General features: G+C 37.2%; 7 protein-coding genes and 1 long non-coding RNA gene across 10 annotated transcripts; 2 read left to right on the top strand and 6 right to left on the bottom strand.

Moving 5' to 3' along the window:
• Nucleotides 1–11,138: 11,138 nt before the first annotated feature.
• LOC107048482 lies at nucleotides 11,139–38,516 on the bottom strand. The gene is made up of 9 exons (XM_015271657.1): nucleotides 38,445–38,516; nucleotides 35,970–36,125; nucleotides 35,589–35,896; nucleotides 26,461–26,522; nucleotides 17,623–17,825; nucleotides 17,295–17,491; nucleotides 15,399–15,733; nucleotides 15,183–15,322; nucleotides 11,139–12,561 (listed from the first exon to the last, which is right to left on the bottom strand). The coding sequence occupies exons 3-9, from the start codon at nucleotides 35,676–35,678 to the stop codon at nucleotides 11,771–11,773; spliced, it is 1,818 nt and encodes a 605-aa protein (XP_015127143.1). The 5' UTR covers nucleotides 35,679–35,896; nucleotides 35,970–36,125; nucleotides 38,445–38,516; the 3' UTR covers nucleotides 11,139–11,770.
• Nucleotides 38,517–42,322: 3,806 nt separating this feature from the next.
• LOC107048550 (cell wall adhesin EAP1) lies at nucleotides 42,323–46,556 on the top strand. The gene is made up of 2 exons (XM_015271768.2): nucleotides 42,323–42,884; nucleotides 45,202–46,556. The coding sequence occupies exons 1-2, from the start codon at nucleotides 42,429–42,431 to the stop codon at nucleotides 46,390–46,392; spliced, it is 1,647 nt and encodes a 548-aa protein (XP_015127254.1). The 5' UTR covers nucleotides 42,323–42,428; the 3' UTR covers nucleotides 46,393–46,556.
• LOC107048551 lies at nucleotides 46,451–52,788 on the bottom strand. The gene is made up of 5 exons (XM_015271769.1): nucleotides 51,731–52,788; nucleotides 49,154–49,300; nucleotides 48,931–49,065; nucleotides 48,667–48,856; nucleotides 46,451–47,652 (listed from the first exon to the last, which is right to left on the bottom strand). The coding sequence occupies exons 2-5, from the start codon at nucleotides 49,267–49,269 to the stop codon at nucleotides 46,945–46,947; spliced, it is 1,149 nt and encodes a 382-aa protein (XP_015127255.1). The 5' UTR covers nucleotides 49,270–49,300; nucleotides 51,731–52,788; the 3' UTR covers nucleotides 46,451–46,944.
• Nucleotides 52,789–56,991: 4,203 nt separating this feature from the next.
• On the top strand, nucleotides 56,992–71,552 carry LOC107048549 (phytanoyl-CoA dioxygenase domain-containing protein 1 homolog). 2 transcript variants are annotated; one of them, XM_015271767.2, is made up of 6 exons: nucleotides 56,992–57,226; nucleotides 57,351–57,384; nucleotides 61,109–61,252; nucleotides 63,914–64,027; nucleotides 64,154–64,304; nucleotides 70,939–71,552. In XM_015271767.2, exons 2-6 carry the CDS (start codon nucleotides 57,364–57,366, stop codon nucleotides 71,355–71,357), a joined length of 849 nt encoding a protein of 282 aa, XP_015127253.1. In that variant the 5' UTR covers nucleotides 56,992–57,226; nucleotides 57,351–57,363; the 3' UTR covers nucleotides 71,358–71,552. The 2 variants fall into 2 exon arrangements, with proteins under 2 accessions (XP_015127253.1, XP_015127252.1); XM_015271766.2 differs by having other exon boundaries at nucleotides 56,993–57,384.
• A 3,667-nt stretch (nucleotides 71,553–75,219) lies between these two features.
• Nucleotides 75,220–79,285, bottom strand: LOC107048489. Its single transcript, XM_015271666.1, has 3 exons — nucleotides 78,935–79,285; nucleotides 76,409–78,849; nucleotides 75,220–75,603 (listed from the first exon to the last, which is right to left on the bottom strand). Exons 1-3 carry the CDS (start codon nucleotides 79,061–79,063, stop codon nucleotides 75,372–75,374), a joined length of 2,802 nt encoding a protein of 933 aa, XP_015127152.1. The 5' UTR covers nucleotides 79,064–79,285; the 3' UTR covers nucleotides 75,220–75,371.
• A 1,014-nt stretch (nucleotides 79,286–80,299) lies between these two features.
• Nucleotides 80,300–85,669, bottom strand: LOC107048483 (protein GPR107). Of its 2 annotated transcripts, none has more exons than XM_015271658.1 (10): nucleotides 85,384–85,669; nucleotides 85,162–85,272; nucleotides 84,717–84,880; nucleotides 84,492–84,643; nucleotides 83,360–83,574; nucleotides 83,150–83,283; nucleotides 82,804–83,071; nucleotides 82,433–82,705; nucleotides 81,500–81,669; nucleotides 80,300–81,370 (listed from the first exon to the last, which is right to left on the bottom strand). In XM_015271658.1, exons 1-10 carry the CDS (start codon nucleotides 85,474–85,476, stop codon nucleotides 81,208–81,210), a joined length of 1,743 nt encoding a protein of 580 aa, XP_015127144.1. In that variant the 5' UTR covers nucleotides 85,477–85,669; the 3' UTR covers nucleotides 80,300–81,207. The 2 variants fall into 2 exon arrangements, with proteins under 2 accessions (XP_015127144.1, XP_015127145.1); XM_015271659.1 differs by having other exon boundaries at nucleotides 80,300–81,358.
• Nucleotides 85,670–86,573: 904 nt separating this feature from the next.
• LOC107048500 lies at nucleotides 86,574–87,138 on the bottom strand. The gene is made up of 3 exons (XR_001461683.1): nucleotides 87,049–87,138; nucleotides 86,864–86,969; nucleotides 86,574–86,789 (listed from the first exon to the last, which is right to left on the bottom strand). It is a non-coding gene; the product is annotated as an uncharacterized LOC107048500 (long non-coding RNA).
• A 122-nt stretch (nucleotides 87,139–87,260) lies between these two features.
• LOC107048495 (syntaxin-17) lies at nucleotides 87,261–90,574 on the bottom strand. The gene is made up of 5 exons (XM_015271676.1): nucleotides 90,193–90,574; nucleotides 89,918–90,113; nucleotides 89,022–89,230; nucleotides 88,739–88,955; nucleotides 87,261–87,633 (listed from the first exon to the last, which is right to left on the bottom strand). Exons 1-5 carry the CDS (start codon nucleotides 90,319–90,321, stop codon nucleotides 87,488–87,490), a joined length of 897 nt encoding a protein of 298 aa, XP_015127162.1. The 5' UTR covers nucleotides 90,322–90,574; the 3' UTR covers nucleotides 87,261–87,487.
• Between the last annotated feature and the right edge of the window lie 28,028 nt (nucleotides 90,575–118,602).

Here is a 118,602-nt window from a genome sequence, read left to right as displayed (position 1 = left end):
AAATTTTCCCCCCCCCCCCCCCCCCAGCCGGGAATCGAACCCGGGTCTCCCGCATGCCAATCCCACACTCTAACCACACAGCCACCGCCGTCGGCCCTAGACTTACCATGAAATTCCATTTTTTTAACAGTACAAACTTGATAAGAAGACTGCAATATAAATAATCGAATACACAAACTGAGTAGATCAATCCTGAATACTTCATCTGGAAAATAATTAAAATTCCTTCAGCAAAAATCCCTCACACATTATAAGGAAATAATTAAATCCTCCACTTTGATTGAATCGTTCTATTCAATTGATTACGAGATTTATCACCCTGAGGAGGGTAGTTTACGAGACATCTTGTACACGTGCACTTGAGAGCCATCTTGGAATTCTAAACGAGCGCAAATACTCAGAAATTTCAGGGGTGGAATTGACAACGAGACCCTTCCCTCTAAATTGTATTTTCATTGACTATTGATTTGCCCCGAGTCATTGTTTCATCGATACCGCATAGGCTACGCTTCCCCCTCTCCTCATCCGTTTTTATCAAATTTTAATCTGTCACTTGAGAATGATGAGGGCTGCGAGACCCTATTATTCATTCAGGATCGATAGTTGCACGTCGTAGCTGGCGCTAAGTGCGCATTATGAGGTAATTAATTTTACGCCTCAACTCGAACTACCTCATCCCCTTACCCCCACTTGCCTGCGACATTAATATAATAAATAACCCTCGGATTTTTATCCCCCAATTCAAAATTAACCGAAATTCTACAGTCGCTAGGGAGGCAGGTGCATGTACCACCTATATATGGGAAATGAGTCTTTTTTTCCAGCCCCGCTCTCTACAAACAGTCATAAATGGTTAGAATGGGTTCTTCGAGGTGTTTACTCGAAGATGTGAAGAGGACAGATTTTTCATCAACATTAAACATATTTAATTATGTAATTCAATTGCCATCGGCCAGTGACCGATGGAATCGAACTTTGAGAGTAGTACCGCCCGGCATGCGTCCAATACCGCCCACCTTGTTTTGATGACTTTTTTGAGCCACTCGGACCAACTGTTATACTTTTTCCTATTTTCATCCTTCGTTTCCATTCTTTGGCTCCATTTTGAGAAAGATTTCATGTGAATAATAATAAATTATCCTGAATTTACCCAATGTTCCAGTGGCCACCGACTACCCCAAACATCGAGCTGTCACTTGAACGCCCTCTAGCTGCAGAGTCTAGTAGCCCTATAGAAACCCTGGGTGGCATTACCCACACTCTGGACAGAATTACCCACAAACGCGGAGGCTGATAAAATGACCAATAATAACTGATGAAGATATTTTTCTGCTATCGAAACGGTCGCAATGGATGTGAAAATGTATAACGAACATATATTTTGCACTCCATTCAACGATGGGCCAACTGACAATTTGTTAAATCTTAAATTCTGGGGTCAAAATATTCTAAGAATTCGGTAGGAAATGATTTTGATTTTTTGAAACGATGTTTCCACAGGAGAAAATTGTTAATTTTCATTGAAATTGTTGTTATTAAATATTTGCATAATAAAAAAAAATTTCTTAGCTAATCCTGAGAAATATGAGTGGGCGGACAACCCAGTTATTATTGGAAAATAACCAATAATAACTGATATTATTATTGGAAAATAACCAATAATAACTGATGAAGATATTTTTCTGTTATCGAAAAGGTCGCAGTAGATGTGGAAATATAACGAACATATATTTCGCACTCCATTCAACGATGGGCCAACTGACAATTTGTTAAATCTTAAATTCTGGGGTCGAATTATTCTAAGAATTCGGTAGGAAATGATTTTGATTTTTTTAACGATGTTTCCAAGGGAGAAAATTGAAAATTTCTGTTGAAATTACTTATTGTCATCAAATATTTACACAATAAACAAGCAGGCGTTCGAGCCTACTTGGCAGAAAACCTATGGCCGCTACTTTTTGCGTTATTATTCTTTTTTTTTCGACCAATTCCATTGGTAGTAAGCTTCCGAATGGATCCATGGCAATTTCCAGTCCCTGCGACAGACATATAAATGAAATAAACCATTTTGAAATCTTAGATACTAAGGGATATTGATATCCATTTTATAGAAATGCTTTTATTTTATAGATCGCTTCTCTGCCTTTATTCTCACTGCCTAATAGCCCATGGGCATCGTTGTATGGTGGTATATTAGCCACCCGTACCATTATTTTCGGAATCTATTGATAGATAACTCATTATTCGAAGTTCGTCAATCGTCTGAATGAAAATATTTATTTTCCGGTCCAGAATATCTCATACGAGGATTTCAGAATATTATGTCTGTTGTGAACATATTTTTTTTTCCATCTCAAATTACCATAATGAAATTAAAAATTAAATCAAATCACTATTCAGGGAAATTTTACATCGATCCATCCGTTTTGTTCGATGATCCGGTGTAATTATTTATTTAAAAATGATTTAGATATAATTTTCTTCATTATCAAAGTGATCTGAAGCACGTCGGAAATTTCCTAAGAATAAATAATTGTAATGAATATTTTTAGAATTTTTTTATTCTCCCCAGATTATTCTCAACTGGTTCAAAAAGAAATGTGTGATGATGACGATTTTAATTGAGCAGAATTCATCAAGAAAAAAATTCCCCTGCTTTTCAATGATTTTTTTTTATCAAAGGCAATTAGAAATTATCAAATTCTACTCTCAACTCACATATAAAATCATTTTGTTAAAACTTTTTCTTATAAATATAAATTTTGTTCTACTCTGATTCAATTATTTCCTTTGATTTCCTTTTTATTTGTCCATAAGTAGTAATCTGTGTTGCAGAGGTTACATCCCATTCAAATTGGCAAAAATCATCCTCGTTCCGTGAAAACATTAATCCCGTTCAGATTGAATATGCACAATGCCACACAAAAATACTGCCTAATGATTGCAAAACTATGCTTTTTCAGGGAAAGTTCAAAGTGTTTCAACAAATATAATACGCTCTATCCCTGTGACGAACACTCATATGCTGCAGAATGTCTACAGGAAAATATTGACCTTTTTGATGGAATCGTTTATTACGAAAAGTTGAATATCTCCGAAACCACTCGATGGATGGCGCCCATCCGAAAAACGAACCTTCAATATTATAAGAGCTATGATCGTACCAAATTTCAGCTTGCTATCTTCGTTTTTGCTCACGGTATCGTGCGTAGAAGAATAAAAAAAAAACGAAAAACGGCGATATTTCGGTAACTTTGTATGGACTGGTATATATATTTTAATTGATCTAAATAGTGGCCAACAAGACGAATATTTTGAAAAAAAACATTCAAATCCGTCAAGGAACTTGCGAGATATTTGACAAAACATATTTACACAAAAGGTCGAATATCTCAGGAACCGCTAGGCCGATTGTGCCCATCTAAAATACCAACCTTTATTATTATAAGAGCTAGCACCATACCAAATTTCAACTCCCTAACCCAATTTTTTCTCAAGTTATCGTGCGAACAAGATTTTCAGCGAAAAAACAGAAAAACGGCAATATCTCTGAAACTGTCTGTTTCGAGTATTTTGAAAAAAAACATTTAAATCCGTCAAGGAACTTGCGAGATATTTGACAAAACATATTTACACAAAAGGTCGAATATCTCAGGAACCGCTAGGCCGATTGTGCCCATCTAAAATACCAACCTTTATTATTATAAGAGCTAGCATCATACCAAATTTCAACTCCCTAACCCAATTTTTTCTCAAGTTATCGTGCGAACAAGATTTTCAGCGAAAAAACAGAAAAACGGCAATATCTCTGAAACTGTCTGTTTCGAGTATTTTGAAAAAAAAATTGAAATCAGTGCAGTAGTTTCCGAGATATTGATGAAAAACGAAATTTAAACAACTTGATATATCTCAGGAACTACTGGGTCGATGGGGCTGAATCAGCGCGCCAAAATAGAGTTCATTCATAGCTAGCAGGAGCCAAAATTTCAGATTTCTTTCTTCCGTTTTCCCCGTATTTATGTTGAATTTTCGAAAAATTCTTCACCCAAAATCCAAGTTGTCACACACATACATACAGACATGACGTAAAATAGTATATTTCGATACGATTGCGGGAAAGTGTTTTTGGGCTCGTGGGAGGTTTATAGCACGAGCCGAAGGCGAGTGATATAATCCCACGAGTCTAAAAACACTTTTACCGCGAGTATCGAATCCTATTTTTCATCACAATATGTGGGAAGTGGGGTTTTGCGCACGCGGAGCGTGCGTAAAATGTCACTTTACACACAGCGTGATGAAAACATTATTTTCGATCAAAATTAGTGAATCGAAAAATCCGTCAAATATAAGGCTTCCATTCGGAAGCAAAAAGAAAAAAAAAATTCTCAGCCAATCCTGAGAAATACGAGTGGGTGGTATTACCCGCCGAGCAGTACAGGCACCAGCTCCCCTATTCCTACAATGAACTCCCCCAAGACAATCAACTTTTTTCAAATTTTCAACTTTTCACATCTTATTCAAGAAATAATAGTGCACCTGTCTTGCCCAGCAGTGAAATATAAAAGTCAGAGTAAAAGTGGTGTATCTGCTCCGTGTGAAATTCACATGCACACTCCCGTAAAAGTAGAAGTAGTGCCCTTGCATTTTACAAAAAGAAAACCTTGACAAAAAAACAACAAACATAGAAGAATGGTTAAAAATAAACAAGTACGAGTATGAGGGAAGAAGAAAAAGTGCAGAGGACGAATAAGAAGTAAACTCATAACGGCTTTGGTTCATGACAGGCCGTTCCACGAGGCTGCACTACCGTCTTTTCCCCCTCTACCTCTTCTATCTTCCCTTTCCTTCCGGTTTTACTGATGGCACTGGTACTCTCCTCTCCTCTCGTCTACCCCGCTGTACACCCCTTGGAGAAAACTTAACCAACGAATAAGCCCTCGAGTCGAAGATCGCGATAAAGAAGTAGGACGAAGAGTTGGACAGAGGGTGGTGGGCGCAAGTGAGACAGGGACAGAGGTAGGTTTGAAACCGAATGTACTATGGAGACACGCTTGCAAGTTTGATTAAATTAAATTACCCCGACGGAAAAGATTTTTACGTTTATTGGTGTGCCTCGGCATTCCCCCAAGAGACCGAAATGGTAATTATTTATGATAATTTATACAGACTTACGGAAGAGTGATATTACCAGTGGCAAAGTAAGGAAAAGAAGTTTATATTATAAAAAAAAAGGGAAAATTGTGGAAAGAGGAAAATGGATAAACATGAAAGAGATACTGCCGCACAAACTTTCTATTTCTTCGTCCATTTTAACAACTTTTTTTACAACACTCAACTGATTTGTCCCCGCTATATTTTTATTCGAGATATATAATTTAAAGTGGCATGAAATAAATGGAATTACGATACATTGCTACACTAAAGCTATCTCATCCATGTGGCCTAAGATTTAAAGGGTACTGCAATTTCTAGCTTAAAGAGGTACATCTCAGCGATAAAATGAATCCTCCAAACTGCATATAAACTCAGGGCATTAACCGTAGGCCGTGAGGAGGCGGCGTTTTGTCTCATTTAAAACGTCTTAATCTTCAAGGATAACTTGAGAAATAAACCTACTGTGCCTGAGGCCGCATCCAACGCTTCCACCCTCCACCAACCCCTCCCCTGATGGATTGCCGACTGGAAAAAACGGTAATTACTGGATTTCCGAGCCTTCTGCGTAACCTCCAGTGATGTCCATTGTTTTGAGGACACTAGAGAGACTAAAGGGCTTATTTTATTTGCTGTAAGAGAGACGGAGAACCGTGAGAGGAACAAAAACCCTGAAATCACCCGTGCAACGCGCTCTCGAATCGGTACTATATCCCGCCTATCTAAATAGTTGGCCGACTCCATAAATTCGCCAGGCGAATGCTCAACCTCTCTCTCTCTCTTCTGCATCACCCTCCACCCTTCTACCTCTACCCTCTCCCCCACCCCCCTCACACAACTCTCCACAACCCCTTGCCGATGCGACCACGCGAGCGACGCGGCAAAACCTAGCAATTTGTCTTAACGCGTCGTTGAATGAGAAAATTACAGGAATTTCCCTCCAATGCGCCACCCTCCCCCTCTCCTTTCACTACACCACCACCCCCTCGCTGTACCCTTCGTCCATGGCTGAAAATTGAATTCAGCGGTGAAATTTTCGAACGAGACAGAGACATTCACCGGAGATAAATTAAAAATGCCAAAATACAGAGATTACCGCAAATGAATGTTGAATTAAAAATGAGATGCGAGGTCAAATATAAATCCAATGGTAATTTAAAGGAGTTCTTTATGTGTGTTGAGATACACATAAAATCCCCTACGGTTGGGACGGCTGGGGGAGGTGAGTCTCTTGAGTAGGGACGACTTAATACGGCAACTTACCACACGGAGGATTAAGCTTAAGTCCCCGCGATCAAGTACCGCATTGTCTCGGGAACCTTATCTCGGGAACAGAGCTCAGCAATTGACTCTACGGGATATTGCCTGTGTGTGCCAGACGCCAGTGTCATTAACAACCCTATCGCGCACCCAAAAGTGCGACTAGTGCCTCGACGGTTTTTAGCCCAAGAGTGAATAAATGATACTCCCATTGGCTTTATTTTTTTCAAGTCTACGTGGTGTATTTTGTTTTATTTAGGGAGTTGCATTCCTCCATTCGACCTTGGCTAATCCGACTCTGGTAATTTTCACGTTTGCTCGTTTAGATGGGGAGGAGTTGGGGAGGTGGGGTATCGCATGCACGAGGGACTTCTGAATATTTATAGGGCTCCGGATTTGTTTATCGGTTGACATCATATTCCTCCAGATTTTTTTTTGTCATTCGGCATTCGTAGCCATGTTTACGGGCTAATTGATGTATTTGATGAGGGGGAATGGGGTAGGGATGAGGTGACGAGAAAAATTTGAATGTCGAATGGGAAATTGGGTAATGAGGGGAAATTGAAGCACGTGCAAGTCATCCTCTCTGTAATCCTTTCACTTTAATTTCAGGAGAGAACTTTCGCAGTTCTCTTGAACTCCAAGTATTCCGCATTTCTTGTTCTTGATGACTGGCACACGGAAATAACCTAAGGCTCGATCATCTTATGGTGAGGTTCTTGGTGCGGTCCGCGTGTCTTCTCACGGGTGAAATTCTCGGGGAACCACCAAGTTTCTACGAGCCAACTTTTGCCCCGGAGATTCGAACGTCGTGGAGACGTCCTCAGCGTTTTATCTGAATTCATCCCATTCTCGCTCTCCCCTGCAAGTACACAGTCTACATCCCTGTTAAAAAGTGGGAAAAGTGTCCTATACGTGGAAATGATAGCTTTGGAAAATTGTTTGAAACTAGTGCCTGAGACAATTTAACTCAGCATTTTACCATTCTGCTGATAGCGGAAAGTCATATAATTTTCTTTTGTCAGTGATATTCTATGAAACGATGGTAATTTGGTCTGTGCAGTCACACAACAGAATGGAAGGGATCGAGATAGACAAAGAGCAAAACTAACATACGGGCATTGACGGGCTGCTCAATCCATAATTGAGTGACTTCACGATTTCAAAATGCAGTCCATTTCACATGATTACCGAGATGATTTCACTTCAAACGGAATTGATTTCGATGATTTCGAGCGTCACGTGCCATGGTTTTATGACTTCGATTGATTTCGAATGATCTCATTAATTGGAAATCAATGATTTTAGAGAAAATGAAGTGTCAATTTAAAAATCTCGCATTAGTTGCTCGATCCACACTACCCTAGTCTATTAATATTTGTTTCAGTGACTTCGATTGATTTCGTTGATTTCATGACAGAGTGTGAAGCCGCTCAGTGGACGTTACAGAATTCTCTATCATTACTCTGCATCACTGCTAATAATTAAGGATGTTTATCTAAAATGGCAAGTAATTAAAAAAAAAGTTTTTTTTTCAACTGAGAGACGAAGATATTCCCTTCATTTTGATACAAATTTCAATCCACTAACCCATGTTCATTATTTAGAAATCAAATAGACAAAAAGCACCAAATGCATGCGCCAACATGCGCTTATATGGGATAGAATCATTCAAATATTTCTTTTTTTTGCTCGGGTACCCCAGATTTTTCTCCGGCCATTGGATTCAGTATGATTTTACACATTACCTTCTATTTTTATTTCTATTTTTAGAGTCTTTTAGTAGGTGAATTATCACTTTGAACATAAATTTCATAAGAGCCCGTGTATCAGGAAAAATTAGTTTATCCATTTTTGCCGAGACTATTGTGATCAATTTTTTTTTAACGTTAGAAAAGTTAGTTTTATATTTTCTGTTGTCAGCCGAAAAAATTACAGAATTGTCCTTGACCATGAAAAAAAACACATTTACCGACAATTTACCGACACTGGATAAACATCCTTAAACAGTGTCTTAATTATTTTTCCGTACTGATCTTCACTTTTCTTCGTCCGGGGATTGGTATTGAGCCTTCCCTAAACTTGTAAAACTGAAAATCACTGCGGAAGAATATCGTTCACGCCTAATGGCATGGGGTTTTTTTACTCGCGTGGAGTTGGCGTCCGAGCCGAAGGCGACCCCCCATGGCACTCGCCCTGAAATATACTATTCTACTCATATTTGTCGCATTACTTTTCTTAATCGGATTTTGGCCGATCAGAGTGCAGTGAACAACATCAGGAGGTAAATTAGGGAAGATTTGCTAAAATTATGCTAATAGAATAACCCGATTTCCGTAGACTGTCAAATACAAGATTCGATCTGAAATGAGCCGAAAAAATTAAGAACTGCGAAATATTCAGGTAAAAAAAATGAAGAGCTACTACGAAATATTCAAAAGCTAGGAGGAAATATTCGTATGTAATACCACAAGAGCTTCAAAATTATCAGGTATTTCCCGATAGGTTCATTTGTATGCAGGGAACCTTCAAGGAAATATCTGATTAATTTTGAAGCTCGAGTGGTATTCGGAAGAGGACTTTTCCATTCAAATTTCGCCCAAGAGAATTGCACTATGAGACAAAAATTGAACCCCTTATCGACTATATAAAATAACAGTCGAATAGCGCAATTCTAGGAAATTATCTGTGCAATGTGAAATTTTATGATTGTTTCCCTCCCTAAATTGAATTTAATGTCGGTCTTCCGACAATTACTACTCAACTGTTCACGGAATTTATATATTCTCTTCAACAGTTCGGAAGAAACCAAAACATTAAGCTTGATCCACCATGTTATATTTGTCATTTTGGGTTTTTCGAACGTTTCAATGGAAGCAAAACTTTCATTGCACTCATAGGCATAAATACCTAAATTACTACCATCATTCCATCACAATGTTTAAAAAGATATCTACGACGTACATTTAATCATATGTGGACGTCCCCATGAAAAGGGACCACTTTGGCATTATTGGAGTTATGTATATTCCCATAATCTTGATCTGATTCTGAACATTTAGAGCCCAGAATGAACTTGATAGCGTAAAGAGTGACGACGCTAAAGAAGATCGAAAAAATAATTTAACATGGGTTTAAATGGGAGTTGGCAAGAGAAAAATGTGAATATCTCGGAAACTAGAATCGACAAAGTAGTCCCTTTTCATGTGTCCACATATGTCTCTAGTTCTTCTAAATTAGTTATGGAGGGATTATAAAAATAATCTGCGTCTTCACGTATTCAGAAGAGTGATTTTTCGCACTTGCCACCATGGAAAAATCCAGAGGAGTTGGGCTGGGTGTATAGCCTGCGGGGATTGTGCAGCAGGGTGATTCTTAAAACGATTACGACTGGTCCGTTAAGCACATAACGATAGAAGAGGTTTTTCGCAGGAGAAGATAATTAAAAAAGTAATGGCCAGGATACCGGAACAATTTCTGAGTTGAAGAGAAAAAACAGTGTATATAATAATAGCTCAAGTAGTAGAGGGACAGACAATTCATAACAAATACTTCATTCATTATTTTAATTTATTAATACTCGTTAAGAGTTTTATTGTAGCACCTCATCTTCATTAACACTACCGCCAGATTCAAAATTTAAGGCTACGCACTTCAACAGATGATAACTCGTTGAGAGAAAAATCTTCGGAAAATAAACTGAACCACAATAATAAATACTGTCTCACGTGCAGTCATTTTAATTTTCCAGAAAGTTTAGGAAAGTTAATAACAAATTTAACTTTCCTTCAATAACGAGGAGTAGTGAATATCAAGCATCTTTTTTCCTCCATTTGTACATGCAAACATTGATTATTAATAGATCGTACGCCGACCGCAATGGTTGGGGAGTTAGGTGTTGCTACGGCGGACATCCGAGTGCCGCTGCGGTTTAGCGCGGTTAGTACTTGGTGGTCGCTTAGGAACACCTTCGCCCAAAAATTTCGGAAGGTAGGCACGGTGTAGTGGCCTAATGTGCCCCTCTAGTCAGTGTGACAGAAGAGCACATTAGGGCTCTGCACAATCGGCCGGCTGTGCGACTGGGGTTTTCCATGGTTTCCCATGTAGTCCTAGCCCGAATGGGGTACAGTTAAGAGTAAGACAGTCCACAGTAACGCAGATAAAAATCAGAAGAGAGAAGTGGGAGAGGTAAGGCAGGAGGATGAGGAGTCTATAAAACCATAATGGTAGTAGGAAAGAAATTTTTTTTTTTTATGCTTATTTTATATCGCTTCGAGTCTGATGAGACTATATGGCGATTGATCAAGACTTTAAAAATGGTTAGATCTCACCATTCTACCCGGCCAGGAATCGAACCTGGAACCTATCCGTTGTGAGGCAACGGCCTTAACCACTACGCCAGGCCACCGGGCTTAGGAAAGAAATATGAATAAAAAAAATTTTTTTAAATAATAATGGATCGTATCCTCGTGAACTCCCATATTCACACTAAAAACGAGAGAAATCATCGGCGAATTAACAAAAAATTCAAACCCCTCGGTTCTGAGAAGATAAAGAAATTTAATATAATTCTTTTCAATTAAAAATCAATTGGATGTGCATCGGACTAAAAAACTTTGCCGTGCCTCTCAACGCTTAGTTTTATCTAATTTTTCACTCATTTTAGCCCATCAAAAATAATTCGTTGAAAGAAATTGTTCCTCCAAGAATGAATTCCAGATAGTTACTCTTGGCAGAACATTTTGTTTTATTTTCTGAGATTCTTTTCCGAAGAGTTATCATCAATCAAAGTTCGTAAAACCTTAAATTTGGAATCCTACAGCATACAACCTATGTTACAACCATCTTTTCGTTCTTTATCTTCATTTCATACAAAGTAATCCCCAATGAAAGAATGAATTTGACTGCTCCAGCCACTCGAGGATCCTTCGCTCCTTCATTATTATTGTTTTATTTTCGCGGTAATAGCAACGATGAAGGGGGTTTTTTCACTGAATTTATCTCACTCACAACTCATACTTCCTTTTTCAATGGTGAGGTAGTTTTCCCGCGTGACTCGGCACAGTACGTTCGTTAAAAAGTTGGGTAACAGAAGGGGTGGAGGGAGAACATCGCTTTTCCGTACACTCATTTGCTGTCTTCCTCCAGCACATACGAGCCGAGAAGTTTTGTACGATTACTCTCACGAGTGCTCGACAGAACCATCGAGGAACTTCACCGAAAAACGTATTTTATTTTCTTGCTCGTCTCTCGTTTTCCATCTGAAAATCCTCGGGATTCACCGAGAACGCCACTTTGTTTACAAGCACTTGTGATAATATTTTTTTTCAGAAGAAAAGTTTTTTTCCTTCTTGTTTCATCAAATGAGTCTGTCATTTAGAGCACCTGAACTACTGCGATTTCGCCTTCTGGGAGGGGTGGGTACATTATCTGGAGTCTCTGGGGATGGTTTCTGGATGATTCTGTGCAATCTGCTCGGCTTGGGTGGTGATTCAATGTCTTGATTACTTTTATTGATTTTTTCGAAACCATTGATGGCAGTACCGTTAGTTAAATCGATGCTCACCATCTCTGGGGGAGTATCCTCGACAATCAGAGGAATTATTTTCGGCTCGATGGGAATTTCTAAAGGTTTCTCGGGAGTTTGTTTGTCTTCGAGACGGTCTTCTGGTACCTCCAGTTGCTCGTCTTGCTTCTCCAGCATATCTGAGAGTGCTGCCTCCAGCTCTGTCAAACTTGGTGTCATTGAGCTCAAATTGCTGTCATCAGCCTCGTCCCTCAGTACTTTCAGAAGCGTCGAGTGATCGTTACTCTGCAACTCCGGCTTGATCTTTGGTTCTGGACTGGATGGAGGGGTTTTAACTTCATTCTTAACAGCCTCCAATTCCTCACGTATTTTGGTTATCTCGTTCTTGGTATCCTTGACGACTTTGTCCTCGAAAAAGTCAACCTCATCTGGATCCTCCATCAGAGCACTTGGAAATGACTCTTCGGATATTGATCGGGTTAGCACTCGTAGTGAAGAGTCTGATTGAGATAGGGAAGCTAGAGTGTTTCTATCTTCAAAGTTGTCGAAAAGCTCAGTGTCGTTTGATAAGGATCTACGGAGGTTTTTCGTTGATTGAGGCTCGCGATGGCGATTGAGAGAATCTGGAGATAAAATCAGAGGGATTGAGTGAATCAAATGGTTCACTGGACACATTTTATTTACTTAATTTTTTCGTTGAATCGGTTCTTTTGAGCATGCATGATTACTAAAATTGCTCCTTCTTTGGGCTATTATGTAGTCCCATCCAAGAAATTTTACAAGGATGAAAACGAGAATTCTCATTCAAAAGCCACTCTTTATTTAAATGGAACGCATGCGCTGTCTTTAGACAAAAAAAAGCTATTCTTGATACATCAAGAAAATATATACTGTAATGGGGTGACCGTATTAGGGCACCCGTTCCGGAATTTTTTATGTGCCGCCCCCTCAAAATACTCGAAATGAATAAAAAAATCCTCTCCAAATTTCTGCTCTCTATCTCAATTCTAAAACGCCTCCCACGGGGGGGAATAACACGGGATTGTCACGGCAGATTCGAATCTATTTCCCGTCCGCCCCTCCTCTTATGTCACTAAATAGTATATTTCGTCATTCGGCCGAAAAAATTTTTTCTGGCGAATATGAGTTTGCAGCCCGAGCGGAAGGCTAGGGCTTCAATCATTTGAGCTGTAGACAGTTCGTGAAACGCTGCCTTACGGCCGAAATGACAACAAAATTTATAATAAGGAGGGATTGAGTGAACCAAATGGTTCATTGAACACATTTTATTTACTCAATTTTTTGCTTAAATCCGTTCTTTTGAGAATGAGTGATTATTAAAATTCTTCCTCCTTTGGGTCATTATGCAGTCCCATACACGAAATTTTCATAAGGATGAAAACGAGAATTCTCATTCAAAAGGCCCTCGTTATTTGGAGGGAACGAATTCTCTGTCTTTGGACAAGAAAAAGTTATTCCTGATGCATCAAGAACATATATATTGTAATACAGTGACCATTGGGGCACCCGTTCCGGAATTTTTGATGTGCCACCCCCTCGAAAGACTCGAAATAAATAAATAAATCCTCATAAAATTTTCGATCTCTATCTCAATTCTAAAACGCCCCCCAAGAGGCCTGTTTTGTCCCATAAGAATAACACGAGATTGTCATGGTTAATTCGAATCTATTTCCCCTCCACCCCTCCTCTGTTATGTCACTAAAAATGTTATAATAAGCAGGAATTGAGTAAATTAAATAGTTCATTGGATATATTTTATTTACTCATTTTTTTCGTTGAATCGGTTCTTTTGAAAATGAGTGATTACTAAAATTCCTTCTTCTTTGGCCCGTTATGTAGTCCCACACACGAAATTTTACAACGATGAAAACGAGAATTCTCGTACAAAAGGCACTCTTTATTGAAATAAAGCGAATTCTCCGTTTTTAGACACGAAAAAACTATTCTTGATACATCAAGAAAATATATACTGTAATAGGGTGACCGTTAGGGCACCCGTTTCGGAATTTTTTATGCACCGCCCCTCAAAAGACTCAAAATAAATTTAAAAAAACCTCGTAAAATTTCAATTTTCTATCTCAATTCTAAAACACCGCCCAATACAATCTATTTCCCCGTCCCCTGTTATGTCACTAAAAATTTTATAATCGTAGAAAATTACTGAGTAAAGGAACTACTTTTGGCGCAAATTTTTCGTTTTTTGTTTACATCATATAATGGTGCAATTATTTTAATGGGAAAAAACGTGTTATTCTTATGAGAAACGTTATTCCCGTGTTATTCTTATGGGAAAGACAAGTTTCTTGGGCGCATTTTAGGATTGAGATAGAGAGCTACAATGTTAAGAGGACTGACCGGCACCCTAATTCTGTAAAGTATGAGCCCATTTGATAATAAATGACGTTATTTAAAGAATTTGGGGCGAAATAAATGATAAAAAGATACGAAAGAAAATGACATGTCCGTGAATTAACAACGATGATAAAAGATAATAAGAAAAAAATATACGATTGTGCATGAAGGTGGTTGAGAGAGAGAGAGGAAAAGGACAAATATGCAACAAACAATACAAAATATGCTCAACAATACATTGATGAGCGTTTCATAACCAAAAAGTTGCTAATTAGCCAAGTTATAACTACAAAAAGCAAAAGGAAGGCTAATCTCGAAAAAAAACTTCCATTTTTCGGTAAAAAAATTTTCGTCGAAAAAGCCCATTATGGTTTTTTTTCATTCAGTAGAATGGAAAATTATTGAGAAGTTTTGACGGGAGAAGATTTTGTCAGTGGATTAATTAAGAAGAAATTAAAACAATAAAATCCAGAGTCCAGATCAAGGCCCAGGGGGAGATTCAGAGGGGGAAAACGGAATGTGATGAGGAGTTTCAATCGAATGAAAAAACAAAAGTGTAATCGGCCTAATCTAATCAATTGAATTATAAGACGAATGGGAAATTATTATTCTCATCAGTACTCCCAATAATGAAAAAAGTTGATGAAAAAAAATGTTTTTGCTTGAATTGCATCAAATTGTCGTTTTTCAGCTGTTTCATTTTGTCCACTCTAAAGTACTAGGGTACTTTTAAAAAATTGTCCTTACAAAATGAAAAAAAATTCTCTTTTAGGGAAGGGAACGAATAAATTGAAAAATAAATATCAATTGCGATTGGCGCCCTTAATACCTTGTTCAAAAGTCTTCGACCAGTATGGTAAAAAATACTTACTCGTTCTTTTACTTTCATCCACCGGAATCTCAAAAAACGGATTTGTATGCATATTTTTCGTTCCATTTTTAGCCTCCTTCATTTCTCCTTCACTCTCATCATTCTCCTCAGGTCCTGGAGAATCCTCAAATCGCGTTCCCCTTAAAACCCCATGAGAATCAGTTTATCCTAATTTATTAACGTCGTAAAATATTTGATGTCGACATTTCAACTTACTTGTCAGGATGCAAAAACCATCCATCAACTTTAACGGGTGTTCGCGGCTCATCCTTGATATCCTGCTTCAACGGAGTCGAAGTTTTCCCTTTATCTATCCTTAAACCATCGACTGGCAAGTCCGTAAACTGATCAAGACGGGAAGTTTGCCTTTCTTCTGATGATTTTTGGTGCTCATCTTCGCATCGCGATGTCTCGAGTTCGTGATAATTCGGGAGACTAACGCTGCTTAAAGTTTTCGATTTGATGGAAGTTTTTTCGTGACTAGAGAGTCTCTCCGCGGATTTCCAGCCGGATACAATAGCACTGGGAATTACCTGACCTATTCCATTGATCTTTAAAAAATTAATAAGAAAATGATTAATAATGTGTCTCGTTTTCTCGATAATTTTTAATAACATGTGGGAGAAACTGAAACAACCAAGCTACGGTATTTTCGCTTGGTGCGCTATGTATTTTTTGTGAATAGAATTTTGAATGTTTATAATGTTTATAAATAAATATGAATACGTTGAGTCACTTGAACTATCATTGTAATTACAATAAAAATTGAATTAGTACACTTTAAATTACACTAGTCTTAAAAGTACTTGAAAAAACATATTGAGTATTCTAGTAATGACTTGAATTGACTCTGTTGAAAAACAAGACTTGGCTAGGTCGATTTAACCCTAGATTGATTGCCATATGAGGGAAACCCCGCCCCGCGTCATTTTTCTTTACACGGAGAGAAAAATTCAATAAAAATTACCAGATAAAAACGTAAAAATTACGTTTCGAAACGTAAGGCGCGAGCGAAGTAAAATTCAATAAAAAATGTGAGTCAGAACTGAAATTGTACGAATCGCAACGTAAATTCTACGATTTGTTCCGTAAAAATTAACCACCCGTCTGATGACTCACCGCTGTGGGGACAATAAGTCGTTCCGTCATTTTTCCACAACGATTGAGATATTTTACGGAACGGAACGTAGAAATAACTCACCAGCTTCATCAAAATTATTGAACGCTCAAGAATTTTTGATTTTGGAGGCACAATGAGTCGGCAAGTTTCTGTAAGATTTTACTTCTTCGGGAAAAATTACGTGACAATTTCGTACTTTGTTCGGTGATGAACCTGAAAATTCACTGAACGTTTCAGATTTCGTCTCTTCCATTCCTATAAAAATTGCCGGAAAACGATTCCCCATTGCGACCAGACTAGGGTTAATAACTCATCATTGGTGTACGTCTGGACCGAAAAAAAGACGTTAATGTGTTCCATATATTGAAAGTGGGAATACAAATGTTTATGGATTTTTCATTCACCAAGTTTTTGTGTGAAAATAAAAAATAAAAAAATCACGCCCATTGCCATTCCGGCAATGTCACGCCCATCACGTGACATTGCCGGAAATTCGTTAAACGCGCCCGGGCAGTGTAGAGTGAATTCGGTAACGCTAGAGCCTAAAGAACACGGGGAATCCCCGCGGAGGTGACCAGAATCGCAGAGTCGCGTTTGGTGACCAGACTAGGGTTAAAGGTTTGATTTAGAGCACGAAATGAATCCGCGAATTGTTCGGAGTAGACTGAAGTTTAAGAGTTTCTGTAGAAGTGTCTTGTCCCTGACCGACGAAGGTGGGAAAGGATTTCTAGAATTGCATTGGTTGGAAAAGCCGTTGAATATTTTCTTGAACGCAAATGGTCAAGGAGAGGGATAGGGAAAAGTACATATAAAAAAACGAGAAAGCGCACCTAGGAAGGATGCGCTCTCGGTACGCCGTGAGTGTCACCCTTGTGTTGACCACCGGGGCGGTTCGGGAAGCAGCGGCCGGGTAAAAGTGCGCAAAAAAAGGGACTTTTGGTACGCAACATAATGCAAAGAAAAATAAATCTGTTTGATGAAAAATCAGTTACCTTATGCTCATAAATCTCCTTCGTCCTACTCTTGGGAAATTTCACAGATGAGTAAAGAGGCTCCTTTGAATCCTTAGGAGCAATTTCGGGTTCTAAACTCTCGTAACTCTCACTGGGCTTTGGTGGCAGTGGCCGTCTCCGATTTTTCTTCTTACTCCTCGGTGGTGGAATTGGAGTAACGTCTTTTAAATTAGAGTCTAAATGAAAACAAAAAATGATAAGTAATTCATCTTCCTGTCCTTATTCCCTAGGCAATCAATTCCTCTCCTTGCCTCACTCCAATGCTTTTAACCGAAATAATGTAGACAACAAAATAAATGAAACTCACAACTTGATGTTGGGCTTGCGGTGTGATAGAGTGTCGTATCCAACGTGTGATTGGTCATGACCGAGCTCGCTCTCGGTGTATTCGGTACTTCGAGATTAACATCTACCCAGTCACTTGGTTGAAAGGGTCGATCGACAGAGTCGATACTACATCCTCTGGTGAGCAATTCCCTGGATGGAGAGCCAGCATACCCAATCTCCGAGCTAGAAATTTCAATCGTATGTGAGATGAGAAAAAAAGGGAATTTAATGATGGTGAAAAAAACCTTGACTATTGAAAGCCACTGGCCAGATAAATCAATCTTCCACATTTTCAGGCATGAACATTATAATTACGGCGAAAAGTAATTAACTGGAGTTTAAGTGAGAGAGTCCTGGCGTCGTCCAATTACGGCGACGTCTAGAGGCATGTCCAACGAGAGAAACAGGGATAGAAGAATAATCTCCATTGATACTTTTCCTTTCCGTCCCTCTTTCTCTCCCTCTCCTCCATTAATCTCTCTTTTAAGACGAAAATAAATGACACGTTTATCTACCCTTTAATGACTTTCTTTATTACGAATCGCTAACAATACTGCAAAAAATCTCAATGAAATCCTCAACTGAAGACATAAAACAACTTTAAAAAAACAATTGGCGACTCAATTGCTTCAATTTATTAAAAATCCCTCCAACTCCTTTTTCCGTGGATTAAATAACCGGAAGCGAATCAGATACCCATTGCAGTGGATCACGGGTCCTCTGATACCCGCTAGCAGAAGGTAAAATAACTGAGATAGAGGTACAAACGAGTGGTTTATTGCATAGAGAAGGATAATGGCAACCGCCCAACTACAAACTGCAGAGGTAAAATGTATAGATGAGGAGAGAGAAAAAGGAGGAAGAATTCACTGGATAGTGGATTTTCCGTGGTGGTTATAGTTGGAGGAGAAAGCGGAGTGGTAGGCAAACCCAAGAACAGATAGTCAGTCTGAGGACAACGAATAGGGATACAGACAGGAGACAAAATAGGAGAGAGGTGGATAGGTAGAGGAGAAAGATGGTTAATGTGGGTGGGTCGGGTACGAATGTATACATTACACATGTCGTATGTAAATCGCGATATGCTGGCGTAACTCTGTGAGTTTCCAGCGTAACACAAGAGAACAAGAGGGCACGCGATGCGAGCGTGTTTATTCGACTTGCTTCTATTCTATAAATAACCCCGAAGAGTACTACGGGGATTTTAGTCAGGGGGGGTAAAATGTATGGGTTTTATCTTGTACTACGTCCACTTGGCATTTCCATCGATTATCTTTAAAAAGTGTAACATCGAGGTGGAGGAATAATAATCCTTGAGGATACGATGAATATATTGGAAACGAAATGAAATATTTCTATGGATACAGGAATTATTCGCATGCAAATTCCGCTCTGGTCATGAGCTCCACGTATTTTTTCATGTTTTTATTTTTTTTCTCTCTAATTCATTTGATTTTTCCGTTGTTTTCTTTTTTTTTTGTTCACGTTGTTTTGTTTCGTTCGTTTGCGGTTATTTCAGTACGGGGTTTCGATTGATTGGCTTTTATTTGACTTCGCAGGATATATTGCTAGGTGTAGGTTGGGTGACAGGAGAAGAGAGGAGGAGGGTTGTGCTCTTGTGTCTCCTAGTTTTCTCCTGGGAACCTACGCGGCTTATTGAAAAGTAGAGAAGGAAAAAGGTCGAACAGGAGGCGGAATTGAAATTAGTTGCTTTGTTTTCTCTGGCTTCATTATATTAATTTTTACGGTATACTGCATTGTTTGGATACTGTTGGGCACGGGGATTTGTCACTGTAATTCTGGTCTTAGTCTATACGCTAGGGGTACTTCTGTGTACATTGAAATGTCCATTAGATTTTATTACTGGATTCTATGTTTTCGAGGTCGCTGATTGCGAATATGATGATCATTTGTGCGAAATCGTGGGCAGTCTCTTTGTTTATAACAATTTAATTGTTTAAAACGGAATATCGCGGAAACGGTTGGCTATAGGGGAAAATATTTCAAACAAAAAATGTTCCTTATCAAAAAGTGGACATATTTTGTCTTATAACATTTTCTCATAGCGGTCATGATTGCAGAGATATCGCGGATGCAAGTCCAGCGAGCGGCGCGCTGGCACTATTGCGCGGCGGCAACGCGCTCCGGAGTCTTTTAAAAAAAAATGGTTGGACGGAGAAAAAAATGGTTGAAACAAAAGATGTTCATTACAAAAAAATACATCAGATCAGTTTTTTGACTTTTTCAATTATTCCAAGTAATTTTCGAGATATTCTACGTTTTATGGGCGATGACGGGACAAATTCGCATTGCGTTGATCATTAAACCGTGATTATCTCGTTAACTACTAGGAATAGACCAAAATGTCTAATAATTCAAAAGATGAGTCATGAAATTACCAATATCTTTTGTTTCAACTTTTTTTCTCTAGCTCCATTCGTTCTAGCTCCATATCGCTGCATCCGCGATATCTCTGCAACCCCGACCGCTATGAGAAAATGTTATAAGACAAAATATGTCCACTTTTTGATAAGGAACATTTTTTGTTTGAAACATTTTTCCTACAGCCGACCGTTTCCGCGATATTCCGTTTTAAACAATTAAATTGTTATAAACAAAGACTGCCCACGATTTCGCACAAACGATCATCATATTCGCAATCAGCGACCTCGAAAACATAGAATCCAGTAATAAAATCTAATGGACATCTCAATGTACACAGAAGTACCCCTAGCGTATGGACTATCTTCGTTATTTCGTCAGTAAAGAAAATAAATAGTTCGAGGAATGAAGGGGCGTTGACACGTCATGTTGTGATTGCGATAGTTGGTCACGCAACGGCAACTCTACGGAAAATGTCACCTTTTACGGTCCAGCGTGATAGAAAACTCGAAGACCAGACTCCTTGACTCAGTTTTCTAATCTAATAGCCCATTTCTTTGCCTTTCATTTCGTGAAAAAGAACGAATGCCTCTGATTTACTTTACGGTGACATTGAAATACAAACAATGAAGGTGTAGAGAGCAATGGGTCCTTCGATTTATCGAGGGAATGAAAACTCCGTTATTATTGCGGCTTGAATTATTGCACTGCTGTTCAAGTCAACGTAGTTTTTCAGGCTGCACGGTAAATTATACAACGACTGAGACTCTTTTCATTTAACCTAGTGTGCAGATGTGTGCATGCAGATATATGCATACAAATGCCGTGTCAATGTGCGAGCCGAGAGTATTGCATAATGTGCACGAAGTGGGACGCTGGAAAAATGCTTTGACGTTTTTTATTTCTTCGAGATTTATATAATTTGCATTTTCTGATTTTATTCCCTCCTGGAGCTAATATCATCAACTTAACTTGACATTTATGCCCATAGCTACCACTTCATGTGAAAAAACTTGAATGATTTTTCGAAATCATATTTTTGCCATTTTTTTTCCTTCATTTGATTTTCGAAGCACGTAGTTATGCAGTTAAAAATAAGAGGATAAAACTTGGTGATATTTCTATGCTGTGCTCCTTTCATTTTCTTAAGGATTCTTTTGGAATAAGAAAAAGGAAGAGGCAGTCACGTACGTTTCATTGTTGGATTTGTATAGTGAAGATGTTTCATTGGTTTCTTTAGAAAAGATGGTGACGAAGGGGAAATCTATTGTTCTACTGCAGACTCCAATCATGATGTAGAAAATGTGATTATTTTCAATTCATTATTTGCATGGTAATCTCGGGATGCCGGCGGTTATTTTATCCATGCCACTTTATGGTTTTTGCTTCTGAATGGAAGCTTTGCAATCGTGATTCTTTTCGATTGCTTAATTTTGGGGCAAATGCCTAGAAATGTCATGAAACGTGAAGAAATAACGTTTTAAAAAATGTCTGTTGTGTGTAGGTATGTATGTGCACATGTGTGTTCGTATGCCCAAATCTATCCCCATAACTCGCGAATGGCTGCTAATTGGTACTACTGAGACTCAAATTTGTGCTAAGTTTCAGCTCGCTCGGTTGAGCGATTCCCGAGATATAGCGATTCTTCGAAAATCGTTTTTTGCCGATATCTCCTGAACTATATTAGACTGATTCGATTTAATTGGATTGAAAAAAGACCATTACACCCTGAGCAATGTAGTTTTATTCTCGTTTCTTCATTTTTTCGCTGAAATTGCTTGTTCAATATTTTTTGTCATAAGGGCTGTAAAAGTATAGTTGGTCGCATGATTAGAGAATCTCCGAACCGTGCATTTTACGATTTCCCAGAAAAAAAAAAGAGGAAAAAATAACTCAATCTTCGTTTATTAGTAATTTCGAACCTTCGATGAATAGAAAATGGGCATATAAAATAAAAACGGTCATGAGATAAATCAAGAACTCGATCTCATTAGGTGCAAAATTCTGCACCTAATAATTTATTTATTAGTGTGGTTTAGTAATTGATTGGTATAAGTCTGAACTAAAAAAATTATCAATGTATTTAATATATTTGAAAGTAGGCATACAAATTTTCATGAATTTTTCACTCATGAAGTTTTTCTGTCGAAAAAAAAAATGAAAAACCGCCAGGATTCCCTCATTGCTGCGACCACTTAAGGGTATTATGGCGACGGCCGCTAAAGCAAACAATTGAATGAAAATTTTTCAACATATTATTTAGCCTATGGAAAAAACAGATGCAAAATGTCAAGAACTTCATGAACAAAATAAAAATAGAAAAAACTTCTAAAGTTGCTACTTATACACGCGTTTGAATGACATGTGTCTGCAACTTTAGTAATTATTTCCATTGTTATTGTGTACATTATGAAATTGGTCACCCTATGAGGGAGCCCTGCCGCGCGTCGTTTTTCTTTAATTACAATTATTTGGCTAACCGGAAAAATAAAGAAAAATTGACTTTGTCAATTGAAGTGGCTAAAAAATTATAGTAGTTTTTAGAACAACATATTTCCCAAAACTCCTAAAGAAACCACATTATTTTGGACAGATGAATTGCTTTTTCCTATCTTAAGGTACTTCCTTAGTGAGTTATATACTTGGTGAAAATTTCGCAATGAACTGAAGACCTAAAATTTGGATCATATGTTGTTGAGCACATGCGAAAACGATTCCCAAAATTTCAAGTATTTTTTCCACGCGAATTTTTGAGATATGCATCAACAAAAACTTAAAAAGGCAAAAATTCAATGTTTGACGATGGATATCTAAAAAATTTGCCTGGAAAAAATATTTGAAATTTTTGGAGACGTTTTTACATGTCCTCAACAATATATGATCCAAATTTTAGGTCTTCAGTTCATTGCGAAATTTTCACCAAGTATAACTCACAGAGGAAGTACCTTAAATGAAAATGCCCATGACGCGACATTGGCAGAAACTCGCTAAATGCGGCCGGGCAGTGTAACACGGCTGCCAATCCCGGCAGAGGTGACCAAAGTCGCAGGGTCGCACTTGGTGACCAGACTAGGGTTAAAAAGATTGAATAATCTGTTGAAAATTTTTTCTTCAATTCTTTGCTTTTTTTCAAATTCCCCCTGAACCCCCCCATAATACCCTTAAAGTTTAAATGGATCTATTTCAATCATCAATAATTCAAAAATAGCAGAGTCATATTGGAAAAACTCGGCATTTTTAACCCTTAAGGGGAAACGGAACCCCTTTGTCTATATGAATTTTTAGAATTGTTTTCTCCCACAATTATTAATTTTTATCTATGAAACTACTTTATTGACCCGATCATTGCATTGTTGAGTTAATGAAGTAGTTTGATAAATAACAAATAATAATTGCAGGAGAAAACATAATTCTAAAAGTTCATATTGGCGCAGCGGTTCCATTTCCCCTTAAGTGGTCGCACTTTTCTAGTATCTCACTCGCCCTGTAGGTTGCGCATGATTTAGTGGGGATTCCCTCACGATGCGACCACTTCAGGGTTAAGCTTTGTTCAACTTTCAAATGAATTGATCCGTATTGATCAGCTTGGTCATCATATGTTGAGGATTCGAAAGCTGAAAATTAGGGTTGCACATGCATCAGAGTTTGCACGAAAAATATATAAAAACAAGACAGATTAAATGTGTTGTAAAAATAACATGGCTCTAAGTGTGCAAAAAATTTCTACGTAATTGACACATATTACATGTATTGAAATAATACAGCAGAGTTCGCAGTGCGGCAAATTTTAACTGTTTTTTCTTCCAAATGGAAGCTTTGTAATTGTTCAAATGTAAATTTTGGGTTTTCTGTTATCCATTCAGAGTTTCGGTCGATTTATCATAATGCCGATCTAAAAAGTCCGAAAATTGAATTTTTAGACCGTGTCCGTATGTGTGTATGTACATATCGACACCTTAATAACATACAAGCGTAAGTTCCATGAGTTCCCCATATAGATACGCTTGTCTGTTATTAAGGTGTCGATATGTATGTATGTGACAAGTTTTTCTTTAGTTGTCTGCTGATGAATCGATGGAATCAAATTATTTCTTTCTCTGAAATGTAGGTATTGTTGAGCCCTATCCATCGACATTGATTAAAAGTTGATTATTTCAATAATTTTTTTAATTTTGGAATTTTTCCAAAAATTAGTTGTCTCACGAAAGCAAAAACAAAATGTCCTGAATTCATTGAATGATAGCTGAAAAATTTGTTCGGACCTAGTTCGAAGATAGAGGCGATAGCAATAATGGTGGTTTTGATTTATATAAAAATATACAAAATTTTTGTGTTTGAAAATTGGAATTCCGAGGATATGTTGAGATCTGATATCATCATGCTTCAAATGAATTCAATTACAGCTTAAAGTGTTGGTTTCAATGCCACACTGTCGAAGTTACATGATAATCATGATGTAATCATAATTATATCTGTTAACTTCATTTTTATGATGATTTGTGCAAATTTAGAATTATCCATATATTAATAATAGATGACAACAACGGCCTAAACGCGGCTTATCTAGACAACAAACCTGTGGAATGCAGAGCCGTCAAGAAAGGTAATTCCGATAACTAGAAAACCGTTGAACGAAAATATAAATACTGAAATGTGAATAGGAAATATAGCTCCTGAAGTAAATGCCACGTAGTTGGGACGAGAATGTCAGCCCGTGAAGCAATAAAGGGGTGAGGGGAGTGATAAGAGCGCAAAAAAACAATCTAAAAGAATCACTATGGAAGAAAAGCATAATAAAAATAATGATAATGATAGCGTTCAACTAAATTGAAAATCTGACACAATTAAAAAAATAAATCTCATTCAATTTAATAACATAACATAAACAATGAATGATATACCATAGAAGAAAATTATGTGCTAAATGAGCATTCGGAAGATTATTGCTAATTTATTAGAAAAAATAATTGTATGATATGAAGACAAAAGCAATTTCCACTTGTTTTAGATTTCCAAACTGTTCGGTTTGACGTAAAAAACCTAGCGAAAAACCTATCGAATTTGCTAGACAATTCTATTGAATTTCTATTGAATTTTCTATCAGTTTTTGGCAGATTCTATTGAATTGTTCAATAGAAAATATTCAATAGAACAAGTCAATAGAATTAGATTTTTGTATAAAACCTATTCTATTGAGATATTTTCTATAGAATTTCTTCGGCTCAAATTTTTTCAGTTTTCTTGTTTGATTTTCATGATGAGAAGAAAAGAAAAATAGATTTAAAAAAACAGAAAATTTGAGCCGAGCAAATTCTACGGATAATATCTCACTAGAGTAAGTTGGATCGAAAAATCTAATTCTATTAACTTTTTCTCTAGAATATTTCCTATTGAAGATGTCAATAGAATCGGCAAAAAGCTAATAGAAAGTTCAATAGAAATAGATGTACCAGTTCAACGTATTATAACCATTACATAGTTCATAAACTTTCAGCGTCGGTCCACCATTGTTCAGCGTTTTTTAACCGCTTTGAAAATTCACAAAATTTTAGGAAGAACACAAAAAAATAATTTCACGATGATGAAACTTCGTGAGTCATTGAATAATGATAAAATCCGAGAACGGTATATTTCTGCGCGGCAGTCCGACCAATACTTATTTAGAAATCTAAGGAAACGTTCAGAATTTTCTGGAAGTGAACAACACATCCCTGATTTCGCCCTTCTATTTTGGTTTCCTCAGGTATTAATTTTTTATATTTTTCCTACACAACACGATTTAATTTCACTCGAGAAAAAAATCATCATTTACCTCATGAATGCCGACTTTTCAGATGCCTATATTTTATCACATTCTCATGAGATATAATTATTCATTGAATTGATTCTTAAAAAATCATGATATCGCAATTATAAAGATTATATTTTCTCATGGTCGGGATGTAATCAAATTCAGTTTTCGAAAAGAACACTTCGGAGAATGTTCGAAAATTTTTACATAAACCCGACGTGATCGGTGACCACCCTTTCATCACCATCATCTCTATCTCTATGACGAGAAAATTTTGCTGAAAATTACGTGACAATTAATGGAACCGGCAACAGAAATACTGTTCGAGGAATTTTATTTGGAATGGAGGAATGAAACCCGAACCAGAAACAAATTTTCTCCCCTCTACTGAGCAACTTTATTTGATTTTAAGGTAACTTTGACGTTCATCCTGAATATTTGTGATAAAACTGCACTTCTTGGCAGAGTCACATCCCCCCGACGATTACATGTCAGAGTTTAATTCCAACGCGATTTTGCAGATAATTTTTCCGCAATTTTCTCTCCGCATTGAATTTTCAGGCAAAACACTTTGATATGAAAAATTATCTGTGATTGCATTACGTGCACCGTAGAAGCCAACAGAAAGCGACTCATTATATTTACCTCGTTACCCTCTGCGTTGCTCCACCGAGAACCGAGCCCTCCTCTTTCAGCCCCGGATATATCTGTCAACAAACACCGGCATATTAATCATTAGCGCATAATTTCATTGTGACTCGTGACACACTCAAGGATCATAAGGCTATAAAGTATCTCTCCAAGCATTAATGAATTCTATTAGTTTTTTTTTCCCTGCCGACTTCATACATGAATGCATGACTTTCAATTAGCATTATCATTTGAATTTTTCTCCCGTGCTCCATCTCTTTATTTAGTACTTTGCTTTAGCTGTTTATACTCGAGCAAAATCGTGTGCACACTCATATTTAATGACGGATGTTAACATACCTGGTAATAACTATTATCGAAACACTTCTCTTCGCATACAATGACCGAGGTTCAGCGTATAATAAAGATTAAAACAAACTGCAGCAGCGATATTGTAATTTCAGGGGACTTATTGTGTTTGTACAACCGGGACTGTTATTGAATAATGAAAATTTTCGGGTAATTTATCGCTGGGGTGAGTGAATACCCCGGGCGGATACGGTTGGCAGTGACAATATTTCCAGGTATAATATTAAAAGAGCCATTATACTGAGTTTGTCTCCATGGGGTATAATAAAATCTGTTGACGTTTACCTATGACCCTAACGTGGCGATCCATCACAACGCTCACTTGTCCCTTTCATTTATCATCAATTTGCGGATATCCCTGGTAATTATGGTGTACTCCACGACCTCGGATCTACGGGGAAATTGGGAGGTGCAGGCGTTATTCCAAACTTAATGTGTGTCAAGGCATTCTAGCATTAGGAATACTTAACCATTCGTGAGATTAAATCTATTGAGGACTGAAGATACTTTAAATTGTTTTCGGTAGACGACTAATGGAAAATTCCTTTTAAATGTCGAGTATTTTTGGTTCGGAATGGATACTCTGTACTTGTTCAAATTTAAACCTTAATCATCAGGGTCATTTATCGATTTTTTCTTTGCACAAAACATTTGGTGAATGAAAATTCCGTAATAAGTTGTATTCCTACTTTCAAATATTTTAAACATATTAACTTTTTTTTTGCTCCAGACTTATACCAATAAATAATTAAAATCTTTTGAGAAGTCGACTCGCAGGAAACGGCCGTGTTTAACCTCAAAATTTAAAAATTTTTGACTAATCTGACAACTATTTCGCTTCTACAGTCCCATTTCCTATTTATTGAAGGTTCAAAATTACCCGTCAACAAGGAATAAATTATTTTTATCAACTTTTTTGCTTCCAAATGGAAGCTTTGTAATCGTTCAAATTTAAGTTTTGATTTTTTGTATTTACATCGACCGAGTATGATCCAAAAAGTCCAAAAATGCAATTTCTAGACCTCGTCCACACGTGTGTGTATGTGTACGTATGTAACAAAGTTTTTCTTCAATTATTCGCTAATGATTGGATGCAATTGAATTTTTCTTTTTTTCAAATGTAGGTATTGATGAGCCCTATCAATCCATCCTCCATTAATATAATTTTAATTCATCGATTTTTTTTTTATTTTCAAATTTGTTCGAAAATCGGTTGTCCCACAGTAACTAAAAAAAATGTTCTGAATTGATTGAATGATGACTTAAAAACTTTGTTTGGATGTCCTTTCAACCGAGTTCGAAGATGAAGACGATAACAATAATCGTCGTTATTTTGAATTATTGGAAAATTTGCAAAAATTTGATTTTTTTTTGAAAATCACAATTCCGGGAATATCTTCGAATATCGTGTTTCAAATTAATTCAAGCGTAGCTTAAAATGTTTGTTTTAATGCCATTAAGTCGAAGTTAAAAGATGATTACGATAGCTATATTGGTTGATTTTATTTTTATGCTGATTTATGAAAATGTCGAATTTTTCATGACTTTCCCTGAAAATAAACTTTCTGATGATTTCTTCAAATGTAATGTTTGAAATTCATTCAAGAATGTATAAATAAAATTTTTCTCTTGACATTTTATCGAAGGGCTGAGGTGCGAGATAGGACCGTTAAAAAGACAATCGGTTGTATAGAAGAAAGGGATGATACGAATAATGATGATGATAACATTCAATTAAGTTAAAAAACTGAGAAAATTAGTAAAAAAGACATCTTATGCAATTGAATAAAATTAAATAAACAATGAATATTACATGATAGAAGGAAATGATGTGCAAAATAACCATTCGGAAGCATATCGCTAATTTATTAGCAAAAATAACTACTATATGAGGTATTCCACGTCAAATGAGTCAATGGCTGACCCTCACCCTCTTGGAAATTAATGGCGATTTTTTCTACGATCGGGGAGGTTGAAAAACTATCTCTCAAATTTTTTTCAGATTTTTTCGACAGCCCAGTTCGGAGATGTGATTTTTGTCACATTTTTCCGTTTTTTCCAATAATTCGAGTTCTATTTGTCCGATTTTAATTTATTAAGCGTCAAAATTTTCCATTTTTTACTGCCTATACGACTATTTTTAGTAATTTTTTTTTCGATTCCTAGATGGTCATGAAAACAAATTTTCGAAAAAAAACAGTTGAAAAACTTGAATTTTGCAAATTACCTCACGGTTGATATTCAAAATTTTTTTTTCAGTAATTCTCATAATCAAAACAAGTATTTTGAGCTGTCATTCAAGTTGGCCATCCTCCTGGATCTATGTTATTTTTAATTTTTTCTTTTGGAAACTTCGCAAATTTGGTCAAAACACCACAAAACGACTTCGATTATGTATTGAAAAAATATGTAATATATAGGTATACAATCAAATTCACTTCATACTGTCTATAATCAAAGTGAATCAAGGCCATTTCAAGATGTTGCGACCAAATTTGCGGAATTTCGAAACGAAAAAATAGAAGATAAAATAGATCCAGGACGATGCCCAACTTGTATGATGGCTCAAAATACTTTTTTTGATTATAAGAATCACTGAAAAAAATGAAACCCATCATCCGTGACATAATTTGCAAAATTCAAGTTTTTCAACTCTTTTATTCGAAAAGTCGTTATTATGCGTATCTAGAGATCGAAAAAATAAATTCACTAAAAATATTCTTATAGACAGTAAAAAATGAAAAATTTTGACGCTTAATAAATAAAAATCGGATGGATAGAACTCGAGTTATTGAAAAAAAAACGAAAAAACGAACCAATCATATCTCCGAACTGGGCTGCCGAAAAAATCTGAAAAAAATTAAGATATAGTTTTTCAACCTCCCCAATCGTAGAAAAAATCGCCATCAATTTCCTTTAATCTCATTCAGTGTCACTTTCCGAAACATTAATAGTTGACTGTCCCTGAAATTTCAGTTTTTTCTAACAATGTGCATACTGGCATAGTGCAAAAAATCAACGTATCGTTCAAGGGGAAATAATGGCACTCATGAGTAAAACTTCTAGAGAACCTAACAATGCGCGGGAAATTTCTGCGCTCCAAAATGGAATTTCCTGTACTGACCCAGTACTTTTTCATAGGTCTCTCGATTTTGCCTTAACCAATACAATCTGACCGGTTGATCATGCTAGTACAATAATTCTCTTGGGATTTTCTTTTCCATGTAAGGGTCTGACAGGACCTATTCCGATGTAACGAATGACCCATGAAAAACTTTAGTTATCCGCATTAGACAGAATTAAATGAAGAGCGCAGCAGCCATTCAATCATTTAACTTTGTGTAACCCGAAACTAACGTATGCAATGAACGCATTTAATTTATTCTACTTCACAATAATTCATGAGGCTTCAGTGGGCATTAAAATTGTGTCGAATATTTAAATTAAAGAATGTCCTTCTCATTGCCAAGGTTGACAAAAATTTCATGATTCGAGTTGCTGAGGTACCAAACCTCCTGATCGGAACAAAATATTTCAACCTTTTGATTACAATTCAATTGAATTAATTCAATTAATTCAATTTTCAATTAAAGGGAAACTACTATGAGTTTTAAAAGTCGTGGGCTTTTGAAGTGAGATTTCTTATGAATTTAAGATCGATTATGTATTTCTAAAAGCTTATAATTAGCACAAAAAAATAATTGTTTATTGATCCTTTGCCCCCCAGACGCATAAAATGTTAAAAATAGTCCCGGGCCTCCAATGTTTGAGCTACAGAGGTTTATTTTTTTCAAAATTTTTGAAAAAATGTGTACAATAACAATTACGAAATAATTTTCTGAAATTCCACTCCTACACAACGAATTTCATTTTGTTTAATATAAAAATTTGCGCCATTCGTGTAAAATAGCCCGAAAAATGTTTCTGAAAGAATCCAGAATATATTTATTTATTTTTAACGGGATTCGTCGCAAGAAACTTGCGACTGGCCATCGCCCGAGGGCCTTCAGCCTGGTATTTACAAGTTACATATGTACAATGTGTTGGTTGTAGAACGCAGCAAATAAGCGAAGAGATAACAATAAGTAATTTACTATTCAATTGGTTGTTAGCATTATATGCTTAAGATGGAAAAATAAAATGTTTGACATTGTCTTGGATGAATTCAGCGTGAAGCAGTTTGGAAAATGTGGTGATGGTGAAGAAAATAGAGAGCTATTATTGTAACTATTGCTATGAAGTAGTATGTTATTGGGAGAGAATTGTGCCTCCCCAAGCGTCGTTACCGTATTCTACTGTGCGAATGGCTTTCAGGCTTTCTAGTAGGGTTTGTTGCAGGTATTTGTATCGGATTTTGATATTAGGAATGCGTTTGTGGCAGGGGTCTAGAATATGGTCCAGCTTATCGAGGGCGAAAGTTGTCGTCAGTTTCTTGAATCTGTCTGTGATGGGTTCTATTTGGGTGCGTTCGTATAGTAGGGTGTTTGAGGGGTTGTATATCCAGAATATATTTAAAATATTTTAAGGATAATTTTTATGCCTATTTTACAGGAATGACGCAAATTTTTAAATCCAACAAAACTAAATTAGCTGTGTAAAAGTCGAATTTCAAAAAACAAGTTCATAATTCAGTAGCGAAACGGTAAACCGGGTTAAGTCAATTTTGACTTTTGGTCAGTTTTTGATGAATATCTCTGAATTTAAGAGAGATAGAAAAATCTTTCTTATGACCGTTTTTTTAACCCTCAATTGGCTCTACCAAAAAAGTCATAATGGAAAATTTCCTGTCTCTATTAGATTCTAAGATATTTGTCAAAAACTGGCTAATAGTCAAAATCGACTTAACCCTGTTTACCGTTTCGCTACTGAATTTTTATTGTACACATTTCTTCAAAAATTTTGGAAAAAAAGAAACCTCTCTGTTGTTCAAAAATTGGAGACCCTGGACTATTTTTAACATGTTATGCGTCTGCGGGGCAAACGAACAATAAACATTTAATATTTTGTGCTAATTATTCGTTTTTAGACATACATAATCGATTTTGAATTCGTAAGAAATCTCACTTCAAAAGCCCGCGACTTTTAAAACTCATAGTAGTCTCCCCTTAATATTAATATTTCTGTTCAAATTTGAATGTTGTGATAAGGAAAGCCTTTCCATCGAACTGAGGAAAGCAATCTCGCTTATCACCAGTAAAATGAACTATAGAACCTGAGAATACTTGTGTTCTTAATAATCTACTTCAAACCTGAGATATTCTTGCTTCTGTTTACAGAAACAATCAACTCAGGTTCGGCTCAATCGTATGTATAATAAGTATGCATGTGGCTACTCGCTCAGTGCGTCATTTGTCGTTACATAACATCTGCAATGTAGTCTCGCTGAAAAAAAACACGACCTTCCCGCCTACTAGTTTTCAGCTACGTGATCGGTGATCACTGAATACCTGAGTATTACTTTAAAAAACTGGAAAATAAATGGAAACTGTAATGAAACTCTGTTTGGGAATATTCTCTCCTTCTATGAATTGTAGAATTTGAATGTTACGGTATTTTTTTTTCATTCCGAGTACGCCAAAAAAAATTGGAGATGAATTGAAGGTTCACCTCGTTTGCCGGTTTATTCCGCCGTCTCGTTTTGGTGAAACGTATCGTTTTCATACTTTATGCATATCCACTGGTTGTGGCTCGTGTAAAAGCCAGTGGCATGTGTAACGTACATATGTATGCACGTTTTTTGGTCGGGGTTTATACCGAAACGCTTATCGATATCCACTCATCCCATCTGTATCTTCTCTGGCCGTATACCGGATGGGTTTAAATTGCAAATTTGCCCGCGAAACTCGACCGTCAGTGCGGTGACATGCTGACAAGGTCCGAGCGCATGTCAATTTTCCTCGTGGCAAAAGAGTGAGGGATAAAAAAAATTCTAATGAAAAATTGAAAAACATCAGTGCCTAGTAGAGTGTTCTCCAAATGATGGAAATGTGAGCCAATAACAAGTCCTTGAATTTATTTTTTACTTATCGGGGAATTTCAACTAATTTGAGTAGACGATAAATTAAATCGCGCGAGGGCAGACATTTCTCCTTCCAAACCCCCTACCACACGGGCATTTCCCCTGTACTTGAAATTGACAATGGGTTCGGCTCGGCCGCAGTGGCCTGGCATACTCAAAAACAATCAATCGCGGATTAAATTCATTCGGCTAACCCATCAAATTTTATTGACCATTCAGCTATACAACAATGGCTTATCGAATATCATTGGAAATATTTCTCGCCAGTAACTGTATCGGTATACAATCCATCATATTTTCATTGCTGATGATGAAGAGTTCAATCAAAAAATAAACACCGTTCTTTTACAACTATGAAAATCCCCACAAAGAAAAAACAGCCCAGGAAAGGTAACGTGACGACTCGCATAATCGTGCCGCGGAATGCTTATTTCGGGAATTTTTCCGGAAATTCTGAAAAAAAAATTCGCGAGAGATGAATTTCATTACAATTTTCGAAGTTTTATTAAATTAAAATGCACTGTTAAACTGATTCATTTATGTCAAACGAAATTCGTTAACTATTAATGAACGGTTTACTTGAATGATGAAATTCGAGTTAAACAAGACTCCTCAAATATGTATTTGTTAACTATTAATGAATGCACATTTGATGAGACCGAATAGACCCTTGTCTCCGACCAAATCCATTCGTTAATAATAACTAATCCTTCCTATCAGTGTGTATTGTTATGAAATTTGAAAGTCTTCGGTTGATGAAAATAGCTATCGAGCGACTTTAGACATATCATAGAGTACCTAAAAAACTGAGAAAAATTCCATACCCAACGCATTTTACGTCGATTATTATCTGACGTACTCATTATCTTAATTACATCATAGAAAAATCGATTTTTTTCGGATTACTCTTTTTTTGCTTTCTAATGGAAGCATTGTAATCGTTCAAATTTACGTTTTGGATTTTTCGTGTTATATCGGTTGATTATGATCCAAAAAGTCTGAAAATGCAATTTTTAGACCATATCCGTACGTATGTGCGTATGTATGTATGTATGTGTGGCAATGTTTTTCTTCAATTGTTCACTAATGAATAGGTAGAATTGATTTTTTTTTCAAATGTAGGTATTGTTGAGCCCTATTGATCACCATTAATTAAAATTTAATTCATCAATTAGTTTTTGTCAATTTTCTATTTTTTTTCAAAAATCGGTTGTTCCACGATAACTAAAACAAATGTTCTGAATTGATTTAATGATGGCATAAAAAATTGTTTGGATGTCCTTTTGACCGAGTTTGAAAATAAAGGCAATAGCAATAATCGTTATATTCATTTATTTGAAAAGTTGCAAAAATTTTATATTTTTTGAAAATCAGAATTTCGGGAATATCTTTGAATGTCATACTTCCAATGAATTCGATCACAGTTTAAAATGTTTGCTTCAATGCCATTGAGTCGAAGTTAAAATATGATTACGATAGCTATATTGGTTCGATTTGATTTTTATGATGATTGTTGAAAAATTCGAATTTTTCATGAATTTCCCTGAAACAAAACAACTCTCAATAAATTTTTCCAAAATAAGGGGGGGGGGCGAAATGTATAAAAATTACGTTTTACAGACAGAAAAACCTAAACGTAATTACGATTACATAAACGGGATTTACGATTTCGTATTCGTAAATTACGATGATTTTGTCCATATTTTACGTCTGCTTATCTGTAACTAACAGCGAAGAAAAAAAAGTGATTTTAGGCGTGAAATACGATGCTTTTTCCATAAACTACGCATAAGTAAATCGTAAAATACGTTTCTATTAAGATCGTAATTTGCGATTTCTTAAGCGTGAAATGCGCTTACTGAAATGTAAAAGACGCTAGTTTAGACGTAATTTACGTTTTTATTTAGTCAGTAAAATCCGCCTTTTCGAAGCCTAAATTCCGATTTTCATAACGGATAAAAAGCCACCAAACATCACATTGGCGTTAAACGTATATTACGTTTAGCAAACCGTAAATTACACTTAGCAAAACGTAATTTACACCTAGACTCTGAGTATAGCTTATAATTTTTCCGTTCAAAGAGCTTAGATTTTTTACTATTACTTCCTGAAAAATATGCGCGGCAAAAAATAATTCCCACGAAATTGACATTACGTCTCACGATGACGCGTTAGAATGTAATTTTCGCGCTATTTTTATGGTACTTTTCTATTTATTTTGTCTCCGTGTAAAATAACTTGAAATTCACAACGAATTTCACCATTATCATGTGAGCTATTCCGGATGTGATTTATCGCCAGTGTAAATTGCACTGCGCGCACAATATCCAACGGGGCGCAAGATAAGGTGGAATAGAGGTTAGGCGAAAACCGGAAACCACTCGTGAAGGCGACTGCCCTCCCTCTTCGCTCTCCTCAAGAACACGACACACGAGTGAACGTGTGTTCGGGCCCAATGGAAATCAGGTGCGCCCATCGTTACACTGCCGTCGATCTCATTTGTGTGTCCCTGATAAAGATAACGGGGCACCAAAATATATATATCTCAGATTCAACATAAACAGGTGCACTCCTCACAAAAGGAAAAAAATAATTGAATTTCCTCGTTATTTCCTCATTAAATTTATCGAATAGAGGTTGCAGTGGAGGTCAATTAACTGGAACACGTTATCGCACAGTACCTAATCAGCGTTAACGAAAAACCCAAGCAAAAGAAAATAGCAGAACCAATCATAGAAAAATAAATAGAACTCACTCGATGTGCGCAACGAAGGAAAACGCGGTCCAGAGGTGACTTTGAATCCTGTGCCTTGGTGGACCTCTCCTTGCACCACGCCTGCCCCATTCTCGTCTTATCGATTCTCGCCTTCTCTCTTCACCTCTTTTCACCGTCTCTCTGTCGCTGTTTATTTCGTTTTCGTTTTCTTTTTTTATTTATTTTTATTTATTTCATTCGTTCCTCCAGTCAGCCGTCACATCGGCCCGCCCCGATGCCAACGCTCGAACCCCATGTAGGCCATCATATTTATATCGAAAAATCTCGTTTAAACTCCTCTCCACGACCTGCCGCAAAATTTTACGCACATCAGCGGCACGTTCCACTACGCGTTTATGTACACATGTCACTAGATTTTACCAGAAGTGTCGTGACACAGTATTTTCTAGGCTATTGGTAGTAACGTACTGGAGGTGTACACAATCATGCGGTGAAAGAAAGGTGAAAGAGGGGGGGCAATAGAGCTCGTGACCTCTTCTTTCTCTTCCTCGTTATTTTTCCCTCCACCGGTTGAATCTGAAATGTCAAATCAAATATTGTGTCTTTTTTCCTCCATAATTAGGCGATTTAAAATTCCATTACAAGGCGCTGTAAATGATTAGGGGGAGACTCTTATGAGTTTGAAAAGTCGTGGGCTATTGGAGTGAAATTTCTCATCCATTGAAGATCGATTATATGTGTCGAAAAACGAGTTAGTGAAAAAATTAATTGCTTATTGTTCGTTTGCCCCGCAGGCGCTTAGAATGTTGAAAATACAGACTTTTTTTTGAAAATTTTTGAGGAAATGTGTGCAATAACAATGACGAATTAGTATTTTGAAATTCTACTCTTACACAGCTAATTAAATTTTATTTAATATAAAAATTTACGCCATTCATGTAAAATAGGCAGAAAAATTATCCTTAAAATATGTAAAATATATTCTCGATTGTTTCAGAAACATTTTTCGGGCTGTTTTACATGAATGGTGCAATTTTTTATGTAAAAAAAAAAGAAATTAGCTGTGTTGGAGTCGAATTGCAAAAAACTAATTCATCATTATTATTGCACCCATTTTTTCAAAAATTTTGAAATCTCATTCCAATACATTGTTAAAAATTTTTGTCTGAAACTTATGGTACACTTTTGGGAAATTTTTATCGAATTTAATTACCACTGAAATTTCAAGGAATTTCGTCATTGAAAATTCAGAATTTTTTGGAAAAATCAAAGAGAACTGTCAATTTCAGTTCCAGTTTCCCTGAAAATGAATAGAAAACCAGAAAATTCCGGTAAATATATTCTTGAATTTTTAGGATAGTGATACTGAATGCGATTTAGGGGGAAAAATCATGAAATTTCAGTTTTCACTAAAAAATCAATGTAATTTGGCACTGAATATTCATATTAAATTGGAAATACAAATAAATTAAAGAATTCTCGTCTTTGTCCTATGGCATTGGCCAAAGTACAGCCAGCACCGATTAGAACAATTAAATAAATTAGCAAAAACTAACTGCTCACGACCCTACACCGCGAAAAAATTCGCAGATAGAGATGACTATAAACAGATAGAAGAAATATGTAAATATTAAAAAAATTGTAATTTACAAATTTAAGTGTATGGAAAAAAAACAGGTAACATACTGATAGTGTAAATAACCCATATTACGGGTTCCAATACTTTGAATAAATAATATTTGAAAAAAATTCTCGTCTTTATGCTCCTTAAAATTCTGCAATTTCACTGAATTTTCAGTGAAACCTGAAATGTCATGATTTTATTCCTCAAAATCGCGTTCAGTGTCACTGTCCTGAGAATTAGTAGTCAACTATCCATAAAATTTCATTTTTTTCCACAGTGTAGCCCGTGACTTTTAAAACTCACAATAGTCTCCGCTCAAATTATGTGTAAGTACATGCAATTGTTCTATTGTTCGATAAGATGCGTGGTTAGAAATAAAAAATAATCATTCTCCCACAGTATTTGAGGGGAGGGAAATAATACCGAATGCAGTGGCATTTGAGGAACCTGCGGAACGTCCATACTCCCGCGGTATTTCGCGATTCCCAACAATTCCACAAAGAATTCAGACAGCCTGGTGTCGAAAACGCCAGCAACGCGCATAGTATGTATCCTCGATTTTTTTTTATCTCCATGAATGGATAAAGCCGGTTTCCGTTTGTGTGAGACCCTATGGCACACTACGTGCTTTCGGTATATGTGCACATTTTCACGGTGCACAGGGCGGTAAACCACGCTGACCGCACGCTCGCGGTTGCGCACGCGCTCAGCGTATTATGCTATATGTCACAAAACTCTCTTGCGTCAGTGAATTTAATTCAACATGGACAAATTGACTCTCAATATTTTTGCCACAAATTTTTTTTTCCCACAATAGGGAGAAAATCATATAAAATGTTGAGAGTTTCTGCGAACCTGCGCAAGCATTATACGAAGACATTCCTATGTAAACATAATACACTGGAGGTTCGGTGTCAGCGTATAAAAAACATTCCAAACCAGTCGACCGGGCCCGAACGATGCATCTCGAGTTTCCTCGGTGTAAGCAAACTGCTCATCACTTTCTAGTTTCGTTGGGTTTTTTAAGTAGAAAATAAAAACAAGTTGGATAAAATTTTCCACGCATCGAGAACACTTCCGCTCACATTCCTCATATCATTATCACGATGAAATAAACTTTTCTTTTATTCAAAAGCCATTCCCAACGTTTCAACAGGCGTCCAGATAAATTCAATTGTGAGAGAGGATAAGAGTTTAAACGAGAGTTGCGGGAAAAACAAATTGTCTAAACACATGAGATAAATCTTTGTATCAATAAAATCACCACTCACCAGTTAATTAATCCCTGATTAATCCAGTAATGTGGAGAGCCGTGGAATATGGGTTTCGCGCTTCGAACAACTGGTACCAAACTGGTACCGGTTACATGAGAGATCCACGACGCACGCCGGTCGCGTAAAACGTAGACAGAGAGATAAAAAGAGGGGGGTTGGATGCAGTGAAACGAGTGTTGGTGGGGTCCAGGGCAACCGCAGAGATTCACAGCCGCTTCTCGCGTGACGATTAAAACATAAAACTGCACTTGAAAATTTGAAATACGGACTTGAATATACGAATGTACAATGGAAACGGTGCGTGGAATGCGATAAACTGAGAATGACGTAGACTGACAATGACCGAGTATGGTTTAAAGGCTTTCTAACCACATCGATGGCCAAGCCGACCAACCTCCCGGCGTATTCCCATCAACAACCATCTCTTCACCTTGCTCTCTCAACCAGTGCCCCCGTCCCCCGCTTCTCCGCTCCACTTCCACCATCTCATCTCTTCTCCATCTGTTTCGCTTCCACATATGCCTCTCTCACAAATTCGATGTTAACTCATTTATTTTTTCACGCTGAAACAATGTGTAAACTCGTTTATCGCTTTTATTTATTTTAATGAAGTCATTACAACGTCTATTGACATTCTTATGCTCCCCACTCTCTTTATCGTAATATCCATGAAATGCCTCATAATATTGGCTTAGTGTGGTATAGAGATAAAGTTGAGGCCCGAGTAGCGTAGAATTTACTTCTCGGATTTTCAAGGACTTGATGCATGTTTAATTTGTAGAACTGTCGTAAGGTATATCCCTAGAACACACGTTTTTCTTAAGGTTGTCCACATCTTTGTTATAGATAATGTTTATAATAGGCCCCAGCTATTGAAAAAAATTATAAATAGCAGTACTACAAAGTTTAGGAGATAGTAAATAATGAAATGCGGGCTTCTAACACGCGAGGTATCAGCCAAACGGGGGTTATGGGTCCTCCCGAACGCGATTTTTCCATCTTATGAGAAAACGGTTCTTACAATGTTTTTAAAAATCTAATCTGTGATTGATTGATAAATTTCGAATACGGTGATTTTTTTTTCAATTTTGTACTACACAGCTTCTGCGATATTCAACTCTAAAACATAGAAATTTCGTGAAAGGATTCGTTATTTGATTCCACCAATTAATTAACAACTAATTTTTTATTTGATTCAAATTGTTATGGTTGCCTGCATCAACAACATATGAGGATAGAAAAACTCAATAATTTATGAGAATGCAATAAATTAAGTTATTTATCATTTTTTTCCGGAAATCCATAGGAACTAATTGTTGGGTCCGATTGTCTCAGGATATACCTTAAGGATATCCAAGCACTTTGGCCATTTTTTTTTCCAGTGAAATGCTTTTCTGCTTTTATAGTCAAATATCAGAGCTTTCATTTGAGCCCCATTTGACCTTAGGTTTCCGAACATTCTACAATCATTTTATTATTTGAACTTTGCCGGTCTACAGTTTAATCTCGATATTGAACCGTTAAAAAACATTATAAAAATATAAAGAAAGAATTAGAAAATTTACTTTTGGGGAAAGTTTGATCAAATAATTAAAAAATTACAATTTTTTTAGTTACAAGCATTTTCTATAAATAATTAATAAACAGTCAATTTTTTACCATAAAAATCGTTCGTTCGGAATCGTAAAAAATTTATTCCTATTCACAACTTTACGAGAAATCGATTTCATATGCCTCAAAAAATTATTTTAATCTAATTATGTCTAAAGAATTTCAATTATTCATTTATGAACAACGAATGTTGAAAAACTTTATAATTTTGTGCACAATGTAACTTCAATTACGCTGATTATTCATGATTTTTTTCAAATTTCTCACGCAATTTAAGGATATCTAAGTACTTTGGCTATTTTTTCTCCAGTGAAATGCTTTTCTACTTTTGTAGTCAAATATCAGAGCTTTCATTTGAGCCCCATTTGACCCTAGGTTTTCGAACATTTTACAATGATTTTTTTAGTCAAACTTTATAGGTCTAAGTTTCAATCTCGATACTGAACCGTTAGAAAACATCTTAAAAATCCAAAGAAAAAATTAGAAAGCTTACTTTTGGAGAAAGTTTGATGAAGGAATTTAAAAATTGCAATTTTGTTTAATTACCAGCATTTTCTATAAGTAATTCAAAAACAATCAATTTTCTACCGTAAAAATCATTTGTTCGGAATCGTATCACATTTATTCATATTCAGATATTTGACCAGAAATCGATTCCATAGCTAAAAAAATAAGGTTTCCAAAAGTCTAAACAATTTCAATTAGTTATTTATAAACTACGAATGTTAAAAAAACAATAATTCTGTCCAAAAAGTACTTTTAATGACGCTGAATATTCATGCTTTTTTTAAAAATTTTCTCACGCAATTTAATTGACAAATTTGATAGTTGAAAATGGTTAAATGTATAGTGCGGTCTATACCAAACTGTAAAAGATACTTGGATATCCTTAATGCATTAAAATTCATTCGCTCTAAAAAAATCGTATTTTATTTTGGTCATCGTCGTTTGACCCAAACCCACACCGGGAGAGCTGTGTTACTTTCGCAAGACAAGAGGACGGGGATATGCCACTTGAGCGACTTCCAAACATGACCAGATCGTGTCCAGGTCTGCTACTCTGTACGTGGATATTTTCAATGATGACGCAGGTCTTAATCCTTGATTTTAAATCGTTTTCAGAATCGAGAACACTCAAACACAGCTCCCCCTCCCTCCCTCTACCAGTCCTTCATTCTTTTCGTCTGTTGAAATTGTTGGAATGAAATTTTGAACAGGAATTTTTTTGTAGGATCATAAAATGATCATTAAGAGGTTCAGGTAGCGGGGGGTATTGAAAGATATTTCACCGATGAAGAGGTAATGCTCGAGCATTGTCGCCGGCAGTAGATTCTCGTCTCGATCCGTCCGGTCGGCCTACAGTAAGGGGATTACCTGGCGCAGGTAAGACAGACAATGCCGGCGGCGGCCGTCAAGCATCCCAACCGGCTTACCCGAATACATTAGGAAAACCTCTGTTACTCCCCACTTCCCCCTCCCCCACACTCCAGCCTCAAAAATTTCATTTCAAATCCATCCCCCTTGGAAATTATTGGGCCTCTCATTGGCTCGGACATGCTTCTAGTTTTCCTATAGATAGGCAGGCGCACCCCGGAAGGTCACAGTTTTCCTCAAGTTGTCAATGGTGTAGAACCTCGAGAAGAATCCAACACCATGGAGTTTTACTTTATTTTTCTCTTTATTTTGGTGAGCACTTATGCTCTGGACGTGAGAGATACTCCCGCGGACGGAGCAAATAATGCGGGACAAAATGATAATCGGGAAAATATCAAGTGGCGTCAGTCTGTTTGTGTTATTTATGAACAAGTTCTCGCTTCGATGATTAATCGGCCATCAAAACTGAATCGTGAACCAGTGCAATTCAACCGCGAAGACAACAGATCTCAAGGTACGGAAAATGATCAATCACCCGTCCGGTTGATAAGTCCGATGGTCTTCGAGAGTCTCAGCGTGCGGAGACACGCCTGGACAAATCCTGGTGACAGTGAAAACCTGAGAAATCACACCCTGGTGTTAAAAAACTTAAATATTTTTGGGCCTAAGAGCAATGCTTTGTTCTGGGGTAAGCGCGAGGGACAGAACCTCGTGATAACTCCGGCGACCTCTTGGTATAGAGAGTTCAAAAAAGAGCCGACGAAAATCGTGGATTCCCCGGTGATTGTCACTCTCTTCACGGATGTCCGTTATCTTGGTGACGAATATCCGATTTGCACAAATTACGAAGAAATAAAAACCGGTGCGTCCCAGGGGAACATTACTATATATAAGGCCCGATCAGCTCATGATAAACGAAGCTTGTTCACTTTACCTCTGTTGTCCCGTGTGTCTCCTGTCAACTACGAAACTAGACAATGGACACCCGCATTCAAGATGTTCAGAAAAAGAGAGGCTGATGCTAAATTTGATGGTGAACGTGGAGACGCAATGCGGAATTCCGCGTTTATGGTGAATGTTGCGGAGAAACAGGAGCTGCATGACATTTCTTACAAGTCCAACAATAACTTCTCTAACAGGCCCACCCTGGACACTGTGAAATCAATTCAAAGCGAGGAGAATTTCGGGGCCCAGACCGCCCCTGCACCATCTGCACAGGGACTCGACGAAAAGAATTTTCAGGTCACATCTGGACTCTTCCAGAAATTTTTCCCAAATTCCTCACCGCAGCTGTTGAAAATAGATTACCAAGGTCCTGTAATCTACAAACTCGGAGTGGCCTCGAAAGGGCCTCAACAAACGTCGAGCCCCCCTGGAGAGAACCAGCTGTCCCCGGTGTTCGATTACTTCCTCAAGTATCGAGAGACAAAACCTTATGGTGAACAACATAACGTAAGTTTTTCTCCTTCAAATCGTTATAAATGAATGATAGAAATTTTCAATACTTCAGAAACTTCATTTTGATTGGAATAAAAACAAGCTCGAATAGAATTTTGAATATGAACATTTTTTTGGAGTTTCGCAAAAATATTTTTTTTAATGGAAAATTGATTATAGTCAGGTGTTTTCGCACATAGCTGATGTAGCTTCGTGGCTTTAGAATTTTTTCATCACTTGTGTGTAAAGTGAAATTTTACGCACGCTCCACGTGCAAAACTTTTCACACGTTGTGATGAAAAAAGAGTTCCATACTCGTGTTTTTTGACCAAAAAACACTTTTATGCACTCGTATTGAAACATATTATTTTGACACTACTATTACATTCACCTCGTGTCGAAAAGTGCTTTTTCGTTTACTTGTAAACGACAAAAGCGCAGTTCGACCACTCGTTAAACGTAATATTACTGTGAACAAATATTGTTCAACACATGTGAGACGGGAATTTTCAGCTCGTGTTATCGGCAGCCCTCGACTTCACCTCGGGCCGCCCCGATGTGATTTCATGAACATTTAGTAGACCGAATTTGTTCAGCCAAATTTATTAGAATTGTATTGTATACACGAAGTCAATTTTTTTTATCTTTAGTTTTTTTGCAAAATTTTGTGTTTTAAAAGACGTAGTAAAATTTTTACTTTAGCTATTTCTTCTACAGTGAAATACTTTTCTACTTTTGTAGTTAACCCTTTGCTTCGTCTAGCGGTACCCCACTTTTCCCCGATTTGCAGTGGTGTGCCTGCGCCAGCATGCTTCTCTTATGGCGCACTAATACTGGGACGGACTCCCCATTCCTGTCACAGCGAGACAATTCGAGACTTACGCGAAGCAATGGGTTAAACGTCAGAGCTTGCATAGGAGCCCCATTTGATCCTAAATTTTCGAACATTTTACAATGATTTGATTATTTAAACTTTGCAGGTCTGAATTTAAATCTCGATATTGAATCGTTAAAAAACATTTTTTTAATATAAAAAAAATTAGAAAGTTTACTTTTGAAAGAAGTTTCATTAAATAATTTAAAAATTACAATTTTTGAAAATTAGGAGCATTTTCAATAAATAACTTATGAACAATCTATTTTCCACCATGAAAATTATTTATTCGGAATCCGGAATATTTTTTTTGAGTAGAACGGTGCGATCTAACCATTTAAAGTCTTGATCATCAACGCAATATACCCTAACCGGGTCGAAGCGATGTAAAATAACGATAAAAAGAAATATTCAGAACTTTGCCAGGAATCGATTTCATGTATGAAAAAATAAGGTTTCCGAAAGTTTAAACAACTTCAATTATCTGTTTATAAACAACGAATGTTAAAAAAACAATCATTCTGGGCAAAATGCAATTTGAATGACGCTGAATATTCATGATTTTTTTTCAAATTTTTATCACGCAATTTAATTGACACATTTGATGATTTTGTGTAGTGTGTACAAAACTATAAAAGATCCTTGGATATCCTTATGACAGGACTGACGTATGAGATTTGATGGAACGACCTGTATATATTCTTAAGGGGAGACTACTATGAGTTTTTAAAGTGGCGGGCTGTTGGAACGAGATTTCTCATACATTGAAGATCAATTATATGTCTAAAAATGAATAATTATTCCAAAAGGATTAATTGTTTATTGTTCGTTTACCCCGCAGACGCTTAAAATGTTAAAGATAGTCCAGGGCCTCCAATTTTTGAGCTACAGAGGTTTATTTTTTTTCAAAATTTATGAAAAAATGTGTGCTATAACACTTACGAATTAGTTTTTTGAAATTCAACTCTTACACAGCTAATTTCGTTTTGTTTAATATAAAAATTTGCACCATTCATATAAAATGAGCAATTATCCTTAAAATATTGAAATGATATTCTCGATTCTTTCAATAGTACATTACATGCCCGAGCCTTGGAAAACAGATCACCATCCCCCACGTGCAAGATTGCCTTCCGAGCCGAAGGCGAGGATGGCAAGCACATGGAGGAGGGTGATATGTTTTCCATGGGGCGGTGTGTATATTAACTTTCGTGTTGAGGGACAGGGCGCTGCGCGCCACGAAATTGGCGTTTTTCAGGTCCCGTGACACGAAAAAACATTTTCCGGGTATTTGAGCTACTCGGCTTAATTTTTTTTTCGCATGAACGAATTGTTTCACCGCGTATTCTTCATTTTAGCTTATTCGTTGTACTTGGATTTCGCCCGATCAGAGTTCAATATACACTCAATTTCATTTATTGTAGGTACATAATATTAATAACTTTTTTATTTCAACAGGTCATCAAATGTCCAGTCTCCGGCGCGCAATCATCAACAACTGATTCCTCCAGTGAAGTGGGCGGATGCTATACAAAACCAGAAGCTCCAATTTCTTCCGGAATAGTCCAAGCCCCTACGGGGGTTCAATCAGCTGAAGCTAATACTGAAAAGTCAGAGACTCCATCGACCGCAGCTACTGAAGTACCAGAAGTTCAATCAACGGCAGCAAAAGAAGATGGGCCCTCAACTGAAAATACTGGAATAACAAACGAACCATCAACTGAAACTACTGGAATATCAGTTGAAGATCCATCAAGTGAAGCTACTGTACCACCAGAAGCTCCATCAACAGAAGCTACTGAAGTATTAAAAACTCCATCCACTGAAGCTACCGAAATACCCATAGAAGATCTATCAACTGAAGCTACTGGACCACTAGAAGGTCAGTTAACTGAAGCGACTCAAATACCAGAAGATCCATCAACTGAAGCTACCGAAATCTCAGAAGATCTATCAACTATAGCTAGTGAAACACCAGAAGATCAATCAACTGAAGCTACTGAAATATCAGAAGGTCCATCAACTGAAGTAACTGCAGTACCAGTATCTTTATCCCTTGAAGTTTTTCAAACACCAGAAGATTCCTCAACTGAAGCTACCGAAATACCAGAAGACTCATCAACCGAAACTCTTTCAGCAGACGAAACCTGGACAACTGCAGCTGCTCTATCAGAAATTGAACCATCACCAACAGAGGCAACTGATGTGACTGAACCTAATGAACAATTCACTACTGAGGACCAACAGGGCGTCAATCTCACGGACGAAGTGCTTTTCACCGATGTTAAAGATAAAAATAATTCCCCAGTTTCTGAAGAAACAGAAGAAGTTTTTGACACAAGATCTGCTAATGATACGAAAAAATCTCAATTAGAATTTGAGACTATCAGTTCTAACGACAACGTGGAAGTTGAATCAAATGCCGAGGTGCCACAGCCAGAATTATTAGAATCTCTTCCAGACACAGACCCACGACAGGCATCAAAAGCTATTGCTGATGCAATCAATGCTTACGAAGCTGACGGTTCTCCAAATGCAGTGGAGAGGCTGCAAGACATCCTAGAAGCCACTGTAAATATCACAGGAGATGTCGAAGATCCCGACGAAGCCGCACTTGATACGGATGAGGACGCAGAGGATGACGTCTAGTCTATTATTTTGAAAAATGAAAAAGAGCGAAAAATCGAATAATAAATAATAAAAAAAATCAAACTTGTAATATGCTTTATTGCCTTCGCATAATTCACAATGTTTTTCTAGCAAATAATGATGAGAGTGCGTATAGAGAGCTTTTTTTTTCTGTGATTCGACATGATTATATGGAAATAAACTATTTGCAGTGGTTACATGAGCCTTTGACCTACTAATATTCATTAATATACTACAAAGAATTTACTATATCCTTATATTTAACAGAGAGAAGCACTTGTCTCTTGTCAATGTGATTATTCGTGTGTAATCACAAAGAATTGACTATAATAAAAAAAATAGTAGACATGCCTTACGTATACGTATCACAATATTTCTCGGCAACACGCCAAACATCGAGAGGAATTTTCCGAGCCTTCAGTAAGATAATTCATAAATTATTTTTCCTCTTTTATCTCTCGATTTGAAGTCCATAAAATTGACTTGATTATTCTTTTTATCCTTCAAACTGCCGTAAAACTTCAGTTCAAAATTATGTTTTCCATATTCTTTTTATTCTTTAACATGACCCGGTGATCGTGCCTCAAGTCGCCTTCTGAATTCCGATACTTTCCAGTGATTGTAGGGTATTGCTTTGTTGTAAGGGAACTCATCACCCTCGTTTATCACTTCCCTTTTCCACATCTTCGATTCTGGCAAGTCCTCGCGGTTCTTGACCCACATGAGCAACTGCTCGAGTTTCAGTGGGTCATAGGGAATAGCTTCATCGTACGGAAAGTATTTTGGTACTTCCACTGGATGATGACGCCTCTCCTCCGATTCGTGGAGAAGATTTTTGTGCTTCTCAGGGTCGAAGGGAATGGCTTGAGAATAGGGGAATTCACCCCCGTGTCTTGTATACTCATCAGTCCCCAGTGAGTCCTTTGGTAGATGGAGGAGCCGTCTGATCTGCACGAGATCGTAAGGAATCGCCCGAGCATATGGGAACTCGTACTCTGGAAGAGAGGCCTCGAAAAATTGACGACCACTCCTTGTAGATTTCTTCAATCCCTCACTAGAGTCGATGTCATTCCTCCTCCTGTAATGTTTAGACTTGAAGAGGGAAGGAAGGATCGATGAAACGCCCATCGTTTCCATCATCTCGGCGTCCATTGTTTTCTCGTGTTTGCGATTTTTCTTCAAATTTTCCAAATTTAATTTCTTCTTCCTACGAGAAACCTTGGTTGAAGTCTCCTTGTCGAGGTTCAAGTCTTGTCTGCTCTATTTTTTAAAAAAACAAAAAAAAATTCAATGGTTGAATGAAAAACAAATGCTTGAGTGGAATAATAGAAAAAACTAGGGGGCTATGCCCCCTGCTCGCTCCGCTCGCTAACCCCTCTATGACCCCCATGATTCTTATTCTGACCCTCGTGACCCTCATTATACCCCTCGCGAGCTTTATTGTGACCCTTCACTTCTGACCCATAATTTTGGAGTCTTAATTTCGAGCACCAAATTTTCATCACCAAAAGTCGATTTGGATGTTTACAATATAGAGAGATATTAAGACCCTTATTTTGACCCTTGTAACCCTTAGTTTCTGACCCCCATGCCCTTTATTTTGACCCTTAATCAAATCTTTGTGATCCTTAATCTGACCCTTATGACCCTCATCGTGATTCTCATTATACCCCTAGCGACCCTTCATTTCTGACCCTTAATTTGGGAGTCGTAATTTTGAGCACCAAATTTTCATCACCAAACGTCGATTTGGTTTTTTACAATAATAGAGAGATACTGAGACCCTTATTTTGACCCTTATGACCCTTAGTTTTTAACCCACATGACCTTTATCTGGACTCTTAATCAGACCTTTGTGATCCTAAATCTGACCCTTGTGACCCCCATTTGAATCCTTAATCTGACACTCATTATAACCCTTGTGCACTTTATTTTAACCTTAGTGACCCTTGACTTCTGACCCTTGGTTTTTGACCACTATGTTCCTTATTTAGACCCTTACTCTGACCTGTGTCATCCTTAATCTGAGCCCTGTTACCCTTATTCGGGCCCTTAATCCGACCCTTGTGACCCTTAATCTCACCCACATAACCCTTAAACTGTCTCTTGTAGCCCCTATTTGGACCCGTATTCTGACCCTCATGACCCTTATTCTTATCCACATAGCCCTTATTCCGACCCTCATGGCCCTTAATTTCGGAGTCTGAATTTCAAGTACTAAATTTTTATCACCAGAAGTCGCTGTAGATTTTTAGAATATAGAGAAATACTTACAATCACAGGATTATACATCTTCTCCTGAAGAACCCCTGTGGATTTATACAGCTGTGCGGCTTCGACTTCCGGAAAAATGAGTGGCGCCGTAGGCGGGTCACCGGAGATGACGAATGGAAAAAGCCTTCTGACCTCCACAACACGGCCAACAGTGTCTTCAGTCTTGCATATTGGCAATGTGAATGGCAATCTAAACGAACCCCACATTTTTATTACAACACTTCACTTCCGTGTTTGTTTACTAGTAATGCAAAATACTCTTACCTTCTAGGAACACAGCCCTCGAGTTTATAAATGACAACAGTACCATCGGGAGCCTGATACAGACTTTCCATCACAGCACCATTACTAATCCTCGTTTTTTTCTCCAAATCACCCCTGACAGGAGCCCTCTGCATCCTTCACAATCGAATCAAATCCAAACATTACATCACTTCCCCACTAGGCAATGAAAATTCTGAACAATAAATAAAAAACTGGCCGTTACCTTTCAAAATTGCAAGGCTGGAGATCAGGATTGTCCTCAAGACAGACGTAACTCGCTTCAGCTTTGGAGCCACATATCATAGCTATCAGCAGAAATCCAAGCAGAGTGTGTCTCATGATTTGTACTGATTTCCAGTAACCCAGGTGTCTGAAATACAACAATAATTTTCGTTGTTATCCTCGATAAAGATACACGCCGAGTTGGAGTGAGCTCAACGAGTCGTCAGAAGCTCGCTGATGACTGGGAGGCTGGAGACCCTAGCCAGCCCTTAAAAAGCCTAGAGCGAGGCGTTGCAGAGATTGTAGTGATGTGTTTTGCCCCACCCTCACTTCTCTGACTCGTGACCGCGACCGTATCCGGGGGCCAGCGGGCCTCTGTAGTGACTCTCACGAGGACTCATCAGAGATGTCCCAGAATAAGTACAAAAAATCATGAAATGGTGGAAAATGGGAAAAAGGATTGATTTACTTGATCAATCGATCAATACTTTTAGTGGATTTTTTGCCTCCGAATTGCATCGTTCAAATTGGTGTTTTGGGTTTTTTGTGTTATATCGACCCATTATGATCCAAAAAATCCCAAAATTCAATTTTTAGATCGTGTCCGTACGTATGTATGTGGTAAAGTTTTTCTTCAATTGTTCGGTAATGAATGGACGGAATTGAATCTTTTTCTTTTTAAATGTAGGTATTGTTGAGCCGCATCGATCGCTCAATTAAAATTTACTTCATCGATTAGTTTGTTTAACTTTTGATTTTTTTCGAAAATCGGTTGTCTGACGATAACTAAAAAAAATGTTCTGAATTGATTGAATGATGACTTTAAACATTTGTTGTTTGGATGTTCCTTTGGCTGAGTTCGGAGCTGAAGACGTCCATCGTTACTGTGATTTATTCGAAAATTAAAAAAAAATTTGTATTTCTTGAAAATTTGAATTCCGGGGATAACTTTGAATACTGTGCTTCAAATGAATTCAATCATAGCTTGAAATGTTTGTTATGATGCCATTAAGCCGAAGTTGAAAGATGATTGCGATAGCTATATTGGCTGATTTGATTTTTATGATGATTGTTGAAAATTTTGAATTTTTCAGGAATTTACCTGAAAGTGAGCTTTCTGATGATTTCTTCAAATGTGATTTCCAAATCCATTTAATTATTTATGAATAACATTTTCCCATTTTATCATTCAACTAAGTTGAAAACCTGACAAAATTAGGTGGAAGGAAATCTTATTCGATTTAATAAAATGAAATGAAGAATGAATTCTACATGATAGAAGGAAATAATATGCAAAAGAAACAATTTTTATCAAAAATAACAATACCATATACAATACAAGAGCAACTTTCCACTTGTTTACAGTTAAAATACCTCGGAATTTTACAAAGAGATCTCTGTATCAAGCATTGAAATCCCTGATGGGGGCAGGTGATGCAGATGATGATAAATAACAATCACTCAATGGCAGAAAACAAAACGTGAGAAATAATGACTACTATGTGTGAACAACCACGTGGAGGGTACGATGTATTTTTGTACAAAAATACTCGTAATCAGGGTTGAGGCTCCCGATAAAGACAGTACCGTGGTCTCTAAAGATAACTTCTAATGTCCATAATGGGTTATCTCATAAGACCTATCGTGTAAAAAGGAAAGATCATAGATAACAAATTCTCAACAAAACATCGTAAACAACATGAATTTGTATCACTTAGAGATTCTCCCGGCTATCAACATTGAAATGAAATCAAGTAATCCATCCGCAATTGATATTATGAGCCTTTTCCCACCTTTATTAATACCGGTTTTCGCGTCTTGCGGGACAGATATTGCGTGGATGTATAATTAGATTCTATTTACGGAATATCTTTAAATAGACCAAACTCCAGTAAACAAACTCTCTGTGGTTTTTCCCTCCTTTTTTCGCTTCCTTTTTCCATTTATTATTTTCTTTTTTACTTGATAAACAAACTCGTTTTGGCATTCCAGGAGGTGCGGAACGACCGCGAGGCGACCTTTGCGCGAAGGCCGAAGGAAAACGAGCGACAAAGTGGGAGGAAAAAGAAATGAAATAAAATGTCAAAAAAAAAAGAATAAACATGAAAAAATAAAATACGATAAAAAGAGAAATTGTTGGAGAGAAAATGAAGACTGGTATTATTTTAAAACCGTGAGGGGGATATTCCTCGAATAACAATCGTGTTTACCCCGTGATTGCGAGTGTAATGTCTGGCCGAACGGGATTTTGCGAGATTGTGGGGAAAACGGTATACGGGGATATGGACTAAGTGGCGCTACATGATAACAATTGGCATTGGATAGAGGCAAACAAATGACCCGGTGGTTTTATTGCTAATAAAACAATTGATGATTGATTGCAACTACTCCACCTCAATTAGGGTCGAGTGATTATGCCTCAACTGATAGACTCAGACGATCCATACGATTGAATTTATCATGAAACAATGGTATATTTATTTTTAGAGTATCGAGTGGTCCAGTGAAATCATACTCCACTCCAAAGTATACCTATTATCAAACAAAAGCACTCTAATTAAGCATCAGACATACTCACCGAAATATATCAATTGGTCAGCGGTATTTTCCCCTACTTGACCACCTCCAAGCTGACCCTCAAACGACCCTCGAATGTCGCGTCACCTCACACGATGCCTTGGCATTCATCCAACGTGAAGGAGCATGGACAAGAGGACTCTATGAACTATTACCGATGACCCAGATGAGAGGGCTCTTCTCTTCGCCAAATTTCTTTTTAATCCGCGAGCTGATTTGATTTTTTTCCCCTCGTAACTGACGCTTAGGCTTTCACCTCAACTTCTGACGCTGGTTGGAACTACTGTATTCTTGTTTTTTCCAACGTTCAAACATGTACACGCGAAATCGATCGTGAGACTTGAGCCCGGCGCCATGAATGCTCGGGTCGTCTACTAGTCAGCCCTGGACAGGTGGCTTAGAGGGGGATGGTAAATGGGCTTTTTACCTATGTATGTGTAACAAATACTTGTACGTGTGTGTTGCCAAATGATAAGGAGAGCGTTCTCATGATATTATTTTTCGTGGTTGGTATTACATTCTCAAAGAGAGCGAGAGAGAGAGAGAGAGCGAAAGAGAGAGAGAGAGAGAGAGAGAGAGAGAGAGAGAGAGAGAGAGAGAGAGAGAGAGAGAGAGAGAGAGAGAGAGAGAAAGGAAAAAATACTAGTGTAAAGAGAGGTTGGGGAGGGGGTGGGTTTACAAGAGGTGACTGAACGAAGGGACGAGGGTGGGTAGTTGGTTAACTTGATGTTTTTCGCGTGTGAGTGAGACAGGCGAATTTCCCTGGCTTTCCGGGGGGGAGGGGAGGGGTAGGAGGTAATTTTGTCTTGTTGAGGAAGACGTGAAAAACGAAAAGATTGGGTGGAAAATAAGAAATGAGGCAGCCGACACGCACACTCGAGTGACAACAAAAACCAACTGGCAATTTCCGTCTGGTATGAGTACGTGTGTACACGTATGTTACAATGATATGTCAACACGAGAGGGTGATCCTTTTTTTGCACCAGAACTACTTGATGCTATCACTCCCGCTTTATCCACTACTCTCGCTGCGGCTACTCTCGACTCTAATAAGTCTCATGGACCCAGATCACCGCGCATTTATATGCTCCTGTCTACCCCCTGTGTGTGTCTCATCCCCAGCTGAAGAAAGACTGATGTACGAGGTAGTCGCGGATGTACTGACGATATAGCGAATGAAGATTCAATTGTCTTTGGTCATGTATTTGTTTTGATAATGGGAATATAAATACGGAGGAATTAAACGATACAGGGTTTCGAAATTGGAGTTCCGTCACGAGCATCGGTGAGGTTTTTTCGTTTTTAAGTCTTCATATGATCGATAAAGTTGATCAATACCTGCATGGGTTATCAGAGAATTCGCGTGGCGGAAATTTTTCCCTCCTCTCTGCCACATGCCACATCTCATAGAATAATCCCTGAATGGTAGATAAATGCGATAACCCAATGTCACGATGACAGACATCTCAAAAATCTCAGTCATGATTATTTCATTATCGAAGCTACACTATTGAAAATTTTCGTCTGAATTTTCCGTGCCAAATTCCGGAAATTTTTGTCGTGTTCAAGTTCCACTAATATTTCAGGCAATCTTGTCATTGAAATATCAAATATTCGATTGATTTTCTGTTGAAATGATCTGGAAATCAATAAATTAGTTGATTTTACAGTTCAATTATTCTGTGACAATTCAGAAAAATCAGGAAAATTCAGGTAAAAATTGAAAATTCATGACATTTTATTTCTGAATATTCATGTTCCACTGAAAATTCAATGAAGTTGTGAAATTTCCATCTCTCTCCCACTGAAAACTCATGAATTTCCGTGAATTCTACTTAAGGAGAGATTCCTATGAGTTTTAAAAGTCACGGGCTTTTGGAATTGCAATTTCTCATACATTGAAGTTCGATTATATATGTCTAAAAAGAAATAATTAGTGCAAAAAAATCAATTGTTCATTGTTCGTTCGCCGCACAGACGCTTAAAATGATAAAAATAGGCCAGGGTTTCCAAGTTTTGAGCTACAGAGGTTTCTTTTTTTTCAAAATTTTTGAAAAAATGTGTACAATAACAATTACGAATTAGTTCTTTGAAATTCAACCCCTACGCACCTAATTTCGTTATTTTTTTTTATAAAAAAAATGCACTATGTAAAATAACCCAATAAATCTTTTTGAAAGAATCGAGAATATATTTGAACTATTTTAAGGATAAATTTTCTGCCTATTTTACATGAATGACATAATTTTTTTTTAATAAAACGAAATTAGCTGGGTAGGAATCGAATGTAAAAAAATTGATTCGTAATTATTATGGAACACATTTTTTCAAAAATTTTGAAAAACAAGAAATCTCTGTAGCTCAAAAATTGGAGGCCCTGGACTATCTTTAACATTTTAAGCGTCTGCGGGGTAAACGAACAATAAACAATTAATTTTTTTGCACTAACTATTCGTTTTTAGACATATATAATCAATCTTCAATGCATGAAAAATCTCCCAAAAAAACATACGTTTTTGCCAACAAACAAAACAAGTACGTGCCTTGGAATTGATTTGCTGAAAAAAATCATATAATCAATCTTCAATGTATGAGAAATCTCACTCCAATCGCCGGCGACTTTTAAAACACATAGTAGTCTCCCCTTAAAACTTGAAATTTTATAACCATTTTTTCCTTAAATTCCATTCAATGTCACTCTCATGAGATTTACAATGATATCTTCCATGAAATTTCAAAAAATTTCCAACTGTGTAAGCTTTTTATTAATGAAATGCCAATGATGCTTATCGAGTCGTCAGGTCGAGTGTACTTGCACCCACTGACATGCACTGATGCATACGGTACGCACACTCCATTGTATTCCATGAATACATACTTCCTCATTCCTCATGGAAGAGAAATGGGAATTGAAGTAACACTCTTACTTTTATCTTCATTGAGTGTTAGAAAAAAAAGAGAAAATCAAGAATAGAATTCCTGAAGGTTTCTCAACCGATAAGAGGAGATAATTTTCATCACCGCATGGTGTTTATTTCTTGACTGTCGGGAAAAAAAGTCTTTCGACTAGACAAGATAAAAATGACAAAAATTGTACTCTGAGGAAAGTGAGAGATGATTAACAAGCGAAGTAGAACTTGTACAACAACACAAACAGAATATTTAACCCCGGAGACCCGAAGAGGCACAGTGGCAACCCCAGTAGTGGGCGCCATCCGCATCCCATATCAATTCCTATCCACACGATCACTGCTGGTCCACGTGCGGTTTATTCTCATCAAAACGTTATCCACCACAATTCGTTCCGGGATCATACTGTCTAATCTTAAACGGTAAACCCCTTCGCTCTCGAATCGAAAGGAGTTCATCTCATATTGCCTTATCAGCGCTGGGTATACCAATTTATTCTCTTTCGACAAACTTTGAACATCTACACGTGTAGTTGGCAGTTTTCTTCTCAACACTAAAATTAGATTGTTCCAGTGAAGTCGACTATCAGAATCACTCATTGATTCGAATAAATATTAGTTATTTTATGGCAGCCTTGACAGTTCTCCACGGATGTCTGCATGTCTCGGGATCTTTTCACCTCGTTTGATAAACTCTTGGGACACTCTGGGCTATAACGGATAAATAAAACTGTCGGATTTTTACGTGCTAATGTCCACAGGGGGGAAAGAATTATATCTCACTTATTTTTATTTTTCAATCGACCAACACTTCTTCATTTAATCAGTCGAAACTAATCAGCAGAGAAAATTGGCGGTCAGTGGATACAAATACACACTGTTGGAAAATTTCTCGTGAAATTTTAAGGAAAAAATCTTGAAAGCATCAACAAGCACTGACTCACGTAAAATTCCCGTATATGTATATTATTACTGGCGAATCAGTGCATTTCTGGAAAATTTAATAAAAATGCTGTTTTCAAGAGCATATTACTTGAATTTTCTAGATTTTTCGTAACTTTCATGGAATGATTGAACCGAAATGTTCACTTTCTATTAATTTTTCGATAAAATTTTCAATTATTAAACACAAAATTCCTTGAAATTTAAGTGGAACTATAACATGGCAAAAATAAAAAAAATTCAAGATGAATAAGAAGTTCAGGAACGAGTTGATCTTAAATTGTGTAGGAAGAATAATATAACCCATTTCTCCGCGTAAGTCTCGAATCGCCTTGATGCGAGAGGAGTGGGGGGTCCGTGCGAGCATTAGTGCGCCATAAGAGAAGCACGCTAGCGCACGCACATCACTACAAAACGGCAAAAAGTGGGGAACCGTTAGACGAAGCAAAGGATTAAATAAGGTAAAGACTCATTAAATTACTCCCCATTTAACAATTGAAGGAATGAACATTCGTCCGTATATTGTAGATTCATATTGTAAGTACAATGATGTGTTATCAAACAAACAATAATTGATCAATACAGTGTTCAAAATTTTTGTCTGAATTTTCCGATACACTTTTTGGAAATTTTTATCGAATTTAATTACCACTGACATTTCAAGGAATTGCTTGATTGAAAATTCAGAATTTCGTGAAAAAATCAAAGAGAACTGTAAATTTCAGTTCCATTTTTGCAAACCAGAAAATTCCCGTAAATATATTCTTCAATTTTCAGTGACATTGAGTGTAATTTAGGGGGAAAAAATTATGAAATTTCATATTTCACTGAAAATTCAATGTCATTTGGCACTGAATATTCATATTAGATTAGAAATTCAAATAAATTAAGGAATTCTCGTCTGCAGGCTGCTTAAAATGCTGGAATTTTGCCGCCTTTTCAGTGAAACTCGAAATTTCATTCTTTTCCTAACAGTGTAATATAATTATGTGTCTCAATCGGTTGAGCGCTTTCGGCCTGAACCATGGCCGAATGTCCATTTTTTCAAGTATCAAATAGGGAGTGATTTAACGAGTCTTTATCTTATTTAAATTATCTTTCCTATACAATTGAATCAAAATTTTTAACACCGAAAATTTAAATGCAGCACTTACTTAAATTTCAAAAAATGGCTAAGAGTGTATGTCACAGAATATTAGAGGATATCTTGATACACACAGTATCATCTGACTAATCATTCTATTTTTAAAAATATATTATCCGCTTGATTGCGTCTGGCTTACTTGACTCTTACGAAAACAAATAATCACTCGAATGCCAATGTAACGATAATTATGACTGACAACGTTCACAACAAACAAACAGCGCTCAAATAAGGTATAGTACAAAGGTCGAAGGCGCTCGTTGAAAGATCGGGAGCATTCGAGTACATATGGATGAAATAAAAGACATGTGTAAACAGTTGCCAAGTTGAATAAAAAAACATATACGTCTATCGCGCAGCTCACGCTTGCCGCTTCGTCACTTTGCTGGTGTCTGTAGTAGCGATTAGAATTGTGTGGGTGATATATATGTGGCTTGCGCTCCTCCGGAGTCTTCATCATCAGTCCGTGTAAAAGCAGTCCACCGATGTTATAGACGAGGAAGTGAGCAAGTTTTGTATCAATTTTCCTTGCGAAGATAAAAATTGCCGGGAGAATAATAATAAAGACGTGCATGATAGTAGCAGTAGTTATCCGCGTGGAAAATTATCTCCTTTGATTATTTTAGTGCAACGATCAACATGAAAGACATAAACGCGCAGGTGAGTTGATGTCTTCAATCACCATAAACTAATTGCCCAATAAATAGCTGAGTATAATGAATAAATGAACTTTGAGATTCTCAATTAAAATTGGTGACGTAGAAAATGAAATAAAATCCCTCGGTCGGTGTCGACTAGTCTGAGCTGGCTTGCTATAATAATCCCTCTCACTCGCAACCACTTCAAGAGGTCATACGTCCGTCCTTATTTTGATACTTCTGTAATCAGCGCTCAGCGTTGAAACCAAGATGATGGATAACTCGTGTATATTCCTCTCTATTACCACTCATTTATTCCGCATTCATTCCTCTAAATTACTTCAACATTTTTCCATGAAAATGAAAGGAAAAACACGAGGCATCAATCTTGACCTACATCAACGGAGCTTCAAGTTTGAATTTACATAAGTGCACCGGGGAAAAGTGGAGAAAAAGCAGAGCGTAAAGGGAACAACATAACTCGCGAGACCGTGAATGTCATCGTCAAACCGTCGAGAATGAGGAAATCCTATCTTGCCTTCTTCATTCAATGTTCCCAAAGCTTCCTGATCTATTTTAACTCGCAAGCGATTCATTCGAGTTGAATTACGAAGACGTATGGTACGTGTGACGTTATCGTGTGTCATCCCGCCCACCTGTGGCCAGTGATTATTTTCGACCTCTGCCTCATTCATCCGCCGTTTCAAATTCCACTTAATTACGTGGACCTCTCACTTTCCAGCATGTGAAGTTCAAAGAGCGATATGCAATTGGCTCACTGCAGTGATTAATAAATTGATATCAGATCAATGAACGATTTATCCGTTTCAAAAGCAAGAATTATTGAGAATTCCAACATTTGGGGCCTATAGTTCTTCAGAATTGAGTACATGGGGATAAATAACTCGTGTCATACCCAAACAACATTTTTATCTTTTCCTGTTTACAGCCTACCCAAGCTCCAAAAGGTATGCGTTAGGTGATACTAAAAATAACCCTCGTGTTGACCAGATTTAACCGAGAGATGTTCAAAGTCAGTGGGTGTTAAATTCATGGGGATTCCACGTTGTTGTCTCTTTTCTCGACGTTTTCGACAAGAGGGTCAGCCAAGGAAAAGGGACTGGGGAGTTGAACGAAGACAGCACTCAACCTTTTACCTGAATAGCTACGCTGTTAGGAATTCTTTGAAATCCAAGTAACTGCTGCGTCTGAATTCTCAATGTTGTGAAATTGAATTCAATTCAAGATCAAATCGTGCATGAAATTTCGTATTCATTTGAAAACTTCAACAAAATAGGGATTTTCACGTTCATGTGAAAATGGATATTTCAATGGCAGCTTGAATTTCCAAAGCTGTTGTTAAAACTAAATATTCCATTTTTTTCTTGTAAAACTAAATAATTCATTCATTTGAATTTCCGATAGATTGACAATTCGAAGCAGATAGCCATAATCGAAAATTAGAATTACTGTTAAATCTTCAATTAGTCAATTGGTTAATATTACTCTACAATTTTTAATTGTTATATTAATCATCCATTAAATATTCAAATTCTTAATTATTTTATCAATCAATAATTTAGTTAGGGAGATTGTCGATTATTTGGTTGATCAAAAAACCTCGTTATGAAATTTAGTATTACTCACTCAATGGACAATTGACAGTCCAATATTAACAATTATTTAATTCATCAACAATTGGAAATTTAGTTAATTTTGATGATTACATATGAACCTTAATTAATGTAAGGCTCAAATTCTCTTAATATTCAAGAATCCTATGATTGATGGCCATCCCTGATTCGAACCAACAATTGCTTAAATTTTCACAGTTTTCAATGATTTTTCATTATCATATGGCCTTGAAAATTGGGATTTCATTGGATAGTCAAGAAGTTGACTAATTCGTCAACTTCTTCTCAAATTTCATGTTCATTTCAAAACTTCAACATAATAGAGATTTTCATGTTATTCGATAATGGATATTTCAATGGTAGCTTGAATTTCCAGATCTATTGTTAATATGGAATACTCCATTCATTTGAATTTTCGATACATTGAAAATTCAAACCAATAATTAATTTTGCACAGCTTTCAATATTTTTTCATTGTCATATGAACCTAAAAATTGGAATTTCATTGGATATTCAAAAAGTTGACTGATTCATCAACTTCTTCTTCTGAAATTTCATGTTCATTTGAAAACTTCAACAAAATAGAGATTTTCATGTTATGCGATAATGGTTATTTGAATGGCAACTTAAATTTCCAGACCTATTATTATTATTGAATATTCCATTCATTTCAGTAGCGAAGTGGTAAAGCGGTTTAAGTCGACTTATCTCCCAGTTGAGTTTTTGAGGAATATTTCCGAATCTAAGGGAGATAGCAAAATTTTCATACTTACGTTAATTGGTGCACTTAATCGGCTCTACAAAAAAGGTTATAATAATAATTTCGCTATCTCCCTTAGATTCCGAGATATTCATTGAAAACTGATCAATAGTCAAAATTGACTTATACCGTTTGACCACTTCGCTACTGATTTGAATTTTTGATAGATTGAAAATTCGAATCAATAATTGCTTAAACTTTCACAGTTTTCAATGATTTTTCATTGTCATATGGACTTGAAAACTAGAATTTCATTGAATATTCAAGAAGTTGACTGATCCATCAACTACAAGATGTACAGAAAATTGCATGTAAATATGTTGTTGTTAACAATTTGAATATTTTTTACTAGAAATTCACAAGTAATTTTCTAGCAGTGCGAGGGAGAAGGGATTATTCAGTGTGTTCGGTTATTTACATCGTTCTATCCTTCTTCATTCTTCAGAGGTCTGCGGGTGGGGGGAAAGCCAGGATACCAGTGACATGGGCATACTCGCAACCCACAACAGGGTTGGTTTATTTTTAACTCGTCATTTGTCGATGCACGGGTTATTATTAAACTCCAGCGCATTCTCAAAATGTTACTGGAATTCCTCTTCTCGTGTTTCTCTTTTATCCGGTTCCAAACAGTCTCAAGGTACCTTCTCCTTTTTGATTGGACGAGGGAGTTTTCTCCTTTTTTTTTGTTCTCGGGCTTGAGGTGAAAAAATGTGCTATGTTTAGGCTGGTTCCGTTGAACCTGCGACTGACCAACGCATCCCGGAAGGGAGATACCCAAAAATAACGAGTGACCTTTGTTGGGCCTCTTTCTGTTACTGTTCTCAATTCCGTATCGACGATATAATACACTGTAATTTTAGTCCATTATGCATTCATGCATTTCAATCATGCTTAATCATTTGGGGGAATGAAAACTTTCAAATTCATAATAAAATTCGACTTTATAGAGCTTCATCGGAGGGTCGCAACCGGGTTGAGATTAATTTACAGAGAACAGAGACATGTGAAACAAAATGGTTGCGGTCACGCGATGCAAATAGTAAAAGCCAAATGTGCGTGGTCGACTGGTATGACTCGATTGCAAAACAACGCTGAACAAACCAAACTCAAATCAAACTAAATTGAATGTACGATGTATGTTTGACGGAAGGCGGGGGATGGGAATAGAGGAAGAGGTTGTCGGTTTTTGGTACATTGACGTAGTCGCGGGGGTTCTGAAGTGCTGCCAGGGGACTCGGAGATGTTTCGTTTGAGTCATTGCACCAACAACATTTCTGGCTCATTGGTCTAATGCATCCGGAGTTTAATTAGGTTTATGTAGTCAGTTTCCATTGGCTTAATTTGCTTTGTAGATTCAGAAAGATGGGTACGTTGTGCTGGAGAATTTTTTCACCCCGGAGGACGTTGAGGAGATGAAGAATTGCGGGGAGGAATTTACGAATAATTTGCCACCGGAGAACCAGAGGAGTATCTTCAATACGATTGATACCCAACAGGTAATTAGAATATTTATTATGATTCATTAATTACAGTATATCTCCAACTATTAATCATTACTTAAGCTGTAAATGTATCTAGTTGAATACATGAAAATTATCAACTTTTCTAACTCCCCTAAATCTAATCTTACGTATTGGACTTGTTCAACGGAATAAGTATGTAAGGAATTATCATTTGTGTAAATTCATACAAAATCATTGTAATATTACTGCAGAATAAACCGTAAGATTTAAATGCCTACAATAAAAAAAAATTACAGTATATTCATGATGTATATTTGCCAATTTGTCATAAGTGCACACGAGAAAAAATATTTGAATGAAATTTGAATGTCTTCGGTTGATAAAAATAATGATCGAGCGACGTTTGATATATCATGGGGTATCTAAAAAACTAAGAAAAATTTCGTACTCAATCGATTTTATCCCGTACGTCAGTCGAAAACGTATTTTGTCGTGTTTTTGAGTTTAAAATGCTCGTCGCGCCACAATTTTCAATCAATTTGGACTTTTTTTCTTAAAATGTTCGTTAGATTCCAGAGAACAACACTAAGCATTTCTTGAGCTTCCAAATGTATTTGAAGATTAATTAGGAATAATTCAACATAGTGCCCGAAAACCCCCTTATGAAAGCCAAAAGGGCGCATGTTCCCTTTCAATGGTTTTTCGACTTTGCGTCCAATTTGTGAACAAAATTGTATTAGCAAAAAAATTTCTACCAAAGGGGCGTAATTGCCTATTTTCACCGACAAATTGGGACATAACTCCACACAGCTGGTTGCCATTGTTAATCATACGTCTTGAAAAAACACATTTATTATGCGAATTACAACTCCGCACTTACACTTCTTTGCCATTATCAGTCGTACACCTTGAAGAAGTGGGCTCATTTTGCCTTTCTGGTCTATTTGGCCGTATTTTCACCACTTTCAATTAATTTTAGAAATCCTCGAGGAAATGAGAAAATATTCGTTATTCTTAGTATAATCGTGAAATAAATTGTTACAAGCAAAAAAAAAACAAGAACCTACACTTTGGAGTTATGCCCCTTGGTCATTGTTTATGCTCCAAGTGAACGAGGATATCAATCAAGAGATACAATTGATGGAGGCCTAGAGACCGACTAGAATAGCAATCAAAAGACTGAAAGTAAAGGGGCGTATGTCCTGGAGATATATCCTTTAGTTCTCATTATTATCTCCTACAGATACGGCCATTTGTCATTATCAAAATTAATTGGTGAAAAACATCGGAAAAAGTCGGTACATTCAATTTCACGATTAAAACCAGAGGTGCTCCAAAGTAATACCAATTAGGTGACAAAATTTCAGATTTTTAGCTTCAACTCTAGTCCTTAAAAATTCGCACACACACCCAGGCATACATACAGACATTTTCTAAAAACATCCGATCTTCATGTTTCATGACATTCTACGTAATTTTCAGGCAAAATTAGAAGATCGTCAAAATCAACAATTACAAAGCTTTCATTCGGAAGCAAAAAGCATACACCCCTTTTAACATACGGCGACGAATATTTCCCAGTAATACCTAAAAAAATTTATTATTACCACCATTCCTGGAATGGATATCATTATTCTTTTCATATTTTTCATATTTTTATAATCGTTCTCGGCGTAATAGATAGATATAGCTTTTCCGTTACATCTGCATGGAAAGTTAGATTTTTCTCTCTAAATGACGGGAGAAAAGTGGCTTATTTCATTCCTCGGATTTCTATTTTTTTAGAAGATCCTCGTAATGACATTTCTTAAGGTGAATAAACAACCTGAAAAGCTATTCCATCTTTCCGAGAAAAAAAAAATTGGATGAATACTGGTTTGAAGTTGGTGAATGCAAAAAGTCGGATAGAACCTCATTGTTGATTATTCAATTATGGCCGTCATTGGAAAATTGAAGTTTTCTCGGATATTCTTATTGCGGCACGTGAAGGGGAATTGAAGATACCAGATGCATATTTATTTTTATAACCGACATTCCTCCCTTTCATTTACAGAGAAAAATCGAACTTAACCGGGCAGTTATGACGAAAAATATCGTGCGCACCAAGGGAGGAAAACAGGACATTTTAACCCGCGTCTGGATTATTACGTGAGTAAACACGCGGGTCAGGATGTTTGTTGCGCTCCCTTGGTGCACAATATACTATTTTCAGACACCTGCAGGAAAATGAGTATTTGCCGCTTTCGAGTGAAAAGTTTCTCCCTCGGGCGGAAAGTACTTTCCTCTCTCAGGAACAACTTTCCACCCTTGAAAAATTCTGAGGGAGAAAAGTATTGACTTTTCGCCCTTGAGCGGCAAGTATCCACTTTCCTCCCACTCATTAGAAAGCAAAATACAAACTTTTCTTTGCTAGTGTGTTAAAAAACAGCATATACACCTCGGGTGGGGAAAATATGACTTTCCGCCCTTGGTGCACAATATACTATTCAATTTTGAAACATAATGAGTAGTCCCAAAATTATACCCAATTGAATAAACGTGCATTATGACATTGCAACGCTTGATACAACGGCATTATGACAAGGTTATTTCAAAGTTGACAAGATGAATAAAGTCGAGTCATCACGGTTTTCAAGTTCAGTGTATAATTCATCGTTCCTGATTACATGGTTCAATCATTTCTCTATTTTTCAGAGCAAGGATCAGTATTTTCTCGACAGCGCTCACAGAGTGAGTTCTTTCTTCGAATCCGAGGCCCTCGAGGACGATGGAAAGTTAAAGGTCCACCCGAGAGTGTCTTTGAATAAGGTAAAGCAGCTTACCTAGAATTTCGTTTGTCCCTTGATTTTTATTTCGGTTTATATTCCGCTCAAGTATATACACTATTTGGGCAAGAAATATACTTACATTTCTCTTCGATATACATGTTATTAGGTAGGACATGCTCTTCACTGGCTTCATCCGACGTTCAAAAGGCTGACTTTCGATGAGAGGATAAAGGAGGCTGCGTTTCAGTTGAATTTCCAGGAGCCCGCGGTCGCTCAGTCCATGTACATTTACAAAAATCCGGGGTTGGGGTCACAAGGTAAATAAACAACCTGAAAAGCTATTCCATTTTCCGAGAAAAAAAATATTAGATGAATACTGGTTTGAAGTTGGTGAATGCAAAAAGTTGGATAGAACCTCATCGTTGTTTATCCAATTATGGCCGTCATTGGAAAATTGAAGTTTTCTCGGATATTTTTATTGCGGCAAATGAAGGGGTATTGAAGATACCAGCTGCGTATTTATTTTCATTTGGAAAGCAACGAAGTAACGTAATAACATAAATTTCTTCAAATTGGCTGTGGCTTCACATTCTTCCATTGTTTTGCAAAATGAAGTACAAGTTAGGATAAGTCAGGGTGAGATGAGAACACGGGTGAGATGGATATTCTTGACTCCCAAGCGGCATATAAAAAAAGTTGATGGATTGCTAGGTATATTTTGAAATGGTCTGATGACCAATCAGTGGTAAATTTTGGGACCACACGGAGAAAAGTAAATGGTAGGGGTTACTTTTGTATGGTAGAGGTTACCATAAATTATGGTAAAAGGGTTTCTAAGTCAATCTCAATAGTAATTTTTACTATGTTCAACAGTAAAGCGTACTATGTTGTATCATTCGAACATGGTAGGCATTACTATACTATATAGCAACGACAACCATTATTATAGAAGAGATTACCATGTGGATGGTAATCAGTACTATTTATACATGGTAATCTCTCCTTTTCTCGATATCGTAGAGAATACTAAAAATAGCCATCAAGGCACAATCAAAATTGAATTATCGGTTACCCATAAACAAGTCTCTACCACTACCTTTTCTCCCTGGTCCAGCTCTTAACAAGAGATTAGAATTAGATCCAAATTATCGTCATTTTCTGCCAGTTCTCCCGTCCAATCGATCTGGAGATATTAAAACAGTAAGCTCTCTCAATTATTTGGGACATGATATCAGGGAAAACGTAATATTGATGATGCCGACCGAGGCTGGTCCTCAATTACATTTGATCAATATCGTAATCCTAGAGCCAAATAATCAAGTTATTCTTGTTACTCAACAATTACAAGAATACTCCTTTGAAAGACATTTCCAATCCTATGAAATTGATATAAATGATAAGAGGTGGTCGACATTGACATTTCGACAAATGAAATTTTGTATCCTATCGTATTTAGCTACCTCCGGGAATGGAAAGCAATACGTTCCGAAATGTTGGGTCTAGATTCTCACGCAAAGTTGTTGAGTTTAATTACTCACATTTGAATTTTTTAATAATTTTCATAGCACCGTAATGCCAAAAATTCTTCCAATGATTAGGTAAAATTTGGGGCAGAAAATCCCACTATTCTGTCGATATNCCAAAAATTCTTCCAATGATTAGGTAAAATTTGGGGCAAAAAATCCCACTATTCTGTAGATATGTATATTCTGATATTAAAATACTGATATAAATATGTTATTGTTAAATATGATCCTTACGATATTCGATATGATTAATCTAGATATATTGATGATTATTAATAGGAAAGAATCCAACATTACAAGAAAATACTCTGTAATTATTGAAACAGCGTCGAAACCAAATACGTTAAATATAAATATCTATCCCACTTGAAATTTCTATCTCATTATACTCTTTATTATCATGATATAGTTTAGTGATCATTATCTTTTATATTCGTGACATTTTATGACTTTTTCACGTTTTACCATATAATATAGGTCATGTTACCATAATGCATGGTAATCTCTCCTATAAACGATGGTAAACTTTACCAAACGACTATGGGTCCCTTTACCATAATTAATAGTACACTCTACCCTGTAACACGGTAGAGGGTACTATTCAATATAGTAATTTCTCCTATGTTCATAGGCTTCATTCCCATCGAGAGACTTACCATAGCCAATAGTATGTAATACCACACCCCATAGGAATCATTACCATAGCATAGTAATGCTTCCTAAATATTAGAAATACATACAAGTCGTAAATTTGACATGGGACTCTTTCCCATGGCTCTTCTCTCCGTGCAGTTATGTCCTCTATATTTGCACTAATAGAAAAGGTGGAACGATTTCGTTGCTGTTAACGAGGTTTTTAATACTCCGTTGGTCGCGCTATGAGCGTCGCGCCGCACTTTTTCCGATTTTTTCTGAATGTCTGTATACAATATACAGACATTTAAGCAAGAGTACTTAATCTATCACGCACTATCCCGAGTAGAAACTTCGTCAGGCAGACCTTTTGGCAGAGAAGGCCCTGCTCCGGTATCGATACGGTATAACTGATTACGGCATGCCAGATCAGGGCCTGAAGGGGACCTTGCATGGTCACCTTTCCCAATAAATTCCAAACTTTAAGCAGGCATATCTGATCATGCTCCAGTCAGGGCCTTTTGAGCGTACCGTGATAGAGAAAAATTAAAGTTACATCAGACATGTCTGATAAGGGAAATTCCGGGGTCTTTTTCAGCCTGTTTTGATTGAATACAAGTGCTTGTTGAGTATACCGAATACGGCCAACTCGATCCGGCCATGATCAGGACCAGGTAAGATGTGCCGGGAATCCTTAACTTCTATAAGTTCATCTATAAATTCTGATCCGGCAATGATCAGGTCCGAATAAGGCAGGCCGTACGGGACTTAGAAAAATTTTCACCAAACAAAGAGTCGGGGTGGAACTGGTAAATGGGGGTGGGTCGGAGAGACGGGGGGATGATGATCACGAAAATTATACTAATTGATATTATTCTAGATTTAGTTCAATACTATAATTTTATTGAGAGTATTATTGATATACTCAAAACAAACGATTATTTTTAAAAATGATACGGTGGTCGAGTGGATAGGATACAGAAATACTCGCGGATGGTTCCGAGTTCAAGTCCCGCTCTGGGTGACTTTATTTATTTATTATTCATTTTTGGCTCAATTTAATAATTCAGTTAGCAATTTATTAATTTGTAGCAAAGTCTATGCCAGGTAAGGGCTACACCAGGCCTCCTGTCACGGCCCTTATCAGGTTTAGAAATCAGGTCCTGATCATGCTTTGCGTTATATTTCCTATCAGGCCCTGATGTGGTAACCGTAACAGGGCCGAATCTTTTCTCCGGTACAGCGGACCAGGGCTTGACTAGTCAAGTACTAAAATTTCTACTCGGGTATTTTTCCTTCAATAGTTCATAATTTTCTTGCGAAGAAAAACATGAAAATTTTGTTGTTTTTTCTTGAGGCCGAGATCTAGAAACAAATCCGAAAAATTTCCAACGATGCGGCATGCTCAGATATTTCTCTCATGAATTTATCATTTTTTTCCATTATTTTGAATGTTCTTACGAAATACCTTGAGGTAACTGCCTCTCTGTCAACAGTTTGACAATATTATAGTTTTAGATATTTTTAATCCTCAAATTTTCCAACTCAATTGTGCGAGAAAACTCAGAAAATGTTCATACACTGACAAAATAAAGTTTTTTAACGAGGACTTCTTTAGTTGTATCAAGAAACTCATGTCTCGAAAATTGACAAGAAGAAAATATCTTATACTGAGAAAGATAAAACTTTCGGCGAAAGATTTGGTACTTGTCCCAAAGACGACGATAATTTTTTATGACAAGAAAGGGCTTTCTCAAATCAAGCCCAGTTGAATTAATTTGTTCCGTCGTCTTTAAGTCTAAAATCAAAAATTTTTTAATGCAAAAACCACTTGACTTGGTTCGAGAAATCGTTTTCTTGTTGTGAACAAATTACCCCTCATCTTTTGGATGAGTACAAAATCTGTTGAAAGACTTCTTTCCTCAGTGTAAGATATTTCCTTCTTGTCGATTTTCGAGCCATGAGTTTTTTCATACAAGTAAAGATGTACTTCTCGAAAAACTTTTTTTTTTCAGTGCACTCAATCAGTATCATCCAAATTACATTCTGCACCATATTAGTATTTTTCGTGTACATTTCCTCTTCGTAATTGAGTAATAGAACTTGGTTTGAAAACAATCGATCATTCTCATTTAGCTGTTGAAAAATTTCGTGATCAATTAAGGGGAGACTACTATGAGTTTTAAAAGTCGCGGTTATTGGAATGACATTTCTCATACATTGAAGATCGATTATATATGTCTAAAAGCGAATAATTAGTGCAAAAAAATTAATTGTTTATAGTTCGTTTGCCCCGCAGACGTTTAGGATGTTAAAAATTGCCAGGGCCTCCAATTTTTGAGCTACAGATGTTTTTTTCGTAATTTTTGAAAAAATGTGTACAATAACAATTACGCATTAGTTTTTTTAAATTCAACTCCTGCACAGCTAATTTCGTAACTGTTTTAATAAAAAAATTGCACCATTCACGTAAACTACCCCGAAAAATGTTTCTGAAATAATCGAGAATATATTTCAAATATTTTAAGGATGTTCTACACCCTTTCTGCCAAAATTCACGTTTTTTTAATTTTTCTGGCAAACTTATGATGGAATTGACGTGAAAAAACATAACGTTTTTGCGTTTTGTGATTATTTAATGACTGACGAAATTTTAAGGTGGTGCGAACATTTTCCTGCGTTTTCTCTAAACTTTTAAAAAGAATCACAAAACTGTAGTAAAAACGCAGGGAAATTATCGCACCGTTACGGAACTTCGTGAGCCATTAAAGAATGACAAACCACAAAATCGTTATATTTTTTCACGTCACTCCCATCGATAATTTGCCAGAAAAATGAAAACAACGTCAATTTTGGCTAAAAGGGTGTCGAATATCCTTAAGAATAACATTTCTACCTATTTTATATGAATGGCGCAACTTTTTATCATTAATAAAATGAAATTAGCTGTGTAAGAGTACAATATCGAAAAACTAATTCGTAATTGTTATTGTACACATTTTTTCAAAAATGTGAAAAAAAGACCTCTGTAGCTCAAAAATTGGAGGCCCTGGACTATTTTTAATACTTTAAGCGTCTGCGAGGCCTCGAACAATAAACAATTGATTGTTCTGCACTAATTATTTGTTTTTATATATATATATATATATATATATATATATATATATATATATATATATATATATATATATATATATATATATATATATATATATATATATATAATCGATCTTCATGCGTGAGGAATCACACTCCAATAGCCCGCGACTTTTAAAACTCATAGTTGTCTCCCCTTACTGCGACAAAAACGGAATTTCAAGTTCTATTTACAACCAAAATATCCCAAATTGATGATTTTCTTATAAGAGGCACAATTGAAACTCGATTCCCCAAGAGGTTTTATGCCACGGCGCTCGCTCCCCTCGGTTCAAACGCGCTTTTCCGCGCGCAGAAACATAAAATAGTCTATAGCATTCGGTGATAAATTCCGTTTTCTATGGGAGTACAGATCTCGGCTTCAACTCAGCCTGTAAACTTCACATTCTTCGAAAGAATAAATTTCTCACTTTGTATTATACTGTACTTTTACTTTCAAAAAACGCATTCGATGATACATTAAATTATTATAGCAAAATCTAATTATATTTTTCATCAATCCTCAAAAGTATATTCTTCAAATTCTCGAAACTATAGAGCTACTTCAAGGTGCCCATTTCCGCCAAACTTGCCCTATGTATCTGATAGTTTTCAGTCTATTTCCATATCGCGTGATTTCTACGAACAGAAACATTTCATGAAGAGGAAAACTTTCCCTGTACACTGACAGCAAAATTTCCTAATATGTAGATCATATTTACTTGAGAGAAGTAAATTATTTTCAATGGCTTAAATCTCAGAATGTTTGCGCTTCACGGAATTCAAATAAATTCTTATTTATCACTATCGTTCCGCGTTACATAATGGATATATTAGATATTGAAACATTGGAAGTAAATGAAAAAAATCAATAATTGAAGATTGACGATTCGTCTACGCGATTTGAGTGACTTCACTTGCGACAAAATCATACTTAAGTACTAGAATATTTTAAAACATGAGACCTTTCTCGGACTACGTGAGTTGAGAAGCCTGCGAGAATTGAGCGATTGAAGAAAAATTATTTGTCTCAAGTAAATATGTTTCAGATATTAGATTTTTTTTCTCAGTGTATAAAGCAAAAACGAATGTCCGAATTTCATACACCTTTTGTAGACATTTTTCAGACACAAAAAAACGTCTGAGTAAAATAAAAATTTGTCTGAATTTCAAACATGAATTAAGCTGTTTGGGCACCTATTCGTCTGAAATTCAGACAAATTTTCATTTTATTCAGACGTTGTTTAGTGTTTGGAAAATGTCTACAAAAGGCGTGTGAAATTCAGAGATTCCTTTTTGCTGTGTAGCTGTGAAAATTAGCCATTGAACAGATGTCCGAAACTTTTGTCTTACAACCACTCACTGTTAAGATAACTGCACTATAAGTCGATGTATTATCTTTCAAAATGATTTTCATCATGCTGTGTGTAAAGTGACAGTTTACGCACGCGGAGCGTGCACGAAACCCCACTTCCCACACATTGTAATGAAAAATAGGGTTCGATACTCGGGGGAAAAGTGTTTTTTGACTCGTGGGATTATATCACTCGCCTTCGGCTCGTGCTATAAACCTCCCACGAGCCCAAAAACACTTTCCCGCAATCGTATCAAAATATACTATAATGAGTCATTATCGAGGCTTTTTTTTCAATTCCAGTAAATACCCATCAGGATGCTTCTTATCTTCACACAGAGCCAATAAAGCTCATCGGATTTTGGATAGCATTGGATGATGCCACTCTAGATAACGGGTGCCTCTGGATTGCCCCAGGATCTCACAAGAGTGGTGTCCACAGGAGATACATCAGGAATAAGGATACTACCTCGCAGGAGTTGCTTATTTATGATAAATCAGCGCCGTGTTACCCCATGAGCAACTTTCGTCCTGTGACGGTACGAAAGGGCACCTGCATTCTCATCGACGGTCAAGTTGTTCACTACTCCAAAGCCAATAAGAGTGAAAATTCTCGACATGCTTATACTTTCCATATTATTGAGACAACAGACGTTCGTTACTCCAAAGACAATTGGCTTCAACCACCACCGGGTGGATTTCCACTACTATATAGAAATTAATTGAAAAATAGTTCATTGATGCTTTTATGATGTTAAGTAATTACAGTCTGGATTATATAATCCACATATATGTGGCTGTGAACTTATTTTACTTATTTAAAAATTGAGATACACAGAAATATCTCTGTTTATCAAGTATTTTTGTTTTAATGTGAGCTTTGTATTGAATAAATTGTTACTACTGCTGAAAATTCATTTCTTGAGCGAAAATGTTTTATCATTACTTTTTGCCATATCATGCATTCTTCAGAAAAGTGTAGGCATGAATTGAAAAAATTTTCTCGGTAATTTTAAGGATAATCGGGCGAGGAGGAAATGTAGGAGGTGAGGCGGGTTTCTATTGTTTTCCTGCAGAAAACCAATCGCTGAACAAAAAAATTTTTTCCATTCGGATTCAAAATTCAGGCAATATTAGGGAGTATCTCCGGTTAAAAATTATTTTTAGAGCTAATCAAATTTATTTGTATCTGTTCCACGCATTGAATGGTTTTCAGATAGTTTTTTTTAACAAATGAAAAAATATTAATCCATGCGAAAACGTGGCGACATCGTCAGTAGTTTTTTTTTTACCAGGAGATGGTACCACTGGCTCGAGGGAGCTCCAATCACAACGCTTCATCGTTCTCTCTCAAGAGACATTCAAATTAACCGCGCTACCCCCATCCGATCGGTACTTGGGACGTTATGTTGCTTGTTTGGGCTGCGTGCGCAAAAATTTCAGTTTTTAGTACTTTTTTCGCTATTATTAATGAGCAATACTCCTAGGCGACAATCTTTTTCACTCAAAAAATCATTGATCACATGTTTTAAATGTGTCTAAAGTTTCATGACTTTGGCTGCATTTTTTCCTTGGGTTTTGCAGTTTTTTTTGTGATTTAAATGACCACTTTTTCAAAAATTCATAATAAATTAACCATGCTCCCCATCAGTCTGAAAATTTGCACACGCCTTTTCCATCATTTAAAGAGTACGTAAAAAAAAAAAGAAAAAAATGGCTGCTTTTTTTCCAACCCTCCGGGCTCGCCCGATTATCCTTAAGCTCGTTTTCTTAGGGGAAATGGCCCAGGGAATCGTGAACTAATTTATTTGTTTTTTTTTTATAAAGGAAAACTAATAGAGAATAATAATATTTGCCATATACTTTGGTTCTAAAAGTCTATTTTATATTAATTCTAGTCCGGTCACCCACTGAGAAAAATTTTCTAAAAAACTTCATTTATTGATTTACTTATTTATTTATTTATTTATTGGTATAACAGTCAAGCAGCCGAGGCCAATTAAATGACTTAACTAGTACATGAAGAAACTTAAGTGTAATACAGATAGTTTATTCAAAGGTAGGTAATGCGAGGTGAAATTTTACATTATGACATAGTACATGAAAGGTCAATAGTGGCGGAAAATCTTAAATTTAAAGTATTTACAGAGAAAAGGAAATCAGTAATAAATAATGACAGTTTTGTGAGCATTTTGTACATTTTTTTCATGTGATTTACCATTAAGGATGTTTAGCCATTTTCAGCAAATCTTATTTTTTCATGTTCAAGGAAAAATCTGTAATTTTTTTGGCTGATAGCAGAACATATGAAACTAATTTCTTTGATGTTAAAAAAATGAATCGCAATAGTCTCGCCAAAAGTAAATAAACAAATTTTTCCTTATACACGGGCTTCTATGGGACTTATGTTGAAATTTATAATTCACTTACTATAAGACTTTAAAAATAGAAATAAAAAAAGAAGGTAATGTTCAGAACTATACTGATTTGAATAGCCAGAAAAAAAATTCGGATACCCGCCCAAAAAGAGGAAATATTTGAAAGATTCTATCCCATATAACCGCATGTTAGCACATGCGTTTGGTGCATTTTGTCCACTCCATTTCTAAATAATAAACGTGGGTTGGTGGATTGAAATTTTTATGAAGATGAAGGGAATAACTTCATCTCACATTTGAAAAAAAATCAATTGTTTTTTAATACTTGCGATTTTGCAAACTTGGAAAAATTATTATGTAGCGCTAGAAAAATTATCGGTCAGCACCAGAAAAATTATTTGGGGCGTAGTAATTTTTCTGGTGCTACACAATAATGTTTCTGAGTGTGCGGATATTGACTCGTTTATGGTGCTTTAGGACATGAATTTTTCTAGAAAAATTTTTTCTGTGCATACGCGACCCTGTGACTTGGTCTACTCCGCGGGGATTCGCCACACGTGTTATTTAGGTCCCAGCGTTGTCGAATTCACTCTACTCTACCCTACCGCGTTTAGCGAGTTTCTGGCATCGTTGCGTAAAGGGCCATTTCATTTAGCACGGGAAAAAATAATTATCTGTTGGAAATGATTTGATTTCTTTATGAATTTCGTGAATTATGTTTTTCTAAGTTCTACTATAATTTTGTTGTTATTCCGGCCGTGAAGCTACGGCCGTCATGACAAAAAATACTGTTCGTCATACAGCCAAAAAAAAACTTTTCTAGCTCATATGATTGCCGCTCTCGCCTTCGGCTCGAGCTGCAAACTCATATTCGCCATAATAGTATATGTCGTCATTAGGCCGAAAAAGACTTTTCTGGCGAATATGAGGTTTGCAGCATGAGCCGAAGGCGAGGGGGGCAATCATATTTGTCAGAAAAGTTTTTTTTTGTCATGATAATATTTTTTAGGTACTTCAATTGAATAAGACTTATAAAAAATTTCAACTTGCTATCCTCAGTTTTTCTTCACGAGATCGGCCGCGCGTGCTACGCACGCGCCTTCTCATCTCTCACGTAGTGGTGCTTCGGTTTCAGTCTTACGCTTACGCTTATTCGAGATTTTCGAGATATTTCGAGATCGATTTCCTTTCTCCTTTTTACGATAGGATTTATCGTGCGAACAGAAATTAAAATAAAAATCCGCTCCTCGAAACGTTTGACATTCCAACATGGATAATTAAATTTCAGGATTGAAAAAAATACGTTTTGGCGCATAAGCTCTGTAAAACTGAGGCGAATGAAATCACATCCCATTTTGACGGTTTTTTTATGTTCTTTAAGTGATTTTTTTTTTTTTTCATATGACAATCATGTCACCGACGTCCAGTGGTCGCGCTGGCTAAATCGTTAGTTCGGCTTGGCCACTAGGAAGTCGTGGGTTCGAATCCCAGTCCGATCGGTTTTTTTTTAGCTTCTGAAACAGGGGTTGGGGGCTCAAAAGGGTGGCTGGGCTACGGATCCCGACTGGGGGGGAGACCCTTAACCGCGGGAAAGGGGGTTAAAGGGCTCGCCTGGGGCGGATTCTGGTGGGGTCCGTCTCACCTCGGCTCTGGACGAGCGGGAGGTTCCTAATAGAGGAATCGACTGTACTGATGGAGGTTTTCTGTGGTTTCCTCCATCTCTCGCGGGACCAAATGCGGTACAGTGTAGCAAGTCCGGCCACAGCCGCAAGGTTAGGTAGAGAGTACATGGCGGAGTAAACCAAAGGGTTTAAAATGCCTTAAATAAAAAAAAAATGACAATCATGTGACGTCATATTTTTTTGTCATAATTTGAGTAGTTTGACATTGTCACTGCTGTTTAGATGGAATATGATGGTCATATGTTAATGCAGTCATGATTTGATCATATGGCAAAAATTGTCAAAACTGCCATCTGTCATGCGACAGTCATATGACATATTCGGGATCTTTCGCTGGGAAGAAATTCTTCAGGGCATAGTCAGGTGAAGTAGTCTGCGTTGTCTAGAAGAATAAGTCAACCGAGAATAATAACATTTATCAAATACTTTTGCTCAGCAAATCTACTTCGTATTAAATTGAATCATATAATAATCATATCCCCAATTTTCTGTAGAAAATATTTTATTTTTAAACTTTGACACTTGTGAAACGCCATATTGAAAATTCTTATCAAATGAAAAAGTAAACACTCAAATTTTCTTAATAAACAACTGAAATCGCCCCATAAGGTTAATGTTATTATCTTATAATAAAAACAATAATTTAGAAAGCCTGTCTTTTTGAGATGCAAGTACGTTAGCGACAACGAAATGATGCCAATCGACAGAAGTGGTCGATAAGCTGCTGTAGCTGTGGCACACCAAATCTAAGACTCTTCTCCTTATACTTCAAACACGTGTAGACATCGAGTGGGGAAATTTTCTCGGTCACTTCGAAGTCGTTGTCTGGGAAGAAGTTTTGCAGGGAATCATAAAGAGCCAGGACTGATCTGTGGTCTTTGTGCAATAGTCGCAAGTCCTCTAGAGCTCTGTAAAGAAAAATAAATTTATTATTGAAAATTAGCATAACCATAATATCCTATAATAAAACTGGGTGGCCGGAGTGTTTTTCCCCGTTGACAAACTCCCGCAATGTTTTTCCCTGCTAATCCGTTCTCGGCGAATTGTTCTCATTAAGATACAATACAATTCCTTACAATTTTTTTCTCATGTGGGATTTTGTGTGAAGATTTGCTGCAGAAAATTCTAATTGAATTTCTTTTTTGTCTCTTAGGAGAAAAATGAAAAAATTAATGACAAAAATCTTTTTTTTTTCATTCGCGACTGTTTAATTGATAATTTTCGTCAAAATGTGACTAATCTCGTATTGTTGGAGATGTTTCACTTGACGAGTTGATTTATATTCGTAAGAAAATGACGTTTGTATGTTGCTGATTATATTGAAAATTAATAAATTTAGCTTGTTGAAATGTTAGTAATTTTGTCGAGTTGTAAATGTTCTATTTCATAAATTGAATCCTATTTTGATGAAAAGGTGTATGTAAATTATTCATGATGTTCAGAAATTGTTGACTTCTAGAAAATAGTGGATGTTACATTAAATAAAAATGAATCGAAGTTGTGTTCGAATATGTCTGATTTCATATTTTCCAGGGAAATTTTACATGGGTTTTTTTCTTGGGGACATAAGAACTTTTCTGGGGAACGTTTTTTCAGCGGAAAAAGTTTCAAGGGGCAAAATTTTCCGGGGATTTTTTTACAGAGGAAAAATCCGGGAACCATAAAATTTAGTGAATAACAATTTTGAGAAGTCAAACATTATTTCCATCTCACCTGCTCAAAATCAACAGAAGACGATTCAAACTGGCAGCAATTTCTGGCTGCAGATTTCTGATGTGATCATCATCAGGTGGCGGATCCAACTTCTTGAAATCAAAGCTGCAGGGCATCCCAACTGAGTCACACGCAGCGCCACAAACATCCCTAGCAAACGAATAAATCTTGTCAAACCTACGGAAGACAGCGTCAGCCCTGGCCTCCAGCTCCTTCTGATTTCCCTGCCTCCCAAGTTTCTCTGTAAAATCCTCCTCCTCAATGTCCTGCGCAGCCTCACGATGTCTTCTCCTCAGATCCTGAATAGCAAGCTCAACTCGTTCAATCAAATTTGGATATTTTTTCATGATAAGGCACTGTACCAGATCATACGTGAGATCAATCACGTGCTCCACGTCCCTCAATCTTCTGTTTATCTCATATTTACTCATGACATCGTACAGCTCTTTCAATATAGGCTCAGCCCTCCTTATAAACGAATCATTAACGGCTGCCATCCAGTGTTTAATGGCACACTTTAGTACGGTAATAGCCGTCCAGGGGGGTGGAATGATGACATACTTCTCCCAATTCTCTCCATACAAATTCTGCATCTCCCTTGCGACGATCACAGTGAGAAAATCCTTCAAGACAGCTTTGATCTCCTCGAAGATATTTTCAGCGATTGACAATTCTTTGATGTACGTCGTCGTGGGCCTCCTCGGGTTATTTCCATTCTGATTCAAATGAGAAGTGAGCAAAGATTCGGATCTGTATTCACTGGCAATCAGGTAATCAACTTTTTCCAATGGGTCATTCTTCCCAAGAGTGACGACATCATAAATCATGGCTTTATTGCAGAGATTCTTATCATAAGACAACAAAACCACTGAGTTATTGGACTTTCGTATCTGCAAACAGGTCTGAAGGATTTCATCATCTGGACACTCAACAGCAAACAGCTCTCGATTGTTCACAACATCTCGAGCAGTTTGTCCCAGAATCCTAGGATGTTTATCAGAAAAGTGTCGATTGAGAAATCGAACAGCCTGTCTTGCTTTGGTCTTTAGACCCTCAGGTCTGGAGTTTGCTTTGTCATCCTTGATGTAATCCAGCTCTCGAATGACAGTCCAAGGTATCACGATGTTGGGACGTCCATGAGTCTTGAAGACAGTGTCTCGGGCCTGCTCGACAGCCTGAATGTTCGATAAAAAGACATTCGTGTCGATGACGATGTACAGGGCACGACGACTGGACTCAACTTGGCCATCAACAAGATCCAAGCTGCATTCTTCGGGGTGTTGCTCCATGGGGACATCATGAACATCAGCCCCTAATTCATTCCTCACTGACTGGATCTCCTGCATTATCACGTCATCCTCGATTGGCTCCCAGTCCATTGCTTCATCATCGTAGGATAAATCTTGGAGGAGGAGGGCAGGTTCTCTTGCTCCATCCACAAAGCCTCTTGGTCTTGGAGAATTACTTGAGGAGACTCGTGCCGAATCGTTCATTTCCTCTTTAGCCCTTTCTGCTTCTTTGTTAAGTTTCTCTTTGAGTGCCTTCATCCTAGCTTCTGCAGTTTTATAAATATCAGGGACTGCTATTTTATCTAATTTCGGTAACAATGGCCTTGGTATCTCGTTCTCTGGAGATTTTTTAGCCCTCTTGGGGTGAGGGGAGTCCTCCTCTGGGACTTCAATCACCAAACTTCGTCTTAGTTTTTCTATTCTCTCTTTGGCAATGTTTTTCTTAGTCTGAGGTGTCATTGATTTTCTTGTGGAGGATTTCAAGTCGTCGGTGGGCTTGACTGCACACTCTGTGTCACTTCCTGATTTCTGTCGTTGGACCTTCGTCGAGGGTACGTACATCGTTCTCCTACGATTTTTGGAGCCTGAGGGCTCGTTTGGCTCTGGGGCGGGAGCTGGTGCTGCAGTTGGGGCTGGGCCCATTGATCTAGCTCTAGACCTGCCACGTCGCAGAGTGTCTTCTTCGGGTAAAGGTTCAGGTACTTTTGGCAGTTCTTGCGGGACTTGGTCAGATTTCTTGCCCTTTGCCTGGGCTTTTCGTGCTTGCAGTCTCTCGTAGACTTCTCTCATCTGAGGAGTCATCGTCTCTAAGTTAATCAAGGGTTTCTGGGTTTGTTTGTCTTGCTTGGGTTCGGGTTTCGTCTCCTTTTTGGGGGATTTCGATTCATCTTCAATTGTGCTCTTCGCTTTTTTCGCTGCACTGACATTTGATTGTCTTTCCAACATCTTTTGACGTAGAACTTTCATCTGGGGAGTCTCTCTGGATACAGTTGGCTGATCGTTTGCCATCGCTGGTAATGTTCTTCGGGCCTTTAACTTGGGTCTGTCGGTTTTTGAGGTTGTTGGAGCCTCTTCTGGGATAATTGGCTCATTTGGTGGATCTCCTTCCTCATTTCTTCGCTTTTTGGTAGCTTTAGACATTTTTGCGGAGGGCTGGAGAACAAATAATGCTTATTTTTTTTATAGGAGATTTTATAGGTTAAGTTACAGGAATAATTTTGGCGAAGATGATACGAACCTCATTTGTGTCATATCCCGGATGTTCCCACGAGGTCTGATTTGTTCTTTCGTTGAAATAATATACACGATCTGGACGCTTCTTTGAAGAGACAACAATCCAGCCTTTCGGCAATTTGCCGTGATTCATGACGTAATGTTTATAAAATGTGAAATGCCTGACCGAATGTGTCAACTATTCCCATATCCGTTTAGCTCAATAAAACCATGGAACTGTGAAGCAGCACGGGCTTTATTGTGAAAAAAAAACTCGGTTCTCAGGTATTTCTTTGCATTATACTAGCAGCAAAATGACAACACACAATGTTTTGATTTCTTACATTGAAAACCTCCATATGAGAGTGTTTCCAACTGCGCAACTCACCGAGGATTGTGTGTTTGGGCGGCCGGGGGGGGGGGGGTGCGCTTTTATTGACAGGGAGTTTCAAATGTAGTACAATTCGGGAATAACTAAATTTTTAGAAAAATATATTTTATTTGCTCGACAAGGTCAACGACGATGGAGACGTTACACTCCGTAAATTTAGTGTTTCACATCTCCAGTTCCTTCAAATACAATTCCGGCGATAGCGGCCGGAACCGGGTAACACTTCAATTTATTTCGAATATTGAAATCGAAAAATTTGCAATTCATTTCGAAAGTCATTCACGGAGAGAAATATTCAGTAAAAATTACGGAACTCACAGTTCACTCACCGATTACGGAATCGACTCAGGAAATGTAAGTGACGGTATCGACGGTATCGAAGCTCCACCGCTTACAACAAAACTTAACTTCGGCTGGTTTTTTTACATTTATTACGTAAATTACGGGTCTTTTACAATGTCATGTAGAAAATTGCGGTTATCGACAGATGCCCAATCCTACTCTCCGTCAACATAAACTATTGGGGAAGGAAATACAATGGGTGATTCGTCAATTATGGCTATTGCCATACCAATAATTGGTATGACAATAGCAATAATTGACCAACATGTTTTGTACCTTTCAAATTTCGTTTTTGTTGAGGTTTCCTATATGGATTTATCAACATTTCAAAGGCCTCAGGCATTCTTTGTCATTTTTTTGACAATTTTATTCCAAACCGTTGATTTTCGAAATTTTTTGACGAAATTTTAATTTTGAAAAAGGTACAGAAACGTTTTTGAGTTTTCAGTTTATATTTCTGACCAAATCTATCGATTCTTCTCCATTGAGAATGATTTCAATTACTTCACATCATCAAAAATTGCCCAAAATGGCGAAAAAAGTTGAAAATTTCACATTATACCCTCATCTTTCAATTCAATTGCGAATTTTCTCTGTTCCTTTATTAAATTGAATTGTTTCGCGGAAAATATAAAAAAATCAAAACAACTCTAGGAATTTCATAAAAATATCATTTATTTGTTTATCATTCATATTTCCACAGTCTGCATCTTATTTCGCACATATTTCATAATTACATACCACAGATATTTACTTCAATAAACAAATACGAAAGAGTCAAATATCCTGCTAAAACACTTGCTCTTCTGCGTTCCCAGATAGTTTCTCAATAACGCGTGTGCACGAATCATAATTAGAAAATATTCTACCATTATACAGTTGTGTGATTATTATTACATCTATGATTAAATTTACTATGATAGTTCGCATTGATACCGCAACGGAAAATTATCTCTAATTGTAAGAATACGGAATACAATAGCAGTTTGAAAAACAACTGAATGTGATTTGGTTTTTTTTTTTACAGGAAATTGGACAACGGGCATGGTCATGGATCACTAAACACAACACCCGTAATTATCTTCTGACTTTTAAACACACAATCTTTTAGTTGGTTCTCATTATCACAATTATACAAACTCCTAGGATACGAAAAATCGGTTGAAACTCTCTTGTGAGTTTCTTGTTGTTGGTTCTTAATTCACGACCAAATAAGGATAATAAATTGAAAAACAATTTATTGGAAATGTAACTCTAAATGCCTACTAAAACATTCTCAATCTACGTTGGTTTTTATTCTTTTAGTGCTGGACACTAGAGACAGAAAGAAATAATAAAATAAAATAATTATAAGGAAAACATTACGACAAACGGCCTGCCACTTTGTCGTTGCAATATACCACCCAAATCAAATGGAAAACACCAAGGGATCACTTGAGTTTTGACATCTAAATATTCCCAAGTGACTAAACTCAGTTCGAGGCTCTGATGTCTTTCACCAAAACTCCTAACACTTTGTATAAATTTTCTATTTTTCTAAGTGAGTCTTTTTATTAATTAGAGGTTCAGTCATACTCATGTGAAGCTTCACGTTTATTTATGAGGCTGTCTCGTTCTTCATCATTGACACTGATTTCTGTTGTTGTTGGCCTGACGATTTTCGTTGCTCTGGAGACCTTGCCGAGACCCTCGGCAAATCCACTGGCCCCTGAGACACTGGAAAAAAGCCTGAAGTCGTAAGATTAGAGTAATAAAATTAACATAAAACAAGGATGACAGAAATAAAACAGATGATAGATAAATGAAAATATAAAGGAGATGAATGAATAGAACTTTTTGTTTTTCTTTGTTACGTACACAACATCCATTTCATCATCGTCCTCGTTTGCTGCCAGATCATCGTTCACTGTGAAGTATGGATTAGCCGATGCTGGTCGGAATTTATAGCCAGTTAATACGAAGAAAATGTACGTTGCCATTTCACGGAACATTTCATCGAGCCACTCGTACTGGAAAGGTACTGTCATCTGTAAATAATTCAATTTCAGGAAGAAATAATAAGTGGAAGCATCAAAAATAAAACGAAAAACTTATGTCCATATGTAAATACTTGGTTGAAGGCCCTCGGGCGATGGGCCTATTTCTAAGAAATTTTTTTTGTGTATTTTTCTTGCAATAAATTTTGTTAAAAATTAAAAAATTAATAAGTAGACTTGGATCTCTATTGTACAATGTACATTATCATAACATTCAACTAAATATCTCCGTAAATACCAGGCTGAAAGCCTTTGGGCGATGGCCAGTCGCAAACTCCTTGCAGCAAATCACGTTAAAAATAACAAAAGATAATAAGTTGAAACTATTTTCGACGTTGGAAACAATGCACAAGCTACAGAGAAATTATCAGTGTGAAACGTGTCACGTGACCCTGAATACTGCACCCTGATTAATCGAAATCAGAACTGAGGAAATTATGTAAGTAATTACTCACTAAAGAGATATTTAATATTCAATAACTGGAAGGAATTCACTACTGAAGAAATTATCATGTAATAATATTGTAATGAAATTCTGGAATAGTTCGAAACTGGCCAACACCTCCTGTAAATTATCAAGTTATCTCTAAGGTGAGTGATGTTAGAACGAGTCAACAAGAGAGTTTTTTTTGTAGCTGGAGATGTAACAACTTGATAAAAAGATTTGAATTCTCGAATTTACGAATAAATATCGACAGAATTCATTCGACAACTCAAAAAATGGATTAATTTCAATCAAGAAAGAAGTAAAGACCTTCAGTAAGTACACGATGATCCGAGTGAAATAGATGTAGCACACAATCATGATATAAAAGTGCCTGAACAGTTTGAGCTTCTGAAGATTGATAGCCGCTTTTCCATCGGTATTTGCTGACTCTTGAAGATGTTTTATGCTCCATGCCACTGGGAATAGAATAGCACCACAGCAGAGCAGGTCAACTAGGATGAATACATCACGCCACGTTTTGTGCTCCACATCCCCCTCCTCACTTTCTTCAATTATAATTTCAGCAACGTTGGCCAGAACCTACAAACGAATAATTACGAACAGAATCAACCATTTCTCTCCACTAATAAAGGCAGCATTGAATTTCCAACTGATTAAAACCCGAAGTAATTATTTACTTGAAGTGGTATAACAATCATGAAAATTTTCTTATCCTTATCCGCCAGGATGTGTTTGATAAAGTCCCATCCAGTGCCCACAAGCACAATCGTAATAAAAAGAACAGCTCCTTTTAGCAAATGCGTGATGTAATACAGAATAGCCCAAGCTGCCACGTGTTCCCCTTTAGTTTGAATAAAGTGGAAGTTTATTCCATGGAAAAGCAGTGAAAGAGATTTCAAGAAGACGAGAACAGCCATGAGATAATGGATTTTGAAGACTGGATGCCTAAAACGAATGAAAAATCATTTATTCAGTATAAATATTGACATTGAAAACCTTGAATTCTCTGAATATGACACATACTTGCTCTTTTTCAAGATAAATACCCAGAAAACCCCAGAGACAAAAAATAAGAGTGACATCATGAAATAAAGCGACGGAAGTGGCATTTCACCAGCACTCAAGAAATTCCTTCTATTCTTCGCCACTATCCTCATCTGTGAATCATAAAACATGAAATGAGTAATTACTCAAAACACGCTAAAAACCTCTTGTAAATCTCAAAACTCTCACCGTAAAATCGATCGTGACACGAGTATCATAATTATAGTTGGGACAACTGTGGAGGAAGAGATTGTATCTACCCTCTTCCTCCTCATTCGCCACGAACATCGCGAAACTCGTGTTGAAGTATTTCTCACCCTTGATAGTTTCAGTTGATATAGGAATGTTTATTTTCGAACATATTTGATTCTGTATGTTTCTCCCAGCCTCATCCATGTCGATATCTATAACAATTATATAACAACATCATTATAAATTCTTCTTGGCAAGAATGAAGGGGAATTCGCATCAATTTATCATCACACATTCAATGTTGACTGTGAAATTGCATGATAATTTGTTCTCGTCTTCATTATTCTAATAATATCAGTGAGGACATTCGTGGATTATTTTGGAACACAGATTTGTTCCCATTCATTCATGTCTTGAGTTCATTCAGTTGCATAAGACGACGATTTAGGCCTGCGAAGATGACAACAGCCCTGTGACAATCGTAGCCCCTAAAAACTCAAATTTCTATTCAGAAAAGATGGGACAAGACGTAACTCTTGTTACAATGGGATAAATTTCATCAGAATTCCCTGGACGAATTCAGTATGAGAGTTATTACTCAACATTAGAATTTCAGTGGACATCATCTGCGTCCACCTGTTGGCTCGCGTTGTGCACAGTGTCAAATAATTTTCTATTAATATTTAACGGGTGATAAACGCGAGAATAGAGCAATTTCAAGCATTCGTTAAATGCACATGGCGTACGCAATGCCACTATTATTAGATGAGCATAACGGTAACATCTGGTACACCAAGTGCAATGCTCTTTTCACGCTCATTTCCTCTATTCTGTTTGTACGTCAACAACCCACGCACAAGAAGTTGGAACAATTCAGGTTTTAATTTATAGTGTTGGAGAAATTTTGAAAATTTCAGGCGATTCATAGATAATTCGTTGAAGCTATTCATGCCCCACATTTTTGCCGGCTAACTTTGGGTGCTGGGTGACTGCCAAACACGGGTAACTACGCTGAAGACATAATTTCTAACGCGGCATCTTTCATTGTAATTAGAATATACGGGAAATTTCATCAAATCAAAGGTTTAGATCAAATTATGGGATAATTTACGAGGAGTTTGTTACTCACCATGAGGTGCAGTGTCGCGTTTCCTACGAGGAAACAGAGCGGTATCACTGAATCCAGAAGATAATCTTCTTTTAGTTCTGAAATTTCTAATTTCTTCTGGATCACTGGAGATGTGAAGCGATCGCACGTTGTGACTGCAATTGACGAGTAATCTAGAATAAAAATGATAGTTTTAATGATCATTCGTAATTTATTAATAGCTCATCCGTGTGATGGATCACTCACAATTTATTTTTGAAATCCATCGTGAAATAAATCACCGAACTATCATCCTTAGAGTCGAGGTCAGCCTTGGGGCTGGTGACTCCCTGCAGCAAACATCTCTCTTGATGACTGTCTAAATACGGATTCATTGCATCACTCCTAGTCCTGTCCAAACTGAATCCATACTGAGAAAACAAAATGAGAGTTACGATCCATTGTAATAATTAATGGAGATCAAGTGCAGAATGGTGCCAGTGTTGGAACGCAAGCCACCTTACATCAATCGTCCGATTTTAATGGGCTTTAATTGACAATATCATCTAAATGTCAATTGAGGAAATATGTGGCACATTGAGTGATTGAAATAGCGATCGAAACAGGTGGCTACTGCGTGTCTGGCACAGTATCAACCAATTAGATTTTTTTTCCAGGAATGATCGAAGATCAAACTGGAAATACAACTCACAATTGAATTTTCATTGAATGGCGTGACTTTGAAATTCGTTAAATTGACTGTCAGAATGCCTCCCTGATAAAATCCAAATGTTGTTAAAGCGATGTAGCGTCTTGTGTCACCCTGGAAATTCATTAAAAAAATACAGAGAAGTGTCAAGAGGTGAATCAATGAACGAATAATAATGTTTGGAAATGTTGTTGGAGGGTATTCATTGAGATGAGTGCAACTGACCCGTATTTCGAGCTTGTGAATTCTTGCGGTGACCGTGGTGATGGTCCCGAGGGCGAGGAGGACCCAGAGGAGCCCCGTTAACCTTGCACTCATTGTTAATTGTCTTTTTTAAATATTTAATTTGCTGTAAATACTCGGCTATGAACACTGGTATGCCACATTACAGATCTTTTATTTGAGACCAATAACAGGAGGTGAGACAACATTGACATTCAACTCATCGATGCTCGTGTAGATAGATGAGGTGAAACTGACTGACACGTCTTGCGAAACATGAACATGAGGAATTGAGAGGGAAATGAAACGCGGACGTTTATGGAGGGTCAGAGTCATCTGCTAATTCGAGTCAATACTAGGGATAGGTGATATTTTTGAAAACATCGATTATCAAAGAATCGATGTTTTTTTTTAAACATCGATGTTGGGAATCGATTTTTCTGGAAAACATTGAATTAAAAAAAATCGATGTCTTTTATTATTACACAAAAAAAAAATTTAATAATTTTTTAAATGTTGTTTTTATGGAAAATTTTATAAAAAATAAAGGGGCGGATGGGGTAAAACGGACACTTGACTTTTTTTGAAATATTCATGACGTGTTAAATTGTTCATGAAATGGAATAATTTTATTTTTCAATTGAAAAACAATGATTCCTCTTTGTGATGAGCTTAGATTGAGCTCAATTGATAAATCTGTTTCTGCGTTATGAATATATTTCAAACAGTCAAAAGTGTCCATTTTACCCGATCCTCCTCTATATTTAAAAAATACAACCTGAAGGACTTACGTATCAATAATAAGCACTGCTATAGAGTCAAATTTTGAATCTCGAAACAGGGTTGGTGATTAATTGAAAAAAATATATTGAATTAATTGATTAATTGAAAAATATACTGACGATTGGATCCATCTACTTACCATTTGTAAGGTGCATACTGCAAAAAAATGACTTCCGATTACGGATAATTTTTTTTTTCTCAATCAATCAACAATTACTTCAACATTATTATTTGATAATAAGAAAATGAAAAAATCTGTTAGCTTACTCAAAAATATGTTTGGAAATGTTTCAATGTTTGGAAAAAAGAATCGAAAATCGATTAATCGGCCGTGGAGAACATCGAACGAAAAACATCGATGTATTTGCATGAAAAATTGCGGTTTTTGATTAATCGACAAACATCGCCCATTCCTAGTCAATACCATTTTTTATTTTTCTTTCTTCCATTATAAATGAAAACTGCCAAATATTTGTGAAAAGGAACATTGATTCTAGATAAGATAACAATAAAAGTAGGATTTCATGATTTTGAACTACTTTGAAAGGAGAGGGAGAAGAATTCATTGTTTCTAAGTTTTATTTTGCTTCTGGGCTTTCATTTGTTCATGATGCTCTTGCCACCATCTGAAAAAAATGATACATGGGTAAGTTATTGTTGTTTATTTCTCATTAATTTTTATATTCATTTGTTTACGTACTCTGGGCTACGAAGATAATTCCACCGCCAGACGATAGCACCGAAAGCGAGAAAAACGAATGGAATTCCAACGACCCTCGAAATCGAACCCATTGCGAACAATAAATCTATGAATGATATGAATTATTTATCACATTTAATATGTTATAATGATCTTCTTTAATGAGAGAAATAAAAAATTCTCACCGTTTGATGGATCAGCTGATTATACCGAGAAAAATTTTCACTTTGGAAATGACAGGGAGGTTAGATATTTGTCTCGTTGGAGTAATGGAACAAAATGAAATTGAACTACTATTATGATACAAGGAGAGTCCTTAAGATGGCGTCAGATTGGTGAGACCTCGCTTTTTTATCGACTGGAATTCGAGGCGGGAGTAATAAATCACTTGAAACAATTCATATTAATTTTTTAATTTTTTAAGTTAAGCGTTTCAAGTTCGTTGTATACAATCCGTAGTAAAATATCATATAATTAATCACAGAGATGTCGATAGTTCCAGGCTTGTGTGTACACTCTGGATTGTTCATCGATTGAAAACAATGAAAGTAGATGAACAATTTTTAAAGAAGGCTAGAGGATTCCACATGATTTCAAGTTGTGCGGCTGAGGTTTCCTCAAATGTCACAAATCTTTTTTCATTTGCTTGGAGTTATCCTGCAAAGGGGTGAGGCCTTTCTGTGATCCCGTGGGTTTTAGTTCAGTGGTGTCTGCTGTTTTATTGAGATTCTCCAAGTGCTTTTTCTTCATAATCGTGGCTCCTGTGAATCCTGTAATGATTATTGAAATAATTTTAGAGTTTCACCCCTGATGGGTCACACTCAGGGATGCAAAATGACGGTAATTTTTTATATGCGTCAAGTCAGCTGTAAATTTACCGTTTTCTAACCATTTCTGACTTGACGCATACCTCGTGATGCAAACTGACCGTTAACTCACCCAATTGTGAGTCATTTTTTCTCGTTGTCATTTGTGTTAAGAAATCGTCTATCTAAATCTAATCTAACCGTCATTTTTATGCTCGGTCTTTTTTTTTTCATTTTCTTCATGATTTTTTTTTTATAAATTTGAATAAAATTATGAATAACGCCGAAACGGAAATTGAAAATTTAGTGACTATAACCTTAGTATGGAATTGGAAAAAAATCAGAAAAGTTTCGTAGCACTTTTCTTATTTATTATTATCACAGAATCTATAAAGCTCAATTATAGAAAAACAGTTGTGTAAAATTTTTCATTGAATAAAAGATGTCGTAAATCTTCTCATTTAAGAACTAATTAAAGAACTCAAACATACGGCTAAAGCAGGCTATCTCTTACTAAAATTTGTAGAGCTCTGGGGTCCAAGGCTCATCCCAGGGGACGAATTTCGAAGTAACACGGTGATAAGATGAACGATATTTGTCGCGCTCTATCTACATGTAAAATGACCGTCAAAATTTTCTTTGGTCATTATTCTGACGCCAAATTCCGTCACTTGTTTTCTGACCAAAAATGGTCAGTAATTGGCCTTCGGTCAGCGACGTGTAATTTACGTGTAAAATGACGGTAAATTGACCGGTCAGCTTTGTCCGTTACACCCTAGTCACACCTATTTCTGCTAACACCTACCACTAGGAACTGAACCGACCGGCTTCTGATTTTTTAAAATTGTTAGTAATAAGGCGACCCAATAAATAGTGGTGATTGCATTATTATTTCACATGGGATATAGTTCAATTATGATATGTTCAATTGACGAAAGAGGGTACTATTGCGATAGTGCAATCCAGACATTAAACTTGAGGAAAAATGTGGAAATTTATAAATGTGATGAATCTGGTGATTGTGGTGATTCATAAACCATTAGTGACGTGGTAGTGAGAATTAATTTACCTAAAAGTCCACAACCAATAGCAGTAAGACCACCGAGCTTTAACCCAGCAATTAAACCAACGGGTCCACCTATACACGTGCCCAGCAATGCTCCAGCAATGGGGTAAGTGGCAACTTTCAATTTAGCAGCTTTTTGGAGGAATTTCGTTCCACCCTTGACGTTCTCCTCAGTCTCAACAATATTATCTTCTATGGTGTCGATATGCTCACGTTGATCCTGCAATTTTCGCACGATTATTGAATCATCCAAATATTTATCAAGAATTTTAATGAAGTGACTCACGTGAATTAATTTATTGAAATCTACGAACAACTGGTGTAGTTGGTGCAATTCACCCTGCAAGGAATTCCACGCATGAAGACAGGCTTCCTGTCTCTTTAGGTCTTCTGCCTCAGTCTGGAGCTGGAGGAAACGCTCGCCATGATGAAGTTCCGGACTCTCTGGATCATTTTCATGTGGGGGAGTTTTTGGAGGAGGTTCAAATTTCATATCTGTGAATGTTGAGAATAATCAAATGAATCCTTAAGTTTAGTTTCTTGTGTTTACTTTAGTTGAGTTTAGTTTCAATAATTAGACTCTAACCAGATTTGTTTTGAAACAGATAAATCTTGTTAGACATGATTGAGTCAATTTTGCTTTCGAATAGAAGCATTGTAATCGCTGAACTTTAAGTTTGGGATTTTTTGTACTATTATGGACACATTATGATCCAAAAACTCCGAAAATGCAATTTTTAGACCGTGTCCGTACGTATATGTGTGGTAAAGTTTTTCTTCAATTGTTCGCTAATGAATGGATGGACTTGAATCTTTTTTTTTCAAATATAGGTATTGTTGAGCCCTATCGATAGCCAAAATTTAATTTATTGATTAGCTTTTTTAATTTTTGATTTTCTCGAAAATCAGTTGCCTCATTTGTTGTTGCTGATAACATTCAACTAAGTTGAAAATCTAATAGAATTAGTTGGAAAGAAACCTCATTCTATTTAATAAAATAAAATAAACAATGAATTATGCATGATAGAAGGGAATGATGTGCAAAATAACCATTCGGAAGCATATCGCTAATTTGTTAGCAAATATAACTTACTGTATACAATACAGGAGCATTTCCCACTTGTTTCCAATATTTTTAGTTGCTAAACCTGGAGAACAATTTCAGATAAAATTAAAAATTACCTAGGTACTCTTGAATAGCGTTGATCGTGCTTGCCCTGGCCTTGGCTGTAAGTTTATCGAACTTATCAATGTCACCGTCTTCCACTTGGCTCCTCAGTGTATCCATTTCGTACAATAGTTGCTCCAATTGTTTAACTAATCTCGATGCATTAACTTGTTCCTTTTGTACTTTATCCCAATCGCGAAGTCTCTCATACTTGATTTGCAAATGAACACATGAGAAAAATCATTTACAGAATTTTCGAATGATCTTTGAATGACGTTTCAATACTCACTTTTTTGAGATTATCTTTGTGTCTTCGCAGAAGATCCAGGTGATGTGGTATCGCCACATCGTTGAATTTACTTATAGGTATTTCCAGTCTTCGAATTGGTTGCTTCATCGAAATACTCTCACTCGACATTGTGATGAAATTTATTTATAAACCTATCATTGGCTATTGTGATACACCTTTATCTTTTTATTATTGAGCAATGCCTTGCTGAATACGTTTCACCCTCTTTATTGATTACTTCGAGGTTTTGTAGCGCAATACATGGTAGGTTCTTACATTTGTTATGTGTGTCGTTGAATGGAACGAGATTTCTTCATAACACAATATTGGAGAATTGTCAATTACGCGTTGTTGATGTTATTCCTATCGTGACGATGGATTTTACTAGAGACTGGTAATATTTTATGAAGTCTTAGTGTCAGTGCTGGCATCTGGGGGATCATCTGAGGATACTTATTCACTGTGAAATTCAATTAGAGCACTCCAAGAATGGAGAATTAGTGATTTATTACAGCGTGCAGTTTCATAAGTATTGGAATCCAATGGGATCCAATTTCAGATTGCGTCTAGCTCCTTTCTCCCTGGAAGAAGTGAAGGAAGAGTCCTTGAGCGAATAAGAACTTGAGAGGGAATTGAACAGGGCTGTCACGTTACCGACGAGCACTTGGACAGTTTCAATTAATTTCTTAAATGAACCTTTAATTCCGATGATTTTTCTTTGGAAGTGAGAGTATATTAAATACTTTTGCGACTAATTTGGATTCGCTCGATTAAAACTTTTAAATTGTTGAACTATTTATTGACCTGTTTCAAGAGGAGTAGCACAGGTGTCGCTACTTGGTCAATTTTCGACTGTATATCTCCCAACTACGTCTCAGTAATCTGGATCAATGGAGAGGCAAACATAACTTTCGTCTGCCTGTGAATCAAGATTCAGAGAACTACTTGTTTATTTGATCGCCCGGGGATAAACGACTAATAGAAATTGAATACTATTAATATTTCTATCACTAACGAAATTGCAGTGAGAACAAAATTTCTAATGTCTGAAGCATATTTACTTGAAACAAGTATTTTTTTGTGAATCGCTTAAGGATATACAAGTATCTTTTTCATTACACTGTCCGTAAAAAGACGTTTTTCGGACACTTCGTGTCCGGCAAACACCATCTGCGGACATTGTGAAGAAAAATTATGTACATCATTCGGCCGAAAACAACTTTTTGTCATTCCGGCCGTGAGGCAGCGCTTCACGGACGCTCCGCGTCCGTGAATCTCTGTCTACGGCCGTCATAACAAAAAATACTGTTCGTCATACGGTCAAAAAAAACTTTTCTAGCTCATATGATTGCAGCCCTCGCCTTCGGCTCGGGCTACAAACTCATATTCGCCAGAAAAGTTTTTTTCGGCCTAGTGACGAAATATACTATTTCGGCCTTGTGACGAAAATAGCTATTACAGTTTGGTACAGACCACATTATAGGTTCAACCATTTTCAATCAAATTTGCCAATTAAATTGCGCGAGAAAAATTTGAAAAAAATCGTGAAGATTCAGCATCATTAAAATTACATTTTGCACAGATTTATTATTTTTTAACATTCGTTGTTTATAAATAAATAATTGGAATTGCTTAAACTTTCGGAAATCTAATTTTTTTAGGCATGAAATCAATTTCTGGTAAAATTCTAAACATGAATAAATTTGTTGTGATTCCGAACAAATGATTTTTATGGTGGGAAATTGATTGTTTATAACCAATTTATATAAAATGCTCGTAATTTTCAAAAATGCAATTTTTCAATTATGTGATCAATGTACCTTCAAAAGTAAACTTACTATTTTTTTCAGCTTTTAAAAAAATGTTTTCCAACGGTTCAATATCGAGATTCAAATCCAGGCCTGCAAGGTTTAGATAATAAAATTATCGTATAATAAAGTCCAGAAACTTAGGGTCAAATGGGGCTCAAATGAAAGATCTGATGTTTGTCTACAAAAGTTGAAAAGCATTTCTCTGGAGAAAAAATAGCCAAAGTATTTGGATATCCTTAATTTTCCCAGCCGTCTGAATTTACGTGGCCCAGGAAAGGTCTCATGCTTTAAGGTATATCCCTAGAAAACCGGTTTTTCTCACGATTATCCCCATATTTTTCATAGATAATGTTTACAATGTTCCCCAGCTAGTGAAAAAATTTTAACTAGCTGTTTTACACAGTTTAGGAGATAATAAATAATTAAATGAGGACTTCTAGTATACGAGGCATAGGCCAAACGGAGATTATTATGGGTCCCCCCGTCCTCAATTTTTCCATCTTATAAGAAAACGGTGCTAACGATGTTCTTAAAAAAAGAATCCGTTGTAGATTGATAAATTCTGAATATGGTGAATTTTTTGTAAAATTCTATAGTACATAGGGGAGGGTAGGACAAAACGGACCACTGACAGAAAATTGATAATTTTTTGATTTTTTTGATAGTTTTTGCTTTCGAATGGAAGCAGAAACAAAAATTTAAAATCCTTTGTGGTTTGAGGTGATTAGCGAATCTGATCAAATTGCGGTTCAACGACACTTGTTGTCTATAAAATCCCTGTGATGGTTATGATCCTGAAATTCACTTTTAATTCAACACATTTAGTGTTCTTGATTTGAAGGGGGAAAAAAACAAAAATAACCAATTTTCTGTCAGTGGTCCGTTTTGCCCTACCCTCCCCTAGTTTCTGCGATATTCAAGTCTAAAAAATGGAAATTTCGTGAAATCATTTCTTATTTGATTTTTTTTTGTCATTCCATTTCACCGTATACCTCCTGGTTTTTCTTATTCCTTCATCCCGTTTTTTTATTTCCGCATATTTGTTTTTTCCCAAAATGCTCTTTCCAGTTTTTCCAAACAATGTTTCTTCCCGGAGGTGTTCTCCCGCGCGGTCACCCATCCATCTAGTGACCACGCTCAGCGCTGCTTAGCTTCCCAAAGCTAAGCCTGCCCACCACCGCTGTGCGCTAGCCCCGTAGGGCGATTTCTTATTTGATTCAAATAGTCATTGTTGCCTTCATCAACAACATTTGATGATGGAAAAACTTAATAACTTATGAAAGTGCAAGAAATTAAGTCATTTAGAATTTTTTCCGGAAATTCATCGTGACTAACTTTTGGGTGGTATTATCTTGGGATTACCTTAATATATTCTTGTACTTAATTATGATTTTGTCGCACATGAACTCACTCAAAGCGGGTAGAAGAATCGTCAATCTTCAAGTATTTATCGTTTTCATAATTTTAGTTTGCCCTTCCAATGTTTCGATAGGTAATATATTCATGATGTAACGCGGAACGATAGTGATAAGTGAGAATTTATTCGATTTCCCGTGAAGCCAAATCACTCCGAGATTTAAGCCATTGAAGATAATTTACTTCTCTCAAGTAAATATGTTCTACATACTAAGAAATTTTTCTCTCACAATCAGTGTGGAGATTCACCTCCGAATAGTTTTCTGTTTATTTCCATACGAAGAGTCCTGTTTCTGTTTATTTCCATATGGAATCTCACGAACATTTGGAAACAAAAGGTTCAATCAAATGAAAATTGTAGTGCGAGGACCATTTCAAAGCCAAAAACACGAACAACGACGTTTTCGTCTGACGTACGGGGTAAAATGGGCGGACTACGAAATTTTTCTTAGTTTCTCAAGTACCCCGTGATATATCAAAAGTCGCTCGATAGTTATTTTCATCAATCGAAGATTTTCAAATTTCACCTGGGTCCCCCCTTAAAAATTAGTACAGTAAAATTAACTTTCTATTAATAAAAAAGAGTATTCCTCTCTAAACGGAGGTGAAGATTCAAAAAATCAGAGCTTACCCCCCATGCATTTTTTATTCTCCTCTTAGCTGAAAAAAAATTTCGCATCCTTTTTTTGGTAATGAAAAACCGATTGCGACCAAATAGGCTCTCAGCTGTTCGTGACGTGTAATCGAGTCTTCCCTTCCGCATAGTTTGCCCTCCTCCCATTAACTTACCTACCCATTCTATCCCGCTCTCTTTCCCTCTCTCTCTGCCTAACTTTTTACTCTGCCATATCCGGCGGGCCATTTTCGCATGACCTTTTATTTGAGGCGGCATCCAAATCACCGCAGGCTACTCTGATATTCGGCCTTTGACCTTTGTAATAGTCCCAGCGATAGAAACCCTTTGATGCTATCCACCTCCTCCCCTCCAGCAAATTTCATTTTTATATCTCCAATTTCCCCGAAGAAGAATCAATAACTGAACAGCCAGAGATCCTACTGAACTACATTACCACGAATTGAAATCAATCTTAAGCATCGAAATAAAAAAAACTCAGCATCGAAATAAAAAAACCTTGGAAACCGTTATAACAAGTGGATGAGACCGCGAATAATCCTACTGAAGTGTAAGCGGTCTGCGGTGAGAGAGATCAGAGAGTGTAACGGACACGGCTTTCCTCACCCTTTTCCTCCCCACGAAACGAGGGCAATGCTACTCGTCTGTGCATGTCAGGGACCGTTGAAACATACCGTCGTGGAACAGTAAAAACATGACGCAAAGGTCGGACGTCACTCGTCAGTGGTTAAAGGTACATAACGTTTCAGACCACATGAGCGAGCGAAGAAAATGACGGAAAAGAGAGGAAAATTCACATTTACCAACCGGAGTCAATCAAAAGTTTGGCGCAAAACCCATCTGCGATAATGGAAGGAATGAATGTGAATTAATCTAGAGTGTCTTTATAACTGTGCACTCGATTGTACCCTTAAATTGGGAAGTTCGGTTGAGAAGTTGACGGGCGGCGTTGCAGAGAGGCGCACAGGGGGGTGGGGTTGGGTCGGGGAAGGGATCGTATAGTAAAGTCAAGTGAATTCGATTACGCTCTCGATGGAGTCAAACGAGACGCTTAGATGCGTACACATACACAGTGCTTTGGAACTTCTTGTCGAAATTAAGGAGTGGGGCAGGGGCTGCTGACTCAAAGTGAATCTCGTATACCAATATGGCGTTGGATGAGTCAGGAGGGGCAAGGGAGTGAGGGGGTCGGAGTGGAGAACACCAATAGAGACAGTTCCAGACGCGCCCAGTGATTATTAATTATGTCTTTGCCATCCCTCACCACCATATGTCGGCAGTTGGTTTGAAATCCTACATGATTCCTCTGCAGAGACACTGCCATGTATTTACCTGAAATTTCAATGTAACGTTTTCCCTTTGATGGAATCCCCCGGGTGGGAGATGGGTTTATTTGGTTGTGGGCGGGGAGGGGACCTCTGTCGAACTCATTGAATGAATTCAATATTGAAATATACTTCTTACTCCTGTGAACATGAAAATATCGAAATGGATAGTTTGTACTCTACACTTGCATCTGCACTGGATTTTCCCGGCGCTTGTTGGGAAAGTAGTGATGCTGCGAGATGCCAGAGAAACGAGATGAGACGAGACAAACGAGACGAGAGACATGACGAGACAAGACGAGAAGAGTCATTCGAGACAATGACAGAAACGAGACGAGACGAGAAAAGCCGGTCGAGAACTAAAGAAACGAGAGGCGAGACGAGATTCGAGAGAGCCTCCCCCTCTCTGCGTATTTTTTTCCGTGCAAATTGGATTATAGAGACGAGAGAAGGCGAGACGAGACGCGAGAATCTCTCAATATTTCGATACGAGACGAGAAGAGAGATGGTTTCCTGATAACGAGACAAAACGATGCAGTTTCTCGTCTCGTCTCGTCCCGCGGCATCACTGTGGGGAAGTGGTGTACCGCTCGAGATAGACTTGTACGGTGAGAGGCTAAGCATAAACTGATTCGCGCGTGTTTCGGTCACTTATGACTGATGACCCGAAGGGTCCCGGAGATTGTCGAAGTAGGCCAATGGTCGACCAAAATGTTCTGGAATTTTCGTTGTGTTTCAAATATACATTTATTGTAGCACTCTATCGGCTCCACAAAAAAGGTTATAACAAAAATTTTGCTACCTCCCTTAGATTCCGAGATATTGATTGAAAACTGGTCAATAGTCAAAATTGACTTATTTCCTTTTACCACTTCGCTACTGAATTCCATACGTGAGCAGTCAGACACTGAGCTGAACTGGCCTCAAGCCGAGCGATATTAGTCACACTGTGTGAGCGGTATCGGTGACATCGCCCGAATTTGAGAAAACATTCTCTAATTATTCCTTAAAAGATGAAAAAAAAGAAAATTTCGGTGTCAAATGATGTGAAGAAGAATTACAAAGCGATTGATCATAATTATATGTGATGATAATGCTATACCATTGTGAAAAACCTTACGTACTGGCGGTATTTCTGCCTTTAAAGGGGTGACAAAACCGAATTTTTCATGAGAGATACACACTAATTGTGGAGTTCTCAGATTGAGCAAGAGACAGTGTGGGAAAAGTAAGTAATTGTGGAGAAAATCAGGTGATCGGTATTGGATGCTGAGCGGTACAGCCATCGCCTCCCCTACTTTCTTCGTTTTCTTTCATTTTTTTCACTCACTTTGGAATCATAGTAAATAGCAGATGGCGTCATCGAATTCTCCAGCATCGTTGGGACATGAAACCTGTATCGCGACAGTGTCGTAAAAGTTTCTTTCTATGAAATAAAATAGAAAAAAAACGAAAGTCAGAGTGCGAAAGGAAGAGGGGGAAGGGGGGACAGAACCAACGGTTGGATTTGAAATTATTTTCAGACAAAACTTTTATCCAATATTCGGCGTGTACCATCTGCTGGCAGGGTGGCGACAATGTCGACGAGTCGTTTGCACGAATTTCGGGTGCAACTGCGTAGATGCCAATTTCTAAGTACATTTGAGGTACGGTGTATTTAATTACGTGTAATTGAATTTCACGAGTCTAATGAGTTTATCGCAGATGTGCATTTCATTGGCAATGCATTGTGCTCTGAATCATTGTAGTACATATAGCACTACAGTACGTTATGAGTCGTGTCAGGAGCAAAGATTGAAGTGATAAAAAAAATATTCTCCACGACGCAAAACATTCTTCCATTCATCTTTATGACTTTCTGTGGTCTTGGGCTGGAACAGGGTGTCGATGCCATACTGAGGTGGTGACGAGAGGGGGAGTGATGAAATAACTCTCTTGAATCCAAGTTGTCCTTAAACTTTTTATTTATTTATTTATTTTATAAATCTTGCCGCATGTCCTGACGATCCGCACCCGCTGAAGCTCGTAAAGGACGGATGGCAGAAGAAAGCGAAGTACGAGGTGAAAAGGGCGAGAAAGGGAGAGGAGAGGGTGGGTTGGAAGGGCCCAGATAAGCGTGGATACAAGACTGCCGTAAAACGCGGCCAAGAAATAAAAAGCTCGTTCCTCGAGCTCCTTGGGTGCGCACAGGATCGTTTCGCAATGGGGGATTACTTCTTCCTACATTTCTCATCCTCACTGACATAAAGAAATGGAAGGGGGAAAAAAAGATGCACTTCACACGCATTATCCTTTTCTTACGCTCATATTTTTTCCCTCGGAGCTCAATGCAGCGGAAAATCGATATGAGAAAGAATCGAATGGAGGCGGAAGAATTGTGAGCAAAATATTGAAGAGGGGAGGAAGTTGATGCAAAGAGTGATGACGGATGTGTGGAAAATAGCTGGGGTAAAATAATTTGTACCAAATTATAAGGGTTTTTTTATTGTTCTAAGTAGATGGATAGTTCTATTCGGCAGCTTTCAACCGTAAAATTACCGCGAGTTTGTTTCGTTTTTTCTTCCTCTCTTCAACCTTGCCTTTCAACCAGCACATGTACCAATAAGACGCATACACAGAATGGTTTCATGGCGTTGCATTTAGCAGACTGTAAACTACGACTCTATACCAAAGTTTTTATAGTTTCAGTGGAGACGGTTGATGTAGGAGGAACTGGTGAGGGGTGGTAGGAGAAGGCAGGGAAAGGCGGGGTAGAGGGTGTCATGAGGGTGATCGTAAATAATTTTTTATCGCCAATGGGCTTGTAACGCACGTATGAGTGCTGAGAAATAAGATGAAGTTGGAAAAAAAAGGTTGGGTAAAAAAACATAAGGAATGGGAAGAAGTAATTAACTGTTTATTGAGTTGCGCAACAATTGGATTTGACGAATTGTTCCGGAACCTTCCTACCAAGGGAAAATGGGTAGGAATGAAAGAGAATCAGTGCGTTGCTGTAGAATGAGCTGAAGTGAGCACGAACTGCAATTCTGAGCAAGAACTAAATAAATTGTTTGGAATGTGCAACTCCAGATGTACATTCTAAACTTCACATGAGTAGCTTTTGAGAGTCATTCTTCTATGAAATTATCAAACAATAGCCCGATGACATTTTTTTTTGAAGTTTGATTCAAGTAATTGAGAAACAGCTGAATCATTCTGGTTCGAAATCTAATCAGCTATTGGTTGCCTGAAGACAATTCGGCTGTGTCATTGACAGACTCGATCGCTTCATTGGTGCGTGAGAGGTCATTGACCAGAAATCTGGGTCGCATATACTGACAGTAACACACAGTTATATCCCCACACTCATATAGACATTTTCTTTGACATAGACGATGGTATATTAATGCGTGAGTTGAAAACGGGCATATTCCTCGACTTGGCAGGTTTGCAGGGCGAGTTAAAGGCGAGATCTGTGTGACACTCATCAAATACGCTCTTGACTAGATTTTAGTAAATTTTCTACCCATTTCAAGTGGGGTGAAGAAGAAATGTCGTAAATTACCTGTTAGATTCAAATCGAGCCAGCACTCCTATGCATTAAAAAATTCAATAGAAAACCTAGCGAATTCGCTAGGAAATTTTATTGGAATTCTATGGGGTTTCTATAGGATTTTTATTGGAATTCTATTGAAAATTTCTATTTGTTTTTTGCGCCGATTTTATTGCATATTCAATGAGAAACAGTTAATAAATTTCGAATTTCTGTTTGAAATTTTCTCTTAGATTTTTTCTATTAGAATGATTGAGCACAAATTTTCCAAGTTTTTTTCCGCTGGATTTTATTTTGTTTTGCATTGCAGAATCCTAATGGAAAAAATGTAGAAAATTGATGCTTAAGCATTCTTAAGGAAAAGTCTCAAGAGAAAAATTCAAACAGAAATTTGAAATCTATTGATTTTTTCATATCGAATATCCAATAGAATTGGCGCAAAAAACAAATACAATATTTCAATAGAATTCCTACAAAAATCTTACAGAATTTTCTAGCGAATTCGCTAGGTTTTCTATTGAATTTTTTCATACGTGTCGATTCACAGCCACAAATCTACCCGTTTCCGATAACAGATTGCGATTCGATTGAAAAATTACTTTTTCAAATGTTCTGACGCAGAAAGGTTTTTTTCTTGAATAATTTATTTCTTACTCCAAAAATAATAAATTTACAATTCTCAGGGAATTAACTATTCCAAAATTTCTGGGAATTTTATTTATTCACGGGTGAATCACTTTATTACGGATGTTCGGTAAAATATTTGTAATCCCTTGTCTCTTGTTAACAATGCTCGAATTTTTCCCGTGTTTTGTTACTGTTAGTACCGTTGAGATCTGTTTCCAACAAAGATTGCTATTACGGTTGAACTATTCTCTCTAGCAAATATTTTATTACAGTCGATATTTTTCCGAATTTCAAAAATTTTAATCATCGCTTGTCGATACTAAAATCCGCACTAATCCCTGCACTCAAAACAGTTGTCACATTTGAGTTGGTTTATGGCTACAAATATAAAAGCCATTCTCCCACTTTTATGATTATTGCTATCATCAGTCCCTAACGATTCGGTTTTTTAAGTCCCCATTGATTTCAAGGATTGACAAATTCCCGTACCTTCTTTCCTAGTATCCACGTGGACACAATTAATTTCCAATGCTTCTCTCCGGCCGACGCCATTGAACAATAGAACGCTCCATTTCCATCGTTAGAAAATTTGAACCCTCGAGCCAATCAGAAGAGTTTGCAATAATTTCTCTTCATAGTTAATGTCTCATTACAAAAACCCTAGCTTCTCGTATTTTTAAATCAATTCTATAATACTATAATAGGAGAAAAAAATCCTAGGAAAATTCATGTGTTGAGTATCACAAAACGAGATACAATTGACCTATTCCGGAGTTATTCTAGGGGAGCACCGAAAAAATTCTGAATGTGGGTGAGAATTATTCATATGACCTCATGAATTAAAAAAAAGAAAAGTTCTACGACGGCACGGGAAAAATTATCTATTGTTGATTCTCTGAAAAATTAACGGTGGCCCCTGCACTTAATATAATAAGTCTTGGTAATTTTATTATGCGAACATTGAATTGTTCCTGTTCCGCTCCACAATTATTCCTATGCTCGTTCAACAAAACCTCGGCCAGAGTGGGCCGCCGTCGTAGGAGCTCGTCGATGTTCAGAAAAAAATTTTTTTGTTTCAAAAGATTGCGTCATTGGTTGTTGTACCCCTCAGTGTAACTGAGGAGGTTTCAATCCTCTTCAATTTCTTAAAATTTGTTTGAAAATTCTAACTGCATGTGTACTGGAATCACCCCCGCCCCCACCCCATCTGCCCTGCGTCACAAAAAAAAGAAAACAATTGTTCTTTTCTCACTTCATCTTTAATTCCGACCGCACATGGTAATTTTCAAACCTCCTCAACATTTTAAATTTGTGTAAAAATTCTAGCTACATGCGTATTGGTATCACCAGTATGCATCCTCCTCCTCCGCGACCCAAGAAATTGAGGTCAATAATTTTTCTTTTTCAAGTTCATCATTAACTAGTACCCCACAAGGTAATTTTCGAACCTCCTCAATATTTTAAAATTTGTTTGAAAATTCTAGCATTCTCAAGCCCTAAGAAATTGAGGAAATATATTTTTTTTATTCAAACGCATTACATCATTGCAAAATCGTCCCCTGGAGGAAAAATTTAAACCTCTTCTATTTTTAATGTTATATTTTGATACAAGTGCGACGGGGTGGTAACGAGTGTTAAGTTGGCGGCTCGAGGCGAAGCCGAGGGCTGCCAATCACACGAATTAAAACACCCCGTCGCACGTGTATCCGAACTATATTTTTTGTTAGTGATGTTACGTTCAGCGAGTGCCAAACTGTGCCATTTTCCGTTTACTAGTTTCGACTTTTCGTTTACGAGTAAACGAAAGGTTTCATGCAGTATGTAATATTAATTATAGTAGCGAGATTTGGCGCTTCAATTATGGAGTAGCACCAGAATTTTTCTCAAAATTTCACTCCAAAAATTGTAATATTTTTCCCTCCACGTAGTACGTCTATATTAAAAACTAAATTGTTTTGCTCAAATATTAAAAGAAATATTCTCCCTTTTTCACACTTGTAACGTAATGTACTATTTTTCCTCCGTGTACTTGAAATTATTTTTCATGGTTCACTGCATTATTGTTAAATATTTAGTAACCAGCCTCTCGTAGTGATCTCTTATGAAATTCACTTCGTGCATATATGCAAAAGATGTAGACCATGTGGAAAGACAATATAATTTTTTTCGGATTTTTTGAGACGTTTTTAGGGCAGCATAAACCATTCAAAGTTTCACGAAAATATTTGACTTAGTGGCAGTTCGTAGTTATGAGGTATGGTGAAAAGTCAAATGGCTTTAGGACGGTCTGCGTCAGGTAGCGAGTGCCCCTCCGTGGTACTGGAAATTTTTTCAAGCAGTAATTCACAATTCTGCTCGGCCCGCTCGACCGAACTAACTGGAACTACCTTTCTACCGAGCTTTTGAAAAACGGATAATAATTTTTCTGATTTTTTTTTTCAAACAATGAGTAGTGAATTTTAATAATTATCTTCCTTAATTTTTAGATGCCAGCATTGTTATTCTATCTTCAATAGATTATTTTAAAGCGGAACATCATATTCTGAATTGGCAAGGAGCGAAGAAATAATACGTTTGATTAAAAAAAAAATTGCCACCGTAAAGAAGAACTCCCGATCAGAAAAAATCGAGGTGGCTACAATGACTTTCGCAAAATGACAGAAACAAATTTGGGTATGTCGCAGACGCGAAAACTCTGGCACTCTTTCCTCAGTTTTACCCTATTCTTTACTTCTGTTTGTTTTGCTTATAATAGTACAACGAAACAAGATTATTTAATGAAACAAGATTATTTGCAGAGATAATTTTTCCTCTCTCTAAAACGATTCGCAGAGACTGCTTCAAAATAGTTTATTTCATTTTCTGTAGAATTTCCCTTCAACGAGATCGGATTTATTGATGGGTGTACCTGTGTAGTCTGAATTTCTGCATTCAACGTAGTACTAAATTCCAAGAATTTTTCCTCAAAGTAAAGAATTTGTGGATATTTATTGGGAGTCATTTAGTCAAATAGTATACGAATATTACCTGAGGCTCGGGCAAACCTTAATGACTTATCATAACTATTCGAGAAATTAGGCGACAGACCAAACTGGTCCATTTGTCATTTAGGTTTAGAGATGAAGCTCCCCACCTACTTTGTCCTTCTAATGAAATACCTCCTGACAATTTTCTTTTATGTATTAGAGGTCAGTTAGAACAAGACTTGCAAACTGTCGACATCACAGTAATCGCCACTGTATTATTTCCCTTACAGTAAATATTTTTGGATAAAAATACACGAATTTGCCGGAAACGCGATAAAATACAATGGTTTCATTAGTCGGTAATGTAACTCTTGAAATTTGTGGTAACCAGTTGCCTTCGAACAGGCGGATTCTAAAATGTTACTTCTATTATACACGACATAGTACGCCAAAACTCACTGTTCGCGAAGCTTTGAAGTGTGTTTGGCAAAAGTGTATGATGTTTTGCGAGTATGCCGAGATTCCCGTCATCCACTAGGCTCACACGGTCAAAAAGATGGAAAAGTTAGTGCAAGAGTACAAAACTAACCTCAAGTTTGGTACTCTGAAAAAAAAAGACAATTATCAAGTACAAGAGATGAATTTTAAATGCAAGCTGGACGGCCTATTTGATATTGCTCAGCAAAAACAAGTGAGTATTCTAAGAAACCAAACAGTAAAGACGCTACTGACTCTCCACCAGGAAAAAGGACGAAGTGGGTGTTTGGATAGAATTATTGATACAGGGACCTGGATCCTCCTTGGCGTACAAGAAGCGAAAAATAAAGAAAAAACAAAGTTATTCAAACGAAGTACGTCACTACAAACCATGAATTTTCGAATTATTCGAATAAAATGAAGAATGTCTCTTTCTAGAATTCAGAATTTTTTGAATGCCATCCCATCAATTTTCGTTTCATTTTTTTTTCAAGTTCAACAAGGTGGAATTGCCACGGACTTGGGAAATTACGTTTTCGACAGAGATGAAGAAGATTTCGATGAAACTTTAAGACAGATAGAGCTCGGTGATAAGGGTGACGAGACGGACAGAGACTTCAACGTTCCATCAGCGACCACAACATCCAAAAAACGCAAAGTAATTAAGGTATAACATAAGTATATATTGTACGTAGCCATACAATATACAGCGTAACTGGATGTTGCTGACTACGTGACGAAACGCAAACAATCAATGCTTTATATAGGGAGCCATTTGGGTATGTATATAGATCACACCTGAATTGGATTCCAACGCGTGCAACAGTCGTAACTCAATGTAATCAGTGAGATGAGACAGCTATTATGATCAAGTAATAAACTCCCATATTAATATGCCCATTCACTATTGCCACGATTTAGCCCTTAAACCCTAGAACTTACCATAATCATAAGTCCCTCGCCCACGCCGGGTACGATACTTCATCGGAGGTGCACAACATTCTCAACAGGAAAGCAATCCGTATATCCATCGCATGGTACCATAATATCTCTTAAACTAAATGGTTCAAAGCTAGTGATCCAGCATCCTAAGACTAGGCGAGCTGTGTTTAAACCGACATAGGACGTTATCGTTACTTCGAGGGTTGTAGAGTTGCTCTCACTGGTATTGCTCGAGCCATTATGCTTCTAGCAGTTATAAATATTGGTTTGGGCGTATCATGAATATGCATTTGAGCGAAGAGGGAAAGACGCTGGATGAGAGGGGTGGAGTGATGCGGTGGAGGAAGAGTAGTGGAGGGCTTGTGAGCATAATCCGTGCTTCCCGCCCCTGGTCAACTCTCCACCTCGTCGAGTTAAGTGTATAATATCGTCTGGCACGAGTGACTAAACTGAAGTACATTGTGCTCCCTTTTCTAGTTTCCACTCTCCGGTGTCCCTGGTGCTATGAATTCGCAAACATTAACAAAGCTCATTTTTTAAAAAGTTTATTCTCCCCAGAATCAGGTGGAGAATTGAAGAGTTAGGAGTGCGCGGGGTGGAGTGTGGATGAGTCTGTGTTTACCGAGTGCTCTTCGCTTGTGGTTTTCAATCAATAGTGGAGATAAAATGTGTCCCGGGGAAGCGTTAAGTGTACTTGCCATTATTACCGGCAAAGTCCAATACGTTTTCGTATTAAGTGATACGATAAACGGAGCAAAGTGGAGGCTCGAAGGTTGGAAGCCTCGAAATTAATTCCGGGGAAGAACACCCACAGAGTCTCGTGTCTCTCTCAGCCTCTCTCTCCCTGCTGCGAGTGTCTCTACCTTCGGCAAACAGTGGCGGAGGTGCACTTCCACGTAGGAGGTGGGAATTTGCGGTTGGAAACGAGTTCAATCAGCCGGTGAATTTCATAAATATAAAAAATATGTATATGAATCCATGAGTTAGGTTAAACAGGCAGGTTTAACGAGTGTATTATTTTGACCTGAAAATGTGGGAGAGTGGTAAAACGAGAAATAACAGTGGAATGACTTTTCTTGGGCGGCCCGGGACGCACAGACTGTGTTTATCAGGAGAGAGAGCGGCCATTAATCCACCAGTTGAAACGTGTGCTGGCAACAAAAATCGTCGACATCTGTCACATACTGTGGGGTCTCTCCTCGCTTTTACCCTCTTGCTCCAGTCATTGCGAGACGGCTTTTTAAATAAAAGTGCAGGTCGTCCATTTTTTTATATCCGCAGCAGGCGTTGACCAATTCGTTTTTTTATATCCAACAATTTGTTTCTGGTGGAACAACCCAAAAAATCTCTCGATATGGAGAGAAAAGGGATGAAGGAAATTGTCAGTACATTTGGAAATATGGAATGTGAAATACGTGAGAGAAAGAATATATGGAAACTGGAAAAATAATGGCTCAGTTCAATAGCACTGAAGTCAGTGAAAATGTATGCCATTGATTGAATCCTATTTTTAGATTCATTAGAAACAATTGACTCTAAAACATATTATTTTTTGCAGCAAAGGTATTTCCCCGCCCCTCCGCGCTTAAGTAAATAATAGGTTCTCCAATAAATTTCTTTTCACGTGTGGAAACGTGCTTTCAACAGCACCGGCAAAAAAAATCGTAGAACGAGTTTTCCACAGTAGTCCAGTAGAGACAGCCGAGAGAGACTTAAATAATCAATCGAGCAAGAGCTTCTGGCCAGAAGTTGAAAGTCGATAGGGTTGACTCCGAGTATTTGCGATCGTTCCTGCCAGTTCTTTGCCGACCTTCCTTACAACTCCACTAGTTCCAACCGTTCTCATCTCCTTTTCTTCTATTTTTTTTTCACTTGGCACACCATCAGAAGAGTTGTCGTTTGGAAAGACCCGTCAAAGCGAATCCTCGGTCTTCTACTAGAGCGTTCGACCATCCTTCTAATTTTCATACGTATACCAAAGCCAATATTGGAATTTTTATAAATTCAAGCAGGGAATCTCAACTCTTCTCTCTTTTTTTTTGGCCAACAAAAACTATCTCCTCTAGGGTTTCAGCCCTGTAAGCGAGTTAATTATACGGTGCGCGGGTTAATTGGAAAACGTGCTTCTAGGATTGTCGCTATGGAAATGAGATGGAGAGGCAAGCCACCAGAGCAGACTACCCCTTTCCTACAGCGGTACTTTCATCCGGGCGAGTATACACCTTACCTAACTTTCTCGCGCAACTTAATCTTCTTTTCTCCTAGATGTCACAATCTCCCCGCCTTCTATGCCTCCTTCAACACCGCTCTCCCGTTCATCAATCGGTCATTTTTCGATTGAAAAATTTAAAAATTCCTCTAAAAATATCGTCTTGTTTCTCCTTCCTATTTTGCGTTCTTCCGATCGATGTGGAAGCTTCGTTGTCTTCGTGCAACAGTGGAGTCTTAACCGTGACAAATGGCCAGTCTGGGACAAGTGGTGGAGTGGTATGCATGTACCAGAGTTGATAAGGCACTTGAAGAGGGAGAGGGAGCTTTTTCTGGAAAGAGAACATATTCAGCATAAAAAACGCTATAAGCTGATGATTTTGAACCCATGAAACATTTATGAAAATTTGCTATTTATTACCCCCCCCCCCGCCTTTGATCAATTAAAGTTGATCAAATTTCATGCGTCAGAGCTATTCCACTGCGCAAATATTTGAGATTCACTATGGGGATGAGCGGTACGAGGGGAAGGACATTAATCGATTGGAATTCCCGTAAATCCGTTAAAATCGTCTATGGGAATGGAAAACGATTTCACCGATTGTTTGTATCCGATCCACTATCACATTCCTCTTTCCCTTCTCCTTGCCTCTCACCACCCCTGGTACTCCGTTTTCAACCCATCACAGTTGGGTACATACGTAGATGGCGTTGAGGTATAATTTCAGAGTGGACGCGAGAGTGGAAAAGGGAGCAGTCGGGCGTTACAGCAGTTAGCAATTTCCATTTATTTATGCAGCATGTAAATACGTATACAACTGCTGCTGAGGGGGACGGGGAGGTGTGGCGTTTGTTATCGAAACCATGTCGATGCGTGCATCCATGGTGGGCACAGTATACGATGCAAAAGGTTCCTCCTTCCACAGTCCCTCATACCAATACAACAGTTCCCTCTCTGGCTGCTGCACACTTCACCCTCTTTTTCAGGAACTTTGGATTTATCTCGATAGAGACAAAGGGGTGAGGTCACAGGGAATAACAATATACGTGATATTCGATTCTGAGAGGCGATGCCTGCACCCGCTCAGCATTCAATACCGCTCACCTGATTTTCTCCACAACTACTTATTTTTCCAACACTGTCTCTCACTCAATTTGAGAACTCCCATATTAGTGGACCTGAAAAAAACCTGAATTGAGTATATTTTATACTAGAATCAAGTATATGCATAAACCTGAAGCAAAAATAAAATGTACTTAATTCAATAGCGAAGTGGTTAAACGGTACAAGTCAATTTTGACTATTGACCAGTTTTCAATCAATTTCTCGGAATCTAAGGGAGATAGCGAAATTTTTATTATAACCATTTTTGTGGAGCCGATTGAATGCTACAATAAATGTAATTACGAAAATTTCGCTATCTCCCTTAGATTCGGAAAAATTCCTCAAAAACTCAACTGGGAGATAAGTCGACTTAAACCCTTTTACCATTTCGCTACTGAATCGATACAACCCGATCTAATACGAAACAATCATCCTCGAATTGTAATACCCATCCTCCATTCGAGTATAAAATATACTTGATTTAAGTATATTTTATACTTGATTCAGGTTTATGCATATACTTGGTTCCGGTATAAAATATACTCAATTCAGGTATATATTTTATCATCACATAAAATTATGATCAATTGCTTTGTAATTCTTTTTCACATAATTCGACACCGAACTTTTCCTTTTTCATCTTTCAAGTAATAATTAGAGAATATTTTCTCCAATTTGGGCGATGTCGCCAATACCGACACAGTGTGGCTAATATTGCTCGGTTTGCGGCCAGTACCACTCAATACCTGACAGCTCACGTATGCAATTGCTTGTGGCTGTGCAAAATCATGTAAGCACAACATAATGAGTCTTTCCTCTTATCAAACTTCATTTTGAGAGACATTTTCGGATTATTAAAGAAGAATTTAAAAATGCGAAAGGCTCTGACATTCTATATAAGCCGTTAATACACTATTTTACATCAATATTTTCAGAATGACGTGTTAAGGGATAGAAAAGGAATAACAGAAGGGTAAATTGACTGAAAAATATATTAATGAAGCCATTGATGTAGTAAACAAAGGCGTATCGTTATATAAAGCTGCAAAATATTCCAAGTGCCGTTCAGTACTTTTAATTTTGGGTTTATGTATTGTAATTTATTTAATAAAATCGGAATTCCATTCATTTTATTGAATTATTCAACATCGGAGATTTGTTTATTTTGACAGCTATTGACTAGAGTTTAGGTACTGAGCGATATAGGAATCAAACCGAGCGGGATCAGCTGCATGTGGCTAATACCGCTCACTCAATTCCCGTCATTTTTTGACAATTTATTGCAATTGAAATGAGAATTGAGGATCCAAGACCTCTAAATATCTAGCTGAGTAGCCAAGGAATGTTATGCGACTATAAATTTCATTCGAAAACATGATTTGGGATGCGAAAATTATCGCTATTCCTTAGGTGAGCGGTACAGGCACCACTTCGCACAGTGTTAGAAAAAAAATGAAATTCCATGGACAGTTGAGTACCAATTTTCAGAACAGTGACACTGAATGCAATTTGCAGGGGGGGGGGATGATGAAATTTCAAGTTTCACTGAAAATTCAGTAAAATTCAAGAATTTTAAGCGACATAAAGTGTCAAATTGCATTGAACTTTCAGTGAAATCTGAAATTTCCTGATTTTCTTCCCCCGAAATCTCATTCAGTGTCACTGTCCTGAAAAGTCAAGAATATATTTACCCGAATTTTCTAGTTTTCTAGTCATTTTCAGGGAACAATGGAACCGAAATTTACAGTTCTCTTTGATTTTTCCACCAAATTCTAAATTTTCAATGACAAGATTTCCTGAAATTACAGTGGAATTGCAATACGATAACAATTTCCGGAATTTGGCACGGAAAATTCAGACAACAATTCTTAACAGTGTATCCGTTAAATCGTTTAAAATGATTTTTCTTGCTCAAATGATTTTGATTCTGCTCTTTGAAGTCGTTATTGCGCAAGCCGTGCAATTACTGTAATCACAAGAGTCGTTAAAATATTTATTACAGGCCCCTGGCTTCTGGCAGGAAGATGTTTCCTTTAAGAGGATAGCAAAGTAGAGCTTTTCCAAGGCTGTCCATGATCCATGACACGAGCGGCCGTTTATCCCGGAGTCCATGCAGACACTATATTTTTTTTTCTCCTTCTCTGGCAGTCCCCATGGCCCATCCCAGCCAGAAATATTCCAGTAGACAGGGCCTCCAAACAGCTTACCGGATCATCCGATAATCCCATTATCCTTACTCTACTCTTGCCTACAGTCTCTCTATTTTTGAGGGGGGTCAGGGGGGTCATAATGCTCAGTGTGACGTGTTTCCATGGGGCCAAGTCCCATGGCTACCTACTGTCCGCTAAACGTCGCGTGAACTCATGGTAATACGTTAGATAAGGAGAAAGAATGAGAGATTTGAGTGAAGGAAAACATGACAAGATATATAGGTACATCTCAGGATTTTCAAATTCATTATTAACTGCTGGTACTTTCGCACGGAGATTTTTGGTGAATTAGGAAAAATTTGCTTAAATAAAGGACTAATATCACTCAATTAAGAATACTGTTTCTCAGACTGCGAGCAATTCTCCTTGTTCGTGAAGATAATAGCAATGGGGTATTATTGAAGAGGCACACGGAGAGATTTAAATAGTAAACATTACCATGGTCTTAGGAGAGATTACTACGGTAATATAGTAAAAGGGTTTTCAACTGTCCCCACATAGTAATCCTTACTGTATGCTACGGTCATGCTTACCGTGTCACATGGTAATGCTTACTATGTCACATAGTAATGATTACTATATTACATAGAAATGCCTACCATCTGAATGGAACATTGTCCTATGAACATAGGACGTATTTCTAAAATAACCGGTTGAAATTCGCAATTGTCTCTTGATGCGTTCATAAAGTCAAGACACTTAAGGCTTAAACTCTTTGAAAAAATTAAACAAATTAACCTTTTTATTTGAATATTTCCTATTCAATTTTACAAAATTTTTGTTCGAAATTTATATATTTATTTAAATAACAAAGCTTCAATTATGTTAAATAAATAGTGAAATTATTAGAAATATATAATCAATTAGAAAAAAATAAACAATTTATTTAATGCAAACAGAAAATTATTACACCTCAATAAATTCTGTTCCTTCGCCATTTAAACAATGATTCCATATCTAACTAATAAAGTCTTTACTTGTATGAAGAAAGCATTTGTTTACATTTATAAAACTATTCATTTAATATGAACAATGCAACTGGAAATTTAATTTAGGTTTTAATGGGCTTTATTAGGAGCTCTCTGAATAAATCTATTATTTCATTCAAAAACATAATTTCTCTGTTCGATGGTTCTTACAATAAAAAAAATCTCGTTTTTGAATTAATGATATATCTGTGTCTAACATTGATCTAATCATGTTTCATTTCGTGGTCGTGTTTAATTATTTAGAATAATTGAATTATGCGTTATAGAACATTTTACGTAACATAGAGAGCTCTACTATATTAACATAGTACCATGTGACATAGTAATTATTGCTACGTCCATAGTATCTATTACCATTGAGGAGCTTACTATGCTCCCTAGTAACCATTACGACATTCCATGGTAGCCATTACCATGTTCATAGTAATACTTACAAAAACTTGATAACGATTACTATGTGCGGATTCCGACATAGTAATCTTTACTATATTTTTTTCTTCGTGTGCTTAGAGAAGAGTGGTACAGAAACCCAAACACATGACTAGGATTGAACAGAAAAACCATTAGATCCCAATGATACTTTCAAATGGGTTCGCGACGTTAATTATTTAAATACAAATACAACTCAAATGATTGAAAAAATATCACAAATTCAGATACAGAATCCCATGAGGGTTTAATTGTTGTATTGTTTGCATTTGCACCAGCACTAATATTAACGAAACTATCATGGTAGATTTACGAGGTGATACTGGTGTGTATAGGAGACGCTGGAGTATAGCAGAGCCAGAAATTCACACCCTTGACTTTGACTCGACGGGTGGGGTGGAGTTACAGCAAGATGGTGGGTGATACGCCAGAGGGTCACAAATCGTATTGCACTCAGTGACTGCACAATAATTCTTAGACGGGGGGCGTAACGCCATGGAATGTACTATGATAATAGGTTTGGCTGGAGACTATGCTAGGGATACAGAGAAAAAAAGTTTCTATTTTTCAGTAAAAATCGCTGAATTCCAGAACAATATCGTTAAATAATATAGTAGACAAAAAATGCTGGAAAAGAGTAAAATATAACGAGTAAAATACGTAGGAACATTACGAAGCCACTAAATTACTTGTCGTTCTACAGTCGTAGTACAAATTTCAATGTAATATAATTTGATACGAAAACATACACAATGTTGATGTGGATAATCCATCAGCCAGCGGTGGCCGACGACGAACATACGGATCTGTTTGACACGAGGGGCCATCGGATTCATTTGGAAATCCGGTGACATAGTGGCTGCTGATTTCACGTGATTTCACGGAAATTTCCATGATTTCAGGCAATCATTTCATTTCATGCAATCATTTCATGTGATAACATGGGATTTTCGGGTGATTTCTTGAGTTCAGACGATTTCAAATGGTTTCAAATTTTCGATTTCATCTATTTGCGTAGGAGGGAAGAATGGAGTAAACTTTGAGAAATTTTTGTCTGAATTTTCCACAACAAATCTCGGAAACTTCTATCATGTTGAATTTCCACTGAAATGTCAAGTGTGATGAATCTCCTGAATAATTTTAAAACTGACTGAATGTCAGATATCCTCGGAGATTCCTTCGTCGTAGTGTTCGACGGCCCAGGGTAAATAGGAAACTCTCCGCGAAATTTTGAGATCCAGAATTTCTGTTCGAATAATCTGAAAATTAATGAAATACTTCATTTTTTAATTCAATTATTCGGTAAAAATTCGGAAAAATCCGAAAAATTCAGGGAAAAATTGAAAATCCATGTAATTTTGTTTCTGAATATTCATGTTCTATTGAAAATTCAATCAAGTTGTGAAATTTCCTTTTCACTCTACTGAATACTCATAAATTTCCATGAATTCTACCTAAAACTTGACATTTTAAAATCATTTTTCCCTTAAATTAGATTCAACGTCACTCTCACGAGAATTACCACCGTATTTGTCGTGAAATTTCGAAAAATTTCTAACAGTGTAGGAGGGAATGGGAATAGAATCCAGAAGGAAAGAAATGCAGCATATTCATACAAGAAAGCTCAAACATGGGAGTTACAAGGGAAGTTACAAGGGAAATGTAAGGATGAAACCATCAAGGTGAAGCCATGAGAATTAAATATATACTTTTTTTTTCCATTCATACGATAAAACCGCAGTCAAAATTTTTTTATCGTTATTTTACATCGCTTCAACCCGGTTACGGTATACTGCGATGATGATCAAGACTCTTAAATGGTTAGATCGCACCATTCTACCCAGCCGGGATTTGAACTCGGAACTTTTCGCACGTGAGGCAACGAACTTACCCACTGATTGCCACCGAGCAATCATTCACATTCCTGGGATATTTTTTGATAGCATGAATGATCAATTTTTCAGTTTGGTAAATTTTCTTCTTGTCCCGATATAGGATGAAAAAGACCTAGAGATGAATTCTGTTCCACGTTTACATGACTTGTTTGGTGATTTTTCTCCAACTTTTCTTTTCGTGTGTGGTCCTTCAATTGACACCGTTATCTCCACAAGTTATCTTTGTTAATTACGATGTGAATTCACAGTACAGGCAATCCCCTCTCTCCTCTGTCGCCTCTCTCACTGAAACTTAGTCCGTTTTTGATAGTGAATTTCAGTGATTTTTTCGCTGAAACTTAGTAACCAGTTTCTGGCTCTTAGTACCATGCCCTCTAGAACCACAGGTTTATTGATTTCAGTACCGTGGTGCTAGAAACCGGAAACTTTTTTTTCTCTTTGCGATTTTTCTTCTTAAGTCAAGTAACCAGTTTCTCATTGTTAGGATTATGCATGTTAGAACTTTTTTCTCTGTGGATGTTTCCCCCCTCTTGAACCAACTCCAACTGCAACTGATTAAATTCACTGGTCAAATTTTCGATCGTGACCTTAATAGAGTGATATATGGGTTAAAGAGCCGGATGAATAGTTAGAACATGTATAAATTATATATGTCGGACGCGTTGTATCGCTTCCTTGCTCGCTCTCTACCTTCCTGTCAGGGCCGAAAGGAAGGAGGTGTGTGCGTGGGTGAGCGGAGTTTTTGGCATAAAATATCGTTGCTGAACGGTCCATGAGAGTTTCTCGAATAACGGCACGCTCAGCCGTACCATTCCCGGTCTATGGATTATTTATTACGCTCATTGTGCTTCGATAATAAATTATATCACTATTTACAGAAGAATACAGAAGTTGGTTTAAAGCGTCGTGCGGTTGAAATCATTTTCAGGCTATTGATGAAAAAAACATTTTTCTTTATGATTCACATTATCATGGTTATTATTAATTTCAGAGTGGAAATTGGAACGGGATTTACATAGAGTGAATTTCAGGAGTTTCCCTTGAACAACCGGAGGGCGAGGATTATAACCCGACACCTGGGAATCCTACGAGGCGAGGGACTATATGATATCACGGTTCTCGGAAAGTTGTTTGACACCTTAACTGTTCACTTGCTCTGTTCTAATGGCAGAGGGAATTTCTCATGTGGCTGTATGATGATATAACCAAGTGGAAATTCAAATCAGGCTAGAATAAGAGGTTAACTAATAAAAACGGGTTTTTCCAAGTTTTGCATTAGATGTGGCTTATTTGGATTCATGCCTGATCAAAGTGTTAAGGTGTATCGTGCGAAAAAGGTAAATTTATAATCGCATTTGAATTGTCTATGAATTTCCATAGAATTTTTTTAGATTTTCTTTTCAAGTTATTAACGATCAAAGCCGCTGCTTATACATGGGCCCTTATCGAGATTTTTCTGTTTAGCATGAAACTATATTACACAGTAAAAAAAAAATTTTGTGTTACTGTCTCTGGTGTGAAGAGTTAAATAAAAATTAACTCCCTCGCCCGGAGTGAAATTTTTTTACGGAGTCAATTTTTATTTTTCACACCGAATTGTATCGAATCATATGTTCATTTTGACACCACGGCAGTGTCAATGTTCATTCTACTCGCTGTATTTCACTCTGGAGTGAATGTACATCTGGAATATACATTCACACCGAAAAAAGGTGTGAACTTATTTTCACTCCGTTTGGTGTGGACTCAGGGTCGAAATTCACTCTGGATTTTTTACTGTGTTTATACCAAACTCTTCCGAAAACGCACGTTTACCGTACTCCGTAGTCTGTCGGGCCGCTTCTCCGTCGCATTTGCCATTTGTGTGAGCGAATGAATAAATACTTTTTGTAATTGAAGGTTCAAATGAGGGCTCAAACGGTGAATCGTCAAACAAGGAAGGGTCAAACGGAGAAGAATTAACCCGTCAGTAGGCGCGCTCTTTTTAGTATCTCACTCGCACTACAGAGCCGTCCTATAGGTTAACTAGCGTTGCGTGAGGGAAATACTCATAGTGTGCCTACTGACAAGTTAACAGGAGAAGCAAAACATATCATTGTAATCTTTTATTAATTTTATTTTTTTTCTTCACACATAAATGATTGCAATGTACATTTATTCATATAAATCTCATCTGTTAATCCTCGATTAGCGAACTAACAAAAATATGACATTCATTCTGAATAATTGATGCTAATGTTTTTATCAATTCTCTCAGTGATAAATTAGAAGAAATATTGGTGGTTTCATGGATTCATCGGGTCGAAAAAAATTAAAAGGTTTTGTATCGATTGAAATCCATGAAAGAGGAAGCTATTGAAAGTTGGAATTTTGTTTCTTATATTTATCAATAGTTATACGCTGTGAAAGTTTTGATGGCGGTCCCACAGACCAACAGTTCGGTGTAAAGGCCAACTCGGGAAATGATACACTCCGGGCGTCCACACCAAAAAACAGTGTGGACTTGATATTCACTCCTTTTAGTGTAGCCTCAGAGTCGAAATTCACTCAAAATTTTTTAGTATGTACCAAATCCTGATCCAGAAGTCCAATCAAAAAATATTGACCACTATTGGATCTAAAACTGATTTAGCCCCATCAAACTGAGCAAAATGTCCTCGCGGGTAAGCGATCTGGAGGAATTGTAGAGATTGGAAGAACCTCACTCTATGAGGGCTTACCGGTACTTCGTATTGTCAGCTCTGTCATCTAGAGAAATAAAAGGTATATAAGAGGATGAAAAAGGAGATAGCAGGCGGAAAAGAAAAGGGATAAAAGTACGGAAGGAGAAACGAAGGTATCATAAAAAAAGATTCCGTCAAAAGTTGGAACCCGCGGACTTTTTCTTTACGTGACGAAGCGTTTTGCACGAAGTTTTATGGGAGGCTCACGTACCTGCACTTCGGGCCTCGTGCCAAGGGCATAAAGCACCACCGCTGCAACATCCTTAGGATCCAGGGCTGGCGTTTCTTCGACGAGATTCACCACTGGTGTGTCTTTTACCATTTCAGTTTTTACGAGACCCGGACTTATACTCTGCAAACGAGAGGATTTATTATCAATTTTTTAATCTTCGGAAAAGATTTCTTTGTGAATTTTTTTGGTATACAGAATAATTACGTCAAGTCAATAGGTACTTCAGCGACGGATGACTCTCCCGAGTAGAAATTTCGTCGGGGGTCCCCAATGTGCATTCGGAGCATATGAGTGTGTTGTGGGTTACTAACGTGTATTTTCTTCTTGATGTGGATTTTGTTGGTTTTAAACGCAACAATACTAGTAAGGACGATCATTGTCGGTCACAGGTGAGTTTACACAAATCACTAATGTAGTTCAAACTATTCGTAAGTGATTTGTCCCTTATAAGGTGTCAACGACATTCAATTGTTCTGCTGAGCATAACTGGACGAGGACCCATCAGTAATCTAAATAAGGGTCAAAATCATGGGTCCGTAATAAGAGTCACAAAGGTCAGAAGTGATGGTCCCAAATTTGAGTCAGAATAACAGGTAAAATTAAGATTCACAAAGGTCAGAAGTGAAGATAAAAAACAAGGGTCCGAAATAAACGTTAGGGCTAAATAAAATTAGGGCTGGAAAGAAGGGTCAAAACTAAGGGTTACAAGGGTCAGACATGAGAGAAATGAGAGTCAAAAATAAACGTCAGAAGTAAGGGTCACGAAGGTAAAAATTGGGGATAAAAAACAGGCGTCAGAAATAAGGGTAACAAGGGTAAAAAATGAAGGACAAAAGCAAGGAGTAAGGTTCGGAATTTGACAGGTGATTCATGGAAAATGTGATTTTTTCTTCTTTTCTGCATCTATAAGTTGATTCTCATCATTGGGCATGCGTTTCCATGGCAATTAATAAGTTATTCATCATTGACAATTTGTTAATAATAATTAGGTGAATAAATAATCACGTAACAAGTAGGTGAGGCACAACCTATTTGTATAACCTGTGAGGTAATTGCGAGGCGTTTTCATGAGTTCCTCGTAGGTAAAAACCCATGTGGAACCTATGTGACCATGTCGGTTGCACCCGATCGGTGTAACCACTTCTGTTACAATAGCAGTCTCTCTTCGTCGACGATTCATCTTCTGTTAAAAATCAAGGACTGCCTTGGGAATGGACATAAAGCAGCGTCGTTGCGTTAAAATTTTAGTGATTCCCTCGTTCCTCATCTCCTCCTCCACAATATATATTCCAACGAGGATGAATTTTATGTAAGGGAAATTTCCACTTTTTTCCCGTTCGTATATGCTACGCGTGACGACGGATGTCACCAAGTTTCACGGGGTATCTTAGATGTTCCTCTGAAGAAGAGAGTCGCCGGAAAAAGTAACAAGAACTCGACAAGGGAATATTTCGATATCTCTGTAAATCTGAGGGAGTTTTAGAGACAGAAGAGAAAAAATATGTATAAAAGTGTGGCGGGAAGCCTTGGCGACGTATGCGGCTACGAGGGTGCCCTCTGCACTGGCATTAAAACTTTTCAGACAGGCTCGATGTTGCCGTCAACTCGAGGCCTTCTGTACAGTCGAGATACACGTATATTACGTAATATTTTCATGTGCATTGCTATGTACACATTTCTAACATAATGACTTCCATCTGAATGTAAATACGAGTCTGGCCGTTTCAATTCTACTCCCAATTCGGTTCAATTAAAAAGTTCCTCAAACTTCAGTTATGAACACAATGTGTAATGAAAATCGCAGATCATGGAGCTTTGGGTCACGATATTTTTAGATTGTTTTTCTCCCCGTCGTTTTTCTTCTATCGTGGATTATTTTTTTGTTGAAACAATTGTGCATGTCGGCTCGGTCAATCCCTTTTTCCTCCCAACTAGCCTGACGAAAATAACGCCGTGATTTATGACCCCGGGCTCCCCTGGTTTCTTATGAGCAAAGAGTAAAGCCGACCATGGAGCTTACAGTTGATCCATTTCACCCCCCTCCACCTCGCCCTGACGCCCTGGACTTAACTTGATTCAAACGAACCGTTACGTGATCCCATACAAACATAACATTTTTTATATACTTAATTTTTACTACTATTTTCAACGTAAATAATCTCAAGCTACAAAATCCGAAATGACCAAAAAATATTTGGCCATTCCTTTATCTTGACTAGGAGAGTTTTCCTGAAAAATATCGTCGACTTAACGATCCCTGAAATATAAATTTTTTTATGTACCTCATTTTTTGTGATCTTCAACGACGTCAGGACGATAAACGCACAATAGACTTTATTGTCACGTCGTGGTTTCCGATAAAGTATCCTTGGAGCACGGTTAATGATTGCCGCGGGGTTGATGAGATAGAAACGAGGGAGGAAAAATGTTGTGAATTGCCAGCATCACGGGAACAATCACGTCCTTCCTCAATTGCTATGAAAAAAAATCCTCGTCAATTCTTTCTCAGCCCTCCCCTCTCCTCACCTTCTCAATGCGTAGAAATAGTATATTACGTTCTAAGTATGAAAAGGGGGGAACGTCAAAATATTAAACTCATGTGATAATATTGTTAGCTTGTCACGAGGCATATTCATTTATTTTTTATTATTTTTCTACATATTTTTTCCCACTACACACTGCCCCCTAAAATGTAAATCCCGCCACCGTTGGATACCCCTTCCCTCACTTTTCCCCTCATCGCCCCTCTGCCCCTGCCCCTGGACATCACGAAGACATCAGCCGAAGGAAGACATCAGTTCCGGCCCCACCCGATCAATTGGAGAAGCCATCGCCTCCTGGAAATTCCCCATACTGGACCCCCGAATATTCAACACCTGCAATAATCCC

This window comes from Diachasma alloeum, unplaced genomic scaffold (genome assembly GCF_001412515.2).
Source record: "Diachasma alloeum isolate Michigan unplaced genomic scaffold, Dall2.0 Dall_scaffold_00194, whole genome shotgun sequence".
Lineage (NCBI taxonomy): Eukaryota > Metazoa > Arthropoda > Insecta > Hymenoptera > Braconidae > Diachasma > Diachasma alloeum.
This window is presented reverse-complemented; position numbering and strand designations above follow the sequence as displayed.

Excerpts from the sequence above, each read along its gene's own strand:
- LOC107048550 (XM_015271768.2), top strand. The coding sequence starts at position 42,429 with ATGTTCAGAAAAAGAGAGGCTGATGCTAAATTTGATGGTGAACGTGGA. Across the intron at positions 42,885-45,201 it reads CTTATGGTGAACAACATAAC|GTCATCAAATGTCCAGTCTC; the intron begins GTAAGTTTTTCT and ends TTATTTCAACAG.
- LOC107048549 (XM_015271767.2), top strand. The coding sequence starts at position 57,364 with ATGAAAGACATAAACGCGCAG. Across the intron at positions 57,385-61,108 it reads TGAAAGACATAAACGCGCAG|ATTCAGAAAGATGGGTACGT; the intron begins GTGAGTTGATGT and ends TTTGCTTTGTAG. Across the intron at positions 64,305-70,938 it reads TCCGGGGTTGGGGTCACAAG|TAAATACCCATCAGGATGCT; the intron begins GTAAATAAACAA and ends TTTCAATTCCAG.
- LOC107048495 (XM_015271676.1), bottom strand. The coding sequence starts at position 90,321 with ATGTCGAGTGAGAGTATTTCGATGAAGCAACCAATTCGAAGACTGGAA. Across the intron at positions 90,114-90,192 it reads ACAAAGATAATCTCAAAAAA|TATGAGAGACTTCGCGATTG; the intron begins GTGAGTATTGAA and ends TTGCAAATCAAG. Across the intron at positions 89,231-89,917 it reads CGCTATTCAAGAGTACCTAG|ATATGAAATTTGAACCTCCT; the intron begins GTAATTTTTAAT and ends CAACATTCACAG.
- LOC107048482 (XM_015271657.1), bottom strand. The coding sequence starts at position 35,678 with ATGGGGCAGGCGTGGTGCAAGGAGAGGTCCACCAAGGCACAGGATTCA. Across the intron at positions 17,826-26,460 it reads GCAACGCAGAGGGTAACGAG|CTCGGAGATTGGGTATGCTG; the intron begins GTAAATATAATG and ends TGAAATTTCTAG. Across the intron at positions 15,323-15,398 it reads TGGTTTTTGCATCCTGACAA|GGGAACGCGATTTGAGGATT; the intron begins GTAAGTTGAAAT and ends TGGGGTTTTAAG.
- LOC107048551 (XM_015271769.1), bottom strand. The coding sequence starts at position 49,269 with ATGAGACACACTCTGCTTGGATTTCTGCTGATAGCTATGATATGTGGC. Across the intron at positions 48,857-48,930 it reads GAGGGCTGTGTTCCTAGAAG|ATTGCCATTCACATTGCCAA; the intron begins GTAAGAGTATTT and ends GGGTTCGTTTAG. Across the intron at positions 47,653-48,666 it reads AGATGTATAATCCTGTGATT|AGCAGACAAGACTTGAACCT; the intron begins GTAAGTATTTCT and ends TTTAAAAAATAG.
- LOC107048489 (XM_015271666.1), bottom strand. The coding sequence starts at position 79,063 with ATGAATCACGGCAAATTGCCGAAAGGCTGGATTGTTGTCTCTTCAAAG. Across the intron at positions 78,850-78,934 it reads CGGGATATGACACAAATGAG|CCCTCCGCAAAAATGTCTAA; the intron begins GTTCGTATCATC and ends TTTGTTCTCCAG. Across the intron at positions 75,604-76,408 it reads CTTCTGTTGATTTTGAGCAG|AGCTCTAGAGGACTTGCGAC; the intron begins GTGAGATGGAAA and ends TTTTCTTTACAG.
- LOC107048483 (XM_015271658.1), bottom strand. The coding sequence starts at position 85,476 with ATGAGTGCAAGGTTAACGGGGCTCCTCTGGGTCCTCCTCGCCCTCGGG. Across the intron at positions 85,273-85,383 it reads TTCACAAGCTCGAAATACGG|GGTGACACAAGACGCTACAT; the intron begins GTCAGTTGCACT and ends ATGAATTTCCAG. Across the intron at positions 83,575-84,491 it reads ACGCGACACTGCACCTCATG|ATATCGACATGGATGAGGCT; the intron begins GTGAGTAACAAA and ends TAATTGTTATAG.